The sequence below is a fragment of the Castanea sativa genome, chromosome 1 (assembly GCF_040712315.1).
Source record: "Castanea sativa cultivar Marrone di Chiusa Pesio chromosome 1, ASM4071231v1".
Lineage (NCBI taxonomy): Eukaryota > Viridiplantae > Streptophyta > Magnoliopsida > Fagales > Fagaceae > Castanea > Castanea sativa.
The window spans coordinates 16,753,122-16,897,300 of NC_134013.1; the positions used below are offsets into that span (position 1 = coordinate 16,753,122).

The 144,179-nt window shown below is 34.9% G+C and overlaps 9 protein-coding genes across 17 annotated transcripts in view; 2 read left to right on the top strand and 7 right to left on the bottom strand.

Annotated features, from left to right (window-relative positions):
* LOC142621779 (UDP-rhamnose/UDP-galactose transporter 2-like) overlaps positions 1–2,992 on the bottom strand; it is a 4,114-nt gene extending 1,122 nt beyond the window's left edge. For both annotated transcript variants that reach the window (XM_075795143.1, XM_075795142.1), the window contains exons 1-4: positions 2,780–2,992; positions 2,198–2,685; positions 1,752–1,936; positions 1,290–1,490 (exon numbers count right to left, since the gene is read on the bottom strand). In XM_075795143.1, the coding sequence (XP_075651258.1) occupies positions 1,290–1,490; positions 1,752–1,936; positions 2,198–2,327 (516 nt within the window). In that variant the 5' untranslated portion in view covers positions 2,328–2,685; positions 2,780–2,992. The remainder of the gene's footprint in view (positions 1–1,289; positions 1,491–1,751; positions 1,937–2,197; positions 2,686–2,779) is intronic.
* Positions 2,993–10,163: 7,171 nt separating this feature from the next.
* Positions 10,164–24,059, bottom strand: LOC142610635 (chaperone protein dnaJ 10-like). 2 transcript variants are annotated; one of them, XM_075782513.1, is made up of 11 exons: positions 23,644–24,059; positions 22,777–22,836; positions 20,226–20,308; positions 19,906–20,065; positions 16,380–16,506; positions 15,572–15,730; positions 14,832–15,010; positions 14,656–14,736; positions 14,402–14,560; positions 10,576–10,684; positions 10,164–10,498 (listed from the first exon to the last, which is right to left on the bottom strand). In XM_075782513.1, the coding sequence occupies exons 1-10, from the start codon at positions 23,728–23,730 to the stop codon at positions 10,586–10,588; spliced, it is 1,194 nt and encodes a 397-aa protein (XP_075638628.1). In that variant the 5' UTR covers positions 23,731–24,059; the 3' UTR covers positions 10,164–10,498; positions 10,576–10,585. The 2 variants fall into 2 exon arrangements, with proteins under 2 accessions (XP_075638628.1, XP_075638619.1); XM_075782504.1 differs by having other exon boundaries at positions 10,164–10,684.
* Positions 24,060–38,827: 14,768 nt separating this feature from the next.
* Positions 38,828–50,167, top strand: LOC142641673 (peroxisomal nicotinamide adenine dinucleotide carrier-like). 2 transcript variants are annotated; one of them, XM_075816158.1, is made up of 12 exons: positions 38,828–38,933; positions 39,047–39,210; positions 39,296–39,409; positions 39,496–39,570; positions 41,855–41,985; positions 42,256–42,310; positions 42,977–43,129; positions 47,060–47,128; positions 47,209–47,316; positions 47,490–47,558; positions 47,868–47,922; positions 49,557–50,167. In XM_075816158.1, the coding sequence occupies exons 2-12, from the start codon at positions 39,121–39,123 to the stop codon at positions 49,586–49,588; spliced, it is 951 nt and encodes a 316-aa protein (XP_075672273.1). In that variant the 5' UTR covers positions 38,828–38,933; positions 39,047–39,120; the 3' UTR covers positions 49,589–50,167. The 2 variants fall into 2 exon arrangements, with proteins under 2 accessions (XP_075672273.1, XP_075672265.1); XM_075816150.1 differs by having other exon boundaries at positions 49,562–50,167.
* Positions 50,168–50,996: 829 nt separating this feature from the next.
* Positions 50,997–56,238, bottom strand: LOC142620103 (protein ACTIVITY OF BC1 COMPLEX KINASE 3, chloroplastic). Its single transcript, XM_075793531.1, has 7 exons — positions 55,771–56,238; positions 55,444–55,671; positions 54,449–54,784; positions 53,779–54,334; positions 53,172–53,358; positions 52,696–53,062; positions 50,997–51,502 (listed from the first exon to the last, which is right to left on the bottom strand). Exons 1-7 carry the CDS (start codon positions 56,092–56,094, stop codon positions 51,374–51,376), a joined length of 2,127 nt encoding a protein of 708 aa, XP_075649646.1. The 5' UTR covers positions 56,095–56,238; the 3' UTR covers positions 50,997–51,373.
* Positions 56,239–60,966: 4,728 nt separating this feature from the next.
* LOC142608958 (NAD(P)H-quinone oxidoreductase subunit U, chloroplastic) lies at positions 60,967–73,373 on the top strand. Of its 2 annotated transcripts, none has more exons than XM_075780608.1 (5): positions 60,967–61,334; positions 61,559–61,620; positions 61,724–61,813; positions 61,957–62,097; positions 73,048–73,373. In XM_075780608.1, the coding sequence occupies exons 1-5, from the start codon at positions 61,076–61,078 to the stop codon at positions 73,240–73,242; spliced, it is 747 nt and encodes a 248-aa protein (XP_075636723.1). In that variant the 5' UTR covers positions 60,967–61,075; the 3' UTR covers positions 73,243–73,373. The 2 variants fall into 2 exon arrangements, with proteins under 2 accessions (XP_075636723.1, XP_075636727.1); XM_075780612.1 differs by lacking the exon at positions 73,048–73,373 and adding an exon at positions 65,039–65,294 and having other exon boundaries at positions 60,973–61,334.
* Positions 73,374–73,830: 457 nt separating this feature from the next.
* LOC142622913 (uncharacterized) lies at positions 73,831–75,467 on the bottom strand. The gene is made up of 3 exons (XM_075796476.1): positions 74,916–75,467; positions 74,583–74,814; positions 73,831–74,495 (listed from the first exon to the last, which is right to left on the bottom strand). Exons 1-3 carry the CDS (start codon positions 75,417–75,419, stop codon positions 74,173–74,175), a joined length of 1,059 nt encoding a protein of 352 aa, XP_075652591.1. The 5' UTR covers positions 75,420–75,467; the 3' UTR covers positions 73,831–74,172.
* Positions 75,468–78,338: 2,871 nt separating this feature from the next.
* Positions 78,339–99,203, bottom strand: LOC142616251 (uncharacterized). Of its 5 annotated transcripts, none has more exons than XR_012840875.1 (17): positions 98,737–99,203; positions 98,440–98,524; positions 98,255–98,324; positions 97,484–97,620; positions 97,296–97,366; positions 97,134–97,215; positions 96,913–97,043; positions 96,444–96,614; positions 96,019–96,363; positions 95,759–95,809; positions 95,610–95,650; positions 93,926–94,016; positions 93,641–93,839; positions 93,384–93,515; positions 92,147–92,846; positions 91,730–91,856; positions 78,339–79,162 (listed from the first exon to the last, which is right to left on the bottom strand). XR_012840875.1 is itself a non-coding variant. In XM_075789138.1 (16 exons), the coding sequence occupies exons 1-15, from the start codon at positions 98,903–98,905 to the stop codon at positions 92,171–92,173; spliced, it is 2,451 nt and encodes an 816-aa protein (XP_075645253.1). In that variant the 5' UTR covers positions 98,906–99,203; the 3' UTR covers positions 90,931–91,856; positions 92,147–92,170. The 5 variants fall into 5 exon arrangements, 3 of the variants coding, with proteins under 3 accessions (XP_075645253.1, XP_075645263.1, XP_075645248.1); XR_012840874.1 differs by lacking the exon at positions 78,339–79,162 and adding an exon at positions 90,931–91,595; XM_075789138.1 differs by lacking the exon at positions 78,339–79,162 and having other exon boundaries at positions 90,931–91,856.
* LOC142621403 (uncharacterized) lies at positions 79,184–79,582 on the bottom strand. The gene has a single exon (XM_075794705.1). It carries the CDS (start codon positions 79,580–79,582, stop codon positions 79,184–79,186), a length of 399 nt encoding a protein of 132 aa, XP_075650820.1.
* A 44,385-nt stretch (positions 99,204–143,588) lies between the features above and the next one.
* LOC142642712 (transcription factor MYB123-like) overlaps positions 143,589–144,179 on the bottom strand; it is a 1,446-nt gene continuing 855 nt past the window's right edge. Inside the window, exon 3 of the mRNA XM_075817124.1 lies at positions 143,589–144,179. This exon is cut by the window's right edge and continues 293 nt beyond it. Within this exon, the coding sequence (XP_075673239.1) occupies positions 143,830–144,179 (350 nt within the window). The 3' untranslated portion in view covers positions 143,589–143,829.

Consider the following 144,179-nt stretch of genomic DNA (forward strand, 5'->3'; position numbering starts at 1 on the left):
AAATCAGAGATAGCAAATTATAATTTATTTTCCACAAAAAGTATGAATATATGTAGTAAACTATATATGTGCTTCCAAAAATAAAAAATAAAAGAAATCATTATAATGAATTCCTCAACTTCATGCCCTGACAGAACAAATGATACAAATCCTATGATATTGCAACCAGAAATGGGGGCATCACTCATGTCCCCAGTATAATAAAGTTCGGTTTCATACTAGATTATGTTGAATTACAGATTGATCATTTTCAATATTAGAGGATATGGCACGGCTCTAACAACTCAAAATGTTTCCACTAGAACTATTAAAAATTTCTGTTTCCAAGTCCTAATTTTTTTTTGGTTGGAAATGTCAATACCTAATAAATATACATGTTGCAGTTGAAATTTTAAAAGTATAGTTAGTCCAATAAATTTCTTTATGTTCCTGACCATCTATAATTGTAGGAACCACCTATAAAACTACTTAGCTGATGAAAACTGACCAACATCTTCATTTCCTAGATTAAAGATTTAACTTATATGGGAAGAAACCCATATTAAATGGTCTATAACCTTAATTGAAGATCATTCAGTCTGAACCATAACCTAGTTGATATTTAAGTCCAACAACAATTTTTTGTTAGTTACACAAGCACCTAGTGGGCCTTAAGAAGCCCCCCATTAGACCATCATGGCATATCTCAATAATTTTAAAAACACATATGTATCTGTACACAGCTTCTGCTTTAGATTCCATATTTGTTGCCTGAACCATCGATTTTTAAACATAAGTAGTTGCCAGGCCATACTAAATTATCTACCCCTAGGCCCTGGTATGTAACATCTGTCAAAATGGCTAAGCAATGCTGAAGTATCAACAATGCAGCAAAAAGATAGGCTCTCAGCCAGTCATGTAGATGCACTGCTTGGAGACATATGTCAAGGACGATGATCATATCACAAATCTTACATTTCCAGGCATGTACCCAGAGTTATGTACTTCTTGCACGACAGAATGTACTCATATGACCAATTTGTCATGTCTAGGGAGTCTAATTATTATAGTTCAGAGATTGAGTACACAGATCCAAAGTTTCTAACAATTAACTAAATAAATTGATTATGAATTTTCTAATCAAGATGCAGAATGAACAAGTGAAGGAAAATGAGACAACAGATGAGAACAGATTTAACAATACTACAGAAACAATAAGAACTGCAAGTAAAAGTTCATGTCCCCATCGGCATTGGAAGAACTTTCAAGAGCTAATGCAAAAATGAGAAATGAATCACAGAAATACTCACAATTTGCTGCAAAGATGTAGACAAAACCGCTACGCAGGCACATACAAAACCTTTGACATTAACTTTCACATCTGTGACGGTGCAAACACCCACACCAAGGACCACAACCACAACAGCCATCTTGACTTCCCTTGAATACTGCTTGCTGTGAAGTATCCACTCCATGACGCATACCACAGGAATCATGCTAAGCTTTGAAATCTGTGGGCAAGAATAGCATGGTAGAGTTAGAGAAACATGGCTTCTAAAGTATGATGCATGTGTTGATAATTCGATAGTTGGGGGTAGGGGGATTTGAACCTGAACGTTTCCAATGGAAATACCAAGGGGTGCCAGTTCTTGGCGAAAAGTACAATATACAATTGGGTAGAACAATTTCTGCCCAATATATTTATTTATACAAGAGCCAAAAAGACGAGGCATACAAAGAAAATGAAAACCTTAAATTAAGTCAAATCATACTTGGTAGAATCCAACAGAGTTGAGCATGAGACTGAAGTTCATCCCTGTGATGGACATGTTAGCAACAATTGAGAACCAGAAAAGCTCCCAAAACGGAACATGCTTTGATGCAGAAAAACCAGTCGCATTTGAGACCAGACCCACCAGCGCAGTCACCGCGAAGTGAAACCCAGTTAAGGTTGTAGCTGGTAACAAAAAAAACAAACCAAACACACCCTTTATTAAACTCAACGAAATCTTAAGATTTACGAAAGAGATCGGACATGAATTATAGAGAATTTCAAGAAACAAAAATGTCAAATCAATCAAAATTGCATTAGCAAACAAATGTGCACAGATCTAACAAAAAAAGTGAGATTAGGTAAGGGGTTGAAGATCTGAGATGAGATCTACAATATATAATTTATTTATTTTTGTTTTTGTAAAAGATAAAGAAAGAGACTAACCGAAACTGAAAGCATAACCGCTGGATGACATAAGCTGTTTGTTAGCCATGATAATTCCGACGGAGCTGACAACGTTCATGGCCCACGCTCCCATATCGGAAACTGCCGAACTCTTCTTTTCACTTTCCATTTCTTCTCTTTTCTCTCTCTCTCTCTCTCTCTCTCTCACACAAATTACAATTTACAGCTATATATAATTTGTGTGTGTGTATATATATATTATATTTATATAGAAAGAAAAGAGTAAGAAAGGGCGAGGAATTGAAGATCCGCTAAATAGATAGCAGATCTCAGAAAGACCCAACACCAAAAATGAGGGAGGAAGAGGATGAGAAGGGATTATATTGATATATGATATGATACCAAATTGAATAATAATAATAATATTACTATTATTATTATATGACAATGGACCTTTCCTTTTTCTGCTTATACCTTCTTGGCTAGCCTCTTTTTCGTCTTCCTCTTCCTCTTCCTTTTGCTTCTATCTACAATTTAAATTTTGTGAATTAGGAAAACAAAAAAAAAAAGTTTTTTTTTTTTTTTGTGATTTACACAAATTATGTATGAAATTGTACTCACTGTTTGCAATTGCACATGAAATGTAACGAAAGGAAGGAAGGAAGGAAAAAACGTGAGATGTTTCCACGCGTATAGGGCCTCTCACCTTAGAGCTCTCTAGTTTTTATTGCTGTTGTTTGTTCCTAGTTCCTATCTCTCTATATTGTACTAAAAAAAAAAATTTGTTAAAAATGTCAATGCTAAAAATTTGCTAACTCCAATGTAGCTCGCGTCGTATTCACTCGCCGTTGGTCAATATCTTTTAATTTTCTTTCATGCTCGGGGGCTGGGGTTGGGGGGAATAATAAACGTGTATACCTTCCTTAATCTCAGCACTAAAGTCTGTCTCTTTTTTTTTTTGATTTGATACTTCTTCTTCGGTTCTTCCTTATTCTTTATATTTAAATGATAAATTAAAAAAGAAAACGTATTCCTGTTTTTTTGGTAAACGTCTCCCCCAGTAATAATGAAAATTAATTTTTCAATGGAATGGCGTTCCTCTAAGTCAGTCAGGTTATTTACTCAAAAAAGAAGAGAAAAAAAAAAAAAGTTAGTCAAGCTATGATTACCGATAAATTAAAAAATATAATAATAATAATAATAATAAGAAATCTGTTTATCCGTTCGTCCCAAGTGTGCGTTTAACATTGGCTTAAAATGTTTTTTTTTTTTCACTATTCAACTTATTTTTTATATTATTCATAGGTTCTGTTACACTTTTTACTACTATTTATGAGTTTCACTGTACTATTCATGAGTTTCACTGCACTATTTCAGCTACTTTTTAACATTATCTAAGAACATTTTTAGCAAAAAAATTTCAGTTTCAACTAAATAAGTTATTTCCAAATAGACACTAAGTTCCAAGTCCTAAGTCCTAAGTTTTTACTTATTTATTCTTCTAAAAAAAATTTATTTTATTTTTTAAAACAAACACATGCAAAGAATAAAGTTCTAGCACAAAACACACCCTAAATTCCGCCCAATCTCAAAAAAATAAATAATAAATAATAAACTCCACTCGAAACCCCTTTAATTTAGATGATTTTCACAAAATCGAAAAAACCGTTTTATTTGTAAGCTGTACCGGTGAAATAGGTACTAGAAAAGCTCCTTATCAATATAACTCTAGTTAATTTCTTTTGTAAAAATTTACAGTAGTCAATTATAACAGAAAATTACTTAGGTAATCTAAAAGTATTAAATGATTACTCAAATGCTATTACTCAAGTGATTTTTTTATAGAAAGTTTTACTCAAGTGATATTAAAGTGATCCCTTTAGGAATGCCTGTGTATAGGTTCAATAAACTTGTTTAATGAAATCGGAAGTCCTACATTCCATCTATCCCAATATCAATTCATGAGTGTTTTATAGGTAAGGATTAAAATAGTCCAGCTAAAGGTAGGGTTTGAAACATCAATCCATGTTTATTACGTGATTATTAAGTCAATATAGTAATTGATTTCCTTTTTGTATAGGTGTTTTTTAATAGATCTCTCTTGTTAGATGTGGGGACAAAAGGCCCAAAAATACATATTGGGCCATGGGCTTTGTTTGAGGGTATTCATTTGTTCGAAGACAGATTAATGGTAATGAATATGTCAGACCTAGAGGTCCACAAGCAAGTTGCGACCGAATAAGCTAATGGAGATAATCCGAGGAGGGGTGTTCCATCGGCTAAGCGAAGCAAATGTTAGATGGTACGTCCTGTTGTCCAGAATGATCTTCCAGGAAGTCCTATTAATGATGATATGTTTCATGGGGGCACAGAGTAAAGGAACAGCTATAAAATATCTAAGATAAAGTTCTACCACCGCATTGAATGCTCTATATCCAAATCTCTAACTGCATTAATGAGAAAGTAATATTTGAACAGTGATTTTTAGTCTTACAGCTATTACTCAAAGACTTTAGGATGGTACTAATGGAACAAGAATCAACACTAACAGTCTAGACCTACACGTGGAGGGAGGAAATGAGAAGAAAGATGAAGTATAAAATAGAAGAAGGTCCCTGAGAATGGGGGATCAAGAAAAAGAGAGAGAAAAATACTGTAGATTGAAGAACAATATCTGTAATCTGTCCTTAAGAGAAAGAAATATAAGAATCAACCTCCTCGGCTTGAGTTTGAAGACAATTTACTTTATACAAATTTGCTTCTATTGTGATCTTGACCCATTATAATTGACTTACAAGCTCATTAAGGCCTAGATTTCCAATCCACTATCTATAAAATTCATTGTATTGGGCTCGTTGAGCCTATTGTCTTTCCTATTTTGGGCTTAGGTACAAATTGTGTCCTTACATTAGACAATACATTAATTTACTCTCTTTATATATATATATATATATATATATATATATTACTAACTAGAATCACTAATATAGTAAAGTCTTATAACTTAATTGACATCTCTTCATGCACAAAGTACTTGAAGGTCTAACGAGGAATGAGTTCAAGTTTTGGAATTGGTAACATATTTTAACTATCTAAAAAAAAATGTAGTATTAATACTAATTATATTCATTGTTATGGCAAACTTAATATGGTGAAATTGATTAGTAGCTTGATCTTAAAAAAAAAAAAATTTAACGTTAGCTTTAACGTTTTATGATGATTCCACTTTAATAAACAAACATTTTCTAATTTATTAATTATGTAATAAGAAAAATATGATTTACATTTTTTTGTCTAATATTAGATTAACCTAATTGGAGAGGATAAAGGTAAAGATCAAAAGTTATGATCTATCTTCTTTTTTCTTTTCTTTTTTTAACGACTGGTTATTTTTATACTTTTCCATAAATTTACACATATACAAAATTAGAATTTGTAGAGATGCCCTTGTTATTATAAATTCTTTATTATAAACCCATATGAAAATAATGTTATTAATTAGCAAGGCATATATTAGTCATAACTTTTTTTGTTTAGAAAGATATTAGTCATAACTCATCTTAACAAAGTGTTAAAAAAATTATGAATTTGTGTATATCTATAAACTGATTTGTTTTCTTAACGTATTATATATGTCTTCAACTTAATGGGAATTGAAGCAGGAAATAGAAAAAGAAGAACAAATCTCATTCTCCTTGATATTTGGCGATCACATGATCGCATCTACCGTGCAATAAAAATTAACCTTTTATTTTCTTTATGCTGTGTGAAATGTGAATATATAATTACAGAGAAATTTATGTCAGCATCTCATTTATGCCACGCTCGCTTCTTATTTTACATCTGTAATCTTATTTTATATACGATTTAAAAATAAAACGTGTCTATTTATTATTATATGTCTTTTGTCAGAATATAAATACGACAAATTAACGCCATCTCATTAAATTGTCTCTGGCTGATGCAGTCCCAATCCCAAATTCTTGATTTCTCTGGCTTCATCTCTCATAAATTGTTTTAGGAAAGAGGAAGATGAATAAATGGATCAGAATTAAATTAATTGATTAAAAATTAAAATTCAGATTCCAAGAAAGTAAAGAAACTATAAACACTTCATAGAAATTAAAAAGGAGGGGTGGCTGCTTTTAAAGTCAAAGTCCGAGTTATATTTATGAAATAAAGACAATTGACCCAATTTCATGACTTGTTAAGGTTAAACAATAAACACCCTAATTTATTAGGGGTGACAAAATGCTGTATTATTTTAAAAGAGAGATGTTACATTCACAATATTTTTATAATATTTTCATAATAAATCACAGGTGGTTAGTTGTTATTGATTCAAATTTGATCCTAACAAGAAGATTATTTTTTTGCCCCAACAATAACAACCAGTAAGAACCTGCCACTTAAGATTTATTGTAAAAGTGTTGTGAAAATATTGTAAACATATTATTTCTCATTTTAATAAATTTTTTTATTATACCTAACGTCTAATGCCATAAAACTGGTGGGTACTAATTAGCTCAACTGGTAATTTTCTGATGGTTGTATAAGAGATCTGAGGTTCAATCGCTGCCTACACCAAAAACTAATTGGGGTCTTGGTCTGATGATAAAGAACTATCATCAGGAGCAGACGTCATAGATTAAAACTCTCTAAAAAAAATGTCATAATGTTACAGTTACAAACTATTTTACAATATTTTTACAAAATGTTGATGTGGTCAATCTCTTATTGGTTTTCGTCTAGGCCCACCATTAAAATCATTTTTTCATTTACCAATAATTACCACATTAGCAAAATTTTTTGTAAAATAGTTTGTATCTCTAGCATTATTTACGTCATAAACAATTTTTTTTTTGAGAATGTCATAAACAACTATAAAAAGCATTTTATTAAGCGTCGATTATCTTGTCTTATACTTATGTTGTTAAGGAGTGTGAGGTGTCGTTTGGTAATGTTGTTCTAGTAATGTTGTTTATATTTTTTAGAAATACATGTGGACGAAAAAAAATGTAAAAATGCATTTAATATTGTTTAAAAACTGAAAATATATGTTTAAACACATGTAACAAGCCACCCTAAGTTAATGGGGGTTGATTTTAGTATGTTTCTTTAGTTTTATTTCTTTCCTAGTCGGCTAGTCCTAGGATAGAAGGCTAGACCTACAAAGAGCACCCCCCATGGGATCTATTCTTACCACTGAAAAAACAAGTTTCTTTCTTACTCTCCTAGTCCTTCCATCGCCACCTACTTTCTTACATCATCCCGCTCATTAAACAAAAGAAAATAAAATCCTTCATATTTTCTAGGTAAGACGAGAGGTGTAAATTTGTGGAGCTTCTACCCTATAAATTTGTGCAAATTTGTATGGTGTTTAGTGGACGGTTAGGTTTATTGTACCATAGGGATGGCGAAACCAATAACCCCTTTGCGCTTGTAATACTACTAATAGGGCGCAAATCATCTCAAGAAACTAGCTTGATCCGCATTTCAATTTTAGTCTCTCATCTCATTGTAACTTATTATTTGTGGTATAACTTTTCATCTTTTTCAATAAAAAATACAACTTAAACTTTTTTTTTGAGAAACAAATACAACTTAAAATTGGGAAGACTTTGTTAACCAAAAAAAAAATCTTGAGAAGACTTTATATAAGATTTGAACATTTAGAATTATTTAGAGAAAAAATATCTATAGTAGAATGAAAATAATTATTCTTCTTTAAACCATATGGATATTTGTAATGTGTATCAAACTTTGCAATTAATATTATAATTTGAGATAAATTTATGATGTCACCCCACATTTCAAATTACTGCATAAACTGATGTATTAGTGAGCAAATCAATCTTGAATTAAGTCATTGATTATGAGAATTTTGTAGTTTATGGCATAGATTGCAAATGCTTCTATAGTTGAGTGTCAATAATTGCCCATTAACATGTTGATTTGGACAATGATTTGAATAATGTTATATAGACATGTTAAGGGTGCATTTGTTTCAGCATAAAATGTTTTTTTCAAATGAAGTTGGACATTTTTTGAGAAAACAATTTATTTTATGGTGTTTGGTTACACATCGGAAAAATATTTTTTGTATTCATTAGTGGTGAAATGCATTGAAAACACAGCTAGAAAACGCCACTATCATAACCCAAATTCATTCATCATACATAGAAACAATTACACATAAAAACCTTGTTTAAAAATTTAAATAGGTCAAAACTTATCAAAATTTTATTTTTAATGGGTGAGTTGCGTGACAGAGGTGAATTAGTACATGACAAAGGTAACTTAATTTGAGAGATGAGGAGCAGCAATAGGGCTAGGTGGATTTGTGACAAGGGTGGCTTGCATGGCGGAGGTGGGTTGATCTGTGATGGGGGGCCCATCCATGAGGTGAAAAGTAGTGACGAGGCAATCAACAACGGTGAGGAGCAACGATGAGGTAATATGCAATAGTGGAGCAAGAATGAAGACGTTTTTGGGTTATTTAGGGATGACTAGCGACAAGGTGTGGTTGGGTTGTGTGGGTGGAGAGTGACAACAGTGACTTAGTTAGGTTCTTTGGTCATGGTTGATCATTTAACTAGGTTCTATTTAGGTTGTAAATTGTTTTACACCCTTTAAAAACATAAAACAATTTACGCCTCAGTGGCTTATATCTTACAAATATTCAACTAGGCCAGACATCTTAAAACGAAGAAAATAATATTTTCACCCGAAACTAATACAACCAAAATGAATATAAAAATAGTGTTAATTGTAGTTTATGATGCACATCACAAACACTCTTATAGTTTAAATGGAATGCCTACAATTAGAACTATAAATGAACTAAGTTATTTATGAATAACTTGGGCTTGGATCTAGAAAAGATTCGTTTATGTTCATTTGTTTAATAAACCAACCAATCTCAAGCCTTGATTTAACCTCAACTACTTAATGAGTCTAACTCAATAATGTGTTTATGTACAAAATTTTAAAGTTATACCTTTTAGGTATAATTATATTTTATTAAATATTTCATCGGTCTCAAATGTTAAAGTCCCTATTCCATTTTTGAGATATCCAAAAAATAAAGTCCTTATAAAGCCAATAAATGAATTTTCTAACAAATTATTTGATTTATTTAAAAAGTCAATACATTTCTTTTAAAAAATTTAATTTAAAGTGTAGTTTTGAAAACTTGTACCTTCGTATATAAAAAGTCATATTTTCTAAATAGACCCAATAAAATGGGACAAAGAGAGTACTATAATAAAAAATGACAAAATTTGACTATAAAATTGGTTGTAGCCATACTCAATATTTTTTCATTAAAGGTGAATTTTGGCAATCCACATTGGATTACATCTTCTTATTATATTCTTTATATTTGCAAAATTTCTAAAAAATTGAATATCAATAGTTATGTTGTTAATAAATTGTTTAAATTGCTAGTTTTTACAATTTAAAATTATGCATAAAATATAAATTATATAATAAATAATATCTGTTTGATACAAAATTTTACGTGTATTAAGAAGATAAAGAACATACAACTCAACAATTAGATTTTCAAAATATGTAATAATATTTATTTTATTGAATAAGATTATAACTTTGGTTATAACCAATTTTGTAACTAAATTTTGTCCTAATAAAAATTAAAGTAAAAAAAAAAAAAAAAAACTTTTCTAACAAGCCCAAGCAAAAAAAAACCCTATCCGATGTGATACCAAACGAAAGCAGGAAAAGATTTCGTGGGGGAAACCCCATCTGGCCAGGAGTTCCCATTTGATTAGATTATTTTGGGTTGAAAGTGCGTGAAAAGAGAGACAACGCATATATATAATGTTGTCGTCTTCTTCTCACTCACTGCAAATTGCCATTTGAGGTGGCCGTGGCACAGCCATTCGTCTGGTCTCGTCTACCTCCACGTTGGGCTTTCATGCAACCTCTCGTTTTCTCAGCCTTCAATTTCAGAAAAGCAAGACAACTTTAAGCACCACATTGATTTATAAAAAGGCAAGAGTCGTTTATGATTTCTTAACTTCTTTGTCTGAATTATCGGGTAATACATTGATCTACAAATGACTAAAATAAATATTAAGCAAAGCAACATCTTTGAAACTAAAATTGAAACTGTAACACCAAAATACAAGAATGCCACTCCATCAAAAAACATCATTCACATTAAAGTGGTCACCAATCGCAGCCAGCTGGTGACAATGAAAAACACTACCTTCTACAACCATCTCCTCCCTCATGTACTTAATTATTTGTCTTCCATGGATACATGACAGCACGCCTGCTCAGCCAAATGCGGGATGTGCTTTTCGGCACAATCATCTACTCATACAATCACAACATTGATACATATGATAGGGTATTTATACATGACAAGCAATTCAAACGAGATATCAAACCTTTCCATCCTCAATCCTTGCCAGTTGAATGGTGTCTTAGCGCACCAGGTGGTGCTGTTGGCATTGGAAGCAGTGAGTCTCCAACGTTGGGGGTCTGCACATAGGGGCTCTAGCACGTGCAATTGTTTCAAAAGCAAAAGAGAGGATAATTAGGTGATACAGATTAAGACGAGTGGATGCACAAGGGTTCTCATCTCAAAGAATAAGTTAATTGACACCATCTTTGACAAAATTATGATATTGTGTGTTCAATCATGATCTAAAATCATCATCATTTTCAATTTGTTTATTGTGTTCAATCATGATCTAAAATCACCATCATTTTCAATTTGTTTAGCTTTGGCAATCATTACGTTCCTAATAAACAAAAAGCTCTTTGTTTCTTGTTGTAGTCTCCATGACTTCAGAGCATAGAGTCATTTTGTTTTATTGGTAAGTTACTCACAGAGTGCGTTTTAATCCTGCAGCCTCACCCTCCATCCTAATCTTGCAAAAGAAGATGTCATTTGAGCCAGAACTCATTGGCTACTAAAATAACAGAAGTTTATGCACCAAGAATCAGTGGCGGGTCTAGGATTTTTTTCTAAGGGGGTCCGTAAGAAGATACATCTTAAATAAAATATGAATCTTATGGTCTAAATGGCTTTCTTAGGTAAAATGTGAATCTTATGGTCTAAATGACTTTCTTATTACAAATTTGTTTATAGTACGTACTAATAATAGATAAGAAATAAACTATAAGTTCATTAGACATAATTTCTTAATATAATGAACATGTTAATTGTTGTTGTTAAGTGAATTTTAATTATGCTTAAAATACTTTTCTTTATTAGTTTATGACGATTATATGTTTACATTATACTATCAATGTAAGATTTATATTATAGATAATTATACTACACATATTTGCAAAAAACTATACAATATTGTACACATTTGTTTAGAAATAATGTAAATATTACAACGATAGTACAATGTAAACTATGAATTTTCCATTAGTTTATTTCAAATTTATTAAGATCTAAATGGGCTTTTTAAAACAATTTTAGATGAAAAAAAAAAATTTACTTTGTTGTTGGGCTTACTATTTCTCCCAGATTTTAGATAAAATTGGATTGTTGTTAGGCATTTTTTGTACTTAAAAAAATCAAAATATTGTTAAGATGACCATAATTAAACTTATTTCAAGTGGGTTTTATAAAAATTTAGAGTCAGAATGTTCAAATTTTTATTTAGAGGGTCAAATAAAAAAAACAAAATATTATATATATATATATATATATATATATATATATATTTATATAAATTGCTAGCTCAGGGTGTTCATTTGAACCCCCTGAACTATACATGGCACTGCCCATGCCAAGAATTCTGCCTACTTGATGGGGAGCAGCATCAGATTCTGAAATCTTCTAACTTCCTGAAATTCTATTGGTGTAAACACCACATGATAGCACATCTGTAGAGATTATCTTTATCATTTATGTTATTTTTATTTGGGTTTATCTTTAGTATTGGATTAGTATTTGAGATTGTTAGGATTATCGTATTAGTATTTGAGATTGTTTAGGAGAGTTTATCTTTATCATTATGATTCCTGGAAGCTGTATAAAAAGCTCCAGATGGTTCCTTTTGTATTTTACAGACTATTGTTATTATTATTATTATTATTATTATTATTGAAATTATTTGCATTGATTTGTTTGATGGTGATTCCAAACACCTTAGGTGGGAAGCCTAAGGTTCTACGGTAGGACTAATCTAGGTGGGAAGCCTAGGTTGTCCTACATCAACTTGTTCTAAGATGGCTCACTTTCTTCCATGCTCTAAGACGTCTGATGCATCTAAGGTAGCCAAGATTTTCTTTGATGAGATTGTTAAGTTGTATGGGTTACCTAAAACAATTGTGTCAAATAGGGATGTTAAATTCATGAGCTATTTTTGGAAGACCCTTTGGCACACGATGGGAACAAAGTTGAAATTCTTCACAGAATACCATCCTCAAACTGATAGTCAAACTGAGGTTGTAAATAGGAGTCTAGGAAATCTTTTGAGGTGTCACATAGGTGAGAATGGTAGGACTTGGGAATCTATACTCCCTGTAGCCTAATTTGCATACAATAACTTAGTCAATAGGTCCATAGGTATGAGTCCATTTGAAGTTGTTCATGGTTATACACTTAGGAGACCTTTAGACCTTCTCCCAATGTCCTCACATGATAGGGTTTCTGTGTCTGCAGTAGAGTTTGCTAGTCACATGCATGAACTACATAAATAGATCAACAAACAAATTCATGCTAGTAATATTAAGTATAAGATTCAGGCTGATTTACATCGACGTCATTTAGACTTTGATGTAGGAGATTATGTTATGATTCATATCAGGCTTGAATGGTATCCTTCGGGAACCGTTAAGAAACTGCAGGCCCGCAATGCTGGGTCATTCAAGGTATTAAAGAAACTTGGATCTAATGCTTATGTGATTGATATAACTTCAGATTATGGTATTAGTTCTACTTTTAATATTGCTAATTTAATTGATTTTAAAGGTCCAGTAGTTATTCCCTATGACCCTTTTGATGATCCACCCTCTTCTTCTTTGGTTAACCCTGTCCCTAGCCCTACACCATCTTGTTTCCAAAAGGCACATAAAGATATTATTGATGTTATTTTGGATGAGCAGTCTCTTTTCACTAGGGATGGAACAGTTCAGCGCTTCTTGGTTCGTTGGCGAGGCAACCTTTCTGATTGTACATGGATCACCAAAGAGGAGTTGCAGCAGCTTGATCCTACTCTTTTGGAGGCTTACTTGGATACACTTGCTACCACCTCATCTCTACCTCCTATCACCCGCACATATGAGCGTCAACGGGGGTGCCATGCTGACCCAGTGAGCTTGTGGCTTGATGAAGCTTATTCTGATGTCACTTGATCCTTATGAGCTTTACTCAACAGGGTCGAGTTTCTCCCACCCCAGGGGAGTTGGTGCAGACACCACATGATAGAAATCTGTAGAGATTACCTTTATCATTTATGTTATCTTTATTTGGGTTTATCTTTACCTCCTATCACCCGCACATATGAGCGTCGATGGAGGCGCCATGCTGACCCAGTGAGCTTGTGGCTTGATGAAGCTTATTTTGATGTCACTTGATCCTTATGAGCTTTACTCAACAGGGTCGAGTTTCTCCCACCCTAGGGGAGTTGGTGCGGACACCACATGATAGCAAATCTGTTGAGATTATCTTTATCATTTATGTTATCTTTATTTGGGTTTATCTTTAGTATTGGATTAGTATTTGAAATTGTTAGGATTATTGTATTAGTATTTGAGATTGTTTAGGATTTGTTTAGGAGAGTTAATCTTTATTATTGTGATTCCTGAAAGCTGTATATAAAGCTCCAGATGGTTCCTTTTGTATTTTACAGACTATTATTATTATTATTGAGATTATTTGCATTGATTTGTTTGGTGGTGACTCCAAACACCTTAGGTGGGAAGGCTAAGGTTCTACGGTAGGACTAATCTAGGTGGGAAGCCTAGGTTGTCTTACATCATCTATCCTCCCGATTTTGCATCAGAACCAGTTAACCTTGATTGCAACTTTTCATTTATTTGTTTTCTCATATGCTACACAAGTTAACATCCTCTGATATTCAAAAGTTGAAAAGATATTTCATGAAATTCTACAAGAAAAACCATAGAATTTTCTATTTTCATAGTTACTATAAGTCGTCTTATTTGGCACTAAGCCTGAATTGTATTGTATTAATTAAAAAAAAAAAAAAAATTGCATGAGCTTAGGTGTGGGAGAAAGAAAGATACCGGTGATGATATTGTGGAATAAGATGACTCTTCAGCATTTGAAGATTTTGGTGATATACTAGGAGAAGTAGCATCACAACTTGTTTCGCTTCCATTCAATTTATGTACTGTACCATGTGGCAGATTTTCACTCTCATTCCCATTGGTTGATTTAACCCTCTATAAATGAAACCACAGCTTCTGTTAGCCATCTAATATAAGAATTTTGATAATAACCACATCAAATTATGGAAAAAGGCACCACAAAAAAATACCTGGAAGATTTTACCAAGAGTTTTCAACCCCTTAGCTCGCGCACGGAGCTCCTCCTTCTTGGCAATGCTGTCTTGAAGAACCTAAGATAAAAAGTGTACAGATTACACAAAACAAACTTCGACCCAGCATCTCAGTGTCAGCCAACTGCCAAAAATAACAAGGGTAGAGAAACAACCATCTGACAAACGCGGGAAAGAGTGGCCTCAATATCAGCTACATTCAGCTTCCACAGGGAATCAATCATCACTTTTTTGTGTGACTTTAGGTATTCTTCAAGCTCTTCCTCAGAATAGTTTCCTTCTGCACTGAGTTGCTTTTTCATGTCATCCTGCAGCTGAATTAAAGCAATTGCACCTAGAGCCACCAGCAAGAAACAACAATTCATCAGCATATACAAATATTTCCCTAGGTATAGTGACACTAATGCACAATCAAGCACGTACACACAGACTAATAGAGTTACCATGGCATTCTAACGAGGCTCAGATGTAGGGTTTTTCAAGAACAAATAGTAATCATAAGTAAAAATAATGCTAATCTAATGGTTCAACCTTTAGCCTATGTCCACAGAAGGAAAATTTAATCAATTTCAATTGATCAGCTAATATATTTCCGAAAAGTTAAAAAAAACTAAGTGATAGGGGTTTTGTGAAATCTTATAAAATATTAATAGGTAAAATGGTTGGAGTTAGTTGAATGTATTTACCAAAATAACCTAATCCTTTTTAACTAAGACCCGCATAGAAATATGCTATGGATTGGGCTACATACATTCAGGTCAGATTAGATTTGCCCAGGCTCCTCAGTGAGTATGACAGAAGGATCAAGTCAAAGGGTAGAACTCAAGACACCATCAAATGACATTTAGACATGGCCATTGGCTAATGGCTATAAAAGCCAGCAATATATACTAACCTGTTGCTGCTGTTACTTGGGACTTAATAAAATGCCCTTTGTTTCTAAACCATTCAGCAATAAATGGCACACCCAAATATATAGCTTTCTTCCCTAGCTCTTTAGCTCCCTGCCTTGCATATATATAGCCAATTGTACTCAACATATCAACACCATAAGCTGTAGGAAAAAGAAAATACAATGAATCAGGAAGAACCCTTTTTAGCTGAAAAAAAAAAGATTAAAAAAATGCTATATAACTTGTAGAAACCAGACAACAAAATGAATCAGAAAGAACCCTATGCAATTGCATCAGTAAAGATATAAAAATTATATACAATGAACAAGGAAGTATATCCTCAAATTGATCTTATGCATATGTACCCTATGCCAATGCAAGAATTGCTTGCTGATATTAAAAGCTTGCAGAAAAACCTCCTTTCAAAGATAACCAGGCCAACAATCTAGCATATATATAGATTAATTATGCAGATAATCAAATACATGACAGATGTAATTTTTTTTTTAATGGCACCTCTTCACCTTGCATGTCCTAGGTGGAGGTTGAAGTCATGGATTCAAGACACATTAGGTGCGTAACTTAAATATGTGTATATATATGTGTGTGTGTGTGTGTGAATATATATATATATATATACACACACACATATATTCACAATGAATGCACACCTGACTTAACCTATAGATTAAATTACCCAATATACCTAGTTGACTTGCAAGTTATCAAATAGCATAATGTAGCTTCATATAGAAAGGCCAGCACTTGCACTAACAAAGTACCCATCAAAAGAATAAAGGCAAGGATTACCTGCATTGGATAGCCTCGTCACTTCAGCTTCAGCATGTCTGATAAACTCCACTTTGTCTTCATCATATTTTTTTAGTCGATCTTTCAGTATTTGTGCAAGCTTTTCTTCTCTTTCCTTCTGAACAACCTGTAGAAATGAAAATTTTGGGGAAATAATCTAAATGAAGATCAGGGTTTGTAATTTGCAAATTTTAAAATGAACAGCCATAAAACCAACAGCTCTTTTAAGTGTTTTTTCTTTGAGGGGAGAGGGGGGGGGGGGGGGGGTTGTGGGGTAGAAAATTCACACACACATTGGACTAGAACCCATGACCTCATCGACAACCCCTGATAAATTACTAGTTATCCCTAAATTTTTTTTTTTTTTTACCAAATGGTGAATTTAATCATTTAATCTAACATTCCCCTCCTTTCACATGTGGGCTTAAACTTCCCTTATAAGTGGGGCTCAACTATGAAAAAATTTTATAATGGGGGAGGTAAGGTGAGACAGGTTTGAACATAGGACCTTCTGCTCCAATACCACGATAAATTAAAGGTTGTCCCAAAAGTTTAAGTTTTTAGAAAATGGTAAATTCAATCATTTTATCTAACAACACCCGTTATAATGAAGGGTGCAAGTGTTTGGTAGAAGGCCCTCAGCCTCTAGATGTGCAAATTTCAAGAAACCAAATGAAAACCTTCAATGAACATAAGGGAAACAAGGATTCCAAACATTTTACTTTTTAGGAAGTTTTTTTTGGGTGGGGGTGGGGTCGAACCTTTTAGGGGACCTGTTGCATTTTTCTCCACAAAACCCTTACTCTAATGCAAACATCAAAGGAAGTTGTCAGCTCTAAAATGTTCCCCAGGCATGTGATTACACATACACATTAATTAAAGGAGAACATACAAGGAAAGGAATCATGTAACTGCATGTCTCTAAACCAATTACCATTTAACAAAAACTAAATGAAAAAACACATTGAAGAAAGAAAGAAAAAATATTAAAACACACACACACACATGCCAACAGACATTAAAGGACTTTAATAGGAGAAAATTGCCTACTTTATTACCTGATGAGGACAAGGAAGAGCTCAAGGGAAAAAATATTAAATATACAAAGATTCAAGAATTGTGGTCTACTTTTGATGTTGGACCTTCTTAGCACCTTCGTTAGGTCATTTTAGTTATTAGTATTGAGTCTTTTAGATTGAGAAGCTGTTGGATCAGTTTTAATTAAGTTCTATTAGAATAAGGGCAATTTGGTAATTTCCAGAATTTTGGAATGGGCTGTCTTTGGCAGTACCAAAGGCCCATGAGTCTTATTTTATGTTTACTTATTATTAAGTCTTTTATTTAATTATTATTAGTATTCCTATTAATTCTAGGAATAGATTATTTAGAGTCCAAGTCCTACTAGGAAAAAGATAACTATAGCCTCTATATAAAGGCTCTTTTGTAGTCACGTTATTTCAGAATATATTGTGATTGATTAAAAAAATTCAGCAGCTTATTTTAAGCTTTGTTTGTGTGATGCAAACTTCTCTGAGGTGTGTGATGCTTAGGAAGACCTAGGTGTGATTGCTTAGTGTTTTATTTATGTTATTTTCTGTTTATCCCCTATTTCAGCCCCAAATAGCCGTCAACATTCATTCTTTTCTAACCTAAACTCTAAAACATCAATCCTTATTCAAGAAATCAAGAAACCTAGTATAGTGCTTAACTTCTTAACGGTCCGGCATCATTACCCCAACCAAACCCATGTCGTTCTTCTCTATCCTTTTTTATGTTAAGCAGCAATTAGCATAATCCCCAAAAGGAACAAGAAGATGCTAGAAGAGGACAATAATTATTGGGATCATCAATGCATGGCAGCCTTACTACCTATATGGGGCCATAATGGCATATGTTTGCTGCTACAGCAACCTCAATTGGGTATTGGTTCAAATCCTCAGGTGTTTTATTAAAGAGAGAAACCCAGCCTTACAATTCACCACAAGTCCAACTTCAAGAACAGCCAAAGGAATCCATTATATGGGCAACGAAGACCACAAAGGAGAAAAATGAGCATAAGGTTAATCATTTTAATGATACTACTATAGATAAATTCAAGAAGGATTTCAAGTTAAAAATTCCTCTAGTCATTGATTTCATCATTCCAGATGAATTTAATAATAGGGTAGGAAAGAAAAGTCTGTCATCCTTAATGTTTCTGGCTGTGATTGAAGAGTTGGTGCAATTTTCAAGTTTGAAGGTTCTTATACTCTAAACAATTTAAAAATCAAGGTCTAGCTTTTTTCTGAATGAGGGAGACTGATGCAACCATGAAAGATTGATGATTTGATATTACTTTCAAATTTGCCCATTCAAGAATTATTTTATGGAGTCTACATGTGAAGTCCAATTGAAGTAAAAGTTGTTTGGTTTTAAAGGTGTGTGAGTCTTTTAGATTTAAAACAGTTTTTTATTTGGGTTTTTATTATTAGTATGGTCAGTATTGTAGTCAAGGGCAAATCAGTAATTTCAACAATTATTGAGAATTATAGATATTATGATGGTTTAATTGAGTCTAGGATTGTCTACAAGATCTTAGGTTTTATTTTCTTTGAGTCCAAATTAGTCTTTTATTAGGTTTTAGTTTACTAGTTAAATTAACAGCCCTAATACTACTAGTACAAAAAAGTGTATCATACCTATTTGTGTAATTGTGTTCAATGTATTCAAAGAGAAGTTGATTAATAAAATTATTGAGAGTTTTGAACATAGAAGCATGTTGGTTTTTGTGTGTTCCTTCGGCCATTTCTCTTCTTTTTTTTCTTGTTCTTCTTCTCTTTCTTGTGCGATTGTTCACAGTACTATTCCAACAGCCCATGAACACAATAAAACCCTCTCTTTTTCTTCTTCCTTACAACCCCAAATCAGGCCTTTTCTTTTACCCATCAAAACTGTAAACCCCACACTTTCTTCTTCCAAATAACCATCAAATAACTCATCAAACCACCTTTTAATTCCTAACAAAACTCCATAACCCTTTTTTCAACAACTCTAAATCCTATTTCCATATATCCTCCTAATCCTAATCCCATTACAACCACACCTAGACAAATTCTCCCAATTTATCCTACATCAACTACCCTTGAATAACATAAAATATACCATATTAATACCACCATATGGTGTGAATGAATAGTACTTAAGCTTTTTTCCCCTCTCCAGATCTTATCCTGCATCAATCACCTTCGTGATGCATAACTAATGGGGTTGATCACAAGCACAAAACAAATTTAACCATATTTTATATGTAGATTTATGTCTAACACCATCAGTTTTGAAAGAAAATCACTGTTACTAGCTTTCAAACTCTCTTTCCCTTCTTTTTGTTAAATCATTTTCAAGCTAGTTGCTATTATAGACCCAACTTCATGTTTCTGAAAAAGTAACAAGATCTTAGAAACAGGCACAAAATAGAAAAGAAGTACATAAAGTCCTGTAAAAAAAAAATTTTAAGAGATCCAAATGGTGAGGTATAGTGAAATCATACTCTCATTTTCTCTTGCAATTTTTTAGTATCAAACTGTTCCCCTTCTGTGAATATGTCTTGTGAAGCCATTGATGCCATGGCAAGCTGACCTATGTATTCCTCAAAAAGCTCACTGCCAAAAAGCATTGCAAAGATTGCTGCAGGATCGATAATTGTGTCACTGCAATAAGAAGCAAGCATGCGATTCATATCAGGAAAATATATATATAATAAATTTTGACAGGAACTTCTACTAAAATCTACATGTATATCGTACAAAAGTCAGACACCCTATCAACCTTGAAATTTATCTATTCATAAATTAAAAACAAGAAACTAACGTTGAGATTCCTGATTTCCCGTAAGTGTCATATGCTTGCCGTTGGTTGGGATCACTCAGAACTTGGTATGCCTCACCCAATACCTGAATCCAAATGAATAACATACAAAATATAACTAATGGTTCAAAATAATAACTAAACACACTAAGATTGTAACAATTCCATTTCCTAATGTTCTTATGCTTGCTTCCACAAATCTGTCCATGCAATTGACCACTTAAAGGGGTTTTTCTTTTGATAGCAACGTTTGTGGAATACAGCCATAATAATGTAACTCTTTTAAAATTTAGTCATATGAAGATTGAGAAGGTCCAATTGAGCTAAACAAAACTCCAAAGGTCCAAGGCCCAATAGAGCATTCTTACCAAACTTTAAGTTTTTCTTTTTATATACATGTGAGCATGGAACCTAAAGAAATGCATGTCTTGACAGTCCCAAATGCCAAGAAGTTGAATGACATTTCCCAAGATGCTAACAAATATTTAAAATTAATTTTTGTGATAAAGGAGACATTAAGTTGTAGCATTCCACAACCATGGTAGAGACCTAAAACACTTCCTAAATTTTACACAAGCATAAAAACAAGGTCTCAATTCCAAATTTTCATATTCTCTTCCCATGATAGTTGAAAACACACATAGTAAATACCTAAAATTCTACAATACTTGACTGATGCTAAATTGAAGGCAATTTAAAATGCCTAGAGGCATTAATAAATACATACATACATATATATATATATATATGTATATATAGACACGCATATACAAAATGGTGCTGTCTTGTTTGGCATAGAAAACATGAGCCAGGGCAGTTTGTTAGACATGCATCCACGAGCCAAGGCAGTCAAATTTGTGCTTTAGCTCATGAGACATAAGCCTAATTGGAATAAATTTTTCAATTCTCTTTGATTTCAAAATGTTGGGCGTACATCTGTGCACAATTCTCATATAAATTACTTGAGAATGATATATTGATAATCACTTTATTAATGATAAGCATCCTCTTAGCAGAAGTTTCAGAAATATGAAAAGTTAACCTGATATATATATATATATATATATATATATATATATATATATATGTGTGTATATATAAGTGCAAATGATTTATACTAAATTAAGCAACGCTGATTATCTTTCTTCTAATTTAACTTTACAAAATTCAAATTAAAAGTCTCATACAAAAAAATATGCCTCACCTTTCACTTCTAACTTTAGAAACACTAGGGATAAGGGGACCAACATGCATGACGATCTTAGGAGACTTTTTTTTAGTAACAATAACAACAACAAAATAAAAGATAATAATACTGTATTAAAAGGCTACAAAACTCATGTCCTTAACAACCAACCATAAAAGTAGGGGGAAGAAATCAAGACTATTCATTGAAGTGACAATCTTTATGCTAAAATAGATTTATATTAGTGTATGCTCTTGATTTTTATAGTTAGTTTGTTCGTCTATTTAAAACTAGACTCTTGATTTCAGAGAAGTTGAGCTTATGATTGCCCGATGGTGCAGACCAAGAAAAGTAACTTGGCTTATTTGGAGAGCTTGGCATAACTAACATCAGGTCAGTGACAACACCAAGTTGTACCAAAATATGTTTAAACTTCACTATAGTTGTTATATGAATCTTTACGCTAGAATATATATATATATATATACACACAAACACACACACACACACACACACACACACACACACACATATATATATATAATATGCATGCTCTTGATTTCAATAGTTAATTTATTTGTTTCTTTAAAAGTAGACTTGATCTCAGCAAGGTTGAGCTTATGATTGTTTGGTGGTGCTGACTAAAGGAAAGTAACTCGGCTTATTTTACAGAGGTTGGCATAACTAACGTTAGGTCAATGCTAACACCAAGATGTTCTAAAATATGTTTAAACTTCACTATGCTTGTTATATGAAAAGAGATAAAGATGGTTCTAATTGATGTACTTTGCTTTGTGGGATGATCATTGTCAAAGTTTGAAAGCCATAGCATTCAAACTCCACAACATAGTACACAATCTAATTCTTGTTAATCTTTTTTTGTAAGTACAAAAATCATTCTAAATCGATAGTAACTCTCTCTCTCTCTCTCTCTCACACACACACACCCGAGAAAGTGCCAGTTCAGATAGAGATCATTGGTGAAATTTTCCCTCTACAGAACATTCATGTCATCAAATGATTTGGACCCTTTATTTTATTATATATCATTTTATTGGAGAAATGGGTATTTCAACACCCCCTCCCGCCTTCTACCTGAATCAATACTTACAAATAATAAGAGGAAGAATTATTTGGATTGAAAGAAAGGAATACAAGAAGAAACCGATGTTGCTGAGGATTATTTGTTTGCTCAGGAGAGGCCGAGATAATGAATAAAAAGAATCATGTTTGGTTTGGTAAGAAATCATTGAATTTTGGAATCTGTTCAGACACAAGCTTTTGTTTCTTGCAGGCATAAGTAACACCACTTGCATCAAACATTTTTGATAAAATACAATATTCGATAATGAGTTAGTAAAATCTTGCCTGAAAATTTTGTGCTGCAAGAGGATCATTTGGGTTTTTATCAGGATGAACCTGTCGTGCCTGCAAGCAAGAAAGAAATATGATCCACAAGAGGTATAGAATCCATCCATTTCCAGCTAGTGATCTTTAACTGTTTTAACATAGCATGTCATGAGTCAATTATCCGCATGCACGCGCACACACACGCACGCATATGGAGCAAGTAATTTATGATGAGATAATTAGTCTAGAGTCGCGGCATATGAAAACATCAGATAACACGCTCTTCCAACCGCATTTTTTTTGCAACTCTTATACACTTCAACAGTTATGGCCAAATTAATGAAAGATCCCTATCAAGTAAATCGAACATTTTTGAACACATATACATTCCTTTTTCTGCTTTTTGAAACTTGCTGCTGACATATCAAACCAATTCACCAATCAAGCAAGGATGAAAAATTTCAGGCCAAGAAACAAAATAAAACAGAATGAAAAAAAAAAAGTTAATTAGGCTATTAAATTAAATTTCAGTGTTTCAAAAGGAAATTAATGAGTCATTAGATCAGATAGTTTAACTGCTACTCCAAGTAATTAAGAAAGCTGAGAAAGAAAATACTTAAAGAACAAGACTTAAAAGGGGAAAGTCAACTCTGGGAAACGTTCAAGGAAAACAACTGAGAAATTTTTGGAATACGAAACACCATAGCAGCGTGGATCCATTAAACTAAAATAAAATCAAGATTACTTAGACAACCCTAAAAAATCTATCTGAGAGAAATCGCCGATCGGTAAAAAAGAAATTGGTAAGTGTAAATTGAAATAGCATTACAAATTGTGTTAACACTGAAAAATGAAGAGGAAGAAGAATTGAAGAAATGATTTGACCTTAATGTAATAGGCTTTCTTGATTTCGGTCTCGGTAGCGGTTGGACTGACTCCAAGCACGTCGTAGTACTCTGTCTCCTTCACCATCTCCGACTTTCTCTCTAATTGTTTTTTTTTTTTTTCCCGATCCGATCAGATCAGTTTTTGGCTATGGAGTATGGACTAGTACTCCGTATCAAGTTTCAATTTCAATTCAAATTTCTTTCTTTCTGTGTAGTCTGAACTGAGGAACACGGGGTTTCACACAACCTGAACAGAACGTACCTGCGGATAAATTTTTTTTTTTTTCAAAAATATATAGTAACTGAAAATGATTTAGAGAGAGAGAGAGAGAGAGCGACCGTGAGAACGAGAACAGGAGAAAAATACATTCGCTCCCCCTCTCACGCTTTTCACGTCCGTTTAATGTAACCAATGTTTCTCTTCACTCCTACAGACTTGTTTTTACTGCTGATAAAAAAAAAAGACTTTTATTTTCAAGAGGAAAAAAAGTTGAATTTGTTTAAAATTTTGAATGGCTAAGCTAAACTAGTACCGTACTACAAATTTTTTAACAACAAAACGGCCTGATTTTCAGGTGGTGTCATTATTAATAGGAATATATTTAATAATTCAAATTTCATAAAAAATTCAAATTCAAATTTCATTCTATAAAATTCACTCCTTATCATGGTTTTGAAACTCGGACCGTTCATTAAACTGTAAAAATGAGAGGTTTAAGATTTTTGAGGTCAAACTGAGATTGAACTAAGGTCAAACCGTGATGATGTCATAATTAATTTAATAATCAATTAAAACCTAAATATAGATTTTAAATTTATAAAACTAGCAAAATTGACTAATATATCTATATATGTGAGGAAAATTTAATGATTTTTAAGCATATATTTAATAATTAAATAAGAAAGTTAATAAAATAAAATAATAACCATGAAAATATTAAAATTTATGATTAATTTTTGAAGTAAAGTTAAATATTTTTGAAGGATTTTAATTATAATTTTTTATTCCTTGTAAGAGATGGATAATTTAATTAAGTAGAATAAAATTGTGTTAAGTTATTTTTATAAATTAAAAAAATTGCTAAGGTTGGACCGTCCGGTTCGTGAGGTCCAACCATGGTTTTAGGAGTTCACGAAATTAACAGAAAATCCGGTTCTTTATGCTTAAAAAACCAGTTTTCATCTCGGTTCTCGGTTTTCACGGTTCGACCTCCCAGTCCGGTCCGGGTCTAAAGACAATGCTCTTTATGAACTCTTTATTATCATACTAAAACACCTATTATTTTTTATGATAAAAACAAGTTTTATCATCATTCATAAGAGCATCCACTTCAATGGAGGCCTAGGGGTGTGCGCAGGTCGAATTGGGCATGTAAATGCTAATATTTCTATTCAATTTTCCATTAGTGGGTTGGAACATTTTCAATCTGCCACTGACCCACTGAAGTCTAAATTTGGTAGATTAGTTACAAATTTTGGTGGTTTCAACTAGACAGGTTATGCAAGTTGTGTGAATTGACATTATTCTTTTGATAAACTTTAGAGTATATATACTTACATACAAGGATAACCAACATTGGTGCCCAAACTAATCGTATTACAAAGTATAAAAAGTTAAGAACCACTAAGAGTATTACACATGTAAAACTAACTCTATTATTAGAAACTAAATGACCTTTAGCTTTTCAATTTAATGTTACATGTCGTTTTATATTTTTTTGCATCTTTAGTGGATTGATTTGAGTTTGTACATATAGTTGGCTTTACATGTCAAAATAATGCTAGAGACACAAACTATTTTACAAAAAAATTTACAAACTGCTTATGTGATGAGTGATTATTAGTAAATGAAAAAAGTAATATTAATGGTAAGTCTAAATGAAAATCAATAAAAAATTGGTCACATCAACATTTTGTAAAATAGTTTGTGACTGTAGTATTACTCTACATGTAATACCATAACATTTTTTATAATATATAAAATGGATCAAAAGAAAAATCATTTTGTAGATTTACAAGAATATATGGAGCCAAATCAAAAAGACAAATAGCATAATAATAAAAAATATAGATACAAACATTAAACAATACAAGACCCAAAAAAAAAAAAAATTACCTTTGTGGTTGTCCAGGAGAGTACACAGCCAATGGAATGTGAAGAATTGAAGGGATAAAAAATAAAAATAAATAAAAAAAGAGAGGCTTCAATATTGGCTGAAGGTGAAGGCTAAATATAGAGCGTATGTAGTACATGATTGAAGTGAGTTTAGGGTTTCAATATTGACTTTTTATATTTTTTTTAAGGAATTGTTATTGATTAGTGTAAAAATTGATTAGGTGAATTGATTAACTTTAAATAAAAAATATACCGTTAAAAATTTTGAACTTATATATATATTCTATTTATTTATAATTAAGCGAACGGGTCAGGTTGTAGCAGGTTGACAATATTTCAATTCGTTACCCAACCCAATCCGCTATTTCGGGGGTTCTAAACCGCCAATCCAAACCGCCTAACTTAATAACTTGCATGGGGTGGGCGGGTCGGCTACGAGTCAAGTGGGTTGGTAAGTCAAGCAAATATATTTGCACACCGCTTGGTGGAACTAAAAATTTTAGCATTTAACACTTCAAAAAACTATTTTTATCTATTTTAACACACAATTCCACAACACACCCTACGTCAATGATCTTATTTTTACCATCAGCCAAACACTATTCATTTTTTAATTAATTTCTTTCTCGCTCCTTCTCTGTTACGAAACTCAACTAAGTGATAAAATATTCTTTTTTTTAGCATTCTTACTACTGGCAGTTCACAGTAGCAAGGAGGCAAAAAAAATTTGCCTTTGGCTCCACCAAAGTTAGAGCATCAGCATTGGTGCTGCCAAAAATTTAACAATTTGACACCACAAGAACTACTTTATCTATTTTACCACCTCACTTTACAAAACACCCAACATCAGTAGTTTTATTTTAGCGTTCAACACAATAAAATAATATATCTATTACAATAATCAATAACCACCACCACCACCATCACAACAAAATAATATATCTTTTAATAAAACTAGAGCGTATGTTTAGAGGCTCTTCTATTTTTTTGGGTAAATGTTTAAGGAATTACTACATTTTTGGGTAAAGGTTTATTTTTATGTATTTCTTTTACACAATTTGATACTTATCCAAATTGCATAGTTTGTGTTATAAATTCAGTTTATATTCTATTGTAACAGTAATCAAAGAAAAACATTGTACTATTGTAATCAAAGAAACACAATGAGTAAGTTTTAACCCACAAACGCATATTAAAAAAAGGGATAATCATAAGAATATAAAGAAATGAAGAATACCCAAAGTCCAAATAATTAGAAGGCTGTTGATTTGTTTATAAAAACAAAATAGAAAAGAGTAATGTACATTGACATACCTGTTAAACTGGAACAATCAGAACTGCACTTTTGTTTTTGTAAGTAAAGTTTTCCCTTTTTTGGGTTTTGAATAAAATATGGTGATGATAGTGTAGAGAAAAAGAACATAGAATTGAGAGGAATTGAGAAAGAAATAAATTGAAGAAGTTGAGCAACTAATGTCATAGTTGTCCTATTTTGTAAGCAGTGTTTTACATGAGAGTTAGAGATCATTTTTAGCATGTTATCCTTAAGTTTTATCTCTACTTTTTTGGACTTTTTTTTCTTCAAAATCAAAATAAAGAGATTTGAGGGGGAAAAAAAACCAAACATGAGATGAGATTAAGTAGCAAGGGAAAAGGGGTGTACGTGCAAGTTAGATTTTAGCTTATACATGAAAGTGAAATAAGTTATCTAACAGTACATTTACATGAGAAAGCTCGGAAAAATGCAAGTTTTAACATGACACTAAAAAAAGAAATAAAGAAAGCGATGATAGGACATTAAAAAGATGCGCATTTAAACAATAAGAAGAAACTGATTATTAAAACAATACAGGATGTACGTGAAAAACTCTAGAGAAGGGATAAAAAATCACGGTTTGAGCAAGAACATAACATTCTTGCTCGACTCAGCTTGTATTATATGTAAGAAAGAGATCGGTTACAATGAAGTTGTGTTTCTCTCCTATCAACTATCCACTTTCATCTCAAAATATCTATTTGGGTTCATGCCCTAATAGCACAAGTGCATGCTCCTCTTATACTCTGAGAAATGTGGTTGAGTACAAGAACAGGTATCAAGTCATCAAATTCTCTTTTGGATCTTTTCACAGCTTTGATATTATCTGCTGACTAAGGGATGAGAATTGCGCCAACATGGCACTGGGACCCGTAGGTAGGTAGTTTTGCCACTGCTTGGGAAACAAGTCTTGGTCATCAAATGGGACATCAAGAGTACTGTGATTGGTACACGTGTCTCTAAGGTGACTCATTATGCATTCAACCAATAAGGGTGTCCTCATAGCCTCTAACCTTGAAAGGTCGCTATATCCCTTTTGGTGAGTGCTTGAGTACTGTGTCTAGTGTATATCTCACTTCTTTCTCAAGGCAATCATGCCTTTAGCATAGACCAAAACAAAATCTCTTAGCCAACACCTTCTCTCATTTTCCTCGCAGCTGCTCCACATGTAGAGTTTAGATTCAACCACTTACGCATTCTCTCATGCCTTAATGGTGTTATATACATCTAGTATTAAAAAAAGAGTATTTTTTATGCCAAAAAACAAAAGATTCAAGTCTTAATAAAGGAAAAAAGGAAAGCAAAAAAAAAAGGAAGATAGAAAAGTGAAAACGTGGAGTATGCTTAGTTTGAAAATCAACTGGAGTTAACACACAGGAGTTAAAAATTGCCTATTTTGTAGGCAAGGTTACACGCGAGAGTTAAAAATATATTTTTACTATGTTATCCTCAAGTTTTATCTCTACTTAAATTTAGGCTTAATAGATATTTTGGAACAAAAAAATGTCTAGTCCAAACAGTAAGAAGTCCCTTAAGTAGAAATATAGATATTATTTTTTTCTTTTACCATCTTAGCTACAGTGCGCAGCCATCTTTGGTTGTGCACTGTGGCTGTGCACTATAGCTCAAAAGCCAAAAAATTTGGCTTTGCCTCCACTGATGTAGCCCACTTTTGTTATATTTTAATGGTAAATTTAGCATCTTAGTAAAATGCCTACACCAATACTAATGCTCTTAAATTAGAGTACTAGCATTAGGGGCTGTAAACACACCCCAATTACTATTTTACATCCTAAGCCACCCAAAACCCACTCCATCCAGGTTTGTAAACTTAAAAAAAAATTGCAATCTATGAATAGTAAAAAATATATATTATTTTAATATGTGGTTGTGTGTAAAGAGAAAAAGTGCACGGGGGAAAAAGAAAGAGAATAATACTTTTTATTATTTTGTGTGGTAGTCTATATTATTTTATTGGGTTGTATGTAAAAATAAAAGCTGGGATGTAGGATAAGTTGTAAATGAGTTGGTATAATAAATAAGTAGTATTTGAGAATGCAAAAAAAAAAAAAAAAAAAAAAAATATATATATATATATATATGATGATGCAAAGAAAATCAGTAGGCTGGATGCTTCGGACTTGAAAGGACCACTTGCTCTCTCAACGGCCTGAAAAAAGAAAGAAAAGCGATCAAAGGTGACCGGGGCTGCTGGCCAAGAACTCTCCGATGGCAAAGTTAGTTTTCTCTCTATATTTTTGGAGTTCCAACTTTTTGGGAGCAATAAAAAACGTACCTTTGCTTTGTCTGAATAAGCGTTTATATAGTGTTCTAATAGACGGTTATCGCAATTATAACCTCTCCTGAATTCAAGGAGGCGTAAGTATTTAAAAATAACTTCCATAACCGTTTAGGAGTTATGTACTACAACGGATACCTGGAAGTTACGCGTAAAATAAGGAATTGTCACATTATACTCGGAGATTTTTCTAAGTATGATACCCTCGTCCTAGGATCCCCTTGTCGAGTGTGCTTAGCTCATGAATATGGGTCGTTCCGTCTATGGACGAATTTATTAAGGACGAGATCGCCGACACCCTGGACGAGCGTCTCATTCCTTGGTCACAAGGACCTCGTCCTAGTCTCTTCCTCTTTGGACGAGATGGTTATAGGTAAGGTTCTCAGGGGTACTTGCAATACTGTTGGGTCACGGACGACCTTTATGGACGGCTTCAAGATGGGAAAAACCAGTACCCTATCAATATATATATATTGCATTTCCAGATGCTAATACTCTTAAAGTTTGAGGTGGTAAAATAGCTAAAAGGCTATTTTACCACCACTAATGGTGATGCTATGTTCTACAACCTACAAGTTATTTATTTATTTAATGAAAGATGGTTTCAACCTACTGCCTACAGGTTAAGGCTGCGTTTGTTTCGACTGAAAATGGATTTGGGAAAATATTTTACACCCTGTTGTGTGTTTGGTTGCGCATGAAAAATTTGGTCAAATGAAAAATCTTAAACTTTGACCGTAAAATAAGCCCTTTGACCCGGAAAATCATTTACACTTCTCTTTTACCTTCAAATGATTTTCGGACTCAGACACTCGAAGAGAGAGAGAGAGAGAGAGCAAGAAGCGAGAGTAGAGAGCGTGAGCTAGAAGCACACACAACCCCAGATCGCACCACTGCCCCAACCCCAAATTGCACCGGTCTCATCACACCCCAACACCGCCGAGATCGCACCCCAAATCGCATCGCCAAGATCGCACCGCCGCCACCGCCCTCTAGATCGAACTCTCGTCATCTCAATCTCGGTGCCCCACACGCAGATGCCAGTCTGAGGTCCCCCTTCACGCCAGCAAAGCCCATCTCACCTCCAACATCTCCAATCCATCGCTCCCACGTCGTCGGTGAAACACTTCTCTCAAACCCACCCTCTACAATACCCGGTCCACCTAAGATCGATCTCGTTCTCCCAAGACCAATCTCGTTGCCGCCACTGAAGATCTTCGCCACCGCCGAAGACTGATCTCGTTGACCCGATCTCCATCTCTTTCCCGATCTATCTCTCTTTCCCTCAATCTCTCACTATTTTTTCCTTCCTCTCTCTCAGTTTGACTGTGTTTAGTTTGTGAATGAATGGAGCTAATGGATTTTTGTTTTGTTAACTTTATATACTGAAATTTTCTATTATAAAATTTGTTTAGAAGTTGAGAAAATGGCTAAGAAAATGTGAGAAACTAGTAGAAAATAGCATTTTTAGAATGCAACCAAACACCTGAAAACATTTTTTAAGACAATTTTCATAATGCAGCCAAATACTTGAAAATATTTTTATTTCTCAAAAATATTTTCACCTGAAAATATTTTACACTCGGAAAATATTTTACATTCAACCAAATGCAACCTAATTTGTGGTATATGCATCTTTTGGGATTTAGTATGCATTTTTCAAATCACATAAATAATTTTAAATGAAATGAGATTTAGTATAAAAATAAGGGGTTGTTCGGTACTATTATTTAAACAACAGTTTTCAGTATTTAAATAACAATAATACTTCTGACATGCATCTTTATAACACTCAAACACATATTCTCAAAACACTAAAAAATTTAAAAATGAACAACAATACTTAAACACTGTTACTAAATATACACACCTACACATGAAATAGTCCCTTTAATAATATTTTGGTGTTCCAAATTAGATTCTTTTATTCTTAAAGTGGTGTGGGATGTTTTCGCATAATATATGTGTTCTAGTAATGGTTTCACACCCACACATGTAATAATACCTTTAAAAACCATAAATTCATAAGAATGCAAATTTTTAAGAGAGATATATATATATATACACACACACATGCGTGTGTGGAATGTGAAAGATAATTATTATAGGAAATGTTGACAGGCACTAAAAGGTATCCGTTACGGATTAATTATTATGGAGTTTACTTTAAAAAAATTGGTATAAATTGATAAAGTGATTAAAAATATGATTGAAGTGACAAATAAAACTTAAAAAATTAGTTTTATTGGCTCTACACCTTATAAAATTGATTAAAAATTCAACATAAAGTATAATGATATAATATAAAGTAATTTCTTAACGGAAACATCACTATATTATAGACATTATTTTTTTTAGTATGTGCAAAATCAAATGATACTTTCAAAGAACAATGACGTCCAAAATAAAAATAACGTGTTATTATTAGTTCTTGAATGTGGATTTTGGACTGATGGATTAAACAAAACTTGACATGTACAAGATTCTCTTCTTTTCTTTTCTTTTTTGATGGGACAAGATTCTCTTCTTGTTCCAATGTTCCCAAGTGGCGTAGGCCGTTTCCATTTAGGACGGCGTTATTTTACGCGGAAAGAAAATACTATATACTAGTAGAAAGACCTGGCGTTGACTACTGAATTTCACGTGGCGTTGTTTCATTGGTTGATATGGTCCCCTTATTTTCTTAAAGCAGAAGTCACTTTGTTCCTTCCCAGCAAGAGCAATATATATATATGGTACTGCAAGATAATGTTGAAGGCGTTGGAGTTGGAATTGTCGTCTTTTGACTTTTCAGAGTGCTCGATGGGTTGGGAAATTCGTTTCGTTTTTGTATGAGAAGTTGCGTCGATTTTTGTCCTTAAAAGTGTTCGTTTCCAACTTACTCATCTGAACCGCAGATATAAGAGTGACGCCACTTGGAAAAATTCATTTGGACAAAAGAAAAAGAAAATAAAAAATCACTTACTTTTTTCTTCTTGATATATGCTTAGCATATATGTGGGTACAATATTTAAAGTGTTATTCCTATCGTTTTGACCGGACAAACACCCAAAATTGACATATTAGGGAGGTGTTTGCCAAAACATAAACCCCGTTTTTCTTAGTTTTGAACCAATATTGAAAAATAAATCAATTCAATTTTGAAGTAGTTTAAGTTTAATTGCAATTTGTCTAAACTTAATTTAAAATTTTTCTTCTTTTCTCTTTACATATAATTGGAATTATGGCTCTTTTTTATCCTTTTTTTTTTACAAAACCATTTTTATTATTTAGTTCAAATTGATTTTCTCAAAACACAAATTAAGAAAAAAAAAATTTACAAATTTTTAAAGACAATTCAGAATCAAATAAAAAGGTAAGAGATAAAATAGTCAAAATAAATCACACTTTCTTTCTTCTTCTTTTGTTTTCCCACCTCACATGTTTGCTTTAACGGTTCTAAAAAGAGACTTTGGATAAAAGAGGAATCAAGAGAAGAACATTTCAAAAGTTTATACATACAAGATATAAAATTCTCATCAACTAGTGAATGTTTCCAATATCCTAATTCCTAAAGTCAGATTAATAAATGCCCTCACCTTTGCATCTCCAGGTAGAACCTCCTTAAAAGCATTTGCATCAGTTGATGCAAAATTTCATTCTATTTTATAAGAAAAAACCTACTTTTTTTATTTTACAAACCCACTTTTACAAAACACTCACATCAGTCTGTCTATTATACACATTTATTCAAATAAAATATTCTAAACCCGCCACCATTAACTTGATCAATATCCAGCCACCATTAACGATCAATATCCAGCCTCCATCAACCCGATCAATTCCCATCAACCTGATCAATACTCATCAAAATCATCAAAACCCAGCCACCATCAACCCGATCAATACCCATCAAAACCCACTCATCAAAATCATCAAAACCCCAGCCACCATCAACATGATCAATACCCAGCCCTCCATCATTAACCCATACAATCACCATCATCAACCCACTAATCAAACAGAAAATCCAAGACTGATAAAACAAAAAAAAATTAAAAAGGATCAAAGGTGAGTGAGATCGTATCAGTGAGATTGTATCGGCGGTGAACTTCGGATTGTATCGGTGAGATCGTATTGGCAGTGAGCTTTGGATTGCATCGGCGAGCTTCAGATCGTCTCGGTGAGCTTCGGATCGTCTCGGCGGCGCTAGATTGATAGGTGATCGGTGAACTGATCGATGGACTGAGGGTGAGGTTGGATCGGTGGATTGAGGGAGAGATAAAACGAGAGAAAGGTGAGAGTGAGAAGTTGAGAGAGTGAGGTGGAGGAGAGAAAAAAAATCTAAAATATTAGATACACGATCTATAGTAGCAATGCAAATATGCGCGATTACTGTAGCAAATGTGCAAATATGCACACTTTTAGAAGCACTAATGTGGAGCATTTTTGAGGCAAAATGTGTAAAATTGGTGTCTTTTTCTATTATACAAGACTTTGCACTCACTGATGTGAATGCTCTAACGTTGAACCTATATATGTTTAATTGGTGAAGGGAGCCATTTGTATTGTCAAATGCAAACGTTATTTCCTGACTCCACACTCCATCTAGAGCCTAGCTTAATAACCTTCCTTATCCCTAAGAGGTATAGGAATAGGATGCATTTGATGAGATTGGTGCTTCAAGAAAAGTAGTTCAAAAGTATATAGCTTTTTAGAGCATTCTTGTCAAGAATGCTAAAAATGCTAAAAGCCAAATTTTACTACCAACACACAATAATACCCACTACATCGAAGATTTCAAATGCCAAAATTTTTGACACACAGCTACAGTGAGCCGTTATCTATAACAACTCACTGTTGCAATAATGTTAAACAAAATATATTTTTTATTCCAACGTTCACTTTTTTTTTTTAATTTTTTAATTTTCTCTTCTTTCTTCTCTCTCCTCTCTCACTTTCCTCTTTTCTCTTTCCCGTAGCTTCTATTTCTCACTATTTCATAGTTTGAGCTCCTCCCCTCCTAGGTTTGTTGGTCGGGAACTTCAAAGCCCAAACACCACTGGACACGAAATCCACGCGCCGCTTATTGCCGAACATCTTCAACTGCATCTCCGATGAAACCCTAGCTCGTACCTTAGCTCCCGCTCTCAGTATCCACCATGACTGTCCTGCACAGTCTGATTCATCGTCGTCATTGTCACCATTAATTTTCGAGGTTTTCACAAAGGAATAAGACGAGTGCTTATTGGAGACAATCCACTTTTGCCTTCGGAGTGTTGCCACCAATATAGAGGTAGAGCTTGACAGAACGAAATTAGGGTTTTGCAAAGAGGAAGAAGAACAATCTCCAGAAGCACGCCATCACTCACCACCACCTTCACCATGGGAATCTCAAGACTAAACTCTCTCTTCTCTCAAGCTCTTTCTAGTTTCCTTTTCTTTTCTTTTTTTGGCTCTTTGTTTGCTTAGTGGGTTTAGGAATTGAAAAATGGGATTTTTTATTTGGGTTTGGTTGTTAAGGTTTGAAAAGAAGGGATTTTAGTTTGGATTTGTGTTTGATTTCAAAGTGGGTTTGAGTTTGTGATTTGGTTTTGGGTTTGTTTTTGTTTGTGATTTTGGTGGTTGGGGGTTGAGGTTGTGGGTGGTAGTGGCTGTGGCAGTAGGTGAAGGCAGCAGCAAGGGTTGGGTTTTGCAGTGGATTTCGATAGGCAGTGGCAGTGGCAGTGGGTTGGGTATTGCAGTGGGTTTCTATGGGCAGTGGCAATGGGTATCAGTGGTTGTGGCAGTGGGTGTTGGTGGTGGTGGCTGGTGCCAGTGGGTTGGGTTTTGCAGTGGGTTTCAATTTGTTTCACAGTGGGTTTCGGTGGGCAGTGGGAGTGGGTTAGGTTTCTGATGGTGGTGGCGGCTTAGGTATTATGATGATGTCGGTGGTTGGCGGTGGCCGTGAGTGGTGGCTTGGGTGCTTTTGTTTGGGAGAAGAGATACACAAAGAACGAGAGCGGAAGAGATGCAGAGGATAAAAAAGAATAAAAAATTATATTTTAATGAAGTGGTAAAAAATATAAAATCTTTGATATTAGGTATATTATAAAGTTGGATGTTAAAATAGATAAAGTAGTATTTTGAGATGCTAAATGCAATATTTTTTAGCAATCTTGATGTGAATGCTCTTAGGACTTGAAATAACAAAGAGTTTTGATTGTGGATAGTCCTCAAACATTGTGGTCATAAAAATGTCAGATTAAGGGTCTGTTTGAAAATAATTTATTTAGCTGAAATTAAAAACTTTTTATCGAAAATGTAGGAAAAAAGTTGAAAGATAAGCTGAATAGTACAATAAGACCCATGAATAGTATCAAAAAGTGCAGTGAGACCTATGAATAATAACAAAAATAAACTAAAATTGTAAATTCGCTGAAAATTTGAGCCCATCCCAAACCAACATTAAATAACTTCAAATCTTGAAGGCCCATTCCTCCTTCATTTTCAAACCAACACAACTTAGACCAACCCATCTAATCAATCTTCAATTTCATGATTTTTTTACCCACCAAAAGTTAGTAATAATAAAATTTTTAGTTCATAATACAACCCCTGATCTTAAAGCAGCCAGTGGCATATGTGGAACAGCCTGTGCCACGGCCTAAATTAACACTTCTGTACTTGCTTTATATAACAATTTCACTTTCCAACCATGAAACTTTATCCACGTACACCTGAGTTTTGATATCCTCAAAAGCTTTCTCTTTTGCCATGCCTATTACAGTTGGTAAACTCATGTTACTTCTCAAAATTAGTAGTTCTCATGACATCCATGGTATAGGTAATCTTCTCCTCAATTATTTACCTAACATTTTGACTAAAGAACAAAGTGATTTTGCAATTATTATTTTTTCTTCCAGTTTTTGACCTGAAGCTTCCTTGTAATATATTAAGAGGGAGGGAGAATATTCATAAAATTAGGAGTGTCAATTTGGGTTAGCGTGTCGGGTTTGTGTCGTGTTGAGATAGGGGTATTTGACTAAATGGCTTAACCCAAACCTGACTCATTTAATAATCATGTCATGATCCTTCAACCCTAACCTGACCTATTAATAAGATAGGTTGACCTGACCAAATCCACTTGACATGCTTAATAATTAACGGATTGTGTTAGGTTGACGCGAATGTGACACAACCTATTTCAATCTGCTTAATATTAAATATAGCATCCATCTAGAAATATATATATATATATATATATATATATATATATATATTTTTACATCCCAAAAATAGTCCATACACTTCAAGTCTTCAACCCATTTTAATTTCCAATTATATCTCTAGTAAGTTTTTGTAATTACTCACTTTTTTTAAAGTTTAAAATATAAGTTGGATATAATAGTTATTTGATAAATCTAAAATAAAATGAATATTTATTTGTTATATGAGTTAAACATGTTGTGTTAAATGTGTCATTTCAGGTTGATACGAATAAATTGGTGTGTTAAACGTGTCTATTGCAGGTCACGCAGGTTGACCCACTTATGACATGTCTCTTACTGTATCGGATTTGGATCGACCCGTTTATGACCCAAACCCACTAAGGCCCAACCCTAACCCGCAAAAATTCGTGTCAGGTTCGTGTCGTGTTTGTGGGTTGGGTCAAACATTGACACCTCTACATAAAACACTATAAAGAAGGAAATATGTTTTGAAAACATTATTTAAAATGCTCATCATCGTTAATTATGGACTATTGTGTAAGAAAAATTAAAGTGATTTGTAAATTATTCGGTTAATGAGTTAATAAACCATTTTCGAAAAAATTTTATACAACTTTTATGAAAAATATAAAAAGTTGTCAAAAATATTAATTATTTTTTCTTTTTCAATAATAAGTTTCTAAAAGTTTTCCTAAACTAATGCCCTTAGCGCATCCGTTAAGTTTTCCCATAAATAAAATATAAGTTATTAATGAAACTAATTAAGATAGAACTACCCTATATAATCTACTTTAGCCAAAAAAGGAAATAATAAGAAGAAGAACTACCCCATATAACCATTCTACAAATTATAGAATTTTTTTTGGAAAAATAATATTACTTTATTTTTAATTATTAAAAATAGCGTAGTAGGTAAATGATTTTGGTGAAAAATAGACGTGATTTTATGTATTGAGATTTTAATTTTTTTTAATTGAAATTGTGTTTTTACATTGAAGTTATGTTTTTAAAACACAATTTTTAAAGAAAGGCTATACCTGAAATAAATTTATCACAACGCTACCTTTATCTTTATCTTTAATTGTAATTACTAATAAATAATATTATTTTCCCAACACCCGCCCACACAAATTGTATTAGAAATAAATGAATATCATACTTAAAATTTCTAAGTTTAATGGATTTTATTTTTAAGAAAATATTCAGAAGATATAATATTACTTTTATGTAGCATTGGTACGGGGGAATCCACATTATTCATGGTATCCAGATTCCTAAGAATATGATTTCTTGCAATCTGGATGCATATAAATATAGCTATTTTTATATTTGATTTCATTGGGAATGTGTTAAGATTTCTAGAAATGTGAGATGATAATGTTTGGTTTATTCCTAGGAATTTTAAATGAATTATTTATTTTATCATTCTATTCTTAGATTTGAACGTGAACTACCAAGTCCTTTAAAAAAAATCTTCCCCTAAATAAATAATGAAAAACAAAATATAAACTATTAATAATTTGTTGAGCAACACACACACAACAACAAAAGTAAATACCTAGCAATAATGGGGTCCCCTTCAAACCTTTTTTTCCCCACACATGAAAGCTAAATAGAACTTTGTTAAAGAATGTATCAACAGAATTGTCTATCCTGTTTATGTTATTTTGGAGGGAAAATATAAAGAGAAACAAAAAAATATTGATGATTTGTTTTATATTTTATCTTAATTGCTTAAATGATAAAGAAAAATGGTTAAAATTGTCAATTTATATAAAATATAATTTTCTTTAAGTTTGTGAATTTGGATACTCACATGTTTCAAAAGGAATCCACATTCCTACTAAAAGGGGTTTAAAGAGTGAATCCAGATTGTGTTGTCATTTGATTTTTTTGGCGTAATTTACAACCAAACATGAAAATCTTTAAACAATATTGAGAATCTTAAAACATTACTCGTACTAAATGCCATATTAATGCTAAAATAAAGTACATTCTCGTTCTTTTATAACTAAAAACAATTTCCTAATAAAAAAACTTGAAAAAATTCCATTAAAAAAAAGAAGAAGAAAAAAAAGGCAATAAATCATAAATGTAAATTATTGGCCATTTTGATACATATGTTTAAACAAATATTTTCAATTTTTAAATAATATTAGACATCTTTTTACATATTTTTTTCACCAACGTATTTTCAAAAAATACAAACAATATCACTGGAAAAACGATACCAACCCTGCCTACGCAATCCAGCAGTAGAGTTAAACAACGATGCATTATTAGTTGGGTTTTTACGAACTCAGCTTTATTTGTCCCTCCTTCCCTCCGAGCTTCGACTAGGAACTCGGAAATTCTGTACGGTTTGCCGGTTCGTATAACTGTCCTTAAGTCAGTTAAAATCCTAACCAATAGTTAGTAGTAAGCAAGAGTAGTACTAGCCACTAACTACTAAGAACTAAGAAAAGAGATTTTTTTATGCAGGCAAAGAACATCGTTCGGACAAGAAGTAGAAGAAGTATAGATAGATAGATAGATAGATAGATTGAGATATAATTATGTCGAACAATTCAAACGCCGTTGCGAATGGGCTGGCAGGAGCAGGAGGTGGTATCATTGCCCAGATTATCACTTATCCCCTCCAAACGGTACACACTTGACACTGCACTCTACACACTCTATTCTAGAAGATCATATTCAAAATTCAAAATAGTACTGTAATTGGAATTGCAGGTGAATACGCGTCAACAAACAGAGAGAGTAGCCAAGAAAGGGTTACGTAATTCCCATGGGAACTTGCCCACTTCCAAACAACCTCCACCTGGCACGCTTCGTCAAATCCTCCAGGTTTCTTTTCTTATTTTTTATTTTATACTTTTGATTATTTTGATTATTTATTTAACAAAAAAAGAAATGAATTTGATGTCTGTCAGGTCATTAGAACTGAAGGTTGGGGAGGACTTTATAGTGGCCTTAAGCCTTCTCTGTTCGGAACTGCTGCTTCACAGGTTTCCCCCTTTTGCTTTTTTTATTTTTAAAATCAACTATTCAATACTTTTTTTAAAAAAAATTGTATCTTGAATGTGTAAACTATTCACTAATTCTTATTAGTTTTTTTTTTTTTTTAATCAGAAGATAAGATAGTACACAGTACACACTCAGGCAACTATAATAATTAATTATTTCATGTAGTCGGTACATATGTAGAAGATACCTTCTCCAGGTTGTGGGTGTTAAAAGTTAAACCCACCGCCTAACTCAGTACTATATATCATGTCATTTAGTTAGTTACAATAGTAACGTGAAAAAGTTTCTTGATTCTTGATATCATGATTAAATCTCGACATCAAAGTTGGAACTGTTTTGGTTTCACAGTGGTTACGAATAATGAATGCTTTTGCAGAATGATGTATCTATGATCAGATGTCAGGGGACGGGCACCTTCAATTAACGGAGTAATTTTTAGGAACTTTAGGTAGTCTCCGAGTACGGAGAATGATTCTCACTCTCATATTTGTAGTAGGGTGCACCATGAAGGGAACACCATTTCTCCGTGGTCTGGGAGTAGCTAAGAATTTTTCCAATTAACATGCTTTCTTTAAAAGAGTTGTCAGTTACATGCGCTCTAACACACATGCGTGATTTTAAACTGGAATTGTGAAATGGCCATTTTCCTTTCTTTAAGTTCCTTAGTAAAATGAACTATGGAATAAGACTGAGCATTTTTGACCGGAGGATATTGGCCTGACTCCCAAGATGGGATCACAAAGATGGATAAACCAAAAAGACTAATGGTGACCTTTTATTTTCATGTGAAGGCAGGCCAATGAGCTCTAGCTCGAACAGCACCTCCTCCCTCACATAAGAAAAGTGGAGGGTAACATTGTGGGTTCAAAACCCATTGCATGTGTAAAGTTACTAATAAAAAAATTCATATGAAACCGGCAATCGATATTTTTCAAAAAGTTGGATATAAGAAAATGGGCACACAAACTGGGGAGGAGTGAGTAATGAAAATTTCAGATGAAAAACAAGACTAATTGATGATTACAGTTGATTTCTAAAGCGAATTCATTAGCTCTGTGAAAGGGCTCAGCAATATAATCATCATAATGCTTCCAGGAATGACAAACTATCACTATTGAAGAAGACTACTTGGTGGCTTTTAATTTTACCAAACACACACACACACACCCTGGCCCACACCCACACGCTCATTAGCAGGCATGTGATAATATGACCTGGATCATGATAACTATAGGGTAGTCATGGTGGTATTCAAGTGAAAATAATGGTGTTGGATTTATAACTCCAAAAGGTATTCAGTACTTCTGGTCAAAAATAGAGATGGGCTTGATCTTTGACTTTGATTCAGGACAGCCTAGAGCTTGATGTTTAGTGATGTCTCCTATCTGTCAAGGTTGGTTTGATGGTGGTATCTTGGTTAGGAGTGAAAGCACTATGGTTTGAGTTGATAGCATGGATTATAATGTGATTCAGCCCAACTGGTTTAAGATTCCAAGAGAAAGTAGTCCATGGAGTCATTTAATTAGAATATTAGATACATTTCTATCCTTACAAGTTCATGGATTTTCATGTGCAGATTGGGAACTTAACATACTATCAATATCGTTCAGTATTATCTTGATTTTGATACTTAAGATTACTAAGCTTTAACTTCCTAGGAACATATGAGAGTAGTTATTATCTGTCTAAAACCTTTAAGCATCATTAAATCTGAATTATATGAATGGAAAATCTGAGGTGAAGACTTCTTTTGGTTACCAAAAACTTCTATTTGCTGTGAACTCTCCTTTTAACAGCCTACATAGTCTCTGCATATTGTTCAACAACGAGTTAACTAGTTTTGCACATTTCTTGGCTTCATAAAGCTGCCTGATGTAGGTAGGAAAGCATTATGGTTTAAGAAAGTGAGGAGGTTCCATAAGGATGAACTACCCTAACTCCCTAAGGCCTAAGTAATCTACTCAATGAGCAGCAAGCAGCATGCTGTTTTAGAGCCAATTCTAGAAGTTAAAAATGTCAAGAAATCTACATTTTATGACAATATAAATATTCCTGTGTACTCCAGTACATATACATCCGACCCTAGCTAATTTTTTGAGGATCCATCGCCAACCCCAAATTTTTGGGATTAAGGCTTTGTTGTAGTTGTTGTAGCCCAGTATACATACCTATTAATAAAGAATTAAGATTGTATCCATGGCTGTGACCTTATCAGTTTGCCTATTCTTTTGCCTTGATCTAACTATTTTCTTCTTATGCTGCCAGGGAATTTATTACTATTTTTATCAGGTTTTCAAAAACAAGGCAGTGGCCATTGCAGCTGCCCATAGAGATAAAGGACGTGGGGATGGTACTGTTGGCATGTTCTCTTGGCTTGTTGTGGCAGCTATTGCTGGGTACAGAATCCTTTCTTATGGCATTGAAACAGAAGTAGTCCCTTACTTTACATTCTCTTCATAGTAATTATATATTGAGGGAGTTTGGAGGTTTATGTGAGAGCTTTTTTGAGTCAAGACTGGGAGTTAATTAGTGCCTGTCTGGCTATAACATGAGTGATAGTAAAAGTCAGGATTTAGTTTGAACGGGTAGAGGTAGTCCTACCTTCTTATTTATGATTACTAGGTTTTTCTTTGAATAATAACTTCTCAAAATGTCTTATCTTGCAGCTCCTTGAATGTGTTGTTCACAAATCCTATCTGGGTTCTTGTAACTCGTATGCAGGTGCCTTCAAATTTTTGAGTGCTTATATATACTACTGGTTTAAAAAACTTCAATTTTAGACTAATGTTTTAAGTTAAAACCTTGAAAATGGTGTTTGCATTGATTTATTCTTAGATTCTACTCCAGGGTACTTTGCTGCTCATTTAGTAATTAAAATCTTATAAGAGCAATTAAATTGTTAGCCAAGGTCTCTAACTCATATGGCACACTTTTGACCTTTCCTTCCATAACATTGGGATGGAGGATTGGTTTGAGACTCACTAGGTGCATGTGTAACTTACCAATAGAAAAAGAAAAAGAAAAAAAGAGAGCAATTAATAGTTAAAGCATGGTCATGCTGCAAACCGCCATTTGCATTTATCTATCTTTATTTTATTTTAAGTATCATTATGGGATTTCAAGTACATTGTCAGCCTGCTTCATAACTACTGAAGCACACACACACACACACACACACACATTTGATGGATATGAGAAGGATAATTTTTATGGAATTGAGTGCTTCTATAGAATCTGTTATAACCTTTAATTGATTTAATTAGATTATGGACTCCTCAATACAAGCACTTTAATATGCTTTACAATGCCATAAAGACTCAATGCATGACTCTTTCTCTCACTCTCCCCTGTATCTTTTATATTTTTCCTCCTTTTATATGGTTTTAGACACACACTCAAGCTGAAAAAAAGATTATGGAGGCAAGAAGGGAGGCTATATTGATGGAAGGTACTGAAAGTGGTTTGATAGAATCAACTTTGCAAGAAAAATTGGCTGAACTTGATTCAGAAAAACCTCGTCCATATGGAACTCTACATGCGGTTGGTTCTTCATTCCCATTTTATTCTTTTGGTTTTTTGGTTGCAAGATGACCTATCTTTTTGAATTTATGGTTGCTTCTACATCGATTTCATTAGTGATTCGACCTCTAAGAACACACTTCAAATATTTCAAAGGTGCAAAATGGTACATAATATTATCTCTTCCAGTGCTGAAATAATTCTGTTTTCAGTTAGTTAAAGTTGCAGTAATGAGGCTAAGCAGACTTGTTGCAGGGATATGGTAAACAGGAAGAGTAGTTGCATCTTGAGATATATTTTGAAAAATATCATCTCAGGGAATGGAGTTCCTCTGACAATCTTGCTTTGCTTGCAAGCTAAGCTGTCACGTTTAAGCTCTCAGCCTGAAATCTATGAGTTCTAACTTTATTCACCTAAATAGATCATTGATAGATATAGACTCATAAACGGCTCTCTGATTAATATTCAGATTACTCTGCGGTGCTGTTAAGTCCTCTGCTTGGATTAATTGAACATCAGTGTGGGCCAAGGCCTAAATTTTCAATAATTGAGATAATAATCTCTCCCAAGTAAAGATACACATTCTGGTATTTGAAAATTACAACTTACTATTGACAATTAGAAAATTGAAACATTGATATTCACAAGCTGATACTGGTGTTGACTTGAAGATTAAATTATTTAAATTGCATGACATTGATTACAGTTTTACAAAGTTGAAGCAACTGTAATATTCCTAGTACCATTTACGTTGAAGCATGAAGCCCGATGAAGGTTTCAATATTTAGTAGAGTAAAACCAACATGTTAAAAAGTATGCGTGTCCATATTGTAATATTCCCGGTACCATTTACGTTGAAGCATGAAGGTTTCAATATCTATTAGAGTAAAACCAATATGTAAAAAGTATGCGTGTCCATATTTTGGAGCTTAGGTTAGCATGGCTTGGGATGTGTCAGATCAAGAGAGTTGTCACATAAAGCAGAAGGTTGTCAGCTTTCTATTGATTTTACCATTTGACACGAAAATGTTCTGGAGAGCATTTAAATTTTTTAATAATGAGTTCTTTGAAGTCTAAATATTACTTGGTAAATCTTTTCCATTTATTATTTGAATTATTTAATGGGTCAAATGAACCGGTGGTTAGATATATTTTTAGGTTTGTTTTCCTAGTGCCTGAGGAATCTATCATTCTCTCTTGTGTGCCACTTATTTAGGCTATAAACTCCAAAATTTTAACATCATATCAACCTAACAAACCTCATGATATTTGTAAATGACATGTCATTAGGGTTTTTTTTAGAAATAGTTTTTGCTAAATTAAGTTTCTTGGAACCATTAAATTTCCTTGTATGCTGTAAAATGAAAATTAGAGTTCAATATTCATCAATAATATTTCTATGAGAATTTCTCTTTCTTCTTGTGGATTATAAAGTTTTTTTGTGTGGATTCTAGGTTTTTATAGAGTTTAGTGAGGTTCCTTCCTCAATTTTCATGATTTTTTAGGTAGTATCAGATCTTGGTTAGCATGGACTGGTAGCCAAACAGCAAAGCTGATGACAACTAATTTGTTGAAGACAATCAAGGATATAGGCTATTTAAGCTTTTATGAAAGTTTAAAAGGTGGCATTACGATCCATTGGATGGCCTTATTGGTCAAGAATTATGCAAATAGGAATAGTGGAAGCAATAGGAAAAGTCGTACTGAAGATTTCACTCACAGTCAACTTCTTGACGTGTTCCTAGACATGACAAAATTTCATTCTTTGATGAGATACAACAAAAGCCTTAGTCCCAAAAAATTGGTGACAACAACAACAATGAAGCCCTAGTCCCAAAACTTTGGGTCAGTTATGAATCCTCAACAAACTAATCAAAGCCAGCCATATGTATTCTTCTCTACCAATATATCTTATCCAAAATTATACCCTCTGTTACTCCCTTAGTTAATATGTTGTTATTACTCCTCTTACTCGTGTTATTTAGGTCTTCCTCTCTCTCTCTCTCTCTCTTTCTCTCTCTCTCTTCATTTCCTTAACTTGAATAAAATCATTCTCCCTTATTTGTTTATTAATTGCTCTTCTTTGCAAATGACCCTATCATCTGAACAACTCTTCATTATTATTTCATCAATAGGAGCTACCATTATCTTTAAACGAATTTATTCATTTTGTACCCTGTCTTTCCTTGTATTTCCACTTATCCACAATCACTATCCCCATTTACTGCTGTGAGAATTTTCCTTAAAGATGCAATACATCAAAAAATTGCTACCTTCATTTTTCAGATAGCCTTCCACTAAGGAAAATCAGAACTAGTAGTCCTTCTCAAAACCTTACATGTCGATGGTAGAATTACCATTTCTATTTAGTTTCCAATACTCCTTATCTTCCTTCCCAATACGGATCCTAACCATATAAAATAAATAAAAAAGGGCACTGGCTGACTCCAATTCCCAATCTTGAATTGGCCTCGTAAAATAGGATTCCATGCATTGCTCCACCTATAACATCTATATAATAATCACACACGTTTGCAGTTTTATCCATTAGAATCTGAAAAAGTTTATTAAAAAGAATTTTGACACCTCATCTACACATCATATTATCATGCTGAAAACTCACTCTTTCATCGTCACCAATGATAAATCTAACAAATTTGGAGAAATAATCCCATAGCTTTAATGCATTTCCACTCCCGCCCCATGCATAGTACGTGAAGAGGAGTATTGAGAGATCCATGAAGAGGATAAAGTTAATCTTGTGTGCAATACATTAAAGATTGTTATGGCAGAATGGTGTTATGAAATATAAGGTGATTCAAGTAAGTACAAAATTCATTCTTAGCAAAGAATGAAAAAAAAAGTCTTTTCAATTTCTTTTTCCTTGTATTATTATTTAAATATTATATAAAAAACACGTGGGGATTATGGGCAAGTGAATTCATATAAAGGGGATTATATTGGAAATCTTCACTCACGCACCAAATCAAGATTATTGACCAAAAACTTTGTATGTAAATGAGTTATGCATTCAGCCATCAAAATAAAATATTATAGAAGATCAAGTCTTACCAAAGTCTGAAGAAGGCTTGTCATAAATGGAAGGTTGTAAATTATAATGACATCATGGAGAAAAAGATGGAGGTTATTGAGAAGATTCATGAAGATTTTGCTATAGAAAAAGATCATGATATTGAGATTGTTGAGAACATTGCAAGATTTTATTGAAATCAAGTCCTTAGGTATGCCTATAAACCTACAAGCCCAAGGATCTGATTGATTTTGCTAACATAGTATCACATCATATTGATTCTGTCAGGGTTGAAAGATCTAATTTGGTTGTTGAATCCAATTTGATGGATCTTCTCAATTTCGAATTCTAGTTTAACTCAACTAATGGATTGTAAGTTTGGCAAGAAGATGAAAGGATTAGGATGCAGCTCAAAATGTTTATTTTGTTGGTTGGGAAAAATTCAACTGTCACTTTTGAATGATAATTTGAGGACAGGTTTGTTTCAAGTGGAAGGGTATGAGGAAAGATGTATGCATCATTGGAAGCTTTTTCTTTTTACTTTTAAAATATGTAATTTTTGGAATAAGTTTTTGTTTTCTTGATTTAGTTGTTTTTAGGTTTCCCTATTTAAAGTCAGAGTTCTTTTATGATATTGTATTAATTGGTTTTACTTAGAAACTAAATTTTCTTGTCCTATGTTAGAATAAAAATTGCGGCTTAGTAGTCATCAATAATATTTCTTTGTTCCAGAGTTTTTCTTGTGGATTCAAGGATTTTATAGCGTTTAGCTCTGTATTTGCCCTTCTTGTTCTTTCAAGCTTTGTCATTAACCTCTTACCCTTCATTGCACTAGTGCTTTGGTTTTTATATTTTTTTTTATCCATTATTGATTTTTATATTGCTTCTTCTTACTGTTCTACATGTGCATTACTGGCTAGGCATGTGAGGTTTATAACGAAGCAGGAATTACTGGATTCTGGAAGGGAATTGTTCCAACACTTATTATGGTTAGCCTTTATGGGTAATTGAATAAACTCAACATGCACAATTGAATTACTTCAGGTGTAATGAGTAATCTTGTTTTCAGGTGTGCAATCCTTCAATTCAGTTCATGATTTATGAGAGCTCGTTAAAACATCTAAGGGCAAAGCGTGCTACAAACAAGCAGGGATCAACAAATGTAGCTGCTTGGGAGGTATAAGATCCCTTTCAAATGTTTTGAGTTGGAAGATGCAAAGTACCTTCTTTTGCTAATGGGTCTCATTTTTTGTCATTTTATGGAATTAAGCCCCCCCCCCCCCCCCTGGCCACAAAAAGAAACTTTCTCTCTCTATATCTGTCTCTTAATTTTAATTCTCTTGTGAAAAGGTTTTTCTATTAGGGGCCATTGCAAAGCTGGGAGCAACTGTCTCAACGTACCCCTTGTTAGTTGTCAAGGTGAAGTAAACCACTAGTCTGCTTTGTAATATTACTCTGTTGAGCAAGATAAAGAAAAAAGTTCTTCATATAAAGTTGGTTTGGCTGAAAAGTCTTCTGTATCATATTATCTTATATCAGATTGAAATAAAACTCTGAACACGTTCATTTATTTTATTTAAATTTGTATTACTTACCTTTCCATTAGGCTTGTCAATCAAAACATTGAATTTTTTTCATTACTTGGCATCCAGACTGCCATAGTACGCTTTTGCAATAACTTCTCCAATTTGAAGCTTCTTGATTGTGTCACTTCAAATGCCTATGCAGTCGAGGCTGCAAGCAAAGCAGGAGATTGGTGGGAATATCTCATTAAGATACTCAGGTTTGCATTTCAATGAAGAGCCATATTGTTCTTTTCAATTTCCCTCCAAAAATTTTCAGTATGTGGTCTTCATTCTCATTGTTATCTTCAGACTGCTAGCTTGGTCCATATATAAAATAATACACCAAAATTGAATGATGGATTGAGCTTCTTCTGTCAGGTGGTACACTTATTTCTAATTTTGCCAGAGATGTTAGTATGACAATTGGCTGACTATAATTTTTTCATTTTATATATATATATATATATATATATATACATATATATATATATATATATATATATATATATATATATCTGGTCTGGGGCATTACTTATATTATGGATGGGCTTGTTGGGTTTCAGTTTTGAAGAGGCGAGGCAAGACGATTTTTGTCATTAATAATTTGGATCATAATGGTCTGTCCAAGTTAATAAATGGATTACACAAGATTTGCTTAATCAATTGGTTTGACCTTTCTATTGTCCTTGGTTGTCCAAAAATTTGATGTGTTTTTTAAAATATCCTACAAAATTGATCAATTAGATTATAAATTATGGTAGGATAACAAAGCACTACCTTCTCTTACATTACGAGAATAAAAATTGTTGCAATATCCCAAACCAGGGAGAGGTTGTTGTAAGATCATCAAACATAAGGGAGGATGCAGTAATTTTCTTTGGTCAGGCACTAGATGCTTGAAATACTTCTATGATAAAAATTAAAATTTACTAGTCATTGAAAGTTATATATATATATATATATATATATATAAAATTTCAAAATTGATTCTGGTAGAGTAATATTGGCTATGCTGGTATTTATTAGGCTTAGGCTACATTCTAAATCTGTTTAATGAGAAATATTAAATTGTAATGTTTAGTGAGATTTATACACAACAACAAACCCTTATTAGTCTCAAAACTTTGAGGTCAATTATGGATTCTCAATAGACTAATCAAGGTCGGTCACATGTATTTCTTCTGCTATTCCGTCCTATCCAAAATCATACTCTATGTTACCGCTTTAATTAGTATGTATTGGTTTGGTAATAGCTATGATATATTTTGGCTGAAATGGTATGGTCTTTATAACTTTGGTATACGCACAAATCTAAGTATTCAAGGATGTGAAGATAGAAGAAGATGACAGGTGAAGGAAATACTATTGGAACAACTCTGTACTTGATAATGAGCTGTAAATTACAACTGTGTATTTGTGTAGGTAAGAATTATCATGGTTTTGTATTCTCAAGATTTTTCCCCTAAAATTATTGGGATTTGAGTGCCCCCACTGTCTTTCTACTTCTATGTAATTTCTCAAGTGGGGATAATCATATAAAAATGGCTGACCAACCCTTGTACTGATTAGACATACCATTATTTACTAGTATTATTAATTGCAAAATATTTCCTAGTTCACTGTGATTCCATTCAGTCCTTATGTGTTCAGCTTCATGTTGGTGTTCCAATTATTCAACAACAGATGACCTTGATTCTTGGGGGAACAAAAGGGAACAAAATTACCTAGCAGACAGAGAGAGAATTTTAAATTTCAGCTTTAAGAAGCACAATTTTTGCTATTCTCTACATTTTAAATGTAAAGAGACCATTAGTTCTTATGGTATGTAGAATTTTAACTGATATCTTTGTAGCACAGGTACTCTTGATGCAATCATTAAAATGATCCGCTATGAAGGATTGCCTGGCTTTTACAAGGGAATGAGCACTAAGATAGTACAGAGTGTTTTTGCAGCTTCTGTACTTTTCATGGTCAAGGAGGAACTTGTCAAGGCATACATGCTGCTAGCACATAAAAGCCAGAAAGTAATATATAGCTTAAAGAAATGACCACTTCACTGAGGGATAACTCTTGTCCTTGTGGTTTTCCTCTTTGTTTACAAGTTGCTCCAAATGGTGACACAGGGTTTTATTTTTTGAATATTATTTTTTTAATAAGAAAAAGTGAAACAAAAAATAGTGATGGAGGTTATTATTAATCCATGATGCACAAATTGGCACTAAAGGCCTGTCTGAAGCTTGTGCACCTAATGACACTTCATATTTTTCTCTCTTTGTATTATTTTTCCTTTTTCTCCTTTCACTTTTTTTTAAAAATGATGTCTAGTAATGTGGTCTGGTTACTATGTTACTTGGGACAAATTGATTTTGAAGTTAAACTATGGAATTAGTGAAATTAGTTATGGACAATGTGATTTAATGATATTCAATTTTAGGGATGATTCAACCATCAGAATTTGAGAAATGGATCTGATGATATTATTTATGTAATCTGGCACAGCCCTAGTTATTTTCAGAGAATTTTTACGAATTATTGAGAATGACCTTAAGTCTCCTTGGTGCATAGCATTTAGAAACAGGAATAATGGGGGGTTTTCCCCCCTTTATGCCTTCATGGTGCGTGCCTGAGCTTGAAGGGTCTGTCTTAAAGAACAGATTATTTGAAATAGCATTTTACTTGTCTGCATTTGCTTCCTGATCTTATCATGATGTTCTAGTAAACAAACTTAATGTCAAGAACCTCTTAAATTAGTGACATTGTTTGTTTTCCTTTATGAGGAGAATCAAGATTTGTATCCTCTCTTTCTCATTATTGTAACTATCGAATTACAATTATTTTTTTTTAAGAAGAAGAAGAAAGCAAACAAACTTGATGGTTGATTTTAAAAGAGCATTGTCCCAAGATAGAGCTTTTGAGAACTTTGATGGCTTTTTATTTATGACTTGAGTTAGTTACAAGATTTTGTTTTTATTTTATTTTGGACTTTTTATTATTTTCGGGGATTTAATAACTTTATTTGCCATTGGTCATGCAGTTAAATTCATATTATAAGGGTTTGAATTGTGCCATCCATCCTCATCCATGCTAAACAAGTGCACTTTGTTATATAATTCATGTTATAAAGCTATGACTAAGTTTGTTTCCACGTCCATAGAATTGTTTTGTCCAGAACTTTCTTCTCTCAGATAATGATTCTCATTTGTAGCCAGAGATAAAACAATGAGAGGCCAATTTTATTCTATCCATCAAATAACTGGTCAATATTATCTTGTAAAATGGCCATAACAAAGTGTTAATAAATAAAAGTCTTTAGGCAGTCTACAAATTAAATTAAACTAATTTCAAATGCTGTATGGAATGTAATACAATGGTTTTGACATCCATGCATGCCTACACGTTCCTGTAAGAGAGCTATGAAGCAACAATTTGTTTACATGACAAACTTAATTTGAAGAACTTTCCTGCTCAACCCCATATACACATTTTTACATCCCAGAACTGATTTTTACTTTTTTCATTTTATCAATTGAAGGTATTTATTTATTTTGATAAGTATTGATAGTATTTAAGTATGGGAAGAAGATAGTGGCAGGCATTTTTTTTTAATCAAGGTTGACATGAAATATATTAACATACATCTTCCACCCCACCCAAAAACTGTTTCAATTGTCACAAGGTTGTAGCAGAAGCAGTTGCCGGAATCCGGAGTACTTGTTGCAGTAAGCGTGCAGCAAGACGTTGAGTGATGCCACCAATAACACGACCCCCTAGACTGCGTGCCTCAGGTTGCTGAAGCACCTGCTCACATATGCTTCAACAATTAGCTTTAAAAACAAATATAAATAAGTTTTTCTAAGATATTAATACATAGATAGCATTTGTGTTATAATATGATGATTCTAATCTAAGTGCTAGAAGGATAAAATTCTAAAAGATTTACTTAATCTAACTTTTTGACGTGCAAAAGATGAGAATAGATCTATGTTTTACAAGTAACAAAATAAATTAGATGCCTTGTTCATAGGAGGTGAAAGCCACAAACTCACCAATAGAGAAAAGAAAGAATGATCCAATATAGAAGTATGTTCTTTAGGTTAGCCTATATGTATATCTGCTAACAAAGCACATAGTAATTGACCACTTTTTGTGGATTTTCACGGAAGATACAGTAATGACTAATGACACTAAAATACATGTGGCCGACCCTTTTCAGTTTGTTAATGATTCATAGCCAACCTAAAAATTTTGGAACTAAGGCTAAGTTGTTGTTGTAATAAATTTAGTTTGAAGTCTAATTAAAATTAAATTAATGATTTGGCCATTTTTCAAAAGCCTTGGATTAGAATTCTTTGTAGTCATCACCACATCTAATCTTTAGCTATCAACCAAACTTGAAGACCTAGATCCTTGCCATCCCCCCCCCCCCCCCCCCTCCCCTCTCACTTCCAAAGTCTATTCAAGCTACTTGATTGATGTAGGCAAGAAAAGGCTCAAAAAAGCTAAGTTCACTTATTAAATCATCTAAAAAATAGGAGTTAAGGGAGATAAATTGCAGATAATAGGATATATGTTTAAAGTTCGGTAAAAAGGGTTGTGATGGTAATAAATGTCTTAATCATCAAGTGAATTTGGCAATGGAAGATAATGGAACATGAAGCCTATGTGCTGATGACAAAGCTAACAAATCACATTAAAACAATTCTAGTGATACATATGGAGAACTATTATGCCCACTAGATATAAGTTTTAGGGATTGCTGTGTGTCCTAATTATTAATGGTGGAAGCTTCAAAAGTTTAGGATTTGTTATCTTTTACCATTGGCGTGTTCTAGTGTGGTTATTCCCCTTTTCAACTGTTTTGATGCTTATGAAGCATTTAAAAAATAAAAAATATATGTTTATGAAACTATTATTCTCAATAATATATCCAACCAAAACTAGGAAGAGTTAATAAAAAAAAAGACAATCATGCTGCAAACTATGGTTCCTACCTGTAAAATAGGCTGTAAAAGTGCTGGATCAAAATTTTCAGAAGATTGCAAAAGAAACCATATCCTTAACACTTGATCTCGAAGCCCTATCATGCTTTCCCGTTCAGTGTCACTCATCATAAGAGGTCCAGTTGCATTACCATTAAACATTAGGGTCCTCATAAGATCAGGGATAGAATTGTAGGTATCCATAACTGTGCCTAAAACAAAAGCTTCATTAACACGGACTGCTTCTTTAATGACTAAATTCCTTAGCTCTTCACCATCTGGAGCCAACAATAGCTTCAAAACTGGTTGTAAAGCATCTTTTGCAGAAAAATCTCTATCTTTTTTTCCCTGTACCAGTAGATTTTCAAGTCTATTCCACCTGGAATGAGCCAAAATAAAAACTTGGTTTCAGGTGGGTCTATAAAACCAAACAACATCCAATCAAAGCAGAAGAAGTATAAAGTTAAGATAGAAACAAAGAGGCATGCCTAAACTTCCCGTCCTTAAAAAGCAGCTCAATAAGAGCATCTCTGAGATATGGGTTTGGATCCGTTAATAGCCTTTTAGCAAAGTATGGATATGATGCTGCCAGCACCTTGAAATTAGGATCAGCATAAAGTGCTAAACCTTCCAGTACAGTGAGTGACCTCAATATCAATGCATAATATGCTGGGACTGCAATAACAAGCCATGGCATCAAATTCCAGAGAAAGAAAAAAAGAAAAGAAAAGAGTAGTGTGGAAAGCTTTAACTTCTTTAAATCAGTACAACTATGCTGTTCTCAGATTGCAAAAAATTAGATCTTGTGAACTCAAAGAAATCAATAAAATGTTACTTTTTTCCCTTCCAAATAGGAGATAATTATTAATTATTTCCAGGACAAGCAAGGAATCAACAGAATGGAGCCCAGTACCCACTACATCAGACTCTAGAGTATGAATCATAAACAAATCAGCTACAAGATCCACTACATTCGTTGGCTACTTTGTAACTAATAAAACAGGGTTCAATGCCAAAGTCTGTGTAATTGTACAGATTTAAAGAAACTTACAGATTAAGGCTTTAAAGTCATTGACAAGACCAGTATTAACTCACCATTAAATGGATATTGATATAAAACAGCACCCAGACCATCCACTATCGTTTTGAAGTTTAGTTCACTCACAGTTGAATTAAGTGCATCATCAAAGAAGTTTCGAAGTGCTGGTACAATTGGAGAGACATCTACATCACGTGACAAGAAATCAAGAGCATAGTAATCACGAGCCATAGCTTCATAATCTCGATTCACCATGTGGACAACATGACCAATAATAGCAGATCTTGCCTCTTCTGGTGTCTCACTCATCATTCCAAAATCCAGAAAGGCAAGCTTTCCATCTGGTGTCGCCAAGAGATTACCAGGATGAGGATCTGCATGAAAATATCCATACTCAAGTAGCTGTCTGAGGCTGCATTGTATGCCTGTGTTCACCAGATCCAAAACCTTCAATCCTTGTTTCTCCATGGCAGCTTGCTCATTTAATTTGACTCCATCAACCCAATCCATTGTCAATACTTTGCCACTGGTATAATCCCAGAAAATATCTGGGACAAGGACTTCTTCCTTGTCAGCATACAATTTCTTAAACCGCCTTGCATTCTGACCCTCCTGCAGTGACCTGTCAAAATTATCATTCAACCCCGAAAGAATCTTATACAAAACAAATATGATATCAAAGGCTTTAGTGACCAGATGCTCTGTCTTTTTAACAACAATACTAACCTGCACATAGTTGAGCTCTTGATAAACTCTGCTTGCAAATTCATCAATAAGTGCAACAACATCACTGGAAATTATGTCAACATATTTATTTACTAGAAATCCTAGACCTCTTATCAGGTAGAAGTCAAGTCCTATAGCTTCTTCAATACCAGGGCGTTGCACCTTTACAGCAACAATCTGTCCAGAATACTTCAGTTGAGCTTTATAAACTTGACCTAAACTTGCTGCTGCAATTGGTTGTGGAGATATGGATGAGTAAATGGAGTCAAGTGATAGTCCCAACTCCCTCTCAATGCACCCAAATGCCTCTTCATCTGGGAATGTCGGTAAAGCATCCTGCTCAGTCACAAATGAGAGTGATATTTGTCTTAGCATCTAATATAAATCTCAACATATTTGTCTATGGAGTAGAAACCATGACAAAGGATTTCACCACAAAACTCAAATTCTTTGTTTAATGAACTTTCACCTCATTTGCATAACTTCGTCAAATAAATTGCACAAAACCACATAATTTTTTCAAGACTCGGGGACTCGGAGAGGTAACTGGTAGGCTGCTGAAGAAGCTGATTCCCAGAGTCAAACCCACGACCCTGTCGCTTTTGGTGGAAGGCACTTGCCATTGCACCAAGTCCTGACCTCTAAGTTATGGCAAGATATATTTCTTTATTTTAACCTAATCTAAAACATACAATTAAATGGAATTTAATAGAAATCAACATCATTTAGACAAATTTAAGAGCATCATAGAAATAGAACAATGTCATGATGCCACTGGACCCATACATGAAAGAGTAATGAGAGTTACATTTCTTTTACCAATAAATTAGATTACTTTATAAGACCACGTGAATTTAATACCACAAATTTCATTTATCCTATGATATGTATGTGAAGCCTAAACTTTAGAATTAAGTTAATTACGTAAAGTAAACCAACAGAAACAAGCTTTCCTCAAAATTGAAAAAGGGAAGAATAAAATTTTTTCATCATACTTGAAGTTCAGAGAGCTCCTCGAGATACTCAGGTGGACATATATCAGGCCTAGTGGACAAGCCCTGACCTAGTTTCACAAAAGTAGGGCCCAATCGAGTGAAAATTCGTCTCAGCTCAGTGGCCCTTAATCTTTTATTTTGATCCAGCACACCATTCCTTTGGTCTACCGCCAGCTTTAACCCAAACGAACCCAGCGCAATCAAAATTTGCACAGTCCTCCGCAATACCTAATCACAAACAATCATAACCAATAATCACACAATATTAAGATAATATAATATATATATATATATATATATAACACAGTTGATGAAATTGAAGGAAACCTTGATTGGGCGAGAGTTGTATTTGAGGCCAAGAAGTTGGGGGCTATAGACGGTGGCATTGGCGGCACGAGCCATGGCTCTAGCCTCGGCCTGAATATCCTCGGCTCGATCCAGGCCTTTTCTATAGATAAGCTGTGAGTTGTTGTTGTTGTTGCCATCTCTAACAGTAACAGCAGCAGGCACAACTCTTGGTCTCGATTCAACCAGAGCTGCTCTCGTCTTAAATAATCTTACTCTTCTACTGCTTCTGCCTCTATAACAAAACGGTTGACCAGCTCCAATTCCAACTCCAGCTCCAGCTCCAACGGCAACGACAAGACTCATGGCTGTGTGGGGAACTGGGTTTGAAGGCAAATGGCAAGTGGCCAATGGATGAGTAGAAAAGCCAACCCAAATCTAGTCACTATTAAGGCTGAGTCGGCTTCGGATGTTTATGTTTTTTTGGCGTGTAAATTTTGTTAAGCCACCGAGCGGTCATGTCATGTGGTAGTGGTGTTTTTAATTTTTAAGTTTCAAGAAATTGACCAACTACCAGTACCACCATGCCCATGTGTATGCTCCACAGCCTCCAGTGGATCTGCTTAACTCTTTGGCTCGTTCCATACCACAAAATTTTAGTGTGCGACTCTCTCTGTATATTGTTGAAAATAAATTTAGTGTAAAACAGATTTTTGAAGCTACCTTCCCATTACGTGGCCAGACTATATAGTTTTATAATTTGTGCGTAGGAAAACCATTTTAAGAAATTTTTTTTTTTTGTGAAAAAAAAAAAAAAAAAGTGACTGAATTTTTTGACAATTTTTTCCATTTTTCATGAAAAAGTAACTATATAATTTTAGTTATATAATTTTAAATAGTAACAATTGATTTTTTAAAAGAATTTTTTATATTTTCTTTGAAAATGATATCAATTTTTTTTTTAATAATAATCAATTAACAAATACATTAAGGGATTTCTAAAATATACAAATTCTTTAAGGGCATTTATTAACAGGATTATTAAGTAATACATATAGATAATCTTATAAATCGCTATGACTTAGATTGGAGGAATTCATTCAAATTGGTTTGGAGTTAATGTTTTTCCACATGGCACAATTATTTTATAATATTTTTACAAACTATTGTTGTGTCTAATTCTTACTGATTTTCATCTAAGCCCACTACTGAAATAATTTTTTCACCTACCAATAATCATTCACCATATATCAATAATTTGAAAAAAGACAAAATTTGGTTATAAACTTAGTTATAGTCTAAGACTACAACTCTTACTAAAAAGATTAACATGACTATATATTTTGAAAATTTAACCTTTAGATTGCATGTTCTTTATGTTCTTAGTATACATATTAGATTTTTTGTCAATTAAATATTATTTACTATTCGTTTCATAAACTTATTTTTTATACATATTTTAGACTACAAAAACTTAAAATTTAAATATTTGATTGATGACATAGCTATTAATATTTGATATTTTGGAAATTTGGCAAGCATAAAGGATATAAGAAGAAAATATAATCAAATATTGGATTTGTTTAAATTCTCATCCAATAAAAAAAATTTAAGTAGATTTGTAGTATTAGGCTGCAATGTAATTTGTAACCAAACTTTGGTTAAATTTTTTTTATTATTATTTAGAAACAGGACCAAGCTTGAAAATTGAATCCACAGAAACAAAAGCGTCTACAACAGACGGAACAAATACCATCCAAACTAACAAGGAAATGAAAGCCTTGCTCTCTTGGCCAAAGTGTGTAATGGCATTGCCCTGCCTAACAATGTGAGAAAAAAAAAAACTCCGAAAGGAGTTAACATGAATTAAAGTGTCTCTGACTAAATGGCCAAAGGATGAGGAAAACATATCACCCGTTTGAAGAGCCTTGATACCAATTTTTGACCTTCAAATTGTTCGAAGTATTGGTTAAATGATTAAATTTACCATATCCCAATAGCTTACGTTTTTGAGACAATTGGTAATTTAACATGGTATTAGAGTATGAGATCCTGAGTTCGATCCTTATCTCCTCCACTCTACCTCCCATTTAAATTCCCACATGTTGAGCCTCATCTATTAAAAGGTAGTTTCGGCCCACACATGAGGAAGAGTGTTAGAAGTATTGGTTAAAAGATTAAATTTACCATATTTCAATAGTTTAAGCTTTTGAGACAATTTATAATTTAACACAAATTCGCGTTGTTGTAAGTCGATTTTTGAAGCAAAAATCACCGCACGTGAAACTGCTATCATTTCCAAGCTCTCCACATTATGTGGTTTCTGATTTTTTCTTTTCAGCCATTACTGCCAAAACCTGACCCAAAGAGTCCCAAACCACAATACCAATTCCAACTTCATCACTCATTGAACATTGCGCCGGCAAAGTTTGTTTTATACTTACCCGATTTAGGTGGCAGCCACTTGCGTCTTTGAGTTTGATTTCCATTGCAGGGTTCCTCTCGGCTTGACCAAAATTGCTGCAGGAATTTTTTTGCAGCATCTCCAATGCTTCCCAGTGGTAACGTCTTCTCCATCAACCTAGTTTTGTTTCGGTTTATCCAAATGAACCATGCCGTAGTTGCAAACAACTTGGTAACTCTTGGTTAAAATAGGTTTTGGCTTTAACAATTTTTTACAGGGCATGACTTAGATATAACTTTTTTATTGACTTATTAAATGAGGGCATGTCCATTCTCCGCCCCCCAAAAAAAAAATGAGGGCACGTTGGTAACTTTCCAAAATGTAATTATTGACTTTTAGTTAGGACGTTTTCCAAATGATAGTTGGGACTTGGGAGGTGCAACGTTGAAAATGCAATAAAGAGACCAAATTACTTTCTCTCTTATTTATTTATTTATTTATTTTTTTATAAGAAATAATGTAACTTTACTAAGAAGAAAAAAAATAGTACAAAGTATCTTGATTCTTGAGTCATGGACGGCTCAATTAATGATAAATTTTTTTTTATCTATTCAAGTTACAAAATTATCAATTTTTTAAACATTTTTATCCTTAAATTACCCTTTTTTTAGAAGTGTATATATATATATATATATATATATATATATATATATATATATATATATATAACATTTATTATGACACATATATACAAAAAGTCATTAATAATAATAAAATTATAATAATAATAATAGCCATTATTATTATGGTACTTAAAAGAATAATAATAAATACCCACTATTAGTATGACACTTAAGAGAATAATAATTAATATTATTAAGAGTGTAAAATCACAAGTTCATCGATGGTTGTGGTGTGGGGTTTTAGTCTGTGAGTAGTTAGGGTGCTATTATAGTCACACTTAGGTAGGAAAGTCACACTGATCGCCTCCCCCTCTAATCATTTTTTCATTTTAAAAAAAAATACCACAAATATGATAGAGTTTCTATTTATATATACTATCAATTTTGATAATTTATACCTCAAACAATACTTTTGGTAGCTGATGTCAGTCAAATGCTTAGATTATTGAAACCACACTTTTTTATAGCTTTTAGCCTTTTACCAAACACTTCTAACTTTTTCAAAAAGTTCATTTTCATTCTACAATTATTTTTTTCTTTTCAAAAAGTCTAGTTTCAAGAAGTTTTGCATAACTCATCCTAAGTTGAAAAGCAATTGTTTACACGAGAGAAAGTATATATCGATTAATAGGGCTAACCTTTATTATCAAGTTACTTTCTATGTGTAATTATGTGGAAAAAAGTAATAAGGAATGCTACATTGGATGGTGTCAAAATTATATGTAGACTTAAAAAATATTTTAAGAAATTAATAAAATTATATGTAAATGCTACACTAGATCCTTAATGATGTGAGTAGAATAGCCATTTCACACAAGGGGCTTTATATTCATCTAGCCTTCCATGTGTCCAAAGTATAACTAAATTTGAGTCGTACATATGTCCTTAAAATACTATAAGAGTATAGAAGCAAATCTGTAAAGAGTGAGAAGGACCTAAGTCGGAGGCATATATAGTGATGCGACTTGAAGTAGAGTGTCTCTTTACTTCAAATCGTAGCTTTTCACCTCTCTTTTACTAATGGTTTTCCGCGTAAAACTAAAGTGTTTTTTCATCTTTTATGTTTATTGTTTACTCATCTCTTTTACATGCCATTAGCACTAATTAGTCCGGCATTGATACAATTTGATGACGTCAATTGTATGGGTAGTTATGCCAACCTAAAGTCCAGTGCCTAATGGTTTCCACCTAAATAGTAAAAATAAAAGAAAACAAAATAGCTTTAAAGCTAGGATGCATAGTACATTGTGTATGTAGACCTAGTTTTCATTGAAAAAAGAAAAGAAAAAGAAGATTATTATGTTTTTTCCTCCAAAATAGATTATTATAATAAGCTAAAATAAACAATGATACTTTTCATCCGCGGCCCAATTGAAAAAGATTCTTTGATCTTTGAGGTTTAGGAGTGCCAAGTGCATTTAGATTTTGCTTATTTGTGGTAACTTATTTGCATAATGCTTATCAAAAGATATAAATTTTTAATAACTTTTATATTAAATGTGTAATAAAAAACTAAAAATTAGCTTATTTCAAAAGCTAAAAGTTGATTTGCAAAATAAACTGAGATAGACAGCAAAAATCTTTTAAGCAAAACCCAATCGCACACTAGTTAATTGCAGACAAACTCTTTGTACTTTTGATTTGGTGTTATTAACCTTGTGGTTGGTACTAGATCAATGTCATTTCGATCCCTTTTTGCGATTAAAAATCGTAATGATTCAAAATCCTTTAAAAACTGGACCAAATTGAAGTTTTCTACTAGTTTTGATTCAGCCTTTTGATTTCTTTATCGCCCTTAGTTCTTGGTTATATTTGGTTCAATGTTGAAAAGTATGAGATTTATTGTGACGCATTTAAAGTCTAAATTTTTAATAAATAATATGTGATTTGAACTTTGCTTATAGCAAAGATTGATTGATGCATTTTTTTTTTTAGAAAAAAGATTGATTGATGTATTAATCTGATAATAAATATAGTTAGTATGGAGTGACCGTTATAATTTAAAATTATATTTTTCTATTAAAAAAATTAGCAAGCATTTATAGAATGGACACTATTAAGTTGAAATTCCAATTTAAAAAAAAATTACAACGTTACTGACACCTACACTACAGATTTCTTATGCTACATTAGTCCAAATTTAGTCAGATAATAATTCAATGATGGAAAGTCCTTGCCTTATCTTCTCCTAGAATAGCAACCAAACAACGAAGTCCAGAAAAAGATCCAGAAGATAACAGAAAACGGTCACCCCAGCCAAATGGCTGTGTCATCCACCACCGCAACAGTGTACATTTCCCGAAAAGATTTCCTGACTCAGACGCCAATAGGTGGTGCCATTTTCACAAATTCCATAGCTTTTGCAACCAAGCCACGCAGATTTCACATTAGAAGCTCGAGTGAAGTACCTGCCGAGACTGTTGCAACAGAGGCAGACTCAGAAAGCTCCATTGAAGCTCCAAAAGAACTTCCATCCTTGATTTCTGCTCTTAACGTCGAAAGAGCTTTTCGTGGCATACGTAATCATTATCTGCCTCATCAATTTTTGATTTTGCATTTTACTTTCTACTTGGACAACTTTGAACTCTTTATACGTTTATGTTTAACAGGATGAGCGAGCACTTATTACTTTATTCGTGAAAAGTTTGAGCATCACATAAATTCTTTGTTTTTGTTTATGTTTTTGAAACCTTAATGTTTTCTCATGATGCAATTATTTGATTAAATTCAATTTAGAATGCAGCAATAACAGATGTGGATCACTATGGTCTACTTGGATTACAACGTGGATGTTCTCTTGAGCAGGTCATAACTCAAATACTTTTTTGGATTAAAATCTACTTTTTTTTTTTGGGGGGGCAATCCAAATTGATAACTCTCTCTCTCTCTCATGTTTTTGATTATACAGGTTCAAGTTGCTTACAGAGGCAAAGTTGAAGAACTGACGAAACAGGAATTAGATGAAGAAGAACTCAACAAGAAAGTGGAACTTCTAAAAGTTAGTAACTGGAAATTTCCATTTTATAAAACGAAATCCAATGTTTGACATATTTATTTGAAAGACTATTTTTTTCCCTTCCATTTAAAAAAAAAAAATTTGGGAGGGGAAAGCAGTTCTGACTAATCTGATAAAATTAATAGGAATCATACACAATTTTGTCAACTGAGGAAGAGAGAAGGCTGTACGATTGGAGCTTGACTAGGAGTGAAAATCCAAACAGATACGCTTGGCCTTATGAGGTTGATGAAACACCAGCTACTAAGGACCCTCCTCCACCGCAGGTATCCATCTACTCTTCTTACTCATCTCGGTCGTTATTGTCACTTTTGAATGAATTTTTATTAGTAGGGCATTGATTATTGCACACTCATTAGCGTATATTATTTGTACACATTACCCCTTCGTGTGTTAAGAATAAATAACATATGCGAAATTATAGACATTGTATGTATAGAGTGTAAACTACCGAATGTGCACGAATATTTTCCCTTCTTATAACAAGGGCAGATATAGTTTCAATTTTAGCTGAACACCCAATTCAGGCCTACCCTTTTTGTTCTAATTCCTTTTAGATGATGAGACAATTCGAGGCATTTTGCATGTGTTCCTTTTTTGCTTTTTCAAAGCAAGGGACTGCAGCCACGGGCATCCATGATTGGTATAGGTCATAATTTAGCATACATTGATCTAAAGTTTCACAGTTAAGCATTGCTTTATCCAGATAAATTTTTTAAAATCAAACTAAAAATTAAAACAATTTATTCCAAACACACTACGCAGGGATTGGTAGCAATCTAATAATATATCCTTAATTAATATCCAAAATTTCATAGGATTCAAGAATGTGATGTCTAGGAACTTAAATGACCGGAGTGTAGTATAGTCATGTTTGTTTAGATTAGGAATGTGATTAAAGTAATTGTTTTATTCTTTTTATGGTTAGTGCGTTATGTATTTTCAATTAAAATTATTTCTATTTTAAAAAAAATTAAAATAATTCTCAATAAGAGATAAAAATTAAAATTTAAAAAAAAATCCTTAAAGGTGAACATAACCATGTTATTAAAAAAAAAATTTGAACATGTAGCATATCTGCACGAGCACTTTATTATCAAAAGGTTTAGCTAAAATTCAATAATTTAGTCTAGTGAATTTTACTTCAATTGTAAAACTAGTTCCTAAAATTTAATTTTGTCAATTTAAACACTCAGTTTATTAAAATCAATCAATTTGGTCCTTCTGTCAAGATTTGTTAGAAAACAATGTTGTTTAATTTTTTTAATTAAAAATTTAACTGAAAACATTCATGAGATAAGCCATTTAATGAATGTTATTGTTTGATGAGTAGTATACTAAAAAAAAAAAATTGTTTAAAACAATTTCATTTGCTAACATATATATTTGATCAAAAGGAATGTATTGACTCATTTTGACAAAGAAAATTGACAACAATTAAAGCTTAAAAACTAATTTTGACAATTGAAGTAAAAATTAAGGGATAAAATTAAATTTTTGCCAATTATTTTAGATACTCAATGGGTATTTAATTTTGGGTATAATTGTCACTTAAAAATATAGAACTTTCTCAAGCCCCTAAAACAAGAATCCATTTTCCTGTGAACGTTTTCCCTTATAAGCTATTTACAATCTAACATGGGATCCTTACAAATCTTGAGAGGATTTTGGGAGTTCTAAAAAATTACCACAAATCAAATGACAACTAAATTAACATGTCATATATTTTTCTTGGGTTGATTAGGATATATAGAAAAAGTCTATAGATACACAATTTTTCACAACTATCGTGATAATAAAATTACAACTTATGAACAATAAAACTATATATTATTTGTAAATTGTAACCCCTGTCACATGCAGTGAGTGTAGAATTACCCCATATATATGAGAATGATTACACATATCACCATTACATCGATAAAGGGAAGATATAAAATTTACTGTCCATCACTCATGTTAAAAGTGAAAAATGGTATCTCATTAGTTCAAATTTAAAGCTATATATGCCGTTGTTTGTTGTACATACCAAAACATATCATTTCTCTAAAAAAAAAAAAATCACATGTCTGGAGGTGTTTGGATTTCATATTTCCATAACTCATAACTCTATTTCTATTACCCATAACTCAAAAATGGTGGGACCCATGACTGAGAGGCTTGTTTGGATTTTTTTTTTCCAGTTATTGTTTCCATCACTCAATTCTCTGATTTTTGAGTGATGAATTATGGAAACTGAAAAACATTTTTGTTGTTTTCAGTTTCCATAACTCTGTTTTTAATGGCATTTCCGTAATTAAACATACACTAAGGGACCCACTAGTTAGGTCAGCTGCAACTTTTGACCCCTTTTTTTTCTCACTGGGTTCGGTAAGGTGGTCTTCTTCTTCTTTATTTTTTTATTTTTCCTTTCACATGGGTCTTCTTCTTCCATTTTTCTTTTCCCTTTCACGCTGCTGGTATGGTCTTCTTCATCTTCCTTTTTTTTTTTTTTTTCCTTTTCACATTGGGTTTCTGGGTTTGGTTGCATTTTTTTTTTCATTCCTCTTCACTGGGTTTCTGGGTTCTCTTCTTCTCCTTCTTCTTCTTCTTCTTCTTCTTCTTCTTCTTCTTTTTTTTTTTTTTTTTTTTTTTTTTTTTTTTTTTTTTTTTTTTTTTTTTTTCACTTCTCTCAATCTTTTCTCTAACACACTAACATACAAACATAAACCCACAAACATGTACATTCACACAAAAATAATCCACCCCATCATGCCACCGTACACGTCGGAGAGATGAATGTTGTTCACCAGTGACGGTCCTGACGAGGAGAGGGAAATTCTTAAATTTTTATGGGTTCGAGTTTGTGTTTTGGGAGAGATGGGTGTTGTTGCTGCTGTTATTGTTGTTGTTGCTGTTGTTGTTGTTACTGTTTTTGTTTTGTGGTTGAAGGGTCTGGCCACTTTACAGGAATGAGTTTCACAAAAAAGTAGAAAAATTGAGTGATGAGAAGGTGAGTGAAGTGTGCCAAACGTGTGGGTATAGAAAATTGAGATATTTTAAGTGATGAGTGATAAGTGATGAAAAAAAAATCCAAACAGGAGATACTGAGGAAGGTAATGCACGTGTACGGTGCATACAATAATGATTGGTAACACAATCTCTCACTCTTTCCTAAACTTAACTGTAATAGTGTAATTAATTATTCTGTAAACTTTTACCTGGCAGGAACCAGAGGATGTGGGACCAACAAGATTGGTGGGATACTTCATGTTAGGGTGGTTCATATTGTCAGTCATACTATCTATTGGCCTTAATCGATAGATCATGCATGTCGCGGATGGGGGATGCATTTATTTCAGTTTGGAGGAGGAAAAATGAAAGGGGCATAAAAATTCTTCAGGCCCCTCAAGATTATTATTAATATAAAGTTTCTTGTTGAAAAACAATTTTATATTCATATGAAAAAGGCATTTTTTCTAAAGGATTTGTTTGTTTCAACTTATTTTCTAATTTATAGACCAATTATAAGTTTACTAGCCTCATTGCACGAGAGAAGGTTTATTAGCTTCATCACACGCTTTGCGCATGCAATGAGATTTTTTTTTTTTAATTAAAAAAAAATCCTGCGTTTTATTTTATATATATAATTTTTTATTTTGATAATCTAATTTCTAAGTGAATAAAGTAATTTAAAAATCAATAGGAGAGTGACCCTATTTTTTAGGTAATGTTTTAGTAGGAGTTAGAGTTGTATTTTTACTGGATTGTCTTTTAGTTTTGTCTCTACTTAAATATAGGGATGTATGGGCATTTTTGAAAAAAAAAAAAATGAAGATTTCAAACAGGAAAATCTCCTTAAATAGTAGTACAGATATACTAACCTCATCGCATGCGCGAAAGCGTGTGATGAGGCTTTTTTTTTTTTTTTTAAGAGGTCTTATTTTGTTGAAAAAAACATGTTTTTATTTTATATATAAAATTTTTATTTTGAAAATTTAATTTATAAATGGATAAATCAATTTGAAAATCAACAGGAAAGTGACCCCATTTTTTAGGTAACGTTTTAGTGGAAGTTAAGAGTTATATTTTTACCGAATTGTCCTTTAGTTCAATCGCTACTTAAACATAGGAGTGTAGGACCATTTTTGAACAAAAAAATGAGGAATTCAAACAAGAGAAGCCCTTTAAATAGTAGTATAGATAGTTTTTAAACAAAACAAATGGATAAAATACGTTTATATAAACAAAGCCCCTCAAATGATTTTTACTTTAGAATCATTATTCTTTTTTTTTTGCTAAATAAAATCATTATTCATTGATTTTCTCGTTATGGTATTGTTGTGTTGTTTATCTATACTATTATTTAAGGAGCTTCCCCTGTTTGGATTCCTCATTTTTTTAATTCAAAAATGCCCTTACACCCCTATGTTTAAATATAAACAAAACTAAAAGATAATTCAGTAAAAATGCAACTCTAACTCCCACTAAAACATTGCCTAAAAAATAGAACCACTCTCCTGTTAATTTTCAAATTGTTTTATGCACTTATAAATTATATACTTTTGTTTTATTCACTTATAAATTAGATTCTCAAAATAAAAATTATATATATATAAAATAAAAACAGAGTTTTTTTTATACTAAAAAAAGCCTCATTGCACGCGCAAAGCGCGTGTGATGAGGCTAGTTTCCACTATCTTTATTGCTTACAAAAATTTAATAATTGATTGCATTAATCAAAAACCGTTCACGATTTGACTTAATAACTACTTAGACTTAAAACTTTGTTAGCCAGGGTCTAAAACTAACATTTTTTGTACTAGTCCATTTCAAGCATGCTGATTGAAGTATGAGTTTTCAGTTTGCAAATAAAAGATAAAACTAAACACGTGTCACCATTATAATAATAGGTTTAATGCACTAAATTATTGGACCCAAGCCAAGTCCATAAATAAATACTAGCTTCATCACAGGCGCGAAGCGCGTGTGATGAGGCTTTTTTTTTAGTGGTCCTATTTTGTAGAAAAAAAAATTGTATTTAATTATTTTATATATATAAATTTTATTTTAAAAATCTAATTTATAAGTGAATAAATCAATTTAAAAATTAATAGGAGAGTGGTCCTATTTTTTAGGCAATGTTTTAGTGGGAGTTAGAGTTACATTTTTACCGGATTCTCCTTTAGTTTTGTCTCTACTTAAACATAGGACTATAGGGAAATTTTTGAACTAAAAAATGAGGAATTCAAACAGGGGAAGCCCCTTAAATAGTAGTATAGATTAATCCAGTATATTTATTTCCCTTTTTTAAAAATTTTCAAATACAGAGGAGGGCATTTTGTTTTTATCTCACCCTCCCATAATATCCCAAGCTTAAAACAATTGACCATTCCTTCCATTTTCCAATTTGCTTCTCCACTCCTAGCTTCTCTCTCGGCATCTCGACCTTGCTTGCTAGCATTGCTACCTCAATCCACCCCTTTCTCTCTCTCCAAGAATTTTCATTTTATTTCTCATGTTTTCTTTTTCAATCTCGAACATATGTGATTTTTATTTTTCTTGAAATCTAATGCATCAATTCATTTCATTTTCATGCAGTAGGAATGTTCCCTTAATCTAATCCAAAATTATCATTTCATTTTCAGTAGAGGTAGGTAAGAGTTTTGAAATTTGTTATTTGTTATTTGTATGATTTCGGTCAAATGCTAAATTGCTAATTTTATTTTTACAGAGTCGACAACTAATTTTATGGTTTAATTTCTTTGTTGGAAGAGGGGCTATAAGGCTTAAAAAAAAAAAAAATCCGTCTGACAAATGATACACTGTGATTGTGACTCTAAAATATTATTTTGGTTGCCCTAAATCTATGTGTGCTGTGTTGTGTTGTGTGCTAATACATTATTCATTGTGCCAGCCTATCACACCCCCCCCCCCCCCTTCTTTTATAAATTTTTTAGAAACCATCATATTTGTTTCCACAGTTAAATGTGCATAAATAAGCTTAGAAGATTAAAGGGCCCGTTTGTTATATGTGTTTAAAAATTGAAAATTGTTGTTTAAAAACATTTATGGAAATATGTGTGGGTGAAAAATTGTATGAAAATACATGAAATGTTGCTTAAAAACTGAAAATGGTTGTTTGAAAACACAAACCAAACACCCCCTAATTGTAGTCTCTGATCCACTCATTGTGAAAAGCATAATCATATCTGACTTCACCATTTTAATTCATGAAACAAATTATGGTATGATTTCCTCTTGTTTTATTGGAAGGGGGAAGAAAAAAAACTTTAACACAGAAAAAGTACCTAGATTCAGAAAAAAATAGAAAATACAAAGGCGCAAAACAGACAAAAGTTTGAGAAAAATACTGAGCACAATTGTTGAATTTGATTAGGGGTGTGTTTGTTTGGAGTGAAATAGAGTAGATGGAAGATAAAGGAGAGAAAATAGGAGAGGAAGGATTTTTTGGAGGTGTTTAGTTGGGAGTTGGGAGAGAAAAAATTGAGGTGAGGTGAGGTCAGGTATTTTCTTTTCGGACCCACTAAAAAGTTTTCTCTTCAAAATGGAAAGCAAATTGGAGATATGGGAGAGGATGAGTTGAGCTGACAAAAATGCCCAATTCGTCCAAGTTGGGTTGCTTTTTTTTTCCTTTCTCCGTCCATTTTTTTTTTGGTCAAGTTGCTTTATGGTTCAGTTGCTTTTTTTTTTATCCCTTTCTCCATCCACTTGTACATACACAATTTTTTTGCTAAAAAAATTATGTTATTTTTTGTTTTATTTAATGAGGACATAATTGTAAGTTTATATTAACTTCATTTTCTATCCCTTCATTTTTCTTCTCAACCAAACAAATATGTTTTCTATCCTTCCACTCTTCTACCCTTCCAACTAAACACAAATGAGGAAAAACTAATGCTATGTTTGGAAGTTTTGAGAGAAAGGAGAGTAGAGGGAAGGAGGGTAGTGGAGAAGAAAGTAGAGGAGAATGGTTATCCTCCAACTTATTTAGATGTTTTTAAAATAAGGGTTCGTTTGGATCCCGCTTATATTGTTGAAAACTGAAAACTAAAAACACTGTAGCAAATAAGTTAAAAACGCAGATTGTTATTTTTTGATACGGGTACTGTAGCTCAGCTGAAAGTATATAAGGGTTGTGTTTTATTCTTTTCTTTTTTTTTTTTCCTTTTTTTCTTCTATTCACTCCTCACTTTGCCCTAGCTAAAGCCTGTGCCTTCAGAGAGTTCCACGCCCACTAGAGAAATCCACGAGGAAGACCTTGATCACTCCAATGCCAGCGAAGAGCTCAGATGAGAAATCCATGAGGAAGACAACCCCAGTCCGACGCTAGAGTGTACTCTTCCTTCCATAAACCCATTTCACCCTCTTCCCCAATTTCACTCCTCTCCTACCCATGACACCTCTCTTCCGATCGAGCTCCATTTCACCCTCTTCCAATTTCACTCCTCTCCCAGCCTAACACTTCTGTTCCCATAAACCCATTTCACGCCTCTTCCAATTTCACTTGCTGACCCATTTGTTTAATTTCTGGGTAAATGGGTTTTTGAGTTTGTGAATTGTGGATCTTTCGTGTTCTAAAAATCATAGGTACATATTACTTTCACAATAATCTCATTACTGTGATTTGTGTGTGTGTTTTCTCTTTGTTTCATTCTATTTTGAGAATTGGATTTCAATACTTTTTTATTCTTGTTTGAAACGCGTGATGATCAAACCTATAAACGGAGATGTGGATTTGCTGGGTTTGTTTTTTTTGTTCGTTTTGCTTAAGATTCAGACTTAGCTTTATGATCATTATGATTTCAATTTTTGTGCTGCACATCAAGAATTCCTGGTTTCTTTGAAAATTTTTCCCATTAAAAAGGAGAAGAAAATATCTGGTGATTTTTTGGAAATTTTGATATATGTACCATTCAAATTTGCGTTTTACCATTTATATTTATGGTGATATGTGGGTAGTCTGTAAGTGGGAAACTTATTTATGGTGATAGGTCTTTAGGGATATTGATGCAGCAAGTATGTCTTGCTGCACATTTTTCAGGGGAAAACCAAAATGGTTCTTATTAGTCATTGCTTGTACCTGTTTAGCACTGCTTAATGGTAATCTTCCAGATAATTTCACATGAAGGTGTTTGATATATGTACCATTCAAATTTTCTTTTTACCATATAAATTTATGGTGATATGTGGATAGTATGTATGTTGGAAACTTATTTATGGTGATATGGTGATAGGTCTTTAGGGATATTGATGCAGCAAGTATGTCTTGCTGCACATTTTTTGTTTAGGAGTTAGACAAGAAATTTGTGGTTAACTTGTTTATAGAGATTATTCACTGACATTGAACACACAACACTATTCTTACTCAATTATTTTTACAGCTAATATGCAAGAACTCAAATTTTCTTCCTCTTATTAATGCATTGGTTGCTGCATTAAAAATTTTATAGGGGAAAATCAAAATGGTTCTTATTAGTCATTGCTTGTACCTGTTTAGCACTGCTTAATGGTAATCTTGTAGATAATTTCACATGAAGGTGTTGTTGTTAATGGCTTAGTTTGGCATTTTTGTTTGTTTATATTTTGCTTTTTAAAAGATTAACTTTTTTCAGTTTCCTTGGTATTTTTGTTCAGCTTATTTTTTAAGCAAAATTTAAGAGTCACTGAAATAAGCATTGTTAACCACACAAAACATTGTTAACATATGACAATTGTTTCAGTTATTTTAATGTAAGACACCTTGTTTCTTTCCAGAATCTTTAGTCACTGATGAGTCAAAACCAAAAGTACCAGTATCTTGTTAGCTCTCTATAATAATAATAATAATAATAATTACACATTTGGTCCTCAATTTTTACCCTTTGTTTCAAAATGGTCTTTTATCTTTTGAAATATTTAAGGCGAAAATGCACTTTTGGTCCCTACATTTTGGGTCAATTCCTATTTTGGTCCCAAAATTGATTTCTTTGCTAATGTCATCCCTAAAAAAAGAAAATCGTTTTTAAAATGGTCCTTTCCGTCAGGCTAGAAACGGAGAAATCTGACGTGGCTAACGGAAGGCCCTATTTGCTGACGTGGCGCTGACGTGGCTATTAAAATATTATTAAAAAAGATTATTTGGCAAATTTTAAATGCCATGTCAGCATTTTAATTTTTTTAAATAAAGCCACGTTAGAAATTTTATATAAAAAAGAAATTAAATTTAAAAAAAAAACCTTAAATCTAATTTAATTAAAAAAACAACTTGTTTCTCAAAAAAAAAAAAAAAAAAAAGGTGTTCTTCTCCATCAAACACAGGAAGAACTCAAACCCAACAACAAACACAACCCAACCTTAAATCTAATTATCTCTCCTCTCTCACTTCTTTTCTTTGCCCTCTCTTCTCTCCTTCTGTTCTCTGTTCTCGCCGTCGAGACCTAAACCCACCAACCCAGCAAACGTCGCGGCGGCTTCTTCTTCTCTCCCTCTGCTCTCTGTTCTCGCCGAGACCCAAACCCACCAACCTAGCACCCAACGTCGCGGCGACTTCTTCTTCTCTCCCTCTGCTCTCTGTTCTCGCCGAGACCCAAACCCACCAACCCAGCACCCAACGTCGCGGAGGCTTCTTCTTCTCTCCCTCTGCTCTCTGTTCACGCCGAGACCCAAACCCACCAACCCAGCACCCAACGTCGCGGAGGCTTCTTCTTCTCTCCCTCTTTCTCTGTTCTTTGTTCTCTCTTCGTGGGTCTGCGTGGATCGAAGGAGTCATGAGCGTGGATCGAATGGTGGATCAAAGCGTGGGTCTGATTGTTCATGGGTCGGAGCGTGGATCGTAGGAGTCGTGGTCCGATTTGGTTGATTTGGTTTGTGGGTTCTTTTTTTTCTTTTTTTCTTGCTGTGGATGGTGGTGATTTCTTGAGAAGTTGTGGTTTTTTTTTTTTTTTTTTTTTTTTTTTTTTTTTTTTTCTGTTGCTGTGATTTGGGGTTGTGGCTGGTGGGTGACGGTGGAAGTGGTGGTCAAATTTGTGGGTTTGGCCGTGTGGTGTGCTGTTGGTTTGGGTTTTGTTTCTGTTGTGGTGTGCTGTTGTGGTTCTGCCGATCTGGGTATGTGTTTGTTGTTTGGTTGCTGGGTTTTTTTTTTGGGAATGTGGGTTTGAGTTCTTCCTGGGTTTGATGGGAAGAACACGAAGAACACCTAGTTTTTTTTTTTTTTTTTTTGAGAAACAAGTTGTTTTTTTAATTAAATTAGATTTAAGGTTTTTTTTTTTAAATTTAATTTCTTTTTTATATAAAATTTCTGACGTGGCTTTATTTAAAAAAATTAAAATGCTGACATGGCATTTAAAATTTGCCAAATAATCTTTTTTAATAATATTTTAATAGCCACGTCAGCGCCACGTCAGCAAATAGGGCATTCCGTTAGCCACGTCAGATTTCTCCGTTTCTAGCCTGACGGAAAGGACCATTTTAAAAACGATTTTCTTTTTTTAGGGATGACATTAGCAAAGAAATCAATTTTGGGACCAAAATAGGAATTGACCCAAAATGTAGGGACCAAAAGTGCATTTTTGCCAATATTTAATTAGTCCTTGTACTTTTAAGCCAATGTAAAAAAAAAAAAAAAAATCCATATCATTAACTCTTGCTTTGAAACATATATAGCATATGTTTGCATTGCTGCCTCTAAGACTAAAACACTGTAACATTTTAGTCCTCTCTGTTTATTAGTTAATTTGCTTTTTTACAAAGTTTTGATCTTTAATAGTTTAGAGGTAGCACTTTCACTTTCAATGAATTTGAGAAATGACTAAAAATCTTGATAAATTAAACTAGTTTGTGTTTTGGATTGGTACTTACTCTTGGGATTCAGTAGTTAAGCAGCAAACTAGCAGTTCAACTTATTTCTATGAAAGTTGCTTATGAGGTTGATGTTATTTAGCTCACTTATTTCTTCCGTTATATTGATTACTTACATATGCACCTTATCCTCTATTTTTCTTTTTCAAGCCCAACATATGCCAATGTCGGAAATGAGTAACTATCTCTCCAGTTATGATGATCATTTTTGTGACGTTGACAGCTGCATCATTAGGACTTCCCTGAAACTTCATACATTTAGTAGTATGTTTTATATTTGTCGCTATTGGTCACTAGTAAGTACCATATCCAAGTATTGGCAAAATAAAGAACCAATTCGTTGTTTTCTTGTTTATGTGTTGTATTGTATTCTGCAGGATGATGACCGTGCATGCAAGTTCTTCAAGTGGTTAGACACCAACATTTGTTGTACGTGTGGCAGTGCAACTGCACCTATTGTTATCGTCAAATTCAAAAGATTGGAGCATGCAGTGGAAGTTGCCAATGAAGAGTCGAAGCAAGCACACGCCCTGACAGCCGCAGCATTGGAAAGGGAGCGAGTTGCAAAATGAAAGCATGAAAGAGCCACGACTGCATGCATGATTTCTAAAGAGAAAGCAAAGAAGTTGACAATAGCTCTAGTAGTATCCTGGGTCATGTTTCTAGTATTGCTTATCTTGTCTACTAGGTTTGGGGAAGTCAAAATCAGGCATATGTGTTTGCCATAATGAGATGTGTATATATGTAATAATACAGATTTGTATTATTACATTTGTTTTGTATGTTAATCATACTCTTGAAAGTAACAGTTTATGATATGTGCCTAGTTGTACTTCTTAAAACAATGTGGAGACGTTTGAATTTACTCAATAATGTTAATGGCTAAGTTGATGGAGATTGTAGGTTTTGTTGTTGTATATGTGTGTAATATACATATATATGTGTGTGTGTGTGTGTGTGTGTTATATTTATTTATTTATATACAATTTGGCAGCAATTGATAGTTAGGGTTCTTGGTGTCTTTAAAACAAATTCAAGGTAGATATTGTTTTCTTTATTTTTTTGTAAAAAATTCTTGGCAGATTACTGTTGCAATTTTAAAAAAGGGTTGAGTTTATCTCTTGTTCAGATAAGATTGGACTCTATTCAGAAGTCCCCTGTAAGCTTGAAATCTACTATTTCAATACCCCTCAGTTTTGCTTACTAACAAAATGTTGAATATGTAAGTTTGTGAACCATCAGTTATGGTCCCCACAAAAAAATTACCATAATGTTAATGGTATTTTCAACCACACTAATTTCTATTGTGACAAAAATAATAGTCACCATAATCAATTAAGGAGAATATAACTTCCGTAACAACTTAAGTCCTACGAGGGATGCATCCTACATATTGATGTTGTGATATTGTCATGAACCTCTTTCATCTCAGTTTCGTCCAAGATTGAGATCACATCTGCCATGGCATCGTAATGACCTCCCTCACTACGTCCATACGTGCCCTATGCAGATCTAGAACGTTCAACGTCGTTGTTTTCATGTGCTCTAATGAAATTGTGAAGAACCATTGTAGCAACAATGATGTGACATTGAGTGCATATATGAAAGGGTGGCATATTTCTCAAAATTCTCCATTTATTCTTCCAAACTCCAAAAGTTCGTTCTATGACCGAACGAAGTGATGAATGGAGATAATTAAATTTCTCCTCTAAATGATGCAGCTCTTCACCTCGCTCAAATTCGGGGATGTGGTGCCTCTCCCCCTTATATGGTGCAAGGAAGCCTCTCTTCATAGGGTACCCTAAATCAACAACGTAATACTTTCCTGCAAATGAACATGTTTAATGCATTAGCATTTTCACTACATAATACATATACTTTAATATTGTAATTAAACTGCATATTTACAAACCAGCTGGAGGTTTTGGGAAGTTGTCACGCTCATTATTGAGGCAACTTAAAAATATCCTTGTGTCATGCGCTGACCTTACCCATCCAACACACGCGAATGTGAATTTCATGTCAAAATCACATGCGCACAAGCAGTTTGTTGTTGTGATACCTTTCCTGCCTCTGTACGGGTGTTGCTCATCAACTGGTACGACCACGGGGACGTGGGCCCCATCAATTGCACCAATGCAACCCTAACCATTGCCACAAAAATACAATGAGAAATGAAATACGTGGTATGACCATAAAGATAATTTGAATAAAATCAAGTGAAGATACCAAATTCACAAAGTACCTCAAAATGTGGCCAATATCGATCTAAATGCTGAATATGTTCTGGCACGTTACGAAATGTACGATCAGCAGGCTTGATAATGTCTACTGCCATAATGGTGGCTAGCAATGTAACTACAATGGCCACGCGTCGATGCACTGTTTCACCCAAATGTTGAAATTTATCCTGCACTACTCTATTACCTGAGGCATGACCAAGTACCACTAATGTCATTGCCACAGACTCCAAGCAAACTCTTTTGGTATTGTTATATCCATACTGAGTGCGCAATGTATTACACAATTGTCGAAACACATGGCTTGACATTCTAAAGATATTGTGACATTGCTGCTCATTTCCATTTAATGTATATAGTACCCATTCATACCCTATTTGTATATTTGTATGCATTGGTACTTTGGTCATATAGGTCTCCACGTAAGCTACACATGCACACCCAGCTATATATGTTGCGAGTACAATGTTGTCATTCAGGTTGAAGTTTGAGTCGTTTAGCAAATCCATCCTTTTGTATACCTTGAGATTTGTTTCTTTTTCTATTTCTGGAAAGCCAAGGACACTGGAAAATATGGCATAAATATGTCAATGCACTATCTGTGGACATAATAAATTTTTCATAAAGATTGACTGGACATAAGAATTTCCAAAGTTCATTAAAATATGAATAAAGAGTTACGCCAAAACACTACTATTTCCAATCCAAAGTGTATGTCATCATAAGGAAAAATTAAAAAAAAATTAAAAATGATGGCAGAAAATTTTATCCAAGACACTTCAATTTTACTTGGTAGTAATGGCAACAATTTTACTGATCTTGAATTTTTGCAAAAAATAGGACTATAGAGTTCTATAAGCATTTAGAGCATTAAACATCAAGCTTAATGAGATGCATAAAGGACATATAAAAAAGAAATATGTGTAAAGCACAAAAAGAAAAAGAAAAAGAAAAATATGATGATGATTGATATTTGATAGCTCAGGCCTGTAAACTTCTATCCTATCCTTGTAAAAGTAAGGTGGAGGGTGAAATCAAGGGTTCAAAAACCACCTTGTAAATGAGTAAAAAAAAATATATAAATGCAGAAAACACTTTGTAGCTTGCAAAAAAATGCAGCCTATTTAGTTCATACATAGAGAAGCATAAGTTATTTGTTCTACAAAAGGACATTATTCTCTCTCTCATCATAGTCCTTTTTTTCCCTCCTCTAGAAATATAAGATCTATGGTATTTTAGGGCAATTAAAACCAGAGATTCTCCGTCTCCTTGAGAGTGTGAGGTGGCTACATTCCTTGCCGGCAATGATATCATACTAAGGCATCTGAGATTACAAGCATGCATCTAAGATTACAAGCATTCAACTTATGCGAGGTAGTTGATTACTCCAGTAAAGCTAACAAACTAGAACAATACTTAATGTAAAGATATTACCAAAGTAGTAGCAGGTTGAAGTCACTCTAGGAGAGACACCAGCTTTGGAACAATATGAGAGTCATGAACATGAGTTATTTGCAAGGGAGCCTAAGTGTAGATAATGTGTTTAGAGAATCAATCCCTCTTAGAATTGGGAGATTCTAGAACAGGTTTGACCATTGTTTAATCATTAGAGTAGATTGAGTGTTGTGTTTTGTAGCTTATTTCATATACTTGGTTAATTAGGTTGGCTTTAACTGCTTTATGGCTATGTTTCAATATCTAATTGCTTGCAGCTGTTTTGTTGCTTGCCGACTCTTGTTTTTTCTTAATGTAATTTACTCATTTATCCAAAAGAGGAAGTTTTATGAAGCATATGCCATAAATAGAACATTTTTGCACAAATAACAAGAAAAAGTATTATTGTGTGTACCAAAAAGACAATATTTCTTTTTAGCAGGACAGCAACGCTAAGGTTTGGAAAGATAATGAGAATCTTTTTTCCTTCCAACTATTTGGAGATGAGCAACAGTAGAAGGTGTGGCTAGATCCAAAAGATTCATTCACTGGAAATAAACGTTCCTAAGCTAAGGTCCTCTGAACATTAGCAATCTGACTCATAAAAGTATATATAAAAAATAAAATGGTAAGTAATTTGATGGATTCCTAATACTTTTTCTAAAATTTTAGAACACATTTGATATCTGATTGAATTTTTTAAAATTAAGATATAAGAAATGCAATTAAGATGGAGTCAATTTACTCAATCTCATTTTAAGATTTTGACTTAAGTGAATTCTCCAAACACATTTAAGAAAAGAAGAAACCATTTAGCCTAATTATCTCATCAGATAAACTATGTAAGCGATTACTTATTTACTAATTACTCAAATGGCATTGAGCATTTCAATTTTAAGTAAATACCATGCACCAACAGCTTACATATAAAGATAAAAAAAAATTACTGAACAGTATACCTTAATAATAAGCTATGTCCTACAGTGTTAATTGTCACTTGTCATGGTAGATACTCCCCTCAAGTGTTAAAAAGAACAAGCAGAGCCTATATTTTTTCATGTTGCAAAAGTGACTTAGATTCAAATCACAATAAAAAACATCTAAACTTGTTGGAATAGACAGTAGCAATAGGATGCAAGATTACTGTTATTGTTACTTTGACTTTGTAGTTTTGGTGGACTATATTAGTCTATTATTCGTGATGATGCCTATAAAAATATTCAGTCATTTTATAAATCTAGCAAGTTCTTGGGGGAAGAAGGCGCTATTGTTGTGGCATTGGTCCCTAAAGTGACAAATCCTTCCAAAATGGTTGAGTTCCCTCTTATATCTCATTGTATTCTGTAATATAATTTATGGGTGCATTACTACCATCTCAGCCAATAGATTGAAACCTTCTTTCAATGACGTGATTGGCAAACATCAATCTGCCTTCATGCAGGAAGATATATAATAGAAAAAAGTGCTTCTAATGCAGGAAATAGTGAAGAACTATCATTAGAATAGAGGCAGCCTAGGTGTACCTTGAAAATTGATTAATGAGAGCATGCGATTTTGCTGAATCACACTCTATACTTCGCTGCTTGTTAGCTATTGGTGTTCCCACAAATTTGCCAATATATTAGTGGTGAAAAAGGCCTTAGAAGATTTCAAAAGTCTTTTTGGCTTATAAGCCAATGCTTCCAAGTTCCAAGAGTGAGTTGTTGTAGCAATACCTGACATGCTCCAATTCAAAGAAGGAAAATTTCCAGTTAGCTAGCTTAGAGTGCCTCTCATATCTAGTAAGCTCATTGAAAAAGAATGCAGTCCTCTTATAAATAAGATTATACCAAAAGTTAATTTATGGTCTAAAGTAAAGCAAACCAATTAACAATCAATAAAGCTCTAAACTAGTAATTTGGAAATTTCATTGCAGAAGTGGGGAAATGATATGTGAATTGAATAAATTAGAACATCAAAACACTAAAAATAGATCAGATGTTGAGCTGAAAAAGGAACAAGAAAGCATACACTAGATGACAATTAATTAGTAACCATTGTCTTACATACACACCCACCGTAAGCATAGTTTCTGCCAATAAAAAAGAAAAAGAAAAAAAAGAGTGCAACAAGTACATAAACCCATTTCCGATTACTACAACACCAAGTCTTAGCAACCCTATTGAGACAATCCCCTTTCATTCAGGAAAAATGACATTGAGGGTTCCTTTGGTACTGCATCTCTAGCCGCTTCAGCTGTACATCCTTGTCATGAGCAAGTGCTGTAAACATGCTCCTACCCTCTGCTTTTTCCATGAAGAAGAGGGTGCTGAACATATAAAGACGACCACCCGATTACACCCTAGGAAGACAAAACACCATGTCCAGAATTGCTTTAACCTCAGTAGTTGTGTTGGAGATAGTTGGTGAATGAGTACTTACACTTCTACCTTCAGCAAACACATTTGAGATGCTCTTCAAAGAGTCGGACACCTCTTGCACAACTGAACATTTTTTTCTTGGTTTCTTGCAAATTCTCCTAAAAAGGTGGACACCGCTTGACAAGCTTTTCCCCTTATTCACTGCCGGTCCTGCCCTCGACAAAGCTAGGCCTTCAACCTCCATTGGGTCAACATTCACACAGGGTTCGCATTAGGGGTCAACAAATTCTTTGGTATTAGTGAAGTCCCCAGACCCTTCGGTGCTTTCCTTTGACATTTGAGCACTCGTGCAGAATGCATTTTTTCCCGTTGCAATCGTGCCTCCAAACATGATGTCCATGGAGTCAAGATTCGGCATACCTTTTTTTTTTTCTAAAGATTCCTGCCTTGGGACATGCCTACATGTGGACAACCAGTAGTTAGAATACAATATAGTTGTAGACAGTGGAGTTTTTCACAATTATGTAAAGTGAACTAACTGCAATCTTTCGGGTCCACCACTCATCACTGGCATCAAGCAAAGTAGTTCCAGGATCAATACCCAACCCAGTGTCACGCTTAAAACACTCGTTATAGTCCCTCCAATTTTTTCTCAGATGATCCCATTTGTTTTTAACTTGCTGGTGAGTCACCACTTTTCCCATTTCACTCAACTGCTTAATCACTGCATCAACCCCTACCCTTCTCAAAAATCCTCCTTTCCTCTTGCCCTCTAGGACTTGAACAGTACACAAATCACAAAAAGTTTTTAGTTCCTGTGGATCTTTCCAATCTTGTCTCACATCATTACCACCGTCCTTTGATTTCCCCTTAACCATTTTTGCTACAACCTCCTTTTATACTCATTGAGGCATTTCAAAAAACAGTTTGTGTGCATGTCATAATCGATTAAGCATGCCCACATGAAAAATGCAAAGTAAACTCACATAGTCCAAATAGAACACATGTAGGAAGAGAAACACACAAAATTACACGAAGGACCCACATACTAGTGTCATGTAAAACACAAAAACTACACAAACACGTTGAACACAAAAACCACACACAAACGTTGAACACAAAAAACCACAGATTGAAGCTTCATGGAAAACAATATAACCACACACCAACAGATCAGAGAGTATGAGAAGTTAAACACAACTTGCCCGTGAATGCAGAGACCCACAGTGGCGGCAATGACATCCCAAGCGGAGAGAAGGTGAGCTCGAGCGAATGAAGAATGGAGGGGATCGGGTGGGTCTGTTGTGTGTAATGGGTTTGCAATGTAGGTGTTTCCTTTGTTTTGATGGAATATTGGTGGGTGGGTAGGTGCAATTCATTGAAGAGGAAGAGGAAGAGGACGGAGCATTGATGAAGCGCATTGAAGACATCTTTGCCATGGTAGTTGAGAGAAAGAAGACGCCTGATGCGGAAATAGTCGTTGCGTTGCGCACCGTTTTGATGCAAAGGCCTCTGCTTCTTTGGGTCAGATGAAGGAAGAAGAAAATATCCCAGGTTTATTTAAGTGACCCAAAACGCACCGTATTGTTTCCTCTAGTGCAACGCATTTCCTCTAGTGATTTTGTCCATAAACAGTACACACACAGTATTTTCTTTAATGAAATGGTGCGTCTAGAAATTCATTTGTGCATTTCAGCTAGAAGTTGCGCATTTCCTTTAGATGGCACTGGAGCGTGGGACCCACGGCGTGAAAAACGTAGACGTGAAAACGCTCAATTGAAACGCGTAATCCAAACAAACACTAAGTAAGGGGAAATAGAATAATTAGTTTTTTCATTTGTAATTTTGATGCTAATGCTAAGAATACTGAGAATTTTGATTAATATGTTTTGGATTGGGATGATGTTAATACTTTATATGATGATAATCTAAATGAATAAAAATTCACTTTTGACTTTTGAGTATATATAAAGGTAATCTCAGAATAATATACTAGTATTGGCTAGTATATCTATCTATTAAAAAAAAAAAAAGTGAATGAGTGTGTAAATAGTTTATCTACAATACTTTGGTATAGTCAAGTATTGTCTTATTTGTAGCCAAAACAGTGTGTTTTTAGTAAAATCGTTTCAAGTGAAAAACCAAAACAAAACTTAGAGAGAGAGAGAGAGAGAGAGAGGACAAAGAGTGGTTAGAAGGTGGAGAGGGAAAGTTCACAATACCTACGTGATGTGTTCGTCAAACCAAGAGAGAGAAACAGATGATAAAGGAAACAGATTGTTGAGGACAAATTTTTCACACCACATGGCTTCATTTCATTGGCGACTCGCACCACGTCAACACTATCATGGATTTTGAGAAAATCTCTTTTAAAGCCCAAAAGGGTCCATATTCACAAAATGACGCCGAAGCCCATGATCCAAAACTCATGGCAATATAATCTCATCAAAGCCCATAGATCGAGCTTATGGCACAATATCTCATTTTCGGCTCATGATCCAAGCTCATGAGTCTCATTGGAGGAATTTTAGGAGTTGTGGTTTGGAGGGCCAAGAAGTATGTTCAGTAAAACTCCAGTAGTTCAAATTTGATAAAGGAAAGCATGTTGCTTGGCATGTCTTCCCCAATTCCCTGAACTCTGACGGGTCAGTGTGCAATAGGTAATATTTGGTAAGCCTCTCATATCACATAACACTTAAAATGATAAAACTCCCCATGCTCTTTACATAAAAAAATTAATGTTCATCATATAATATAAGTTTAAAAATGTAATTATAGTATTTCATATAAATTATATTATTATCATCTAAATCAATTCCAAGCACATGGTTAAATATACATTAATATCTCATATCTAGCATTAAATACTTTCCTTACTCTCCAAGATTTGGTTAAAATACAAAAAAAAACCATAATTACATCTCTAAAACTTCATCAAATATCAATCAACTAGTCTATTACTTACCAAAATTATATATGGACTAAACATATAATTTTTCAAAAGATGGAACTTAGCCAAAAATACCAACAACTCTAGCGGAAGCTGCAACAGCTCCAGCAAAAGCTGCGACAGCTTCTGCAAAAACTGCAAACAGCTCCAGCTGTAGTACCAGAAATAGAAGGATCTCATAAAGATTATCTTACCATTTCTAGCTAAAGCATGGATTTAATGCCAAAGGATGTTATTCAAATGACATCATCCAGCTGAAACAGCTGTGACATAACATTAAAGTCTCAAATTTTCTTCTTTTGGCTAAAAAACAAAAAAACCACTAATGAAACCACTTACTTTGTTAAAGACTTTTCCTTATTTGATGAATTTTCCTTTAACTAATTCTGATTTAGTTACATACTTGGCTCTATATAAAGGGGACCAAGCCACACACCATAAAACAGCATCCATCCCTTTCTCATCTTTAATATTCAGAAACTTTTTTCACTTTTGCTGCCATATCTCTAAACATCTCCATATCTTTCTTCATCTCTTTTACAAAATCTCTTTTCTTAGATAACACCTATCACATACACTACTACTCATCTCTCCCACACTTTAATATTCTGAAACTTCATCATTTTGCTGCCCAAAAACACATCTCTATCTCATTCTTTACTTCTTATACAAAATCTTCCTTCTTAGAAAGCAACATAACCCATGACATAACACAAAAAACCACTCCAGCAACAGTTATAATCTCATGTATTTACTACATTTAACCTTCATATTATCTATCTCACACTTCTATATATTTTACAAACACATTCCTCACAAAATACTCATACATACTTCTAATATATCTTTAAACTCCATGTCTCACAAAGTATATATATACAAGATCCATGTTCAACAAAGTATCTACATATAATTCCTATACATATTACAAACACCATATCTCACAAAATATATATATTTCTTACCATTTCCACACATCTTAAAACATATCAAACACTCTTCCAAGAACTTATTACTAAAAGCCATTTCTCATGAAAGACATATTTATAATGCTAAAAGCCCTTCTTATGAAAGACAAAAAACTTATAATACTAAAAGTCATTCTCTTGGAAGGCAATATCACTCATATTTGACTAAAAAACTAAAAGAGCATTACATGGGGAAATTCATTTAAGTGCACGACAGAAGGGGATAAACTTAACCAACCTATGTACACGGTTGGACATATTCTCTCTCCCTCCAGTTGCACCAATTTTTCCCCTTCAATCATAAAGTCACCACGAAATGACTCATAATATCATATTATACCGCTAGACTCATTTTATCGCGTTGCTGAAATGTCAGAAGTCCACTGCTGTTCTACGGCTGGAGCTATAAACTGTCAAGATAAGTCAAAATCTCTCTATATTCAAGATTACATTATTAAGTACATGTTAATTCATTGTTATTGCACCGCTGGATGCAAGTTACTTTAATGTTATCTTATCATTTAATAAACATGATCTCACTAATACTTCATTAATGAACATGCATATTAATAAATTGATCTACCACCGTTGCACATATATATTATTTGGACATATACCACCGACTGACATGTATTATTTGGACATGGACCATTGCTAGACATACCTTATTATATTGGACATGAACCACGAACCGCAGCTGGATATAGACTATTTTGGACTCATCACTGAACATATGACACTTAATAAATTATTTTCTAATATTGGACATTACTTAATATACATAATAATAACGTATCAACTCACCATTTAATCAAAACTATCATGCTATTTATATTATTTATTTATTTCAACCATTATCATGATTCTAAGACTTTGGGTTTTATTTATTTTGTAGGCTTAAAAATACACCGAAAGTCATTGATCTATGGGGCTTAATGTCGAGTTCCGGGTTGAACTCCCCAAAACAAATCTGGGTTTAGCAAAGTCACACATCCAGCAGAAGACACATGGCTACGCGTAAAAAACTGCCCCCCGACACAGATCAAAAGAGGCGGGTAAGAAATGAACTTCTTGTACAATCTGGTCAAGAGAAGAAAGGCAGTGAAAGAAACAATTCAAAAAGGAGATTTGTTTCATTCTGCCTTGCACGTGCTGCCAACACTAGTGTGTGTACATTACAAACTAAAATAATCTCTGATACAATATTACAACTCTGCCCGCGACATTTCCGCATGAACATCAACTTAAGTCCGCATAACATTGTCTCTCTCCACCACCCCCTTATTGTAGTCTACTGCATCAATAAGCTATATAATGAACCTTGCCCCCAATAAAAACAAAAATTCATCCAATTATGTATATAAAGAAATGAATTGTACTACTTAAATTACTAATTTAGTCCTCCAACTATTAGGTAACAATACAATTAACAGTGCTAATTTCATCCCTCAACTATGAAGCATGTCAATTTCGTTTCTCAAATTTTAAAATCAAGTCATTTCACCATTGGATCTCCTCTATACTAAAATTATTATCTTTTTTTTTTCTCCTTTTTTTTTTTAAGATGAATTATCTATGTTATTTGACATAAGACACATAGCACATGGCACATTTCAGATGCACAGTTTATAACAATTGATTTCATCAGCACTACCATAAAATAATTTAGTTAAGATTTTCACATAATTAACCTGATTTTGAAAGTTGAGAGACAGTATTGACATAATTAAAAGATAAGAGACCAAATTGAACTTTGTTCAATAGTTGGAAGAACAAATTAATACTACTGGAACAGAGGGAGTACTAATTTACTTTGCACCAAAAAAAAAAAAAAATTACCCTTAAATTATTTAAACACATTGACAGGCCAGTTGTCTAGTGGAGAAATATTAACAGAAAACCGTGGACCACAACAAAAAGCCCTCTCCAGAGCTAAACCCACCAATGCGAAGGCTCCCCCTACTAGCCCAATCACTTTAGAAGAAAAGCCTAATAGCCCAATTTCTGGCAATGCGACATTAGGGTAACTAAGAAATTATGAATCAGATTTTTATTTTTATTTTTTTTTGAAAACTATAAACAGAACTTTTTGCATCCTCGGATGCTAGGATATTGACTAAAGTATCTACTACAAAAGAAAAAATATTGACTAAGTTGAAGCAAGACCAAGGCAGTCCTTCAGCAAGGCCACTTGCCTTGGGCTCCAAATAGAAAATAGGTCCAAAATATTTTAATTAGTATATTTTTTTTAAAGATGAACTCTTTCACTTAAAGAAGACCCCCTAAGATTCCCAAGATGGTGAGATAATAGAAACCCAAATCATTTCAAATCCTAAATTGGTTAACAAATATATAATTTAGTGAGTATATTGAATTATCATTAATGATCAATTTCCCATATATAACAACTTAAGATTTCAGTTTTTCTTTTCTTTTTGTTTATAAGTTTCTCTCCCACATAGTAAATTAAATTGTCAATATTAGTCATCCAATCTCTAATACCAAAAACAAATTTGAAAATTAGATTTCAACTCTTTTTCATCATGTATGATAACTTTATTCAACGTAAATTAAAACACATTTTACAACTTTATCGTATGGGAGAGAAACTTATATAGTCTTATAGTTCAACTAATATTTCTTAATATTTCCTAATATTTCCAAACGAAGATATCCAAAGTTTAAATCCTCCACCCTTAACTAACCAATTATCAAAATTCATTTAAATAAATAAATGCATAAAAAGTAGATGTTATATAGGCTTGAATTTAAAAACGTAATTAGTAATTTTGTAAATAAAAATTAAATACAATAAAAATTAAATACATAATATTTCAATAAAAAAAGGCCTATTAAAAATTGTTGTCTTAGGACTCAAATAACACTTTTTCACCATAATCTATGAGATCATTTACAGTTCCACTTTAAGCTTTAAATTTAAACAATTACCCATAAATTAAATAATTACTTATATTTCCAAGATTTCTAATTTCCTTCGTATTTAATTTTTAATTTCCACAACTTCACATGTATTCACAAAAACACATTATCATGTGCTCATATGATGAACATGTGAAATTTAGGATTAAGTATAATGAAAATTATAAATTTTTACCAACTGAGAAACTTTACAACGAACTTTAGTTCAAGAGGTTGCTTCATTGCTTGTGCTTGTTCAAATTTAGAGTTTGAAATGAGCCCAATTTTCGACGAGTTAGTAATTCATAGGTTCATTTGTTAGGTGGGGCTTTTAAAAGCTTGGATTGAGCCCAATTTGAGTTGTTCCAACCTAGATAACCCCATCAAACTTTCGCTATAAATAATATTTGTTAAAAAAGAGTAACTTTGAGCTTGTTTGGTAACTTATTTCCAAAACAATTTTCAATTTTTAAAGACAAAAAAAAGTGGAACCAACCAAAAATTGAAGATGTTTGGAACCTTTTATTCTCAAAATAATTTTCACTATAAAGACAATTTTTTGAAAACATTGTGTTTTCAATTTTCATTTATCAGTTTTGACTTTTGAGTGACAATATTGTAATAAAACCAACTTTTTTTTAAAAAATTCAATTTTTTCTCCCTAAACCCTCGAGAGAATTTGATTTGACTAGCTTTCACACACTCCTCAATAGCGAGCAAATGATGGGTCCAAGATCCATGCATCTAGGTGGATCCATGCCACAACCCACAGACATTGCGGTCAATATGAGAACCATCATAAATTTGGGTCAACAATAAATTTTTACTCTTTTTTGATTTATTATTGGATTCTCCTACGCATGAATCTATTGTTGGAATTTCATTCTAACTCCAATATGTATGAATTATTGTTGAAATTGATATGAGCTTGGATCTGTTATTGAGTATGGTTGATTAATTGTTTTAATTCCAATTAGCATTATTACCAATTGGAATTTTTGTAAAAATATGAGAATGAAAAAGGAAAATCCAAAAACGTTACGAAAACACTACCAAACAAGTTTTTGGTCATAAAATCAAGTTTTGAGAATGAAAACTGAAATAAAAAAAGTTTCTGAAAGAGAAAATAATTTTCAACAACCAAAGAGGCTCTTAAATTTTCTAGTTTGATTTATTTTGGGTTTCAAAATTTTATTTAAAATTTTTAGTCTAATTTATTTCGGCATTTTGAGACTTGGTTTTAATCAATTTAAATATTAGAGTTAATGGAGTAAACAATAATTAGTTATTAAAGAATGGACTTAAATATCACTGCACACCCAATAGTCACTCTACAAGTACAAAGTTCTAGTATGGTGTGAAGGCAAGGGTCGGGATTAAAGTCTCCAGGAGAGACTCACACACACATATACTTAGATTATACTATAATAGAATTTCTATTTTGTATAAAAAAAATGAACTTAAATAATTGAATAAAAATTCAATTTTTTTTATTAAGCTTGACAAAATTAGAGATTACTCCATACTACCAAAAATAAAAAACAAAACCAAAAAAAAAAAAAACCAAAAAAAAAAAAACGAATAGATAAATATAAAAATAAAAAGTCATATATATAATGAAGTGGTGTCTTAACTTTCGGCCTATTCTACTTCTAGTCCATGAGACACTCCAAAAATCCCATGTACCCATAATATGACGGATAAAACTTGGAACCTCCGAATTTAAAGCACATCTTTTAGGTCCATTGAACTCATGGGTGACCTTGAAAGGTTGTTTTAATTTTAAAGAATCCTCTTCATACATATATGGAAATTGTGTCTTAACTTTTGGTCAAGCTATTCCACTTCTAGCCCATGAGACACTTCAAAAATCCCACGGACCCACCAATAGTTTGATAGATAAAAGTTGGGACCTCCGAATTTAAAGCTCATCTTTTAAGTCCATTGAACTCATAGGTGACCTTGAAAGGTTTTAAAATAAATAAATAAATAAAAATAAAAGACTCCTCAATTAAGAAGATAGGGTTATAACGAATAAGTCTACTCATTTTCCACATGAATTAACATGTGAAATTATTCAATACAATGGGAGAAGATATTTTTTACATACACACCATTTGTTTTTATAGAAAATTTTGTGTGAACATAGTTTTATGCATTTTCCAATGTTTGGTAGCTTTAGAAAAAAAAAATTAAAGAAAACTATCTTTGTTTAGCATAAAAATATACGATTTTAGAGATTGTTTTCCATTTTTTTTTTCAGAAAAAAAAAAAAAATTCTCACAACAAGTTAAATAAAGAAGGTTAGGAAATTGTTTCCCAACTTATTTAAGGTTGCTACCAAAGATAGGAAAATGAAATAGTTTTATAGAAAATACTTCTTAGAAAATGATTCATTTTTAAGAAAACATTAACGTTGAAACAAACAAAATGTACCTCTAAATTTCAAAGAGTCCCCATTGTCACTCAGACCCAAAATAGATTACTCAACTTTTCAAGCACTTGATTTTTTTTCCTTTGGTGTATGTAATGACCCGTCCCACACACAAGTAATTATAGCAATTAATCCTTTAAAGTGACCCATGTAATGACCCGTCCCACACACAAGTAATTATAGCGATTAATCCTTTAAAGTGACCCAATTAAGAGCGTCGAATTCAATACTATACAGATCTTATAAAGCCTTAAGAACTACTAGAGCAACCCCATAAGGTTACAATAGATTTAAAGGGGCTTATGCACACCACTCATTACCACTAAACAACAAAGCCAAGCGCGGAAGGAGGGACTTGAACCCTCAACCTCAGCCTTGGCAAGGCTATGCTCTACCATTAAGCTATTGATTTTAGAAGTTCCAAACCAACAATACATTTACTCAATATACCATGTTTGAACCCTAACTAATATTTTATTGACTAATATGACTGGCACTTTTATAATTAATGTCCAAATAACCGTTACTTTAATCCTCAATTAAAAATCTGCCATAAGACAAGCGATAGTTCAATGATAATGATATAGTTTGTGATATTTTTACACATGTCATAATTTATCTTTCACCTCAATTTGAGACGTTTCTCTCTTCTATTCAATTAAACCACACGCATAGTGATTTTTATTTTGAACATGGAAAAGACATTCATTAAAATGAAGAAAAAAAAAAACAGGCAATACAAACATATGTGAAGAGAAAACAATTCAAACACCAACATAAATAAATAAATAAATTATTAAGAAGAAAAAAGGGGAGTACATTAAAAATCACTTTTTTTTTAGTAATTCAAAAATAAAGAAGAAGAGATTTGAAAAAAAAAAAAGTGGGATTAGAATTTAGAAAAAAAAAAAAAAGAGAGAGAGAGAGAAGAAGAAGAAGAGAGAAATGCTCAAGTCTTGATAAAGGAGAAAGAAAGGAGAAGGGAAAAAAAAAAGTGAAAAGGCTTAGTGGTCTTTTTTTATAGCCAAAAAAAAATTGTCTTTATTTTTTTATATAATTTTTATTTTAAAAATCTAATTTATAAGCACATAAAACAATTTAAAAATTAATAGCAGAGTAACCATATTTTTTAAGTAATGTTTTAATAGAAGTTAAAATTATATTTTTACCGAATTATCTTTGAATTTTGTATTTACTTAAACATAAGAATCTAAAGAGATTTTTGAACCAAAAAAATGAGAATCCCAACCGAAAAAGCTGTATAGATAAAAATAAAAAGGAGGGTGGGTGTGTGCGCGGGTGAAGGGGGGGGGGGGGGGGGAGTAAAGGTAAAAGGGCGGACTCAGCCCACTAAAGCCACACAGTCGACTACCCAGCATAATTGGCATTTTGTCCACAGTTACAGGACCACATTTCTCAGGTCCATAATTTTTAGGGCCAAGGTCGACAACTTTTAAACAACCGTTATTAGACAAAATGATTTGTTTTTTAAAATTATTGGATAAATCTGCATGCCAGACCACAAGAAAAAGAAAATAAAATAAAATGGGACCAAACGACAAAATGACATACCACCATTACTAATACCAGAAATATCATGGCCACAACAGTTTTTTTTTAATAAGTTAAATCATGGCCACAACACTCTGATAGACGGTTGCAGCATATTTGTTCCAAGAGGGAAGAATTTTTTAAAAGTAATGTGATAAAAATAACCAGTTCAAGTTCTTAATAGTTAATACCGTACAGTATCAACCGTTAGGCCAAGAATTAGCACACTCGACTTCTTGAAAAATACTAGTTTAAATACCAGGTTGTTTTAGCTTGTACGCTTGTTTCGGCCTATTTTATTTGTTTTGGTTAATCCAAAACTATACATTTTTTTGGTAATTTTTTTAAAAAAATTCTAGAGTGTGTGTGTGTGTGTATATATATATATATATTTTTTTTTTTTTAAAATTAAGATGTTATGAGCTTTTTCTTGATAATATGCCATGTAAAATATATACACATATATCTCAAGGCACATCAATACTTACTCACACTGAAACATATTATTACCCTAGGTGTAACGACCTCCAGAACGACATGCTTTGCATAATTAATCTTAGGCTGAAACAAACAATGACTACCAACAACTCCCTGGCAGAAAAGCTGAAACGGCCAGCTATTCCCAAACCGATCTGGTTTGAATAATGCATCTCAACTAAGGTAGGTTAAGAATGAACGTTGAGGAGCCTCTCATCGCACTAGATTTTAACATCTTTGAATCTTTTCTTTAAACACCACTGCCCCGGGTAAAGACTCCACAACAAGCTGCCCCCCCCCATCCGCCCACCAACTGCCCTCCCTTGACCTTGTTACTAATATATGTGTATATAATTAAAAAGCTAAGAACATTTTGTGATCACCTCAAGCTCAGAAATATGCTACAGAGATAGCTGATCCGATCCCCCAATGATTAAAAATGTCCAAATCTTCAGTCATGATCCTTTCTCCCCTCCATTTTGCATTAGGATGATCCACTTCAGGATTAACACGTCCAACAATAAACCCTTTTCAGAATTTCTGTCTAACAGGTATCGAACCTCAACTAGGTTGAGGTTTGACAAAAGAATAAGTCTAAATTTGGGTTGCCTTATTAAGTAGCAAATGGCTAAACATACTCTCTCCAGGGAAGTAAGCTAATGAAAGCAAAGGTCAAGGATATCCTGAACATTATCTCAGGTGGGTAATCGGCTCCTGCTTCCAAGCCAATCACAAGGGAAATGAAAACTAAGATTTGCAAATGGAGCATAGGAGAAACCACTCATTTATTTATTTTTCTTAAGTTAGTAGGTTTGAATGGAGGGGGAGGAGAGGGAGGAGATGGGAGTTTTAGAGGAAAGGTGAGAAGATTTGAGGGAATTTGGTAGACATACCTCCTCAAAGTGAAATTATACAGTGCACCAAATGTATTACAACATCTTACATAAATATGGATCTCACCTGTAAGTCCCACACATAAGACCCACCCTTATGTGAGGTTAGGTACTTGGTTATAATACACTGCACAGAATAATTTCTCCCCTCAAAGTTTGTTTTTTCAATTCCCTCGGATTCAGGGAATTTGTAAGGAGAGAATATCAAATTTAATTTTTTTATTTATAATATACACATTACCCTTAACAGTTTGTTATAAATATTAATAACCCAGATCAACCCTTAGCACTTATCTCTCTAAAAATGTCAAATACTTGAAACTAATCTTTTCGTCTCCTTTCCGCTCTACAACCAAAGGGCAGCACATCTACACTCCAATCATTTACTTTTGAAAGCATCTCAACAAAGAAGAGAATAATTGTTCCCTTTTTCTCCTCTCCCTCTTTCCCCTTATCCTTTCATTTCTTCTCTTCAAACTCTCAAACATATAAGAATACAATCCAACAAGAATGTAATGATTCTAGGCAAGAAAATCAACAATGACGCCTGAATGTTGATTACGCCATATGTGGAAACGGTCCGGAATGAAACCAAGGTCGGAAGCCACACATATATCACTATCGACTCTCAGTATTGTTTCTTTTTCCTTTTATGTTTCTGGGTGAGAGGGAAATACATGGGTGGGGGGTTTTGCATACCTATGTGACAAGCTATAGTCAGATCCAACTTAAGCTGAGGAAGGAATTCAATGCACCAAGATTCAGGGGAACTGATCATTGAAAGGCCTTTTTTTTCACCCCCCTTTTTTGGAATTTATGAAAGGAAAACATACCTTTACCAGCTGCAACAATCTCTGCAGAAAGAAGTTTGGGCACGTCATAAAGCATCCAAACCCTATATTAAATATTACTGATGCTGCTCTGATTAAAACTTTAGTTTGCTAGCGTCCACACCTCAAGCTAAAAAAGTGAAGAGAGTTAGTTGGCAGATAGTAACAAATAGTTACAGTTTAAAAGCCGAACACTCACTAAATCTGTATCAACAAAACCAACAGAAATTGATATTAGATCATAACATGCCTATATGTGTTCATGAAAACTTGTGCACTAAATCCAACACTTCTAAACATATAAAGGGTGACAGAAGAAAACTAATAATGAATCAAGTTAGTACAATATCTAACTGAAATGAGGGAGAGTAACAGATTGATCACCTAAGTTGAGATATGCCACACCATATACAAGTTTACCTCAATCAGGCCTGCTGCATCTTTTTAATGACCTCTTTTCCGTTTATAAGAATGGTAGTCTTCTCCTCCGTCCTCATTGGATCCACTAACCATCTGCCACCTGTCATGACTGAGATCGTCAGTACTCTTGTGCGAGCGTCTGGAGGTGTGACTGGTCTCCTTCCGTTGCTTTCTGCGATCACTAGAAAGACTTTGGTCCAAACCAGATTCTGCATGGCTGTGACGTTTGTGATTTTGCCGTTTGATGTCAGATCTATTTCTCTTCCTTTCAACCTCTTTTTCTTTGTAAGTTTGATGGTGACTCCGACTAGAATCACTTCCGCAATTATCCCTTCTTTCACTGTGCTTCTCGGAGCTTGTATGGTGGTGTACACGCCTCTTTTTACTATGCCACTTTGGGCTACTGGGCATATCTTCTACTTCTGAACTTGATCTCTCTGTGTGATGATGTGACCTCAGATCCCTAACAGCTATTGAGGGATGAGATCCCTTCTCACATCTTTCATCAACCAAGTTGTTATCATGTACATAATTATCATGCTGATGTTTCTTCTGTGACCTCTGAGTGAAGCTGTCCTCAGAGTAACTGACACTCCTTTCCCTGTTTAAAGAAGATTTACGGTCATGTGATCTTTCTGTCTCATTATAGGGACCCCTCTTACTAAAATCATCATTTTCATAATCATCACGAGATAGTTCTCTGTTGAGCAAAGAAATAGCAATAAAAATTAGGATAAATATATATTAAGGATCAATGCCAACAATATCTATCCTAAAGATAATAAATAAGACAAATGCTTAAAACATCTCTTTTATTGCAGAAAAACATTTACAGGTAAGAAATTCTGTGTCTTCCACGCATAAGTTTTTGTGTTTAATAAATTGAGAGACAGAGAGGGAGTTTACATCCAAACTTAAATCTTCAAATTTCCACCCAGGTTTATTAGCTATCAATTAATAGAAAAAATTTAGTTTATCTGGGCATGGAGCGTGAGAGATGATCCTTACAGCCCATCCCTATTTGCAGCCTGATAGCAGGTCGCGAAAACTTTGGTTAAAGAATATTGAAATGAACAAAAAAAAAAGTAATAACAATAAGAAGGAAGCTAATTCCAAATAGATAGCCACCAAAAAAAAAAGGGAAAGCAGAGAAAACAATCACATAGCCAAGGAGCAAAATGCCAATAAATGCTTTCTATCCAAATTATTATAGCCTAATATTTTATTAAAGAGTTACCTCCTCATATTGTCATTTGAGATCTTCCGTCTCTTTTCAAAATTTTGAAAATCCACAGAGTCTTGATTACTTTGACGTAGTTCTTCAATTGGCCCCCGTGGAGGTGCCACACCTCCCATCGGCATATATCCACTGCAAAATGATTCAGTGTCAATTTTTAAATGATCTAATGAATCAACCAGAATTTTTCATACGAAGACATTGATCAGAACCAGTACATTGCAAACAGCATTCAACAAAATATAAATTGAACTTGCCTGTATGAAGGAAAGCCACCATACATAGATGGCATATAATTAGGTATGGCATAAGGGGCAGCTGGGACCATGGCTGCATTGAAGGGCATCATCCCAGCATTGCCATATATGTTCCCAAAGGGCCTGATATGGGGGAAGGAAGTTCCATTCCAATATGGTGGTACATAGCCCTGAATGACTCCTGGAAACATAGCACTTCCTGAATCACAAAAGAAGGTTAATATCACAGACATACTTTGGCAATACAGATTCTTAGGGGAATGTAAAAGTATATCAAGACCATACCTCTCTGAAGCAAAGGATGCGGACTTGAAGCATCTGGACAGTCCCGTATGAAATGGTCTGGTGAACCACACATGAAACAGGTACGGTCCCCCTGATTCCAACATTGTTGCTTGGATCAGTTCAAAATGGAAAACAGAAAAATAAATGCTTTGTTGAGGGAGAGTTGCTTAAAATGGTTTGATCAGAAGAGACTGATTAATGCACCAATGATAAAGACTAAGTTGATTTAGGTTGAGGGAACAAAAAAAAGGTGGAGAAAGAGGGGAAAAAAAGAGAGTAAAAAATGACTTTTTTTGCTAATAGTAAAAAAAAATAACATGTCAATTGAGAAAGCAACAGAGAGTATGATTTCAAATAGAATAGAATGGTGAAAAAAATATATTTTGCCTAAGTGATGAAGTGGAGAGGTGCATTAAGAGAATTGTGTGATTGCACATGTTAAGTTGAAGAAAAATTTTATAAGACAGCTATAAGACCAACTATGCTCTGTGGTACTGCTTGTTTGGCAGTTAAGAAACAATATATTAATAAAATGAGTGTAGTTGAAATGCGAATGTTAAGGTGGATAAGTTTAATGACATGGAAAAATAGGATATGAAATGAGGAAAGTCGCATTAAGATAGGGGCAACTCCTATTGATGAAAAGATGAGGGAGAGTCACATAAGATGGTATGATCAGGTGCTGAAGAGAGCAATTAATGCACCAGTGAGGATGTGTAGGTTGATTCAATTTGAGGAAATGAAAAAAAAAAGGTAAAGGACAACCAAAAAAAGCATGTCAATTAAGAAGGCAACAAAGAGCATTACTAGGGATAGAATAGAATGACGGAAAAGAATACATGTAGTTGAGCTCCTAAGGATCCAAAGCCGGCTCCAAGATTAGGGGACTAAGGCTTGGTTGTTGCTATTGTTGCTATAGCTTGGTAATAATCCAAATGGGGAGGAATTTTGATGCAATGCAAATCTCAACTTTAGAAGCACTATAGGGAATCATATCACATGATGAGTAGTATTTTTTTTATAAGTTCATAGCATGTGATAAGTTGATATTGGCCACCAATTTGAGCCAAAGTACCAAGAAAAAAGTTGGCATACGAATTGAAACAAGCAAATGGCCACCCCACCCCCCGACCCCCCCAAAAAAAGAAAAGAATAAAACACGAAATGAAAACGGCAACACAATTTGGCTTAAACAAATGCAAAGACTTTTATCTGAAAGCGTTGGTACAATCTTTTAAGAAGGGTCAGAGTAGATGAACTGAAAAAGTTGGCATGCTAATTGCAACAGGGGAATGGACCCAAAAAATAAATAAACAGAGAAAAATACAACGAAAACGCCAACACAATATGGCTTAGACAAATACAACATGACTTTGAGATGAAAACATCGGTACACTCATCTAACTAGAATCAGAGTTGATGGACCAGAAACAAAGGTTCATGAGCACAACATTTTAAACTTCACAAAACCCACCAAAATATTCTCAAGGTCAGGATTCAGATTCTTAAGTAATACTCCTATTTGGACCCCCAAGCTGGGCATCCCAAATTCTTAGTCCATAAGGAAGCCAATTATGCCCCCCATAGAATGAAAGGATTTAATTGTGCATAGCTGTTGAAAAATTAAAAAGATTTTCGCTTGGTAACATATCACGAATGCAAGTTTTTTTGTGAAAGCTAGTACCTTTCTGTATCTTCCAGACTCCAAAAAAGGCTTGTCTCCACCTGCAATTTTACCATATGCATCAGAATGGGGAAAACAAATATATTGGAGATGGAATCTTAAAGAGGTTTCCAGTGAGGCTACAAAAACACTGTAGAAGTAAATTCTACCTGCAGCATTATTAACCCAAAATCCCCTCTTTTTCTTCAGACTGGATTCAGCTGTGGTAACATCAGAAATAGAAAAATTAGAGCAACAGAGCCAGTCCCAGAGTAGAGATAAATACATGCAGACAAAAAATATCATAAGGAACTATATAAGCTGGTAACAGTCATTCAGAATGCAGCTCAAACATATTATTAACAGTGGGAATATCATAATTAGAGAATTCGCCAAAGAATGAGGTCACAGAATTTTGATAAGATCATACCTTCCTCATGCATGGCCAGACTTTCCCCTTGAAAATCATCAAAAGCAGCCAAGTCCTCAGGTCTACTTTTGATGTCCACAGGATGACAAGAGCCATGTCGTTGTCCATTCATTTTGTTTATCTTGTGTGACATGGGTGGTGCTTTCAAAGGATTCTTCACACCAGAATGATTGATACCAATGCCACCCATGGATGTATTATTTTTTATCTGTAAGTCATAAGCAGATTCTAACATAATTTGATTGGATCCCCTCCCTGTTGCAGTGGGAGAGTAGGGCTCTGGCTCTCTTTGAAGGATAGTCACACCACAAGAGACATCTTTTGCTTGAATTCCAGATTCACCATCTGCTTTTGGATTAATAACTAGTTATTCACTGGAATTTAGTAGGTGTAAGAAAGGAAACTTGTATAACTAATTTTCCTACCTGGAGCATATTGACAAAAGGCAGTGCCTGAACCGGTGTTTAAAATTTGAGACTCAAGGAAATGTTCAATTGCTTGCCTAAGAGATACATTTGGTAGTAGATCTTCTACTCTGCATCTGGTAGAAAGACACTTAGGACACCTTCGTTTCTCAAGCAGCACTAGACGAATGCCTGTACCAAAAAATCCACAAACAAGATACAAATATGTCAGATACAAAAAGAAAAAAACTGAGGATCAGCAAGGCCTCTCAAAAATTGAGGTTGCGTGTAGAATTTTGTAAAGGAAGAAACATAAGTTTCTCACTAGGCTCAAATCATTTTGTTATTTACTTTAGGCAGTTAATAAAAGAATGCATGAGCTCTGTGCTTCGGTCTATACATTTCAAAAGAAACATACAACTTAAAAAATAAAGAAAGAAAAATTTGATTTAAGCAATTATAACACGTACATAACAAAAAAAAAACTTACATTTCTGACAAAAACTATGCTGGCAGCAAGGTATCATCACAGCCTCCTTGAAAAATGAATCACAGAGAGAGCACTTCAGCTCTGATGGCAAGTAGGCATTTTGCATGGCTGGAGGATTGGCATCAATCACCCTTCGTAATTCCATTGAGTACACAGAATCAGATATTTGAAACCAAATGACCAAAAGAACTAATAAGGATATGACTAAGAACAGATCCTACCTTTCTAAATTTTTATCTTCTTCAACTTTAAGTATTGACTTTTTCTGGGGCATATTCCCTTCAGCTCCACAATCTGCAGGATCTGCCATTTAAATTTAGGCATGGTAAGCATCAAGCTGCATCTTGAAGATATTCTAATATACAATTGGACACGTTACATACCCCTAGGAATAGCCTCACTGAGGTCACTTCCTTCATGTCTTTGACATGCTTCCTTAGATGGCTTCAAGCATCTGAATACACATAAGAATTAATTATGAAAATGGGGGGATAAGCCAAGAATTAACCATTAAGTTTAACCCAACTACAACAATCCTGCATAATTAAAAGTTCCACAAAAACAACTATACCTTGTAAGAGCATCATTTCTATGATCACTTCCAGTGCATACATTCTTGTCAGTATCAAGGTCCTCTCCAGAAAAGGTTGCCTCAGGAACAGGATACAAGTCGATCCCAAAGTCATCAAAGTCATCCACTTCAACATTCTGCAAAATATAAAAGTTCGACTGAGGTGTAGAATCATATAGGTAAGTAACATAAGCAAACAAGGTGATTTAAATGTTGAGATAAAAGGGAGTAAAAAAACCATCTTAGGAGTCTATGCCCTTTCCTAAAGTAAAACGATATCGTAAATGTGCACATTGGACTTTCACCAGCACTTGCTCTCTGGCCTCTGCCCTGAAGGTCCTCGAGTCAATCCCAAAATCCCAACCTTAAAACCTTCGTGTAATTTGCTTCTTAAAAAGATTCTAACATAGAACCCATGGCGTTTAATGCGTGATAACTACATGATGAATAAATAATGCAGGAGTATAACGCATCACATGGATGATGATGACATGACATGACATGACAGTCATTGTGAACTGTTGAATTGATTGTAAAAATAAGAATTTAAGATTTGGGTTTAGATTGAAGTGTGAATTCCCTCTAGTTCTCTACATCCGTCTCTCTCTAGAAAATGCGAGTATTAATTTTCTTGCATCAATAAAACTCCAAACACAAATTATAAGAAATGCAGAGAAGAAGCTAAACCATTTCTCAAGCAAGTAATTATAATCTTTTTGTTGAAACAATAACTGAAAATCCTTTCAATGGAAAGCAAATTTGCTGACATACCATTGGAAGAGTAGAATTAACCAACTTTAAGGGCTTGTTCTGGACATTCTCAATCGTGTTAAAGTTCACCCTGGACAGGAAAAAAAAAGTAATATCATGTAAAAAGAAGCACAAAACAAACATCAGATTTGAAATTTTCTCCGCTACAAGATAAAATTGCCAAAAAAGAGTTTAGTTAAACTTACATATTAGAAGGAGCTGATCCAGCAGGCACTCTTTTGATTATCACACTCGACCCACTCGGAATTTGAAATTTCTCATCAGAGTACTCTGAATTAAAATTCGAACAAATTAACGAACAATAGATTTTAATAATAATAAAAATGAATGAATACTCTTCGATATTTTTGAATTGGAACATTTTTCAATTTACTATTTTAAGCATGCGATTGATTTCTCATAAATAAGTAACTTATATCAAATTCTGCAAAATTTCGAAAAGATTGCTAAGAGAGAGAGAGAGAGAGAGAGAGAGAGTTGACCTTGACCGGTGAGGGCATCAGAGAAGACGAGATCGAAGTCTTGGCAGATATCGAGGTTCTTGTGACGAACGATCTTGGATTTCAGATCACGAATCGAAATGGACGGTCGACCTTCAATATCGATGGAGTCGAAGTCCGTTGAGCTCCTGAATTTGAAACGGACAGCCATGAACGAGTAGAATCGCTGAGTCGTCTGAACTCGGACAATGAATTTTTCGTCTTATAACGAATCGGTGAGAGAGATTTGTTGTTTGTGTAGACTGTAAAAAGGGACAGAGTCCGGAGAATATTTTGGTTTCTTGGGGCAGCGGGTTTATACAAAACCTAAATACTGTTTCCCTTTATAAATTTACTATTTTGTTCCATTTCCTTTGGCCGTAAGCTAGGCTGGATTCTTTTTGGTCGTTACGTTTTTGGGTGAGAGGGTGCGACTTCTATCCCACACCGGGCTCATCTAGTCCGAGTTCAGTTAGAGCTGTTATTAGAAAATATTTTATTTACTCCATTCGTTTTGAAATTTATATTTTTCTTAAGGAGTAATTATTTATCAAAAATTATCAACATTGTAATAAAAAGTAAAAACCAATCAATTCATTTATAATTTTTTTTATAGGAATTCATTTATAATTGAATATATATATGGAGCGTAAAGAAATTATCTATATTTATATGAAAAATGCTATACCACTAATAACAATGATTTCCTATTTTAGTTTTACCATTTTGCATACTAAAATATTCTAAAAAATTAGCCCAAAAAAATTGATTTTAAGATTTAAGATTTCCCTTTTCTCTCTCACTATACCATTGCGATTATCTTTATCATTACTGAAAAGTTTGAATAAGTGTGTGGTAGGCAAAAATTATTTTTGTCAACTTATTTTACTATTCAGCTTATTTTTACTACTATTCATGAGTCTCACTGTACTTTTTGATACTATTCATGGATCTTGTGTACTATTTCAGCTCTTTTTTTTCTTTATTTATAGTACTTTCAACAAAAAATTTTTAGTTTCAGTAAAATAAGTGAATCCTAAACAAACCTTAATTGTCAATTTTATTTTCTAGTTTTCAAAATAAAACAAATATTATCCTTATTACTCATTTGTGGGATAAAATTTCCAAGTTTGTAGTTTTAATAGCAAGATTCCTTTGTTTGGTTTCACTATTTTGCGTACCAAAAATACCTCAGATTCACATATTTAAAAAGTGTCAATAATAGGGTTAGACATATAAATTTCTAATTTAAAATTTCCTAAATTTTTGATACTTCTTAAAAAAAAAAAAAAAATTCTTCCATCCATGTTGTTTCTCCCTCTCCAACTAATCATTTTCAAAATCCTAAACCTCTTTAGTATGATAACACATTTAAGAAACGTTAAAAATGTGTAAAGAAAAACACCTACATGTTTAAAGATTTTTTAATATCTGTGTATGGTTTGACTTGACATATTTTTTAAAGTATAGGGTATGAGTATTAATTTGTCTGTTTTTTTTAGGTTATACTACTCAACAATTGGAAGTTGGAGCTGTTAATAGGAGAAAAATTGGCAAATTGGTTTTGTTAATGAACTTTTTTTTTTTAAGGGAATACCTATGAGTTTCTCTTTTTCAGTGACTAATTTAGTTAGCTAATGTTCTTTTTTCATTACTAGTATTATTATTTTTGTTTAGGGTCATTTGATTTATATATATATATATATATATATAATTAGGGTTCAAGAACTCAAAATTTTGAATGTCAAAAGACTCAAAACTGTAGAAAATTAAAACATATATATGTTCTAATTTTTCTTTTTTCAAAACTTCAAAAACTAATTAAATCTATTTGTTTCTTTAATAAAAAAAAATTAAATCTACTTTTTTTTTTTAATGAGAAAATTAAATCTACTTGTTTATTCAAGGATGTTGAACTTTGTCAAGAAATTTCCATCTTTCTCAGTTGGGCCGGTGCTGCAACCCTTACCCGAGCGGCTCGAACGGTCACCCAACGTGTTTCAACTTTCAAAGTCACCGGTACTTTATTCTGTAGTTTGGCGTAATCTGGGCCTGGGAAAATGGCTGCCCATATAGCCCGTTCCATCAATTTTTTGTGGGCTTGGGTGATATTTTTCTCAAGCAGCCCGTTCTGTCTAGGAAGATAAGCTCAAGGCCCAATTAGTGTATCAAAGAAATTGGGCACAGAATGACTGCACATGCCTAGCCCAAGTTTGGTCTGGTGGTGAGTAAAGCCGAAGCGGTATCTTTTAGCCATTTAAGCCGGATTAAAAAAAAAAATTTCCCCCTGCAAAACGCAAAAAGACCATTGAGTTTGGAACAATTGTAAACTAACTCCGGCTCTATCAATTTTGTATTATTGACTTCCAAGATTTAAGAATTGTTTAAATTGATCTCTTTATCTAACTTTAGTTTTTCTTTAATAAAAACAATTCTAAATTTAGTTAACTTTAATTGATAGAAATGGCCATGTTTATATTTGGGTATGGAGTAAAAATTAGGGGCTTAGTAGACGATTGGGCTTAGATCAGAGCTCACTACAATTAATTTTTAAAAAAGATTAAACAAGGACAAAAGAATGCATTCATCATTTCTCAAAATGGCCGAGGAGCCCTTTAACACTTGGGGTGTTACAAATTTGAGTGTAATTATCTCCCTGATTTCTAGGTGCCAGTCCCGGTTCATTGGGTTTCTTCTCCATTTTATAGTGATCCAACTTCCATCTTAACCCTCCACTTGGAGGGTAGTTGATCTCCAACAAGATACTTGTCCCATCATTTCTTTGGAGGATGTGCTGAATAAGATATATGTTGTATTGACATTTTTTAGGTGTCATTCAGCCATTAATGTAGTTGGCATGGTTGTTGCAGTGCATTTAATGCGGAAGCGATAGATGTTTCCCTAGGAAACTTCCCTTCTCCCTTGTCCATGCTTGTTACTGTAGTCTCCCTTGGTCCTCACACTCCAATTTTTGAGGTCTTCATCACATTTCACTACAACAAACAAGACCTATGGTGACAAACATTTTTCATCACTAAATACCCTTATTTTGTCACCTACAACTTATGATGATGAAACATAATTTGTCACATAATCTCGGTCACAGAAAGTCGTGGCGACTAAAATTTTCATCACTAAATTTTGTTTTTTTTAATAAAAAAAATTATAGGCGACGAATAAAAATATTCATCACCTAATATTTTCCTCACTAAACATTATGTTTAGAGACAAAATAAATTCATTACCAATTATTTTTTAATTTTTAATTCTTTTTATTTCACCATATTTTGTGACGAAATATTTCGTCACTAATTTCATTTTTGTATTTTAAAATTTCCAATTTTAATGGATTCAGCGACAAATTATTTCGTCACCAATTTTTTTGTATACTTAGAGTTCAACCTGTTAGTGACAAAACACTTCGTCACCAATCACATTAACCTGTTCTTTCCATTAAATTGCCATTACATTATACATTAATTTGTTTATTTCCAATTGCATTCTCCTTGGACTTAGCCCAATAAGGCTAGTATTCTTTGCCTTCCCCACAATTTGCATGTATTATTTTTTAAAATGATATATATTTTTAAATAATAAAATGGCTATGTGCACGTTACGTGAGTACACACACATTAATTTTGGATGTGGGGAAAAGAGGACAAAACCCAAATATATTTTTTATGCATAAAATGCAAATTGAATTTACACCATCTACATTTGACTACAATTTATTTCAGTTCTATAACTTTATTTTCATTTAATTGAGTTCTCTAAAATTTTGAATTTATTCAATTTAAACATTCCATCCAATTTCATTAAAAAAAATATTTTTCTCACATGAAAAAAAAATCTATAAAACCAATAAAAATATTTCATAGAATTTTTATGTAAGAATTATCTTTCAATTATTTTTTCATTAGTTAATTGCATACTTAAGGAAAAATTTTTAATGGAATTTGAAAAAATGCCTAAATTAAATAAAATTTTTTAGAGGATTCAATTAAATGAAAGTAAAGATAAAACCCTGAAATGAATTTTAGTTAAACTTAAATGGTTCAATTTGCATTTTTGCATTCAAAAAAAAAAAAAAAAAATCAATGTTCATTCTCCAAGTTTTGGATCATTTTTGTTTAGTTTTGAAGACTTTTTGTTTATGTAATAGAGGGGGGCTTCTATTTTTTTTTAAATAACTATTAAATCCAAACTATATTATTAGTTAGCCAATGTTTGAAACTATTTTGGTATCTAACAAATTTTGGACTCGATTTTGGGCTTATAAATCGAGTATATTGCACTCGGTTTTCCTATTGCGCCAGCAGCTGAGGTGGACAAAGTGTCCACGTAGGCCTAGAAATCGAGTTAATTGGACTCGGTTTGGTTTAAAAGAAATCAAGTCCAAAGGACTCGATTTAGTTTAAATGAAAAATGAGTCTTTTGAACTCGATTTTAGTTTAGCCACGTGTCCATCACAGAAACCCAGATTACTCACTCAAACTCAGATCACTCACTCAAACTCAAGCACACTCATCTCACAGTCTCTCACTCTCACTCTCACTCTCACCCTCAGTCTCATTCCCTCTCACTCTCACTCTCATTCCATCTCGCTCCGTCGCTTTGTCTCCACGTCACTCCATCTCCGCCTCGCTCAGTCTCCACCTCGCCCCGTCGTTTTCTCCCTTAGACATTGATTTTGTGTGGCTCCGTTGGTAGGGACTCATCACAAGTAAGGACTCTCTCTCTCTCTCTCTCTCTCTCTCTCTCTCTCTTCTTTGGTGTTTGAAACTTTTGTTTTCTTAGTGCTATTTGTTGGTTTGTTTGTGATTTTGTGTGGTAGAAGTAAAATTTTCTGGGCAAACTTTGTTTTATTTTTATTATTTTTATATGATATTGGGTTTCTGATTTTGCTGGTCATTATTTTAGAAATGTTTTTTATTCCAAATATGTTGAAGTAAAGAATCTGGGTGTTTTAGATTGTTGGTCATCAATAAAGTCTACAAGATATTTTTAGAGGAAACGATAAATTCAGGTGATTCATATTTATGGCCATCATGTGTAGAGAGACTAAATTCCTTGTCCCTGAGTTTAAGGGTGAACACAATGAACAGGATACAATTAGCCATTATTGCTCAAAAATTTAACCCAAGGTACTTTAGATAATGTCCTGTCTAATGTACAAATGAGATTAGTTAACTCATTCATCGCAGCATTATACTAAATTAGGAACTCTAAGTATGCTTGAAAAGTTGTAGATGCCACATAGGAATCCACCACTTTGTTATGTTGGAAATATCTAGAACACGTCTAACATGACCAAACACATAACAAGAATTTGGTCATATCAAAAGGTTTTAAACCCATTCCACACAAAAATCATATTTCAAAAAACACTACATAAGAATTTTTCAGTATTCTCCTTAGCCTATGAGGTTTTTTGTGTGTGTGTGTGTGTGTGGTGAAGTTGTGATTCATTTGAGAGCCAATCATTATAAATTTAACCATTACAAGCTAAATTTTAAGCTCAAGTACCATGTAGACTTAATGTGCAAAAGAAAACTTCACTTCATGTGAATGACGGATTCTATATTCTTTTTGTTCCTTTAGATGCAACAATACTAAATTACCTACCTATTGCAGTTATGGAAAAATTCCCAACTGAAATCCCAAGGAGAAGGTGTTCAAGAGGGGAAACAAGAAGCATTTTACTTAATTTTTATTTTTTACATTTTTGTCTTGAAACAAGAAGCTTTAATGAGTGGGAGCACCATAGGTTTGTATAATTTCAGTTCAAACTCTAAAAATCAAAGGATTCTCATTTTAACCCACTTCCTGTTAGGGTCATCAAACCAAAATAATAAAATCTATATACTATACTTCAGTCAACTTTAATGTAACCTTTCACCCTAAAAGATAGGTCTTAAATATCAAAGGAAATTTAGAGGTCTCTAGATGTGTCCAAAAAGTCATTTCTTACAATGAAATAAAATAATGTTAAAGATTGAGAGAATCACAAATAATTACATAATATTGATACCATAGTACAGTTGTATCCAGAAATTTATATCTGATCTTAAAAGAAATAATAATAATAATAAGGCGAAACTGCACTATTGGTCCCTAAAGTTTACCTTGTGTGCGCAATTGGTCCCTTAAGTTTGAAGCAAGCACAATTAGCCCTTAAGTTTTAAAACTGAGTTGTATTGGTCCTTTTACTAACTATTGTTAACGGTGTTACTTATGTGGCTAACGAAACACTGACGTGTCATTTTTTTAATGACATGACATGTTTTTAATTAAAAAAAATTTTAAAAATAATTTCCACTTAGATGAAATTGAAAAGGCATTGACTTGATTAAAAAAAAAAATCTGCTATTTGTTTAAACGACGGAAAGAGAGAAGGGAAGAGAGAGCCACAAGCCTAGCCGCCGGTGGAGACCAGACCCAAGCCTAGCTATGCGACAGCCATGGAATGATAAGAATTTCATCATTCTGGCGACATCACAAGCCCCAGCAGCCGCCGGCGACAGCCACTGACCCGCCTCCTTCCTCCTCTTGCACAACCACTGACTGCCTTCGTCCTCCTATCTCAGGTATTATACTTTTACCTATGGTTTCTATGCATATAAATCTGAAAAGCAATGTCCCATTCTCTCTGTCTCTCTTCTGTGAAACCCTAAAAACTGAAACTTTTCTAATTCTTTTTTTCTCTCTGAGTCTCTATAAAATTTCAGAAGCAATTTTATTCACGCAGCTCGTGTGTGTCACAACTCACAATAAATAGGTGAGAGATATTACGGGTTTGGAGGTTACGGATTCTAATTTTTGATTGTTATGTGTATTTGGCAATTTAAAGGGAATTTCAGGAAAATGATTTTTGGTTTTGTATAGTAGTAGTTTTTTAGTTGAATATATACTAGTAATAGTGGTATAGCATTCAATTTATTCACAGGGTCTTATTTCGTGCGCTAAAATCAACAACCCACGTTTTTAAAAATAGAAATTATGAAGTTGGGACTCTTTTCCCTTGATTTCTATAGTGGTGGTACTTTGGTCGGCTTCCATGGCTGCCGATGTGGCTTTGGATTGAGGAGTTGGAGGAGGCTAGAGTCGGAGAGAGGATGGGTTTGTGAGACAGAGAAATGGGAAATTCTTATCATTCCATGGCTGTTGCGCGGCTAGGCTTGGGTTTGGTCTCCACCGGCGGCTAGGCTTGTGACTCTCTCTTCCCCTTCTCTCTTTCCGTCATTTAAACAAATAGAAGATTTGTTTTTTTTAATTAGGTCAATGCCTTTTCAATTTCATCTAAGTAGAAATTATTTTTAATTAAAAACATGCCATGTCATTAAAAAAAATGCCACGTCATTGTTTCGTTAGCCACATAAGTAACACCGTTAACAACAGTTAGTAAAAAAACTAATACAACTCAGTTTTAAAACTTAAGGGATTAATTGTGCTCGCTTCAAACTTGAGGGATCAATTGAGCACACAGGGTAAATTTCAGGGACCAATAGTGTAGTTTTGCCTAATAATAATAGTGACTGTCATGCACAAATAAGTCTCTTTATAGTTCATAAATATCCAACCTTATGCAATGCTGTCATGGACTTCATCTAGGGGTATGGTTTCTCTTTCTTAATTGATAAGTATATTTTGCTTCTCTTCTTGTCCTAGCTTTTTTTTTAATTTTTTTTTTAATTTTATTTATGTAGATATTATAAGCAAAATATGCCTATATCCAGAACCCAAAGCTTTGAGTTCCTGTTAATGCTCATGAAAAATTACTTTTATTTGGAATGATTTGTATTGTGTGAATTTCAAATAAGCATGTATCCAAATAAGCATAATAAACATAAAAGAGTTCGGTGTCAGAATTGTGCTGCAAATTAAGCTTTCTTTCTTTAATATTAACATAAAGCTTTGCTTTTACAATTGTTGGTAGCATATTGAGTTTTTTATATGTATCTTTATTCCTTGTGGTTGATTGTCATACTTATTGTTTGTGCAAGAAATTAGGCTATACATTGAGATCCTTGCCAATTTATTTTCAACATGTGCTTATATTACTCTTGACTCCCTAAACTTCGTGCAGTATGGTTGTCGTTGTTGCTGAGATCCCTAATGAGTTCGGTCCTGGTCCCATAGAGGGTTTGGTGTTAAGGTTTCTAAAAGAACATCGATCGTGCACTGTTTGGGAAAGTGAGGTAAAACTAAAACCGACCACCTGCTGAATTTCTATATTCTCTTCTTATCCTTTGACATTATGTTGATTTTTTTTCTCATTTCTAAAATTCTAAGTTTGTCAATGATATTACTAGCTTTGAATGCATAGTTATGCCCATTAGTTGGGTTGAGTTAGATTAGTTGATTGTTGCACACCCTTACATAAAGGTTACACTTAGATAATTAAAGACATTACCATTGATAAGATTTAGAGAGGTTTGATTGTTTCAGTATTTTAGCATTGGACTAAGATAACCAAATTGAATTGTGAGAGCCAGAGAGAATCAAATTTTGATGTATATATTCGTTGTAAACATGGTGGGTAATGGGTTGGATTGCTATTGTGGCAATGTTTACACTAGCATGCACGGCATAAGTAGCAGGATAAACGGCTAAAAACAAATGTATCAAATGCATTGCATCCTTTTATTTTTCTCCTGTTGTTGCTTTTTTTTTTGGGATGATATTTTAATTTCCCTTGATAACCGCTTTATTTTTGTTTTTTGGGATCAATAGCTACAATCATATATACAAAGGTTATGGCATATTGCATCTCATCACCATGGTTCTATCATGTGCAGGATTCGGGGGCACTAAAATGCCATGATCGTAATGACGAGTTCTGAAAACGACGCCCGATAGTGGTGGATGATCGCGTCCTCGACATTGTCAAGAGAGTTGGATTAGAGGGGCTGTATAAGACCCCATCTAGAGAGCTTGATCATAACTTGATAACGGCCTTCGTTGAGAGATGGCGGCTTGAAACCCACACCTTCCACCTGCCACATGGTGAGACAACGATCACATTACAGGATGTGGAGGTTCTTTTGGGGATTCCAATCGATAGTGAGGCAATTGTTGGAACAACTGACTTGACATGGACTGATGAATGTCAGAATATGCTTGGAATTGCTACTAATCGTGTGGTGCTTAATGGAAAAAAGGATCCAAATTAATAGGCTACTTGAAAAAGTTGACCAAGGGTTGCTCGATGGTGCAACAGAGGTGGTTGTGCATCAATATGCAAGGTGTTATATTCTAGCATTCATGGGGGACACAATTTTCACCGACAAGTCTGGCAATAGGATGCATACGATATGGTTGCAGATGTTGAGTGACCTTTGCAATCCACCTCGATACAATTGGGGGAGCGCTTGCCTTGCATGATTGTACAGAGAGTTATGCAGGGCAACCGACAGAGGTACTAGTCAGATTTGTGGGGCCTTGATACTGGTTTAGTATTGGGCATGAGTCAGATTCTCTTTTTTTTGTGCCCAAGTATGGACCTCCCACCAGATGATGCATATGGCCCACCATTTGCACTTTCTCCATTGTCCATTAAGTAAGTCTCTTCCTTGACCGATTCTTTCTATTGGAAATAGATCCATAATTTTAAACGACATGACACATTGTTAGACATAGAAAATAAAATTTTAATCTTGATATTCCTCAAATTTTGTAAATTAATAGGATTTTTATTTATTTTTATATATCATTATACAACCACTAAGGTCATATGTTATGATTGATATATAATACAAGTGTTATTAATTTCTAGTTCCACCACTAATCATATGTTTAGATAATCATTTATTGGTATAAACTTAATGGTATGTAATGTTAAATTTACGATTGTAGGACCGTGTGGGTCGTGACTCGTGAGCATGAGGAATAGTCCCGCCAAAATCTGTTTGGTCCGGTACCGTCAGCTTCTAGATTCTATGCATCCCAACCAAGTACCCAAATTGTGTTTCTTCTATTGTTTATGACTATTGTATACTGCTATCACTGTAAAATAGCTCATAGTTGAAAATAGTGGAACATTGCATAATGTGTTGCCATTTTATTTGGCTATTTCATGTGGTATGGCAACCATATGAAGCTGAATGAGGCCATCTACTTGCGTTCTGTGTCGTAGGAAGGGACATGTGGACGGCGCGGGTGTCGCTTGTATGTTTCTAGCTAGTAGAGAAACATACATCGGACTGTGTTGTTCGTCAGTTTGGGATGGTACAAGAAATCCCTCCAAATGTTGATACTAACGACGCCCTTCATGCCATAGACCTGAGGGGGAAGACCAACGTGAATTGGAGGGACAAACATGTTGGCCATATCCAAGTATGGAATAGTCGAGCACAATTAATATGTCATGGAGCACGACTAGAGGGTGATATGTCGCCTACTCATCCATACTTCCATTGGTACGGTAGGGTGACTTGGAGGTTCATCGACCACACTACTGCTACACTTATTATTATGGTAATTGCTTCGACCTTTATTTTCAAATTTTGTTGTGTATCACCATTGTTGTGTTAGATGTACTAATTGTATTTATTTACTTGCAGGTTGCCAGTCACAAGCAGATGTTGACGCGTTATGCAGTAGGCAGTCTGAGTACAAGCAGATTACAGCTGTACTTAAGGCAGTGGATCGCCTTCACCGTATAATTGCCCAACTTCCCTTGGAAGATACCAATAGGGCAAATCCAGAGGCGCCAAAAGATACTGGACGACCAAGCACGAGCTCAACTCCTGTCGACCATAGCCATGGTCAGCGTGTTGCACCCTATTAGGTTGTCAATAGGCCAGATCCCCCTTCACCCCCACATGCATCTCCTTCCCTAGAGATCCCTCTACGTACTGCTCATGTAGTTCCTGACCAAGAGATCCCTCTACCCACTGCTCATGCATCTTCTCACCCCGAGATCCCTTCACCTACCCCACGTACATTTTCTTACCCCACTCATATTTCACTTACTCCGCCATCCTTTGATCTCGGCTTTGATTTCACTAAGACCCCTCCTGTTATGCACACTCAATCCCCCTCGTACAACATTGGTCATATAGACCATGTACCACCCCATAGTCACTCCATGTCATTCATGCCAACTCCTGAACTGCATACAAATCCCATGACTACGGGCCTCACTCACGTTTCATCTGCTACAGCACCCTCCCCCACAATTGTAGGATCTTCAGTTGTTGGGAGTCAAGCAAAACAGCCAGATGTGCATGTTGAGAATGAGCAGGTAGTTGGGTTACACTCACCCCCACAAGGTTGACCTAAACGCACAACAAAAGCACCTCCTTGTGGGACAGGTGGTCACAAAGCAAGACACAAGACTGGCCCCATGGTATGACAAGTCATTTAATGTAATGAATAATTTCGCGACTGCTGTTATGGTTGGTATTAGAATTCATGTAATCTATTGTTTGGTTGTAACTCCATCTTTGTACCAACGAGAGGAGTCTCACCAAGGAGATGCAGTACCCCCTCCCCCACATACCAAACACTACACGAGACAACATAAGCGTAAAATGCTATGTTGTTTGTGATATGCATTGTTAATTACTAGAAATATGGTTCACTTAGTTCAGTTTCTGGTTTTTTGTTTTTTGTTTTATGCTAAAATGTTTAGTTTTTGCCCCCTTTTTCTTAGTTTCTGTGTAGGCTAGGCATTTTGTTTCTTCATTAGGCGAACTTAAAAAATGATATTGTATATTCATTGGTAAAAAAACATTCATAAAAAAACCAGAAATTTGCATGTACATCAGGTTTTTGTTTTGAGCATATATGGATGAAAGTAACCTGCAAATTTACCACTTTGTTTTTTTTTTTTACTTCCTAATGAAGATGGCTTTTGCCCTGCCAGCCATCAACTTTAAGTAAATAATCTAGTGGATGTATCTAATAACATAATCTTAAATCAAGTTGTTTAGGATGTTAACTTTGTTTGATAGTGAAATGAAGCCCCGTTGGAACTTGGACACACTTGATGATCTATCTATTTATGAACCTCTGGTTAGGGAGCATCTCAAGGTTGGGAGTGGAATAGCATGCTGCACAGAAGGCCTTAGGAATACTGGACTGGTGATGGAAGATGTCATTTTGATAAGTGAAATATTAGAGCCAACCAGTAGTTGCTTCAGACCATGTGGTGCTAACAGTGAGGTATATTTCTTTTCTTCAATTTTACATCATTTGAGCTCTTTTATAACAAAGAATAACTATCAAATATATCTTATTAAAATATGAATTCTGATTGGAAATTGGATCACTTGCATTTGCTTGTATTCTGCATAAGAATCATTAAAGCCCAGCTATGTAACATTTTTTTGCTATAGAACTTTATGATGATAAATTCAGTTGCCACTGAATGCAGAAGTTGCGTGCTAGATATATTTGTAAAATGTTGCTTTTTTTACCACACCTATTATAGATCATGGTTTGATTTTTCTTCATAATTAATTCCTAATCGAATATATAATGGCAAAAGATGTAACTTCCATGAACTTATTCAAAAAAAATGTAAGCTCCATGATACGATCAGGTACAAAAGGCATAGAGTCAGATCTATGAGCACTAATTCAGAAATATTATTTTTTTGGTTCCAGAGAGCCTAAATATGTCAACGGCAAGGATGTTTTCAATCAACTTTTTTTTTTTCCTTTTCATTTATACAAATGTGTTTGTGCAATAAGATGTTGAATTTTAGGATTTGTTTGTATATAGAGGCCAAACGGTTATTGAATATCAAGCAAATCAGACATCAACATATGAATAGCTTTGTTGACCAGTAAGGCTCTTACGTTGTCATGATGTCACTCAAGTTCAATTCCCATAATACATGCTTTAAAAATATCATCTGATCAAGTTGTAGTTTGGTTAGAGTTTTGTCAATCTTTGCTCCCACCTTGATATAGGAAAGTGGAAGGATTAAAGCCCATTCCTATTGTTGGACAACTTTCTTTGAAACTTGTGAAACAATTTACTTCCTTCATTGTCATGAATTTCACATTTCCTTTTATTTAAATTTGTCAAAGTATGCAGTAAAGTTCGTGCATTTTTTAGGCTATGCTATCATTGGATCAATCCAAGACTTACAAAAGCATGCAGATGAATTTATTATGAATTTAATCCAGTGTTTACCATCTAATTTACTTTGAACTGGGCAATACAATATCTTTAGGTATGCTAATGTTATCATATGCTGGAATGATTGATTAGTATATTAGTCCAAAGTCCAAACCATGTGCAAATGACTTTTGGGATAGAAGAAAGGTAAGTGTCTTAGGCTATACTGCCCCTAGGTCAATCCAAGACAACTTTCTCATATATTTCAAATTTACAAAAGATGCTGTTGAATTATTACTCAATAATCTATTGTTAAAAATATAATCTACTTTGAATTTGGTAATATACTTATCCCATGTCTTTAGGTATGCTATTTTATCATATTGGAATGATGGGTTAATATAGTCCAAACCATGTGCAAATGAATTTCAGCATAAAATTTTTTTGATATGATGTGATGTGTTCAAATTGACTATCTGAAGAAAGAATTTAAAGACCAATGAAGTTCATTAGAGGAAATGTAGATTAATATCTAAGCAAACTACTTTTACTACCAGTAATGCTTGTTTTAGTTAGTTTATTTGGCTAGTTCTTTTTAGTTTTTTTGGTAATTCAATTGTTTCGATAAGTGGTGGGTGGGGGGATTTGAACCTGGGTTCTCGTTATAAAGGATTTGGATGATTGTGAATTTTTTTTTCCTATATTTAGGTTTTGTGCTTTAAAGATTTCATGCCTTGGTCAATTCCCCCATCATCTGTGAAGATATTAACTAGCATTGACTGGAGAAGTTATGGATTGACTTTGGGTAATATTGTGAACCAAGATGGCTATGCATTGCTGGAATAGGAAGGCTTGCCACCATTTGCTCATATTGACATTGTCCTCCACTGTTACCATGATCAATATCCAAGTTTGTAAAATAAGCTTTAGTTTCTGATATGGCTAAATGTCAATTGTCTAATAGTGTGCAAGTTATTATTGTGTATAGTAGTTGTCTAATTGGTTCTTGTATATGTTCAAATTAAAGGTGGATGAATGGTCAGCATTTAGGAGCACTACCATCAGAGGAAGAAGTGCTATCCATTGTTGTGGGTCATTTAATGTTTTTGAACCATGGTAGCATTAAAGAGTTTGCTAGTAGACCAAAAATCAGACATGTAGCTTTGAACTCAATATATAGCTTATAGAATAATTATACTTCTGTGGGTTTCTCCATGTAAACTAGTGAAAGTGTATCAAACTATGCTTTGCTATAACATTATTCGGTGACTATTCCTTTGCTGTCATTGTAACTTGCTAGGAATTTGAAAAGCTAGTTGTGTCAGTCTATTTCAAGTACGCTTGTTTATTATGCTTAATCTAGATTAGGATTTTTTTCAATTTGTCTAGTGGAGACTATCCAAGTGAAGTTCAGAATTAATTTTCTTGAATCTAATGGTATCCAAAAATTCTCTTCATTTGTTACTCAAGAGAATACTGGCAGGTGTATCAGAAGGGCCTGATGGCTTGAGGGGAAAAAAAAAACATAACTTGAGTTCATAGATCTCGATTTCTGTTAAGTTAGAACTTGAGTCCTACAAACTCAAGTTCTACATTTAGTAATCGAGTTCCCACAATTCGAGTTTTCAGGTAGAGAGCCCAGAAAAAATAGAGTTGTACTCGAGGATTAGAACCTCGAGTTCTACACAGTACTCGAGGACTAGAAACTTGAGTTTTACGCTTTTTTTTTTTCAATCCTACAGAAACACATTTTCATTACACAAGGCCATAATGACAAGACTTCTACTGGATCTTGCTTCATGACTACACATTCCCTCCACAATATGGCAATCTCGCTTCTTGATTACAACATAGGATTTTAGGCAAGTAAAAAATCACAACCCAATACCATGTTTTAGAGGGGGGAAATAATGGAAATAATTAACAACTAATTGAAAGACAAAATTAAACATTCATAATATCACAATCTAGAAATAGCTACATTGGATATAGAATACTTAGATTACAAGTGCATTCAGTGATAAACAAAATAATTATTGTGCCGATACAACCCAGTAGTAAGTTCGAATACACAATAAAGAAAACCACAATTTACATCTACAATGTCATTCCAAAATTGAGTATCTACATACCTGACAAAAATTGAAATATTGTCGTTACGTACCAAAAGCCAAAACAAAGGTACTAATCTACGCAACTTGGCTAATTGATACAATCATGGCATTTTATATAAAAGCATCACTTACCTAGTTTGGATCATTACTGCTTGTCGAAGCCCCACGGAAAGCAGACATATTCTACGGTTATGGCCATGTTGATGACATAGTCCATAGCTTTGCTTTTGTTGAATCTCCCTTAAGTTAGAATCTGGCCTCCGACTTCCCGGTTCTCGTTAGACCCTATCCATCTCATTCCGTATCCTAGACTTCACAGGTTGACCTTTGGTCCGCAACAGGTCTAGGTCAGGCACCCACTTTGGACCATCGACATCCCTCCACAATTACTCTGGCTTTGGCACCACAAATTGGTATGAGTAGGTGCGAATGACATTCTCCAAACTATAACATGGGTCAATATATCTACTCGCATCTTGCCCTAAGTACTGAAGAATTGTAATTGCATGTGAACAAGGGATCTTTCGATATTGCCACTTTCCACAACCACATGTTCTGGCCAATATGTTTATTTCATGACTATGGTGTCCCCTCCAAGAGCTATGGATGTTGTATGCGGTCATTACTTGATATATACCATGGACATTATTAAACGGCATTACTTAGTGTGTTTTAGTTTTTTTTAGATTTGCATCATAGATTTTTAAGACATATTTACTCCACACCTTGCCCTCCGAGAGATCATGAGTAATTTCTTTGTGTCGATCATGGAAATACGTGACAAGTCTGCTCCAAGTGAATTTAACCATTACAGCAATGGGCAGGCCACGAGCACCTTTGAGTACACCATTGAAGCACTCCGAGACATTGGTTGTCATAGCCCCATAATGGTATCCACCATCATATAGCTGGGTCCAATGTCTAGATCCTCTTTCATTAGATATGTGTATGGCATGATTGATGAGTTGGGTTCACTTTCCTGCTGCCCGGTTCTTAGTTTCTTCCTAAGGGCCTCGATCTCGGCTTCTTGATAGGTTGCATGTACAACTCAAATTTAGCTTCTTGAGTAGCATACCCTGCTTTCAAGGCCAATGACTTTAAAGTGGCGTCCTAAAAATGCGTGTTGAAGTTGCTAGCAACATGTCGAAGGCAATGTTTGTGAAATACTCGTACTCGTCCATCATCATCTGTAGGCCAATTTGCAATTGCGTTTTGAATACCCTTATGTCGATCAGAAATTACACAGATGTCCTTATTTGCTATTACATCCCCAGTGAAATCCTGAAGCAATCTAAAAACCACCTCCAACTAGGCCCTGACTCTTTGTCCACAACGGCAAAGGCGAGAGGCAAAACCTTGTTGTTGGCATCGGTGGCCATTGCAACCAACAACACCCCTCGATATTTACCACACAAATGGGTCCCATCAATACTGATCACTGGCTTACAATGTCTGAATCCTTCAATGCATGGAGCGAAAGCCCAAAATACATAGCGCAATATTGTATCACCGAACTCCTGCCTCAGTTTGATGTGATACTAGTATCGGGTGCCAGTTTTTTGATCCAAGTATGCCAATAATAACTTTTTCAACCTTTGATAAGACTTTTCCCATCCCCGAATATTTTTGCAATAGCCTTTTGTTTCGCATCCCATATCTTATAGTAAGAAAGCTTATGATCATAGTACTTCGCTTTAATGAAATCTCTAAGGTGTTTAATTGTTGTTGTGTGATTTTGTTGCAACGTTGGAACAAATTATGTGGTAAGCAAGTTACAATCCATCATTCTACCATCAAGGGCCGTGCCAAGGGACATTCAATTGTGAGGACCCCTATAAGATGTGACCATCCATAGTCCTTGTTTAGGCTTCACGACTACCCCAACGTACTACTTGCATGACCTATCCATGCATTTCACATACAGTCTACTTTTGGTCGACCTACTAGTCATAAATTTTATGTTATGCTTTGCGGTGTAAATTGTTAATGCACGATTCACCACCTCTTTATTCGCAAAAATCAACCCTATACCAAAATTCATGTTCGCATTCCAAGAAGAAGCAAATGCTTGCTGAACAACTTCAGTAACACCATATTTTCTCATGTATTTGCATAAAATGATGAGGCAGGAGGTCCATAAACGGGGGTCGTATTTGTAACATGCGAAACTCTAACAGTAGCGTCTGCATCATTTTCATTACATTCATCCATATCATCAACATGAGGATTGAGAGTAATTTCATGGTCAACAACACCCTTGTCAAAGTCACATCGCTCAATCCTCTCTTTGTACTCATCTCTATCGTCAAGATCTTCCCCAACATAGTGTTCGTCTTCATCTTCAACTACTGGAAGTGTAGAGGATTCATCTCGATGTGTACAAAATTGATCTTCATATCTATTGCCAGGTTCGCTCTCAATTGTTGTTGGTATCTCTTGAAAACAGGGTGTATAGCCTCCCAATGTGGTGCATCGATCATCTAGGACTGCAAAGAGATGTAGTTGTTTGTACAATTTCCTTTACACCGACTTCCGCACCCGGCTCCAAAGTGACATACAACTCAAAATTTGCTACTTGTTCCCATTTCTGCATCTTGCTAAATATGATTTTCACATGTTTGTCTTCTGTTATCGCCATATATCTGTAATTAATGTATTGATTGAGGACTTCATGTGGAGAACGGAAAGTAATATGTATGTCATGCAAAGCAGGGTTCACTTGCAGCTATTTCATAATTTTTATTTTCAAATCATTTAGGGTCTTTAGCTTACGGTGTATCATCATATAGTAGCACTGGATACCTGGACCTTCAAATGGGAATCCGTCATAGAGGTTGGCATTGCTAAGGGGTTCACCGTAGTATATATTTATATAGATCATTGTCAACCTATAGATTATCAAGTGCAATTGTGTTAGTGACAAATTTATAACTCTCAATCAACATCAATTAATCACAAAACTTTGCGTATGAAATGCCACTAATACTAACCTCAACCAAATTTGCATATACTCACCTCAAGTCACATACAAAAATAGTCATTACCAATTTCATATTCTTTTAAAATTCCAAATCATTCTAGGCATCAAACTTAAATATTATACCAACCATTTATCCATTGAAATCTCTGTTACAAATCTTAAACAAATATATCTTGAAATAATTTATGCTAAAAAGACTACAAATACTATCTTAGGTATCAAACTCTTAATCCATTTCATACCCATGATAAAGACCTAAAAGTACTAAATATTCCTAACAATTGATCACAATATTTAGTACTAAATATTCCCAATAATTAATCACAATATTAATTTTTTTTAACCTAGCATTTTTTAACCACAATATTTACACTAACAAAAAAAAAAAAAATCCCAATATGTTGTAATAACATAATTAATCACAATATTTAGTACTAAATATTCCCAATAATTAATCACAATATTAATTTTTTTAATAAAACCTAGAAAATAATTTAATCACAATATTTACACTAACAAAAAATAAACAAATATTCCCAATATGTTGTAATAACATAATTAATCACAATATTTGGTACTAAATGTAAGTGCACAATTGTACCTGGACCCAAAGACAACTACGGGCTCAGGCCCAATGAGCCTTAAACAATGAAACTTGTAGAGTGTGGGCTTGAAACCTAGGTTAGAAGTACTGAGAACTTGATAACAGGCCAAAAGTTACAAACACTTGTAAATAATAAACGATAATTGCAAATGGACCTCCTCGGACGTAAGCCGAGGACTCTCCCTGTATGATTTCTCTTTCTTTCTTAAAGATTACAATTCTTAATTTTTTCTTTGTTTTTCTCCCCCCCCCCCCTTCTTTGGCGTTCATCCCCCTTAAATACTTCTTTTCCTGATGTTTTATTTACGTGTTGCTCCAACCCCCTCCTCCCTAGATATTTCTTTTCTTAGTGCCTTTGAATAGTGACCAGAAGTTTCAGTCCTACTGTTCAGGAGTCACTTCCCCATTAATGCGGCCAGGGAGGTAGGTGCAGGGTCTTTAATGTGGAGGTGGCAGCCTTTGCTTTTGGTATTTTTCCCACATCGGTGTACCTCGAAGGCTCAGGGTTTCCCCCTTAAACCAACAGTCCTTCCAGAATTCTGCCTTGCCCTTCATAGTGAATCTCCAAATCCTCTTGGATCTGTCCGAGGAGAAGCTCACCCTCGGCTGTATCTTCGGACACTCGACGTATGGACCAATTCGTAGTACTAGCCAATTCTTAATTCCAGAGCAGATCGGCCCTCCTTGCTAGAGCCCAAAGGCCCAAATACCTGCTTGGATCCTTTTACTCCCACAATAGCCCCTCAAAACTCTATTTTTTAGCATCCGAGGAGAAAAATAGGGTTTTGATCCAACGAGAACTTACCCCACACGTTTTGTACATAACTGCACGTGTGGAGACCGTTTCGCGTTCCAGAGGATGCCACTTGGCGGTCTTATTTTCAAAAATGCGCGCATTTATTACTGTAAGTTACACCTAGTCCCCCACGTTCAACGGTGAGATGAGTATCCAACGGCCCTTGTTACTCCATGAAAATTTGGGCGGGACAAATGCAATTTCGAGGCTGCTTCCCGCACGTCGTGACGCTTCGGGAACCTGCGCCCTCATTTATTTCCTCAGAAGCTAATCCCATCAAAACATCAATCATCACCTTTTGTCTGCAGAAATCCATGGAAATTCGCACAACTTAAAATTTGTAAGTTCTTATTCTTTTTCCTTAACCCTTTCCCCGCGGATCCTGTCCTCGGCTCCCCTTTTAACTGTTCTCCCTCTTAGAACTTAGTCTTTCATTCCTTTCTGATGGGAAAGTTTAAGTGTCTAGTAGATTCTGCCGCTGGGATGGAAGGTTTTAGGGCCAAGTATCGCATTCCCAGCGACGTAGGTTTAAAATACTGCCCGGCGGAAGCCGTGGCCAGTTCTAGGAAAACCGGAGAGGTCATCATCCCAATGGTCGCCTTCGTAGAAGGTGGGATGACCCTCCCAATGAAACCCGTTACCAGGGAGTATCTTCGCAACCACCGATTGTGCCCCGATTAGTGCGCTCCCAATGTTTTTAGGGTCTTAGGAAGCGTCGATGCTCTAAACGAGCAGATGGGTCTGAACCTCACCTGGCATGATGTCGTCTTTATGTACGAATGCCACAAACTCACTGGAGTAGGTTATTACATCAAATCCCGCTCTAGCATAGTTAGGTTAATCTCCTGTTTGCCCAAGTCCAATAAAGGCATGAAGGATGACTACCTCATCGTCTCTAGCAACTGGCACGACGGCCCCCACTGCCCAGTTGAGTGGGGAGATCCAGGTGCGACACCTTAGGATTTAATTTCCCACCCCATAACTCCCTCTATCATCTAGGAATGTGCATTTGCATTTACTTGAGCGTCTAGCTTTAATTTATTATATGTTCTGTGAATCTGACCATGTTTGTTTATTTGGATGTCTTTGTTTGCAGATAAGCAAAACGTGCGCCCACGCTTAAGCCACTGCAACGTTGTAGATTTGAATCGAGTGCTACGCTCCGAGGTGTTCGTCAGTGCCGACTTACAACTTAGGGCGGCTCATTTGATTCTAGGGTACGACCCTATCTCCTCAGACTTCCAGGAGATCGAGAACGCAATAATCGCGGGTGACCGAAGGCGTAAGAGGATTCACGTAGCCCGACCCCACTTCTTGGCTGACCACGACATTCCTGACGCCCCTCACACCGTATTATACACACAGCCCATAGCGGCAATCCCCCTCGCCACACACTCTCAAGCAATTGCTGTCCCGGAGGAGTAAGTGTCTTCTTTGAACACGTTAGACGAGGAGATAGAACAGTTTCAGCTCGAGGACGCCCCACAACCTCGCGGAAACCCGTTTGTTGTCCTTTCGGATGAGGAAGAAGAAGCAACCGAGGCCTCTGGGATCGCAGGTCTAGTGATAGCGGTCCAGACGATAGCTCCATTGAAGAGATGGACAAGCTGAAGGACCTTATGACCGCGAGAGGCGTACGAGTGGCAAAGAAGGGAACGAGGGGGTCCCAAGTTCCCCCAGCTTTACCACCACCTCCTCCTCCTCCAGCCAACCCCAAGCCTCCGGCCAAAGATCCCAAGAAGAAAAGGAAGGCAGAGGCCGAGGGGGCTGGTGGTGAAAAGCAAAAGAAAATGAAACAGCCCGCGCCGGCCTAGCAGCAGAAATTGGACAAGGGCAAAGGGCGCGCCCGCTCAGTTGAAAGCGGGGAGATCAGAGACGTGGCCGAGGTGCGCCGAGCACCAGCTACCTGGTCTCCTGACTTGAGACTGGACGACGCACCCATTCCCTGCCACTCCAGCATTAGGGCAGTCCAACAAGGCCACGCCCACCATTTGGCCGAGGTGTTGGAGCGCCCTATTCTGCTGCCCAAGGACATGGAAACCTTGGAAAATATGGGCCAGCCTCAATTATTCCTTTCATTAAAAAGGGGTTTAGCTCTGTAAGTTCCACCTCTCACTTGTACTCTAGATTCATTTGTAGACACTTAACCATTTTTAACCTCCTGACATTTTCGCAGTCCATCCAAGAAGTTTTTGCGGCCGAGAAGTTCGTGGAGGACTATTGGAAGCGAGCTGGAATGGAGCAAGAGCTAAGGCAGGAGACAGAAAGGTCCCTAGGCCAAGCCCTAGCAGAGAACGGGAAGATCACGTCGCAGCTGGCCGACTTGAAAAGAGAGAGAGAGATGGTGCCGAGGCCAGCTTGAAGACGATGGAGACCCAAGTGGAGGGGCAGTGTAAGCTTCTTCGCCAAAAGGACGACGAGCTCTCTCAAGCCCAACGAGTACGTTCTGACTTGGAGAAAGAGCTTACGCAAATGAAGGAGGAGGCTCGCGGCCATAAGCTCGCACTGGAGGCCGCGAAGAAGGCCAGCTATCAGGAGGAGGTATCTAGAACGCAAGAACTGTTGACAGAGGCCTTCGCGGCATTGTGCCGAGAGTACTGTCAACAGGTCTAAGGAGAGGCCATGAATGCAGCAGGGGTTCCTCAAGCTTCCGAGCTGAGGAAGCCCGAGAACATCTAGCTCCCCCTAGACATACAAGAGATAGAAGACCCTCCTATAGCAGCCTCTCTTGCCCTTCCTCCTGTGATGCAAGAACTTGTTCCTGATCCTACAGAACCTGAAGGTTCCCATAAAGAGAAGGACAAGTGTGATGGCGCCGAGAAGGAGCAAGTTCAAGACATGGAGCCCCTCATCCCTTCAACAGACAAAGGGAAGCAAGTTTTGTCCACCTTTGAGCTGGAACTGAAGAGTACCGAGGCTGGCAGCAGCTCCCTCCAAGACCCCCCTCCACAAGCTTAAGGCCTAGGATAGAACTTTTTGTACTCTTCCCCCTTTTTTTGATGTATATGATCAATGAAGAACAGTTTTATTCAACTTCATTCATGTTGTATTTGTTTTACTTTATTCTTTTTGTGCTTGTCATGAAAGTTCTCACTAATAAATAGTTAAAGGGAGAACAGAATAAATAAGTCTAACTCCACCAATCAAACAACTATAACTTCAAAACAGCTGTATAACTTAGTTTGGACATTAATCAATGCCTTAGTTAAAAGACCCATATGATGGTTAAACCTTTGTAATGTGAAGTATTACTCTCAGTAGGATGTAAGGTCTGAGGGTTATTCCTTGCAAAAATTTGTTTAACACTTAATGATATAGAACTTAAGATCTAAGTTAATGAATAGTAAGATAGTGATTTCCACAAAGCATGTGATAAGAATAAGAACAGTAACTGAGATATCAATTTCCACAAGGTTTGTGGTCCGAGGACCATACTTAAACAAGTTTCTGTTTGACACTTAAGAATAGTAACTTCAAATGTTAATTTTCCCAAAGTAGGAGGTCCGAGAACCCGGCATAACTAAGGTTCTGTTTAACAAATGACAAGACATCAATTTTCACAAGGTTTGTGGTTCGAGGACCATACTTAACCAAGTTTCTATTTGACACTTAATAATAGTAACTTCAAATGTTAATTTTCCCAAAGTAGGAGGTCCGAGAACCCGGCATAACTAAGGTTCTGTTTAACAAATGACAAGATATCAATTTTCACAAGGTTTGTGGTCCGAGGACCATACTTAACCAAGTTTCTGTTTGACACTTAATAATAGTAACTTCAAATGTTAATTTTCCCAAAGTAGGAGGTTCGAGGACCCGGCATAACTAAGGTTCTGTTTAACAAATGACAAGATATCAATTTCCACAAGGTTTGTGGTCCGAGGACCATACTTAACCAAGTTTCTGTTCGACACTTAATAATAGTAACTTCAAATGTTAATTTTCTCAAAGTAGGAGGTCTGAGGACCCGGCATAACTAAGGTTCTGTTTAACAAATGACAAGATATTAATTTCCACAAGGTTTGTGGTTCGAGGACCATACTTAATCAAGTTTCTATTTGACACTTAATAATAGTAACTTTAAATGTTAATTTTCCCAAAGTAGGAGGTCCGAGGACCCGGCATAACTAAGGTTCTGTTTAACAAATGATAAGATATCAATTTCCACAAGGTTTGTGGTCCGAGGACCATACTTAACCAAGTTTCTGTTCGACACTTAATAATAGTAACTTCAAATGTTAATTTTCCCAAAGTAGGAGGTCCGAGGACCCGACATAACTAAGGTTCTGTTTAACAAATGACAAGATATCAATTTCCACAAGGTTTGTGGTCCGAGGACCATACTTAACCAAGTTTCTGTTTGACACTTAATAATAGTAACTTCAAATGTTAATTTTCCCAAAGTAGGAGGTTCGAGAACCCGGCATAACTAAGGTTCTGTTTAACAAATGACAAGATATTAATTTCCACAAGGTTTGTGGTCCGAGGACCATACTTAACCAAGTTTCTGTTTGACACTTAATAATAGTAACTTCAAATGTTAATTTTCCCAAAGTAGGAGGTCCGAGGACCCGGTATAACTAAGGTTCTGTTTAACAAATGACAAGATATCAATTTTCACAAGGTTTGTGGTCCGAGGACCATACTTAACCAAGTTTCTGTTTGACACTTAATAATAGTAATTGCAAGCCCCTGAGGTATTTATAACTTTGAACTACTAACTAACAAAAGCACATTTTATTAATAATAATACCTTCGAAGGTTATTTACATTCCATGGGCGTGGTACAATTCTTTCATCTAGGTCAGCTAACCGATACAACCCTATGCCCGCTACTGAAACAATGCGATAGGGGCCTTCCTAGTTTGGTCCTAGCTTACCCCAAGCTGGGTTCTTAGAAGTGCCCACAACTTTTCTTAATACAAGATCCCCAGGAGTGAGTGGCCTTAGTTTCACGTGGGCATCATATCCCCGTTTAAGCTTCTGTTGATAATAAGCCATTTGGACCATAGCTGCATCACGTCGTTCCTCAAGTAAATCAAGACCTTTCTCCAAGAGGCCATCGTTATTCTCCGGACTAAAAGTACTTGTCTTCAGGGTGGGAAAACCAGATTCCAGAGGTATCACCGCCTCGGCTCCATAAGTCATAGAGAATGGCGTTTCTCCCGTGGACCTGCGCGGTGTAGTCTGATACGTCCACAAAACATGTGGGAGTTCTTCTACCCATTTTCCCTTCACATCGTCTAACCTTTTCTTCGGCTCACTGACTATGACCTTGTTAACGGCCTCGGCTTGCCCATTTCCCTAAGGATAAGCTGGGGTGGAGTATTTATTTATGGTGCCCATATCACCATAATATTTCCTAAAAGCCTTGCTGTCGAATTGAACGCCATTGTCTGAGATAAGTGTGTGTGGTATACCGAATCTAGTGACGATGTTCTTCCAGATAAATTTCTTGGAATCAACGTCTCTGATATTTGCTAAGGGCTCGGCCTCAACCCATTTAGTGAAATAGTCTGTCCCCACGAGAAGCCATCTTTTGTTTCCTACAGCCCTCGGAAATGGCCCCACTATGTCCAATCCCCACTGTGCAAAAGGCCAAGGACTGGAGAGAGGGTTTAGAGCCCCTCCAGGTTGATGAATATTAGGGGTGAACCTCTGGCATTGATCACATTTTTTAGTATAATCCTGAGCCTCCCTCTGCATATTGGGCGACCAATAACCCTGAGTCAGAGCTCTGTGGGCTAAGGATCTTCCCCCGGTATGGCTCCCACAAATCCCTTCATGTAGTTCTTCCAGAAGTGCTTCCATTGATTCAGGGTGCACACACAACAAGTACAGTCCTGAGAAGGATCGTTTATACAGTTTCTGGTCCTCGGACAACCAGAAACGTGGCGCCTTTCGACGTATCTTATCTGCTTCAGACCTGTCCTCAGAAAGGATGTCATTCTTAAGAAAAGATATAACCGGGTCAATCCAACTAGGTCCAGGCCTTATCAGATGAATGCGAACTGCGTTGACAACAGTAAGAGTTGGCTCTAGTAAATCCTCCACGAGGATAATCCTGGGCAAGCCCTGAACCGAAGACGTTGCTAACGTAGCCAAAGAATCTGCATGGGTGTTTCCACTCCTAGAAATGTGAGCTAAAACGAAGGAGTCAAATTCAGCTTGCTGGCGCTTAACCTGGGCCAAATATTCTTGCATTCTTGGGTCCCTAGCCTCCATGGTCCCCGTGACTTGGCCGACCACTAACTAAGAGTCCGAGAATACATGGATTTCCTTTCCACCCATTCTGTGTACCATCTTCATGCCCACCAAGACTGCTTCATACTCGGCCTCATTATTAGTAGCCGAGAACGCCAATCTCAAAGATTTTTCGAAGACAATTCCCTCAGGGGACATCAGGACAAGTCCAACACCAGACCCTCTCTGATTAGCTGCCCCATCCACATACACTTTCCAAGTCGGAGGTACTGCAGCTGTGATCACACCAACTGATTTTTCATCCATGTGTGCCTCTTTCAGAATTTCTTCTAGCAATGGTTCGGTAAACTCTGCCACCAAGTCAGCGAGGACCTGGCCCTTCACCGAGGTGCGAGTCTTGTATTTAACATCAAAGGCTCCCAAAATGGTTCCCCATTTTGCCACCCTGCCAAAGTAATTGGCACTGCGTAACACCGCCTTAAGAGGTAATTGGGTCAGAACCATCACAGTGTGAGACTGAAAATAATGAGGAAGCTTGCGCGTGGCGTGAACTATGGCCAGAAGCGCTTTCTCCAGGAGCAGATAGCGCACCTCGGCCTCATTCAAAGACTTACTAACGGAGTAGACCGGTCTTTGCACCTCGCTCTCGTCTCTTATGAGGACCAGGTTGACCGCGTGGACGGCCACTGCCAGATAAGCAAACAAAACCTCGTCCGCCTCGGGGCGAGACAGAATGGGTGGCCGAGAAAGATATTGCTTAAGCTGTTGGAAAGCTAACACGCAGTCCTCGGTCCATTGAAACCCTTTCCACTTGTTCAACAACTGGAAGAAAGGACGACACCGGTCTGCTGACCAAGATAAATCTGTTCAATGCGGCAATCATTCCGGTCAATTTTTGGATTTCTTTTGGGTTCCGAGGCGGTTGCAAATCCTGAATAGCCTTAACCTGCGCTGGGTTTACCTTTATGCCTCTATGAGTAATCATATATCCCAAGAACTTTCTAGACCCCACGCCAAAAGAGCACTTTGAGGCGTTAAGACGCAGCTTGTATTTTCTTAGCATCCGGAAGGTGTCGGCCAGATCTTTCACATGTGAAGGTATTGTTTTACTCTTCACCACCATATCATCCACATATACTTCAATGGTATTCCCCAGTTGCTGTTCAAACATTCTGGTCATCATTCTTTGGTAAGTAGCCCCAGCATTCTTCAACCCAAATGGCATGACCTTATAGTGGTAGTTCCCCGTTGGAGTAATGAAAGCAGTCTTCTCTTGATCCTCCAACGCCAAGGGAATCTGATGGTAACCCTGGAAGGCGTCCAAAAAACTCATCCGAGGATGTCCGACAGTGGCATCCACCAGTTGATCAATACGCGGCATTGGGAATGAATCCTTGGGGCAGGTCTTGTTCAAATCTGTGAAGTCCACACATACTCTCCACGTTCCATTCTTCTTTTTAACCACTACCGTATGCGCCAACCATTCGGGGTAGAAAACTTCTTTAATAGCCCCAGCCCTCTTGAGTTTGAGCACCTCTTCCTTCACGGCATCGGAATGCTCTTTGGAAGAACGCCAAGGTGGCTGCCTTCTCGGAACAATAGCAGGGTTGACGTTTAAATGATGACAAATGAAGCCCGGGTCCACGCCGGGAGCCTCATAAGGGTCCCACGCAAAAACATCAATATTGTCCTTGAGAAATTCCAACAACTCCATCTTCTCCTAGTGTGGCAAACGTATGCCAACTTGGAAGAACCTCTCTGGGTCATCCGCTATCAAAAACTTCTCTAACTCCTCACAAACAGCCTCCTCTCCTGTCAGCACTCCAGGTGCATCTGGAGCTGTTAATTGCTATGACTCTTAGATGGGCAAAGCTGACGACTCGGCTTCTGTCTGATGAAGCACTACGGCCGATATGCATTGCCTGGCCACCGATTGGCTGCCGAGGATTTCCTCAACATATTCCCCAGAGGGGAATTTAACCTTAACATGCAAGGTAGAGGAGACGGCTCCCAGAGCGTGCAGCCACGGCCTGGCGAGGATGGCTGTATATGGGGAGCACGCGTCGACCACAATGAAATCCACCTCAACCGTTTCTGAGCCGGATTGAACGGGCAAACGAATTTGTCCCTTCGGCACAACGGCTCTCCCTTCGAAGCTTATAAGTGGCGAGTCATAAGGAGTAAGATCTTCCAGCTTCAACCTTAGCCCCTTAAATAAATCAGGGTACATGATATCTGCACCGCTGCCCTGATCAATCATCACTCTCTTCACATCATAACTCCCTATCCTGAGAGTGACCACAAGAGCATCGTCATGGGGTTGAATTGTACCAACCTTATCCTCCTCCGAAAATCCCAAGACGGGTAAAGTCACCTTCAACCTCTTCGGCCTGCAGCCTGCCTCCTCGGCCTGAGAATGGGAAACCACCATCACCTTAGTGGGACCTGAGCTAGTCCTGCTAGGTGCAGCGAAGATAACGTTAATTGTTCCCAATGTCGGCCGAGATGGATTACCCTTCTGATTGTTCGAGCCAGATTGGCTGCCCTGTCCACCAGGTTGACACAAGTGCTGCTTTAGTTTTCCTTCACTGACCAGCTGCTCCAAGTGGTTCCAAAGGGTCCGACAGTTCTCGGTAGTGTGGCCCACATCCTGATGGTACTGACAAAAGAGGTTCTGATTCCTCTTCGCAAGGTCTCCTGCCATCTTACTAGGCCACCTGAAGAAGGGCTCCTTATGAACTTTCTCCAATAATTGGTGTACTGGTTCTTGGAACACAGTGTTCACGGCCTGAGTTACTGCCGAGTCGGATTGACCAATATAATCTCTCCTCGGCTTGTTGTTGTGGTATCTGTCCAACCTGAAATCCATTCTCTCCTGCGGGATAACCTTCTCCTTACCCTTTCCTTGCTGCTGGTCTTCCTTCACTCTCTTGTACTCGTCAATACGGTCCATGAGACGACGTACGCTGCAGACGGTCTTTTTAGTCAAAGACTTTCTCAAGTCATGATCAGTAAGAAGACCTACCTTAAAGGTATTGAGCGCCACCTCATCAAAGTCACCATCTATTTCATTAAACATTTCCCAGTACTGGTCGGAATATGCTTTCAACGTCTCCCCTTCCCTCATGGTCATGGATAGCAGCGAGTCCAATGGCCGAGGTACTCTGCTACACGTAATGAACCGTGAAGCAAATGCTCTAGTGAGCTCCCCAAATGAACCTATAGACCCTGATTTAAGGCCGTTAAACCACCTCATAGCAATAGGTCCCAAGCTAGAGGGGAAAACTTTACACATCAGAGTCTCGTTATGAGAGTGCACCGCCATCCTTTGGTTAAAGTGGCTCACGTGCTCCACCGGATCAGTCCGGCCATTGTAAATGGTAAAGGTGGGCTGGGTGAACCTCCTGAGGAGCCTTCCCTTCTCAATCCTCCGTGAGAATGGAGATTTGGAGAGTTAGTGCAACGCCCGGCTCATAGCATCGTTCCCCAAGCCCCTGGAAGGAAGTTTCTTACGTCTGCGAGCTGGCTGGTCGTCCTCCCCGGAGCTGGGGGGTGAACATGACCTTGAGCTGTAACTACCTCCCTAGACTTCCTCTGAAGAAGGATTAGATGAGGACGGTGAAGAATTACGTCTGGCGCGGCGCAGCTTTCTTTTCAAATGATTAATCTCCTTCTGCATGGCTTTAGCACCATCCTCGTGGGTGGTGCTACCCCCACCATGCGTATGGCTAGCCCCTGGGTCTTCTGTATGGACACTTCCCTCACAATCCCTTCGACGCTCAAGACGCTCGAAAAGATCCTCCGGTTGTGATCCCTGTGATTCTGTATGGTGAGAACCTAGGCCTGCCATAGTATCTCTGCTCCTTCTAGACTAGATTCCCCACAGACGGCACCAATTGTAAGTGCACAATTGTACCTGGACCCAAAGACAACTACGGGCTCAGGCCCAATGAGCCTTAAACAATGAAATTTGTAGAGTGTGGGCTTGAAATCTAGGTTAGAAGTACTGAGAACTTGATAACAAGCCAAAAGTTACAAACACTTGTAAATAATAAACGATAATTGCAAATGGACCTCCTCGGACGTAAGCCGAGGACTCTCCCTGTATTATTTCTCTTTCTTTCTTAAAGATTACAATTCTTAATTTTTTCTTTGTTTTTCTCCCCCCCTTCTTTGGCGTTCATCCCCCTTAAATACTTCTTTTCCTGATGCTTTATCCACGTGTTGCTCCAACCCCCTCCTCCCTAGATATTTCTTTTCTTAGTGCCTTTGAATAGTGACCAGAAGTTTCAGTCCTACTGTTCAGGCCCCTGCGTTCGTGGGTCACTTCCCCATTAATGCGGCCAGGGAGGTAGGTGCAGGGTCTTTAATGTGGAGGTGGCAGCCTTTGCTTTTGGTATTTTTCCCACATCGGTGTACCTCGAAGGCTCAGGGTTTCCCCCTTAAACCAACAGTCCTTCTAGAATTCTGTCTTGCCCTTCGTAGTGAATCTCCAAATCCTCTTGGATCTGTCCGAGGAGAAGCTCACCCTCGGCTGTATCCTCGGACCCTCGGCGTATGGGCCGATTCGTAGTACTAACCAATTCTTAACTCCAGAGCAGATCGGCCCTCCTTGCTAGAGCCCAAAGGCCCAAATACCTGCTTGGGTCCTTTTACTCCCACACTATAAATTCGCAATAATTAATCACAATATTAATTTAAAAAAAAATACTTAGCAAATAATTTAATCACAATATTTACACTAACAAAAAAAACAATTCCCAATATGTTGTAATAACATTAATCACAACATTTAGTACTAAATATTCTCAATAATCAATCATAATAATAATTTTTTTAAAAAAAATAGCAAATAATCACATTATACTAACAAATAAACTAATCACAATATACTAATTAACAAATAAATTAATCACAATATACTAACAAATAAACAAATCACAATATACTAACAAATAAATTAATCACAATATTTACACTAACAAACAAAAAAACAAAAATTTTCCTAATACGTTCTAATTGTTTCTTAAAAAAAAAAAACCTAGCAAATAATCACAATATTAACTAACAAAAAATATTCCCAATATTGTAAAAATATTACCCGTGAGAGATTGTTGTTAATGTGAGTGCTGTGTGAGAGTTGATGAAAGTTGTGAGTGTGAGTGTTGTGTGAGACTTGAGGAATTTTGTGAGTGAGTGAAGAGAGAGTGTGAGAGTTGAAGAGAGGGTGTGAGCCGGGTAAGGGGGGAAAAAGATCCCAATTGGGACCCACATGACATGTGGACAGGTTGGGGACCATTCATAAAAATCGAGTCCAGTAGACTCAATTTCCATTAAAGAGAAATCGAGTCTAATTTACTTGAGTTACATCCACGTGCTCGAAAAGCATTGGTGTGATCAGACCAAAAATCAAGTCCAGTAGACTCGATTTCCATTAAAGAGTCGATTTCCATTAAAGAGATTCACGTGACCTGAGCATGTGACCTAAGCGTGAAAAAGCCTTGGTGGGATCAGACTAGAAACTCGAGTCCAATAGAGTCGATTTTCATGACCAAAAACCGAGTCCAATGAATTCAATTTTTAGGCCTATGTGGACATTTTGTCCACCTCAACTGCTAGCGCAATAGGAAAACTGAGTGCAATATACTTGATTTATAAGCCCAAAATCGAGTCCTTTGAACTCGATTTGTTAGATACCAAAATAGTTTCAAAACTTGACTAACTAATAATATAATTTAGATTTTATAGTTATTTATAAATAAAAAAAATCCAATAGAGAGGTCTTCAAACCCTTTTAGGATTTTTGGGGGACAGGGGGCTCTTAGGGCCGACTCAACCCTGGTTGCATTTATGCGGTATTGAAATACTACGTTAAACATGCACACTTTTAATGTTTGTTTCATTTCATGAGAGCAAATTGCTATACATATGATTGAAAACTACATATTATGGTGGATGAAGGGTTTGGTGGTTTCATTGATTTTAATTCGTAAAAATTCCTTGTTTTCTAACAACACTATCGAGCCTACAGAAGAAAAAGAAGCTGAAGTTGCCAACCGCATGCATGTATGATGGGTGTGAAGTGTGAACAAATGAAGCCCAAAAAGTGGATGGCCAAGCTCAACAGGTGGTTGGTCAGGACCCAACAACCAATATGACACCTCTTGGAATTCCGCGCGTGGGAAATCTGTACACGTACTGGTTAGTAGTCGAAGTCCTCCTCAGTTGAAACCATGCAGGAGACAAGCACAAGCAAAAGCCATGTAGAACAATTTTTTTTTTTGGAGTAAAACACGTAGAACGATGTTGGGATGGCTACATAACACCAAAGAGATGGGAGAAGATACGACCAATGAAAGAGCTGCTTTGTTATATAGTCAATTGCGGGATATATATGTATGCAAAATAATAGTATTTATTTGCCAGGTCACGTATCTTTCAGAGATGAATTAATAATACAGTATAAAATAAAACATAAGAGAAACAGACAATTATTGATCATTGCAGAGACCCCATGCCAGGGAGACGGAATAAAACAACTCAATCAGGCACATATATTATATTGGAGGTATATATGAATTGAAGTTTAATGTCATTTTTTTTTAGTATTTTTTTGTTTTCTAATGTATGCTAGCTGGTAAAACTATACATCATTTTTTTTATTTTATGAATGATGTATAGTTTAGGTAAAACTATACATCACATGTTATTTCTGTACAATCAGTCATGATTTTCGTAGATCAGGGTTTATTCTCAGGCTTATTCTTGGTTTGCTTACTAGGGTTTATTTGCTAATAGAATAGATATTTTAATATATTTTTGCTATCATCACCTATGCTTGCTTTCTGGACCCTCCTTTCTAGAACATTTGATGATGGGAAACTGGAGGCCAGGTTGTTATTGTGTCAAGCCAGGATAACGCCACCACGTACACCACTTTTCTTGTGGTTCTTATATTTTAAGATGGTTCAAGTTTTCTACTTTTCTTGCATTGAAAAGCTTGATTGAAAGTCTTTTAAGTCATGACATATAAAATAATTTAACTTGTGCATATTTAGTTTAGCATCTTTAAATTCTAGTCGTGTGATCATGATATCATGAAGAGTCTCTCTTTCATATAAAGACAAGATCGAATAGTTATAAATAATGTTTTATTTCAAAGGGGGAAGGAATTGTGAATTTTGATGTCTGAAAATGAAACATGCATGTCACTTTCTTATCTGTCCTTCCATTACGCTAATGTTTATTTTACCTTTGCTAGAATGTTAGATAGCGTGGTAGATTAGTCAAATATATGCATCAAGTTTCAATTACAAGTCGGAAGAATTAACTCTAGTTGTTTACTTTTAAGCATCCTATAATTCTAGTCTCATTAAAAATTTGTTACTAACAGTTTTGTCAAACTTTAAGTTTTTGCAACCTCGGGGTGTCTTTTTCCTCATCACCATTATTTAACACATGAGGTAAATAATTTCCTATAGCTCAAAAGTAACTTATTGTTGCTTAATGCTACATTCTACTGTTTGAGTGCTAACAAATTATGAATTCAAAGTTTTGCTTTCTGGACTATTGTGTAAAGTACTGGCTGATTGAGCATGTGTTTCAACTTTTACATGGTGGCGGTTTCTTCCAGATTCTATAAACAAGTTGATCGAACTTTTGTGATCTGACCTGCAGAATGACTATCTCATTATGGCCCTCTCTGCTACTTTCGGGAGTTTTTTACTACGATGATAAATGGTAACCATGTTTAAACTTTACCGCCTTTGCTTTTCCAAGAGTTTTGGAAATTATAGGGAGGCAGAGTCGTCCTAATTGAGCACCAGTGTTTAAGGGAATATGCTCACATATTCTCTGCAATTATAAAACTGAAAGTCATTAACTGGTCAATGTAAACTTAGAAAAGGCGAAAGAAAGGCTTTCTTAATTAATTGGTTGATAAAAAGCGGAGTTTTAGGGAATTACATGGTGTTCACACTAGATATAGACTCATATAGTACTTTGTCTGTCGCAGACTCAGGGATATACATATGGGATCATAAGGAAAAATAATAGAATACTCAATAGGTATCGTAAACACATACTACTCTATCTTATATAAATTGTGGGTTACACTATGAATTAAATTAATCGAATCCATTATTATATATGTGAGAGGAGTGTATTCATTTATGATATTCCTATTATTGGGGTAAATACTAGTGCATTTTGTTGCACACATCTATATAAACACCTTTTGTACTGTGTGTGGGGGCATGGCATGCATATGGGGCATGAATGCATGGGAGCAACAATAGCTATACATTAATGACAGTGAGTTAAAATGTTTGGTTAACTGTGTGATTTGTCAAATGAATAACTTGTGGTGATGTTTTTGGTAGTTGCACTAGATCCATTAGCTACAGTAAATTTACTGCAACGAACCAGGTTTTGACAGATGGCATCTTTGCTAGCTAGATAGCAATACTATGGGGGAAAAATGGGGCAAAGGAGCAGGAATTGGACAGTCTGACGGTCCGTTAGGATATCGCTGAAAACTAAAAATGCTGTAGCAAAATAATTTTTAAATATGTGAATAGTGCCGTAAGACCCATTTTTAATGAAAAATTTGTTGAAAAAAGAAGTTTGTGGGTCTCGTGAACAGTGCATGAGATCCACTAACATCACTAAAAAGCGCTTCTCAATGAAAAAACTGAAATACAGACACACTACGTTTCAGTAGTATCCAAACGGATATTGAACTATCGAGTTGAACCGCTCCCAGTTTCAACATAAGCATCATTATATCACTGGCGGAGCCAGAGGGGGGCGAGGGGGGGCACCTGCCCCCCTTGACTCCTATTTTTTTTATTTTTTTTTATTAGTAGTCACATGGAGGAAAAAAAAAAAAGACTTGTTGAAACTTGAAAGTGACCAAACCACATATTTTACTATTTTTTATTTTATATCATTATTTACACAATTTTTACTATTTATGATATTTTTCACAGCATTTTATCTTTGAATAATGCTAGAGATATTACAAATTTTACTACTTATGTCTTACAAATTGACATGTCACCAATCACAAAAAATAATTTCAAACATTTATTCATTATATTTTTTAAGTAACACTAATCATATTCTTACTCCATCAGTTTGTAAATTTTTTAATAGCTATGAATTGATTGTTTTTGTTTATTTATTTTAATAATATGAAATATATTCATATTTGGTTAAAATTTGTTTATTTATTTTGTTATTATTGTTGATTAATGTTTTTTAGATAAATTTTACTTTTAATATCGTCTTTTAATTTTGCCATCTCTAGACTAAAATCTTAACTCCGTCACTGCATTATATATTCTATATTCTAGCAAAAATATGTCGCTGCCGCTGGGATTCAAAATTGTTAAAAAACAATGAATGTTTCCCTAAAATGATTTAGTGTGATCATCTTGGTCAATAAAAAGAAACTTTTTTAACTGCAACCCAAGCAATAAAAATCAGTAGCGTAACAGGCCTTCTCTCTTTGAAAAGGGCAGCAGTGGCAATGATACATTGCCACATTGGAGGGATTGGAATTTGGAAGTCAGAACTAGGAACCGTATTTTTTGATACCTTGGGGCCAAAGAAAGCCAGAATTTGATTCATCTTCTGGAACCTTGATGTATACCAAGAGCATCCACATCAGTGGATGGATAAATGTATATAAATGTGTAAAATGAAAAAAAGTCATTAATTTTACACATTTTGAGTAAAAAAGTCTCTACATCAGTGCCTCTAAACTCATCTATAACATACACTTTGCTACAGTACCGTGTAAATTTACACGGGTACTGTAGCAGGTGTATTTGATTTTTTTATAGTTTTTTTTCTCTCTCCTCCCTACTGACTCTCACCTCTCTCTCTGTCTCTCTCTCAGTCTCTCTCTCAGACACAACACAACTCTCTCTTTCTCTCATCTCATCCATTTTTCTTCCTCTAGCCGCCGATCGCCATCACCGCCGATAAGAACAAGGTCGAGTAAGTCGAGTCGCCGGATGGCCATCGAGAGGAGGTGGCGGTGTTGCGAGGCGTCGATCTTGCTCCGATTCGTTGATTATTGTTTTTTTTTTCTTCTGGTTTTTGGTTGACTGTGGGTGTGGGTCAGTGGGTTTTGATTATCTTGCCGCCGATTGGGTGGACGATGAATGGGTTTGGGTGTGGGTTTTGGCTCGACGGATCGGTGGGTTTTGGCTCGACGGATTGGTGGGTTTGTTGAAGGATTTTGTTGAAGGGTGGCTGGCCGGGTGTGTTGCTCGACGGAGAAGACGCAGTGAGGGAGGGAAAGTGGCTCGACGGAGAAGACGCAGTGAGGGAGACGGAGAAGACGCAGTGAGGGAGGGAAAGAAATAATAAAAAATGTAAAAGAAGGAATATTTTGTTGAATAAATGTGTAGAATAGATAAACTGATGTAGGTGTTTAGTAAAAGTGAAAGTGTAAAATAAAAAAAGTAGGTTTTTTCGTGTAAAATAGACAAAAAATTTAAACGAGCTGATGTGGTTGTTCTAAAGAGAAAGGAAAATGGGATTTTGTACACAAATTATTCTATGAGTAGGGTCACGAACCCCGAAAAAGTATGGCCGGGACGTAACAGCTTGGGATGAAACAATCACAGAGCCTTAGCGTGTTCATTAATTAGAAGTTTCTGTTGTACATGTACTACTACCTAGCTATATATATTTTTGCCCGCTCGATGAAGTATATCTTCTGCCAAGCTTTCTTTTCTTTCACTTGCACGTGTCTATTGGCGGTTGTGTTTCTTTTTTTTGATAGGAATGGCGGTTGTGCTTCAGTTGCATGAGAATTGAAAGCATGCAAATTCCTAATGTGTACTATGAATTATGGACGACAATTCAAAAGCAACATATATATACTATTCGTACCAAAGGAGATCAAAGTAATAGACGCCACCAATTGGGTTCAATCAGTGGATATAAATGTGTAAGGTCTTGCACTCAAACATTGGCTTAATTCCACGTTGCAGAGGCAGAAAGAAGGAAGAAGTTGCTTAATTAAAAGTCACAGTATATGGTGCACCCAACCAACGGCGGGACAGCACAAAATTGAATACAAAAACAATAACAACCATGATAATATCAATATTAATTAGTTCTACCACAGCATACTCGTGGTGTGGTGGTTACTTCACAAGTATAAGTGCTGGTGTTGCAAGGGGCAGGACCCGAGGTTCAAGTCTCTAAGAGGGAATTTTATACACATATACACTTAGATTAGACTAGACTAAAAATTTTATCTTGTATAAAAAATAAAAAAAAATTAGTTCTAGATAAACTAGCATTACTTAACCTAAAGTAATGATTAATTAACAAATAATTTTACCCCATGACAATGAAAAATACCACTAAATGGTTTCAACTCGTCTATTCGTAGTGGTTAGCTCTATATGGCTATTGGTTAAACTTTGTTTATTTGCTAATAATTATTATCATATCAGATATATGCGTTTTCTCTCTTAATTATTACATATGAGCTTTATGGTCATATGAGATCTACACATTATGAGAAAGATAATGTATTTGATCAATGCATTAGATACATTAATTCTTCTTCTTCACAGCTTCTAAGGATTGACTTCCTACGTTCTAACCTTATCTTCATGACTTTGCTTCTTTGATTACACTAGGCTCTAGGGTCTTTAGTCTAATAGTCTTACATAAAATGAGGATGGTCTCTGTGAGACAGTTCAACTTCAACCAATTGACAAGCAGCGCAAATACCTCTGAATTCCACTCAATTTACTTAAAGGCGTAACAAGTTGCTTAATAGGACTCATTCAAATATGGTACCCAAATCATGGAAAATCATGATTAATGTAGGTCCTAAGGTTAATCTCAATATCGAAATAAATACTGAGATAATCTACTGCCTTCTGGATTTCTCAGATGTTCTAGTCAATTTCTATTCTTTTTGCTTCCATGAATACTCTTTCATTTTCATCTGACGTAGTATTGCAAGGTACAGCAAAAATGGGCTATGATTATTTCAATCAAATTAAAATCGAGTTGATGTTTGATTTGGTGGTAAGTAAGAATTTAGTGATATATTTGATAGGCTAACTCAGTATCGATCTAATGGTCAACTACAAGGGAAGATATTTCATTACCTACCAAAGCGTTTTATCTACTATAGAAAAACAAACATGTTAGTTAGTGAAACGGGCATATCATCAGCCCTGCTCTACCTGCAATTCAAACCCAAAAAAGAGAAGGGAAAAAGAGAGAGGAAAAAAACGAAGAGTGTCGAAGCCTTTTCTTAAAAGAAGGTATCACATAAAGACAAGATAATAATTCTTAGAGGACAAACTACTAATGTTCATGTTTAGTTTTCACCGCACATTTGGCGCACGCAAGTGGAACTTTGGGTCCATGACTACGTCAGCAAAATACTAATAATTCAAAGGACTCAAACGAAAATCCAATCAGGAAAAAATTAAATTTCAGAGTCTACCCAATTTTTGTACGTGTCTTGGAAAAAATAATCATGGTGGAACCCATATAAACAAGGTCGTTATCAAATAGAAGCTCTGAATTTTCCAATCAAAACGTGCTCATGATATTTATAGTATGTTTGTGCAAAAGTTGCAACTAGCTTTTTTAAGACGAAAATAGGCTGCATTTACATCAACCATGTCAATTGCATCGACTGTATATCTTTCCAATATTTAATTAACCCAAAGCTAATTAAAAACTAAGATTCTAACACGAAATTACCAAATTAAGAAAGTACAAGCTGCAGAACTAGATTCTGAGGAATTGTACCAGAATGAAATCCCCACGAATATACTTATTATGCTTTTGCTGTTTGCTGGGATGTTACTTTTTGATTGTGAACGTAGTGTGTCCTGTGTGCTGTGTATATCACTATAACTTTTTCCCTTCCTAATTTATGATAGAAATGAGTTATTTTAGTGTAACATTGATTATATTGGAGAAATAAGGCCATATCTCCGGTGAAGCAAATTAAAGCTATAGCAGCATTAATGACTATATATAGAGGAATTTTCTTCTCCTTGAAAATTTTTGGATGAGTTAATTTTTACCATGCGTGATAGATAAGGTAGTTTGTTGCTTTGAATTCGTCCAGTCTTTCAAAATTTTTTTCAGGTTATCTTCACCGTGTTTGATAAATAAGGTGGTTAGGTGGTTTGGATAAGTCCAATGTTTAATACTTTTAATCAATATATTTTCTTTTAATATTTTCTATACTTGCAAAATTTCTAGAAAATTGAAGATTAATAGTTATGTTATCAGTTAAATGTTTAAATTTCAAGTTTTTGTAATTTAAAATTATTCATAAAATAAGTTTATGGATCAAATAGTAAATAACATCTAATTTGTATGAAATTTGACATGTGTATTAAGTACAAAATAATTTAACGGTTCGATTTTCAAAATATGTAATTATATTAATTTTTTAGTAAAAATTATAATTTTATACTACAACCAATTTTGTAGTCAAATTTTGTCCAATTTTATATATCAAGTGGTAGCATAATTAATATTTTTCAATTCGTTGATTCTAGTGATCATGATGACATTATGTTGGCCTTCATATTTGTATCATGTTACAACCTTGTGCCAATTTTGTTTGCAATAGCATTTAAAATAAAATTTACTTGATTGAATTTGAGTGGTTTGTTTATAATTTGACATCTATCGTTTCTGCCCGAGTCCATCTAAGTATTATATTTAAAAAAAAAAAAAACTGTAACATTAGCGGTGATATACTTTATAAGAAAACATTATATATATAAATATATATATATATATATATATATATATATATATATATATATATATAGAGAGAGAGAGAGAGAGAGAGAGAGAGAGAGAGGGGGGGGGGGGGGGGAACCATGCCCCCAGCTCTAAGCTATCATGTAATAACTCAAATGCTCATGAATGACAAAAATTTCTGCCCTCCCCACCCTGAATTTATGGGTTTAATTTATTTAAATTACATATAAGTTAATTTATTTATTTTTATACATATCCCTTTTTTTTTTCTTTTCTTTTTTTTTGCATATTCTATTACTATCTCCTAAAACACCTGCTTTATTTTTCTCTTAGCACTCTCATAATTGTTCCTCGTCATTTTCTTTCATCTATATCTTATAAATATCAAAATCAACTCAATAGGGATGGAAAAAATACTTTCAACTTGCCCCGACCCTGATCCTAATTTGCCCTGGTCCTACCCAGTGTGGGTTTTCCCCTCCTTGAATGAGGGATGGGCGGAACGGGGCACTACTATTCTAATCTTGCCCCAATTTGTTGACATCCCTTGCTAGAGCTCATCAAACACTACAATAGATTATAATCGTTTGTGAACCTAGTGTGGATGAGGTATTTAAGGGTAATCAACTTGCTACCCACTATAATAAAACATGTTGGAGAATATAAAAGTTTCTTTTAAGAAGAATACCTCTAAGAAATATCTTAGGATAAAGTATAAGAATGAGTGGGATATGTTGAAAATAGATTGCATAACTTGAAACAAGTCAAAGGGGGTGAAACTGAATTGGGATGAATTGTGGCCAAGGGAAAAATAGCTGTGACTAATTAGTGGTGGGAAAGGAAGCCACAAGTGCGTCTTTTAGAAGGCACTCGGGGCTGCAAAATTCTGTGAGAGAGTTTTGAGAATGTTAACTTAGAACACTACATGTTCATGGACATTGTAGCCTTTAAAGGAATAGCAAGGACCCTTTTTTAAGGTGTGTTTGTCACACCTCAACTCATCATTGGAATAATATTGTCCTCTTTAGATGTGGCACAAAACCTCTTTCCTTGAGGTTTTAAAATGCCTCATACCAATTAGAGTCCAAGACATTCCATACAAGGCTTATGATCTCCCCTTACCTATGCAATGTGAGATTTAGTCAAGATTTGGTTTTCCTACACCTCACCCCACTTAGGAGGTTTTTTTGATCTTCTCAATCTACCCCATTAAAGGGCCACACGTCCCCCGTATAGGACCTACCCACTTGCTTTATTTCTGTCTTAGCACTCTCATAATTGTTCCTCGTCATTTTCTTTCATCTCTATCTTATAAATATCAAAATCAACTCATTAGGGATGGAAAAAAATACTTTCAACTTGCCCCAACCCTGATCCTAATTTGCCCTAATCCTACCCAGTGTGGGTTTTGCCCTCCTTGAATGAGGGATGGGCGGAACGGAGCACTACTATTCTAATCTTGCCCCAATCTGTTGACATCCCTTGCTAGAGCTCATCAAACACTACAATAGATTATAATCGTTTGTGAACCTAGTGTGGATGAGGTATTTAAGGGTAATCAACTTGCTTCCCACTATAATAAAACATGTTGGAGAATATAAAAATTTCTTTTAAGAAGAATACCTATAAGAAATATCTTAGGATAAAGTATAAGAATGAGTGGGATATGTTGAAAATAGATTGCATAACTTGAAACAAGTCAAAGGGGGTGAAACTGAATTGCGATGAATTGTGGCCAAGGGAAAAATAGCTGTGACTGATTAGTGGTGGGAAAGGAAGCTACAAGTGCGTCTTTTAGAAGGCACTTGGGGCTGCAAAATTCTGTGAGAGGGTTTTGAGAATGTTAACTTAGAACACTACATGTTCATGGACATTGTAGCCTTTAAAGGAATAGCAAGGACCCTTTTTTAGGTGTGTTTGTCACACCTCAACTCATCATTGGCATAATATTGTCCTCTTTAGATGTGGCACAAAACCTCTTTCCTTGAGGTTTTAAAATGCCTCATACCAATTAGAGTCCAAGACATTCCATACAAGGCTTATGATCTCCCCTTACCTATGCAATGTGAGATTTAGTCAAGATTTGGTTTTCCTGCATCTCACCCCACTTAGGAGGTCTTTTTGATCTTCTCAATCTACCCCATTAAAGGGCCACATGTCCCCCGTATAGGACCTACCCACCATCTCGTCACGTACGAATCTGCTCTAATACTATCCTGTCATGCCTTAAATCATCATTGACACTATATTATCCTCTTTGCAAGTGACACAAAGCCTTATTCCTTAAGGTCTTAAAATGTTACTAATTATGGTTTGTTTGGATATCGCTTATTACTGAAAATTGAAAACATTGTAGCAAAATAATTTTTAAATGTATGAATAGTGCCGTAGGACCCAGTTTTAAAGAAAAATTTTCTGAAATCCGTACTTGTGGATCCTGTGAATTGTGCACGGGACCCACACAAAAAACGCAGCCGCCAGCACAAACGCGTTTAACACTTGAGTCCAAGGCTTAGGACCCCCCTATATAGGCAATATAAAACTTAGTCAAGATTATTATTTTTTTTCCTTACCTCACCTCGTTTATGAGGTCTTTTTCCCTTTTGGATCCTCATAGTCCATTGATTTTGTGATTTATCTTCTCTAGATGATGGTGATGTTGAGATAACCTTTTACAACGACCTAAGCCCACATAGCTAACCTAAGATATGGAAAGAAATTGAGCATCAACCTCATTCACGCTAGGTGAAGGGAAGAAATGAGAAGCAACATTAAAGTTGACACACTAGCTTGCATATTCTATTACTATCTCCTAAAACACTTGTTTTATTTCTCTCTTAGCACTCTCATAATTGTTCCTCATCGTTTTCTTTCATCTCTATCTTATAAATATCAAAATCAACTCATTAGGGATGGAAAAAATACTTTCAACTTGCCCCAACCTTGATCCTAATTTGCCCTGATCCTACAAGTGCATCTTTTAGAAGGCACTCGAGGTTGCAAAATTCTGTGAGAGGGTTTTGAGAATGTTAACTTAGTACACTACATGTTCATGGACACTATAGCCTTTAAAGGAAGGGTTCGGTTAATGTATGCCCTAAAGCTATCTATTTTTAAAAATATTTTCTCGAAAATTAAAAAAATTGTTAATATTTTTTCAATTCCCGAGAAAATATTTTCAAAAAAGATTAATTATTGTGTGCTCTTGGGGCACTCATTAGCAAAATCCTTAAAGGAATAGCAAGGACCCTTCTTTAGGTGTGTTTGTCACATCCCAACTCATCATTGGCATAATATTGTCCTCTTTAAAAGTGATGCAAAACTGTTTCCTTGAGATTTTAGAATGCCTCATACCAATTAGAGTCCAAGACATTCCATACAAGGCTTATGATCTCCCCTTACCTATGCAATGTGAAATTTAGTCAAGATTTGGTTTTTCTGCACCTTACCCCACTTATGAGATTTTTTTGATTTTCTCAATCTACCCCATTAAAGGGCCACATGTCCCCCGTATAGGACCTACCCACCATCTCGTCGCATACGAATCTGCTCTAATACTATTTTGTCATGCCTCAACTCATCATTGACACTATATTATCCTCTTTGCAAGTGACACACAGCTTTATTCCTCAAGGTCTTAAAATATTTGGTACTAACTAGAGTCCAAGCCTTAGGACCCCCTATATAGGCAGTATAAAACTTAGTCAAGATTTTTTTTTTTCCTTACCTCACCTCATTTACGAAGTCTTTTTCCCTTTTGGATCCTCATGGCTCATAGTCCGTTGATTTTGTGATTTGTCTTCTCTAGATGATGGTGATGTTAAGATAACCTTCTACAGGGACCTAACCCCACGTAGCTAACCTAAGATAAGGAAAGAAATTGAGCATCAACCTCATTCACTTTAGGTGAAGGGAAGAAATGAGAAGCAACATTAAAGTTGACACACTAGCTTAGTTGTATTTGTGATACTAAATAGTTAAGGAGCTCAGCTAGCTAGTTTGGTGGCTATGGGTGGTGGTATTCGTGATGTCATGGAATATGGTGCACCTTAGATGGCAATGAAAAGGGTTTTGATTTCTATCTCACGGGAGCTCGTATTTTTCGAAAGAGAGAAAAGAGGGATGTTTATTGCGTTAGAAGAACTATAGTTGTAGCTTATCATATTGAAAGATGATGTGATATTGTGAGGGGAACGCTACCTCAAGACTTGATTAGCAAGTGGGACTGCATTAAGAAAATGATAAGATGATCTTAACAATATCGTTATGTCTGTTTTGGTTATTTATTTATTTATACCTGAAACAACAATTGTATGTCAATGCTATCTAAACACTCAATTGTCAAAAAAAAAAATTTCACATAATTATAACCAAACACTTTATTATGATTATAAAAATGACATTTTTAAAATCAATATTTTTTTAAAAGAGTGATGATAGGGGTACAATAAAATTTACTACAGCGACTGATAATTTGATATGGCTAATACTTGACAGACATAAAATACATTATACAATCAGAGTACTACTATAAAAGAGTCTAACATTTGTAGAAGTAACTTGGAGTTATAAGAGCTGAAATTTTAACACACATTTTTTGTTGAGACTACTATTTCAAATTTGAATATTGTGCCTTAAATTACTAGTCTCAACTCTCTAGAACCCCATCGTGATATTTAAGAGATAGGTCCTGTTTACTAGGCTTTATAATCTATAATAATAGCCCTCTTAGGATTCCCAAGTGAAATCGTTATGAGGACTTTGTGACTACGTAAAAGGAATCAGGTGACTTTGTTGGATTAGGTAGTCAAAACTATCCAAGAAGACAATCACGTTATAAGAATTTTTTTTTTAAGTGGATGAATTTTATTATTCAAATTAAATGTTATAAATTTAAAAATATATTTAATAGCAGTTCATGTAAAATTTTAAATAACATAAAATTCTAATATAATATAGAGTCCGTTTGGATAGAACTTATTGCTGAAAACTGAAAACACTGTACAAAAATAATTTTTTAATGTGTAAAAATTACTGTTCATCCAAAAAAGTACTGTTCATTGGCCTAAAATCACTGTTCATGGCCAATGAACAGTGACATATGCGCGTGGAAAAAAAAAAAAAAAAAAAAAACGGGCTGAACGTAGCCGTGCTGTGCTATCCAAATACATTCATAATATCTTGGAAGTGTACACTTAATTTTTGTTTGGGTTTTAAAAAAAAAAAATTCCCTCTCTTTTTAATTTTATTTTTTTGAGTAAAAATATTCATTGAAGAAAGAGGGCTCTTGACCCAAAATCTATTTTGGCATTTGCTCAGAAAAATAAAAAGTCTATTTTGACATGATTACAAACTTACAATAATCAGTTTAAAACTTTAAATCACCCTGGACACTATTTTTTTGGTGACCACAAGCACTCAGGAATCAGGACACAAGTTCAAAACAAGACAAATGCAGATAATTAAAATTATTTGTGAACAAGTTGTCTATCTTCTTCTTCTACTCTAAAATATGTACGGTTTGATATACGGTGTGTAGTACGTACGTAGATCACGGCCATTCATCAGAATCAAGCAAAAATGTCAAAGACTCTATATCCAAATTGAAATTGTCCTCAAGACAATAATTTGTGGTCCAATCCTTGAACATTGTTTCGTCGAAAGGTAGGGACTGGACAGGTCCTTGCATGTTGTTGAAATTATAGTCCCCATTTCTATCTCCATGGCTTGCTTGGAACTCATTGCTGCTAAAATTAAAGAAATCCGATTCTTGACCACAGGTCTCGTGTAGCTCTTCAGTTCCACCTCGAACATCGCACTTAGCCGAATCTTGATGATAACTTTGTAGTTGACTTTGAAGAGCTTGAGGCTCTAATGGGTCTATGGCTGTTGAGTTGAGAG

Bases quoted from the DNA above. Each gene is read 5' to 3' on its own strand.
- LOC142610635 (XM_075782513.1), bottom strand. From the start codon at position 23,730: ATGGTGAAGGAGACAGAGTACTACGACGTGCTTGGAGTCAGTCCAACC. The intron at 15,011-15,571 runs GTTAGTATATAT...TGGTGGCTCTAG, and splicing joins CCAAGTAACAGCAGCAACAG to GTGCAATTGCTTTAATTCAG. The intron at 14,737-14,831 runs GTTGTTTCTCTA...TTTTTATCTTAG, and splicing joins TTTCCCGCGTTTGTCAGATG to GTTCTTCAAGACAGCATTGC.
- LOC142641673 (XM_075816150.1), top strand. From the start codon at position 39,121: ATGTCGAACAATTCAAACGCCGTTGCGAATGGGCTGGCAGGAGCAGGA. The intron at 41,986-42,255 runs GTACAGAATCCT...CTTATCTTGCAG, and splicing joins GTTGTGGCAGCTATTGCTGG to CTCCTTGAATGTGTTGTTCA. The intron at 47,129-47,208 runs GTTAGCCTTTAT...TCTTGTTTTCAG, and splicing joins TTGTTCCAACACTTATTATG to GTGTGCAATCCTTCAATTCA.
- LOC142620103 (XM_075793531.1), bottom strand. From the start codon at position 56,094: ATGAGTCTTGTCGTTGCCGTTGGAGCTGGAGCTGGAGTTGGAATTGGA. The intron at 55,672-55,770 runs GTTTCCTTCAAT...GTTTGTGATTAG, and splicing joins ACAACTCTCGCCCAATCAAG to GTATTGCGGAGGACTGTGCA. The intron at 51,503-52,695 runs GTAGGAACCATA...ATATGTGAGCAG, and splicing joins TTTTACAGCCTATTTTACAG to GTGCTTCAGCAACCTGAGGC.
- LOC142608958 (XM_075780608.1), top strand. From the start codon at position 61,076: ATGGCTGTGTCATCCACCACCGCAACAGTGTACATTTCCCGAAAAGAT. The intron at 61,814-61,956 runs GTTAGTAACTGG...TAAAATTAATAG, and splicing joins AGAAAGTGGAACTTCTAAAA to GAATCATACACAATTTTGTC. The intron at 62,098-73,047 runs GTATCCATCTAC...TGTATTCTGCAG, and splicing joins AGGACCCTCCTCCACCGCAG to GATGATGACCGTGCATGCAA.
- LOC142622913 (XM_075796476.1), bottom strand. From the start codon at position 75,419: ATGGATTTGCTAAACGACTCAAACTTCAACCTGAATGACAACATTGTA. The intron at 74,815-74,915 runs GTACTTTGTGAA...GGCAATGGTTAG, and splicing joins GATATTGGCCACATTTTGAG to GGTTGCATTGGTGCAATTGA. The intron at 74,496-74,582 runs GTTTGTAAATAT...GTTCATTTGCAG, and splicing joins CTTCCCAAAACCTCCAGCTG to GAAAGTATTACGTTGTTGAT.
- LOC142621403 (XM_075794705.1), bottom strand. From the start codon at position 79,582: ATGGTTAAGGGGAAATCAAAGGACGGTGGTAATGATGTGAGACAAGAT.
- LOC142616251 (XM_075789138.1), bottom strand. From the start codon at position 98,905: ATGGCTGTCCGTTTCAAATTCAGGAGCTCAACGGACTTCGACTCCATC. The intron at 98,525-98,736 runs GTCAACTCTCTC...ATTTTAATTCAG, and splicing joins TGATGCCCTCACCGGTCAAG to AGTACTCTGATGAGAAATTT. The intron at 92,847-93,383 runs GTAACTCTTTAA...TTTGCTCAACAG, and splicing joins TCAAATGACAATATGAGGAG to AGAACTATCTCGTGATGATT.